Source organism: Cygnus olor, chromosome 19, assembly GCF_009769625.2.
Source record: "Cygnus olor isolate bCygOlo1 chromosome 19, bCygOlo1.pri.v2, whole genome shotgun sequence".
NCBI lineage: Eukaryota > Metazoa > Chordata > Aves > Anseriformes > Anatidae > Cygnus > Cygnus olor.
Window position 1 is genome coordinate 10881444 of NC_049187.1, and position 105596 is coordinate 10987039.

The window sequence follows — 105596 nt, forward strand, 5'->3', positions numbered from 1 at the left end:
CTGAATTCATAGAGCGGCTGGCCTTCGGTGATAAACTATGGCACCGCGCGCACGAGGCTGTGGCAGTTGTCACCAGCCGGAGCACGGAGATGAAAAGGAAGCAGAGCTCTAATCAAAATACAGTGGTCAGTAGAGGTTGAGCTGGAAATTGAAGTGTGCTGGTACTTTTCCCACTCCGGGCTTGCTCTCCAGGCAGCCCTCTGTGCCCAGACGGTGCGCGGCGAGGCCACCCAGCGCCTCCACGCACCCCCAGCCTCTCCTGCAGCTCGCCTTTAAGGTGAGGACAAACCCAGCGCCCCACATGCGCCGTGTCCTCCGCCACCTCCCGAAGCGCCTCGCCACTGCCGACCTTCAGGGCCCCTCGGGGGAATAAATCCAGGCGGCGCGGCAGCAAAGACGGTGGAGCTGTGCCGCAGGTGAGGAGAAGTGCTGTAAATAAGAAACATTAACACGACGGAGGGGGCAGGAGAAGGGAGAGCGCTTGGCAGAGGAGCGGGGCAGCACGGCTCACGCGGGGACCGAGATGAGGACGCAATTTCCTCTGGAAGGAGAGTGGAGGGGCAGGCACGGCGCTGCAGGGGGCAGCAGGGACCCTGCGAGCTTGGGGTCTGGGACACGGCCACCCTGCAGCCCCTGTGGTGGCAGGGATGGAGCAGCCGTGCAGGGCCGGGAGGCTCTTGGACCGGGCTTGGGGCCAGCATCAGCGGGAGCAGTGCCCAGGCTGGTGGGGACCTGGCCGGCTGCCATCACTCCATGCCTCCTCCTCAGCCCAGGCTCCGCTCCGAGCCCTCCCTGCCGGGCACGTCCAGCTTCGTGTGCTGGTCCCTGCAGCACTGGGAGGAGGAGCAAAGCTCTCCCTGTGGGAAAGGAGGATCTGCACAGACACCCAGACGGGCTGCTGGAGCAATTCTCCCCCCTGATGTGACCCTGGGATTCTCCTCCCTCACCCCCGCCTGCACCCACACCACCCTCAGGAGGTGCCGTGTGGGGACTGCAGGACAGCGCGAGGCCGTGGCCTGTGGGCAGAGCAAAAACCCTCCCGCGAGCACACGGCCCCAGTGCAAGCTCAGGACCGGCCCTCAGATGAGGCTGAAGGCGCTCTGCGCTGATCTATGGCCTGACACCTTTACTACTGCTGCTGTAAGGGATTATTGTGAGCACAAAGTTCCAGCTCAGGGGGAATTACTGCTTCATCTGGCTGCAAATTACTGTCAGGGGCCCAGGCTGGAGCAGATCACTGTTCAGCCAGCCCTTTGCTTTGGCCTGGTTTTGAGACAGCTCCCCTGACCCTCTTCTGCTCCCTGGGGCAAAGCCCCTTTTAGGTCTGAACAAAAGGATTTCTGCTGTCCCTGAAGAAGAAATGCTGGAGAATCTCCTAAGTAAAAAGGCCTGTTGGGTCAACGTCCTGTCCTCACAGGCACCTTGCACAGACCCATCTGCTCCGTGCAGGACCCAGAACCACCGTTTTTAGAAGTTTTGCAATTCACAAGCTGCAGAGCAATCCCAGGACAGACTCAGGGCCCAGCCACTCGCTTGGTGCTGCCGCTGCGCTCAGCAGTGCGTGGGCCTCAGCGTGCACCCCCAACACCCACAGAGATGTAAACACGAAAACCACTTCTTAGTCTCTCACCACACACCCACCTCGGTGACATGGAAAATCTCCGAACGGTTTCTGCGGTGCCTCCGGAGCTGCTGGTCAAGGCTCCCCGCCGCAGCCGCTCATGTAGACGATCCCTCCTGCCGCAGCAGCTGCTGCAGCCGCCCCTCCTGCAGCTCCCGGCCTGTCCCGGCCACCCCCCGGTCCCCAGGTGACATCCCCACCATGGCCACGGCAGCAGGCACGGCAGGCTGCAAGGACGCAGCGGCAGAAAGGAGAAGCTCTGTCCTCCTGCCCTCCCACCTCTTGGTCGGGAGGGGATGCGCCGTGCAAACCGCTGCTCTCGCATCGCCCTCCCCGGTGCCTGCCCGCCGATCCCAATGCCCAGCTCTCAGCAGAGGTCGCTTTTTGCACGGGTGGGATCATGCACCTTGGGGAGACCCAGCCACACCAGGATCATCCACTCTGGGGAGACCCAGACACCTCGGCGGCACCCAGCCCCTCCCAGAGCCACCCCGGTTCCAGTGCCAGCCCCCCTGTGCCAGGGAGCGCCGTGAGTGCCACCGCACCGGCACCCAGCCCCATCGCCCAGGGACGGCCGCCTCATGGATGAAAGGAAACAGCAGCCTCACCAGCGGTGCAGAACAATTCACATTTATTAGTTCATACAGCTAACACTCGCTACACATGCGTTCAACACTTATTGGTCACATTTCCACAGGTAGTCAAGTCACAGAGCGGGGCAGCGGAGCTGCGCCAGGCCGGGCTGGCAGGGAGCTGCGCCGGTGCCGCTGCGGCAGGGCCGGCCGTGCCCCGTGCCGCGCCAGGCCGGGAGGAGCATTCCCTGGGGCGCAGCAAGGCGACGGGGACACGGCTCCTGCCAGGCGCTCCCCAGGGCGCAGGACTCGGGCACAGTCTCCTGCCCCGACCTCGGCTCCCCGCTGCTAACGTGCCATGCCAGGCAACATCCTGCTTCCCTGATTTAGGCAAGAGATCGTGGGAAAAACAGTGTTTTACTGGGAGAAACCACTGCTGGGAGCATCTGCGGAAGGGCCCGAGGACCAAACTGGCCTCGGACCCACCCCACGAGCCAGCAATGGCCAACACGAGCACCAGCCAGCGGGCCGGAGCTGCTCCCTCGGGATCCGCAGCCAGGACGCGCAGGCTCATGGAGGCCCCGGGCCACCAGTGCAGGTCTGCGCCGTGCCGCAGAGGGACGGAGCTGCCTGCTCGTGGAGTGGTGGGTGCCAACACGAGCCAAGCTGGCAAGAGCCGCATCCTGTACGGCACTGCGCTCCAACAGGAGGGAACGCGGAGCTTGGTGCCCCCGTGGCACCGTGGTGCTTCATCCCAGGAACAGCAGCAGGACCCCTGCGAGCCGGGGTGCCCGGTGGTTCGGGGACGTGAGGTCAGAAACCACCACGGGTGCGTCTAACGGCACCAACAGGCAGGGAACTCCTGCCATTCACACAGCCCGGTCTTCTCCAGCAACAAACACTGGCAGCATTTTGTTTTTCTCACAATCCCTTTGAGATGATAAACAGGATGTCACACGAGGTAGTTTTGTTATGGAAATCGAGTCAATAATGTTATCAACTATTACAAGACATTTCATAAATCGAAAGAAAACAATGAATCACAAAAGGCTTTGTTAAGGTTGATCGTCATCTGGTTTCAATTTCTGTTTCTTTTTGCCCTTGGGGGCATTTCTTCCACCGAACTGTGTTGCTTCTTTCATAGACTTGTTAGAGGTCAACTGCACAGTATCTTTTTTTCAATTTTTTCTTTCAAGGCAAAGACAGCGCCTATACTGCCCTCACCAGCTTTATGCTCTGCTGGTTTAAACTCAGCGTGCACATCCTGGCTGCTGGGACAGCCGAGGAGGTGGCTTTTAGCCCCGCAAACCTGCTGCCAGGCTCAGTGCTGCTGCTCTGCCGGTGCCGGCCCTGCCCGCGGCTGCAGCGGGCTGGATGGCACCATTTAGGATACTCCCAGCAGCTGCGGGTGAACCGCTTGTACACGTCAGTACACTTCTCAGCCAGACTGAATGAGCCTACAGTCCTGGCAAACACGACAAGGAAGTAGTACCAACCGGACATCCAAATGCTCTAATTCCTAAGCCACACACTGACGGCAGGAATGGGACTGCCTGAGAAGGAGAAGCGCCCGTTTTTTCCTTTTCCATGAGCACCTGAACCCATTGAGCACTGAGGGCAAAAGGATGCAGTGCATTTACACGCTGCTTTGAACACGGAAGCACAGAGGAACCTCTCTCTCCCACTCCCAGACGCTGACGTGCCCGGTGAAGGCGTGCAGCTACGCACAAGGCTGGCCCTGCACGCTTCGCCCTTCCCACCCCAGTGGAGCTGCTGCTGCGGGGCTGGGGGACTGGGGGCTGCGGGGCGAGGCAGCGGGGCGCCGGCCAGAGGCACGGCACAGCTCCGCTGCGGGGGCTGCTGTTTGCTCCCCAGCCCCATGCCAGCCCCACGCCACGCAGCGCCCCCGCCAGCCCCACGCATCCCTGGGGGGTTCCCCACAGCCACCGGAGGGGCCTAAACAAACGTCCCACCAGGAAAACCAGAATTCTCCCCCCGACACCTCCGTATCGGGGCTTTATTCAGGTCTCAAAGAGTCCTCCAAACAAGTCATGAAAGAAGCAACTGTTGCAACATCAAAACTCGGGTTTCTCTGGGTCCCATTTTAAATACTTATCCCTGAGCTGCTGTGCATTGCAAACAACACACTGAGAACCCAGAGAAACGCCACAGCTTGATACTGACATCTCACGCGTTACCCCCGATTTAAACATCGTCTAAAACTTAAAAATTAGCTTCATACTTAAACTAGTTCCCCAAGTTTCCCCCTTTCTCCTGCCTTTTATGTGGCAGGGATGATTGCCGCTTATTATCCTGAGAAATACAGAAATAACATTTTCACAGACACCAAGCTTCATAGCTTCAAATCAAAACCAAGAAAGAAGAAAGAATGAACGGTAAATAGCACATTCACGGGAGAATTTTTTTGTTGTTTTTAAAAATGTAATAAAAAGAATTTCAAGTGGTTTTTTTTTAGTTTTTTTTTTTTAAGGTTGGTTTGAAGGACAAGACTTAAAATCATTAACCTGAGCTGGCTGTGCTTCTGTTCTGTGCACACTTCTGAAGAGCCCTTGTCCATGCCGGCACACAGATGTGCCGCGCGCGTAAGGGAGGGCAGGACGGGCAGCAAGGGGCTCAGAGCGGTCGGCACCCCCGGGACAGGTACCTGCATCCCACCTCCTGTGCAGGTCACTTCTGCTCCCGCGGCACAGCCCGCGCCCACGCGCTCAGCCGGGAGCAGATGGAGCCACGGCCCCGCGGGCGGCAGGAGCCCGGCCGAGACGCCAGCACTCCTCACGCACCGCGTGCCCTCGAGGGCTCGCCCCGAGCCCACGGCAGCGCAGGGGAAAGGCTGGAGCTGGTCTCAGCAGCAGCGCTGGCAGGGGCAAGGTGCTGCAGGGAGGGAGCCGGGGGGGCCGTACCACCGCACCTCGCCGTCATGTAACGGGGCTGGGCTCCCCTGTGCTCCTGCTGCCCGCAGCCGGCAACCCGGCCGAGCGGCCTGCCCTCGCCGTTTGGAAACCGCTGCTCCCCTTCACTGCTTGTGCTGACAGCAGACTACAGAAGCTCAGAATTTAGGACCTACAGAACAAGCCAGAGCTATGCCCTGGTTCCCCAAAGCATGCGATGCCTCTGCCCAGCAGTGTAGGCTAACAGGCGCGAGATGAGCAAGGGAACAGCCGCTAGCAGGATCAACAATTAAAAAGGAGCTTGCACGGATGTGAAATGGCTCAAGGAATAGCTCCTGCTGTATCCATTTTGCCGTCTCCAGAACCCGTTGGTTTAGAGGTTCGTGGCATCTCTGAGCATCCTGGCAGTGCCCCCATCCCATTGCCCTCTCTAGGGGCCGGGGCACGTCGAGGACAAGAACTTGCTCTGACGCACGCAGTGGAGTCACGACTCCGTTCATGTGACAGAAGCTTGACCCAAAGGCAAGCTTTGGAAGAAAATGCAGAGGTTTTCAAAGAGCTTTTGTTCAGGTCCCGGGGTCTTGCCACCCGAGCGAAGACTCATCCCCATCACCTGCAGCAGCAGTGCCTGCTCTGCTCTCTGTGCTGGCTGATGAGCTGCAAGCTGTAAAACAGCACTAAGAGACCTAAGAGGACTAAGAGTCCTCTGAATATGTGAGCCTGGGCATTTCAAATTTATGTCCTGAACCTCTGTTCGGATTAAAAGTAACTCTTCAGCCTTCTATTTGCACAAATACTATGAAGGAGAGGAGGGGGTCAGTCAGCCAATTTATCTTTCAAATCGGGGATAAAAATTGACTTGTCATGGCAGAAAATTCTACCAAAGACTATTATTGTTGATTGATTCCTCTATGACAGAAGGTCAGATAAGCAACAGCAGATAGGTACCAAAGATAATGAACTTCCCCCTACTAGCATTAAGCACAAATAAAATATGAGTCCCTGTAAACTGAATGTTACGTGAAGAATGGAACAAAAATTCCAACCTTTCCAGGGTGTCCTTCAAACCAAATTCACAAATACATCTAGTGACTGACCTAATGTCTCTACATTTCTAGCTACGTTCCTACCTTCTCATAATACCTGAGTTTGCAATGCAACACATTCACTTTACCCTGTTTAAAAAATACAAGTCATTAGAGGACTTGGTGCAGAAGATATTACGACTGACTGTCCAGTGAGTTACATTCTGGTTTGGTATATCAGCTTCTGCCTCACTTGTCAATTTAGTAAGGCTTTTTACTCCCTACAATAAACCTATTATTTGTTAACAGATACTGCTGCCAATCAGCCTTTATACAATTTGGTTTATATAATAGAAAGCAGAACATTCTTGACCGTTTATCATCATATATGAATTTAGGTGTGGTTTTTGTTGTTGTTGTTTTTGGTACAACATTAGTCTTGGGAGTATTCTGGATAAATACAGAATAGCAAATATGTTATTTTTGTTGGGTATTTGGCAATAAGATGACCACTTCTATGTACACTAATTAAAACAAACTCTCATTCATCAACAGATTATAAGAATTCAGTAATCATAGAATAAAATTACTGCTATGCAATTTAACAATTCCTTGAGTGTATAAAACAGCAAGCCAGAAGATAACCCGTAATAAAAAGATCATATCAAGCTATTTGGAAATTAAACTTAAAAGCTGAGAAATAATTTCTAACTTACAAACAGATATACTAAACTCTTACCATTTACACTTGAGGTATATGCTGTATGCAGAAGGCTTTCCTGAGAAATATGTGCTTGTCTCATTTTACAATCAGAAAGTAAATGAGATTTACAGAACCAGCTTTGGATTTGTGAAGCTCTATCAAACCGAACTGCTGCTGGTCCCAGCAGCTGTTACCCGTAACATCATATTTAAATAATGAAAATTGAGCAGCTAGTGGACTTTTAGAAAAGGGAAACTGACAAGCTGGAAGATTCCCAAGCAGAATCACAAAGAACGCAATGCCGCCTTGGGTCTGCCGCTAGTCAACAGCACACCTCCAAGGAGAGGTCTGAAGGGAGCAGGCAGCACCCAGCACCGCTGTTGACTAACCTAGAGATGTGCCAAGCTAGTGGGTCACAAGGTCTCTTGGGTTGCAGCTGAACCCTCTGGGACGCAGGGGAAGGAAAGACGACTTTGGTGAAGGCATTCCTGCTCACCATCACATTCTTTTTCATCTCATAGCAGCTTCACTCCCGAGCAGTACTTACTGTGTGCCATGCACAGCTGCTACCAGGACAAGACATCAAGGGAGCAACTGGTTCCTCCGACCCTGAAGGAACAGAAGCTGCTTCCCAAAGTATTTTACAAAACAGCACTCAACAATTTGTTACCCGAATATCATATATAATGATACAGGGAAGGAAGTCCAGACAGGGTAATGTGGCTGCCTAGGGGAATCTTCCTAAGTTAACTGTTAATGAGAGATCAGAACAGGAGCTTGTTCCCTATGCTACCCACCACCACCACGGGCAAGACGCCATGAGATTTCCTATGAGAACACACAAATTTAGATAAGCACCAGGACTTAGCAGTTACTCATACAGCTAACCAGCTGTCATTAAACCATTTCTCCATGCAGTGGAGTGGTGTGGAGGTTGCTAGATGGAAAATCCAAGCCTTGCAACGCCTGGGACAAACAGCTGACCAAGTACTGTACTCACACCAATTTTTCCTGGTGCGAAAGGATTCCACTGAGCAGTAAAACTGTCCTGGCAGAATACAACTATGGATCATGCCCTCCCCAAGTCCAGCAGAGAAAAGCATGCCAGAGGATACTGGAGTCCCTGGTCACCATTATGCAGGTTACATTTAACCACGAGGTGGGTTAACTGTTCCCAGAAACAGGCTGCTTCTGATTGCTGCAGTGCAGAAGTCTCCTCAGCAGTCAGATACCACCTTGGGGGAATATACTAAAAGGGACAATCCTGCCTCTTCTCTCCTGCTTTTATGAATGTAAAATGGATCTTAAGGAACCGATTAGAAATTATTTGCAGTTCTCTCTCTCAACAAGAGTACCTTGCTGCTGTAATGTCAGAGGCCTGCTACGACCTGCAACAGCACAATTTCAATCGAATGGAAAGGTGCAGCAGCAGTGGCAGACCAGCTGGTGAGGCTGGAGACGGAGGGCAGACTGCACTCCTGCAGCTCCACGAGGGAACGGGGTTGCAAGCCCTTCTCAGCCTGGGAGCACTGCAATCCTGGGGGCAAAATCCAAGGAAACTGCAGGCACTGCCATTTGTGGCTGAGAACTGCCAGAGGAAGAAAAAACAACTGGCTAAGCAAACTTTTTCTTCTTTTCCTCTCCCTGTCGTCTTTTTTTTTTTTTTTTAATTTCCTTAAACAATAACAAAAATAAAGCTTGGCACTTCTCTAACACCCACTTCTCCAAAACTGTCCATTTGGGATGCTAACAGCTCTGTCAGTGAGGTGAGGCAGTTTGTGCTCTTTGACAAACGCTTTTGGATACAAATCACGGAAAGAGCAGTGCGCGAACAGCATCTTCTCCTTGAGGTAGTCTTAGTCATCTCAGTCCCCAGCCCCAAAATACAAAAGAACTAACCCTAACAAACACTGTCACATTAAACATCTTCACATTCTGTAAACTGCTGGAGAATGCATCTGCTGCATTCATACAGAACCATGTGCATCGTGTTGAAGATCATACATTCAACTCTGTCGTGAAATAAATATATAGGAAAAAGAGTAAAAAAACAAAAACAAACACAAAAGGTTCTTGCTACAATGGCAGGGACACCCATTGCCCTGTCTCAGCACTTCCCTCCTGCCCTGGTCATGTTTCCCCCTTCCTCTCCAGGTGAGCCCGCTCCCTGCCTGAGGCACAGAGTAAGGCACGGGTCGGGGGCAAGTTGGGCTCACTCTTTGCTCGCGCTCGTCTTGCAGGAATGTAGAACGGCCTTAAAAAGGAGAGGCAGCTGCTCCAGCGGGACGTTCACCATTTTTCCTGTTAAGAAAAAGACCAGAATTAGCAGCCATTCCTGAATCAGATTTCTGAGAGACACCTAAGCCAGCACCGCTGACGATGGTTTTACCTTGAACCTCTCAGAGAAACAGTTAATCATCCTACTGCTACATTAGACATTTGATACCCATTTGGACACAACAGGATTTATTATTTACTGAAATGAAAGCTAAATAAATGGGCAAAGTCAGATCAAAATGATTTCTCCACAATGGAGCAGTATTTATAGAAACTGGGAAAGCCTAAATGCTGTCTCTCCTCAAACTCCCTTGTAGATCTCAGTGAGTAAATTATGTGAGCTATTATGTGATTATTATCTACTTTGTTACAGCAGGGTAGGATGAAGCATACGGAGCCTTGACACCAGGAGGCGAGTATCTTCCTTTACCATAACACTTGGGAACAAACAATGTCTTAATAACACCAGACAGTGTAGATCTAATTAGTGACACAAGTGAAGTTTACAATTCACCTGCGTATTTCAGATATGCTAACGCCCAGAGGAGCTGACGCCCAGGGTTTACCCCGTAGGACTGCAACTGCTCTGCTCGTCCTGTGCTCCTCAGCAGCACTTCAGGGACCTCTCTACCTCTCATGGAACAACCTCTCGGACCAGGACTACACCTATTTAAGACAAAATGCCTCTGAGCCAGGACTGAAGGGAAGAAAATAAAATACAAACCTGACCTAAGTACTTAAACTGAAGCACTTGAGGGACAAAGCCTGTCTTCTCAGCAGCAGGGGACTATGAGCAAGCAGCACACAGCGCAGCACTGTGCAGCAGAGGGGGACAACTTGCCCTGTGTCAGCCTACCTGCAGAACTGGGGGAGACGGGAGACTCCTTCAAAGACAAGGGAGAAGCTTAAGTAGAAAAAGGTCTCACATAAACACCCTCTGGCAAAGTAGGCAAGATTTTCATTCTCATAGATTAACTTTCTTTTAAAAGAGGATTTCATAATTTGCACATGAGCGTGGTGGGAGAAGAGCTCAAAAAGTTACCTGCTATATATCGTATCTCTGGCAAACACATCATTAAATCCGGAAAACGGTTGGGCTGATGGGGGTATTTGTACTCTGTGAAATCCTGGCAGACATACCAGTACCGCTTGTTCAGCTGCTCCAGCTGGGATGCGTTAGTCAGACCCCTAATGTCTGAAAGAGCATATGATTAGAGTAATGAAAACACGAGGAAAACATCTGAGAACAACAGCAGATTCACACTTACTGCCATCTCTTCAGGAAGGACAGACTGATTTCTAAAACTCTAAGCTGGGTCACTGTTTTGGAGGCTGACTTCACATGTCTAGTTACCCAGAGACTAAGATCTCACTCCTCTCCTGGTATGCCTGCACCCCCAGGGTGTCCAGGTGCAAGACTTCCTTCCACAAAAGACACGGATGAGAACGGCCCAAGTCCTGAGCTGCTCATCTGCAGAGCTTAGTGAACTCTCTCGCAGGTAACAGCTCCAGACCTGCAATCCCTGACTGCCTTTTGTAAGGCAGCTGTGTGTCAAGGTTTACTCCTCACAGTGGATTCGCTGTAATACTTCCTCAGACAGAAACACGGTGATTTTAGCTGTATCATGATTTTAGCTGTACCATCTGGCTGAGGAAAGCGGTCAACTCTGTAACTCCAGGTATCGTCGCATTTCTCCCCATTTGCTTACGAATTACGTTATATCATTTATAACCTGGTCAAGCTCTTGTTTTAGAATTCAGCTTTACCAGTGTCAGGCAATGTACACAAAGGAAAAATGGACATTTCCAAGCCATCAACAGGGCAGGAAGTCCCCCTGCCACCTTTCAGCATGATCAATGACATTTGCATGTTGCTGGGTGTCCTGGGAGGGATCCAGCACGGCCGGAGCACGGGAACTGCACAACCCTCGCTGCGGCTCGCTCCTGTACAACAATGTGACGGAAGAGGCATTGATCTGCTGCCCAAGAGCTGACTTTTAAAAATAATTTTCAGGTATTTCACATAAAAAATTGCAAACTTCAACTAAAAATAAAAGGAGGCAGGAAGTTAATGAAAATACATTTCGGAAAACAATGGAGACAGCTAAAGAAGTGCATTATCCAGTGTCAGGAAACTGCCCAGGGAAGCAAACCGGATCTCAGCCCGGGCACACATTGAAGCGTCAGCACTATCTCCTGGTGAAAACGAGTGGGGGAGGAGGGAGTTTTCAGCACATTTTTACAGACTGCAACTATCTTTCACAGTACAAAAAGACTCTGGGGACATTTATTTCCAAAATTACAGCTCAACACCATCTATTAAGCATTTGCCTCTCCACGGTTTTCTTCATTTATGCACACACAACATAAAGAAACGTCCCAAGAGGCTCCACGGATGTGTAATTACGACAAGCAACTACTGTAAAGGGAATCACAACAAACCTATTGATTCCAAACTATTTCAGCCCACTGCATTTGTTAGGAAATGACCAGGATTTCCTCACTCATTGAAGAATTAATCTGCAGTTCATTTTGCACTGACTTTATTCAAGATTTTGAAATGTCAAGGGTCTTGCAACGTTTTGGACAGCCAGCTTTAATAGAGTGGTTAATCAACAGGAGGATACAGCTCCTTATTAGGCGGAATTCATTGCTTGCACATAAATACTTCATTCGTGAATACTTTCCATTTTAAAGGGGTAGCATTAGGCACAGGAAAATATATTGATGAAGAATCTAAATAGCAGGAAGCCAGCTAGGTGACCTAAGCATAAATCCTGAAAGTAAATATTTTACAGAATCAGAAAAGCTCTAAAAAAAAAAAAAAAAAAAAAAAAACACGGAAAATCAAGTTTTACAAAGCCACCCTTTCCAGCAGAAAAATGAACAAATACATTTTTCAGTTGGGAATCTGTGAAAGCTCGTCATGCAAATAATCAATACTTACTTTGGAAAAAAAATCACGTGAATTAACTGTTTTAAAAGAATCATTTAGTTAATTGCCTAAAGAGCTACCTAAACCACTGATACTTTCAGATGACAGATCCTTGCCTGGTGAAAAGTTCATTAGCAGTTGGTAAGTAATGGGTCACCCAAATGTCCTCTAGGGAAGTTTCGCCAGTCTCTCTGCTATGGTCTTACTCTGATACTGGCCCAGTTGCTACATATGTAAAATGGCACACGTACTATCTTCAGTGTCTACATCTGAAGGCGATACAAATGACTAAGCAAATGAATTCATTCACTTGCAGAACTTCCTCAGGCAGGTATCTATGACACTGTGTGGCGCATTGTCTGTACAATGGCAGAGCTTCCAGAGCCCACATCTGTCCCTGGGTTTCAGATCCCTTCCTCCCCTTTTTCATCAGGGAAGCAAAGACTGTTCAGATTGTTTCAGACAATTTCTCCGGCAGGACAGATTCCTCCTCTTCATTGACTCACCTTGGTTTAGAAAGTTAATGGCTTTCATGCATGCATACTCCTCGTTGCTGACCTTCAACTGGTTAAATTTGCGAAAGAGGTAGATCAACCGCTCCATCACCTCCATCCCCTCTTCACTGAATCTGGAGGACAGAGATCATACATCAACGCATTCAGGACACAGTCCACACAAGAAAGGTAAGAAGATTATTAAAATAACTTCAGAGATTTTAAAATTTTGAAGTGGAATTCAAAAAATCTTTGTCAAAACTGCTTCAAGTCTGCTGGGACTATTAAGTTGAAGTAGAAGCAAGTGTTTCAGTTCATCATCAGCCTGTTCTGACAGAGATTAAGGTTTGACAGAGCCAGAAATGCGCAATAACTTCTTGTGCGCTTGTAGGCACACTGCTTTGCCTCTCTACACTTCTATTTCCCCAGCTTTCCATCAGGATAGCGCCTTCTCACCTCACTGGGCAGGCACCTTTCTTCAATTTGTATTTCCTGCCACCTGCAGCAACTGAATTTATCCCTGCAAGTGGCCAGCAGAAATACTGAAGCATCCTGCAAGGTGTGCTGGTGTCCCATACAGCTGGACAATACCGCACATCCAACCTGGGGGATTTAGGCTCGGTGCTGTTGTACAGCACGTTACAGAGGAACACAAGTTCTCTGCAACAGACATCTAACCTGACACCCAACTTGTCGGCTTTTTTCTTTTTCTTTTTCTTTTTTTTTTAAACAAAACCCTCCGTTTCACAGAGCTGCTACATTAATTTTATCCTTTTCTTACAAAATCAATGCAATTAGCAAGCTTTGGCTCTGCCCAGGGCTTTTCAACATGAACAGAGCAGCACCAAAACACAGCTGCATCAGTGGTGCAGGGCTGCGGGAATATGGACACCAGACCCTGCCGCACAGGAACCACCTCCTGTTGCCAATAGCAGAAGTGCCTACAGTTTCTTTTACCTATATACTGCTATTTGAGTTAGCATTATTTATATACCAAAGAATGACACTGCCCCATGCACAACAGTGGCACCCTTCAATTATCTAATGGACAGGTGAGGAAGACCACCTCCATCACCTCCCTAAAATTCCCACGAGTGACTGATAAGGATTCCGGACTTCCACACAACCCCATTTATTGCCCATGTGTTATGGTTTGCTAATCTTTGTCGACTGAGAGCTTCCTGAAGTGAGACACCACAGTAAGGCTGGGAGCTTTTCCGCAAATACAAACATGCACAGAAGCACAAATAATCCTTGTTAAAGTGAGTGAAACTCCAGGTCACAGATGCAATGCCTAAGGGTCTAAGTAAGACATGCTATTTGCTTCTAAAACCTGCCCCTCAAATAGGATGTGCAGGTTTCATTCCACCTTATCAATGCGTATCAAGATCCAATCAAAAACCCACTGCTGCTAGCGAGGACTGTCACAGGTCCGCTGCTGGGACCTGGAGCCACCCTTTGCACAAGCCCAGGGGAAATTCTCACCGGGTACAAGGCGCACTCATTTCTGAATGTGCGTCGTCTGTATACGGAGAGCTCGGTGCTCGGCCACGCTGCGATACGCAGCGAGGGAGCCGGGCTGTTTGTCAGGCAGAACGGCGTGGGCTCACTCAAAGCAGGCAGGTGAGCAGGAGATTAGAGGCCAGCATGGGAGTCCGATGCTAAACCCACGATAACAGACATCTAAGAAGTTTCAGAAACAGGAGGGGGTTGAGATGCTTCCGAGAAAACCATCAGCCTCAGGCACGGGAGGCTTGTTGAAAACAAGCTGCAGGCTTCTCCCCGAGCTCCCACCCTCGCCGGGAGAAGCCAGGAGCTGACGGGAGGGGTGGGAGAGGGCACCCTGATGCACGGGAAGGCAGCCCCTCAGAATCCCCTGGGAAATCGACTGATGGAGATTGTGTGGGTGCAGAACAAAATCCCCATGCTGGTGTGAGTGCTGGGCTCCCGCAGGAGCCAGGCCCTGCCTGCACGCCAGCACAACAGAGGTGACTTAAGGCAGAGGCAGAACCTGAAGGGCGCAGAGCAGCTCCCGGTGCCTGCAGGCGATGTCCCATGTGTGCAAATGGCCAGTACCAGCCTCTCCTGAGCACCTCTCACTGCGATACCACTGGTTTCAAAGAAACCGTATATTGCATAAATCCTGAGAAGTGGGACAGAAGTGTTTAGGCAAGCTTCAGCTGCGCTCTGGCATTGTACAGCACAAAGAATAAGAGCACAACCAGAAAGCCATCTCTGAATAGAACGAAAATAGAACCCTTTTCACTGAATAACACCTTATTTTGGCATGTATGTTTGTTTACTTCAAAGTTATTTGTAAAATGCATGGTGGAGTTTGGCCTCAGAGAAGTGAAAACAAGCTATCTGAACTTCAGGTCATTTCTTCAGGAAAGTAATATTGTAAGTGATGAAAGCCTTGTCGGCTAATCTAAAGTTGTACAAGTTTCCTTGCTCTCAAGTTAACATTAAAAATCTTGCAGGTGCAAGATTGCAAAGCTCAAGAAGTTAATGAGCACAAAGACCACTCAGTCGTCTGTTGGGTTTAATTGTTTTTAGAGCGTGCACATTTTTACCAGCCACTCATCACTTCATAAATCCAGGAGAGCTCTTCTCTCATTCCTGCAGTTGAACTGTCTTACTTTTCTGTGCATACTTTCCTCCCCCTTTCAAACAAAGCTGTTCTGTTTTTCACAGCCCTATTTCTTCCTGAGGACTGACTCCTCCACACACTTTTCCTCGCAGTTTACACCAGGCGAGTTTCTGGCTATGGGTTATCAGGATCAGCTGGGGAGAGGGGGAAGGGAAGCGGTATCAGGAGAGTGCTGGGGGAGGTCAGGAATCTATTCATTTCATAGTCATCTACGGAAAAACAGCACAATAAAAGAAAACATTTGATCCAGCAGGCCACGAGAACATTCAGCCCATTGTTAGAAGTGATTAAAACACAGGAGCTCATCCCATATGTTCATTTGTCACCCACCTAAGCATTAACATTGCTCCTGGCATTTTGTAAATGAGACTGAAATTTACCCCAAAAAGCCAGACTAGCACTGCTTAAATTAATTTTTTCAATTGGCTGTAAGACCAGCCTTCAGTTTGTAATAATCAACCAACACCAGAATTCAAGGAAACTGAGGTTCTTCAAGAAAAACCTCTCCTTCTGAGTCCCCTTACAAACCTGAAGGAAACAGCTCTTTCATGAGCATGGATCCCACCGCCGCACGCAGTTACGCTGGGGGCAGCCACCACAGCGACAGCTGAGACTGAAAGGGCACAGCTCAGATCCCTCATCTGTGCAGCTTCCCGCTAAATGGCTTTTTGGTGCACATTTTCCCTAATGACAATTAATACTTGAAAAGCTACATCAGGAGAAGAGACTACAGAAACGTCGCACTCCCAAGCACACCTATTTTCATCCATGTGCACAGATCTGCTCTGAAGGACTTTTGAGGCTACCGGCTTTGAATTGCCCGTTTCTGAAGGGCGAGGATTCCTCCTTTGTCTGATTTTCTTACCTCTCGCTCATATTTATCACAACCCCAAAATGAAACGCACACTTCTCTTTAGAGGCTCCGACCAGGACAGCACGAACAAAGGGAAGGCTGAATACAGGAACAAGTGGTATTGTGTCTTTCTGTGACCCTCGCTGCTCCTCGCAGGAGCGGCACCAGATGCGGGATGAATGGCTGGGCCGGGCGCAGGGACCTGCCCCAGGAAATGAGGCACCTGGGGCCAGTCCTCGCCTCCTCGTGGCCATCGCCGAGTCAGCCCCTCGGGTTGTGAGAGAGGTTCACAAAGGAACCGCGTGGAACTGCTAGGTGCTGGGATGACCGAGCGCACAGAAGTGTTTTAAATCTCAGCTCCCCAAACACTCAGATCCCCTGCAGACTCTTGCAGAACTGCCAGGTCTATCGAGGCAGAGCACAAACAGGGCAAATGTCAGAGGGTGGGCAGCAGTTTAGTCTGCTACCGAAAGAAGGACCTGTCTGGCACCAAGACTACAGAAGAGAGAGAAAGGAGAGAAAGGGAAAATAGGGAAAAAAAAGAAAAGGACACAAAAACCCATCACCCTGGCCAAAATGATAAATGAAAGGCAGGTTCCTCAGAACATCAGATAGTACAGACTACGGAAAAAAAAAACAACAGCTAAGTTGCAACATCTTTAAATTTATGCAATCAAAACACTGAAATAGCAATTAATAATGAAGACTTTGATACTAACGATGACCAGCTTTGTGAACAATCGTTCCACTGGCCCAAGTGATTTTTAAAGACGACCTTCTGTTCTGTATCTCAGGGTTACCCAAAGTGTCAGATTAGTTAGTTTTACTCTCTCCATGGTAAAGGCAGCTTGCGGAGCTGTGCTGGAGGAAGACAGCCTTGCTACAGGAGAACCATCCTCGAAACGATCTAACCAGTACCTGTTTTCTCCTCCAACAGCTGGGAAGCCTCTGAGCTATCTGCTCAGGACAGGAGGGAACCCTTCTGTTAGTGCTGCTGTTAGTTTAAAAAACAAAAAAAACGAGAAACGGACTACATCCACAGATTTTTTTTCCCCTTATTTGCAGCTTGATTTTATCAACTTCATCAGCTTTTATCAAAGAAATTAGAAAAAAAATATATTTTTAAAATGTACTGAAAATTCTTAAAGAAGGATATAGAGAAAGCTCAGGAAAAAATAGGAAGAAACGGGCTACTCACTGAGAAACATAGAATGCAAGTGTTTTTGAGCTGCACGAAGCCACAGAGACCAGACAGAAACAAAACTATCAGTCTCAATAGAAAACACAAACTGATATCACGGGATCAGACTGAAATGTATTACAAGTCTTGCCCTTTTTCTGTGCACAATTCCAAATGAATATTTCCAAACATGATTTACCTTCAGCTGTCTCTCCACAGTTTGAGGACCCAGGTAAGTCAGTCAGTTTGAAAATTTAGAGGAATTCTAAGACAAGTCACCATTAAGAGAGGCTGAAATTGAAACCCTAATTCTGTATAAAATTAACGGGGATGCGAGTGAGAAGGACAAACATTTCAAGTTAAATAAAACTATATTTTAAAAAGAGACTACTTAAATGGAAATTACCCTTCGGATCCAAATACATGAGACTCAATCAGGTTTCCTAAAAATGTTTGCACAGCTAAACACCACTTATCTTCTACCTGTTAGAACTGCTAGCATATACGTTTTAAGTCTGAGGTATAATTTTCAGAAACACTGAGTCTATGCGAGCTCTTGGTCCTCATCAGCCCCAGAAAACAAGCCTGTGATTCTCACAAATTAAAACCTGCTGGTTTTATAAATACAATCTCACAGGATCATTTGAATGAAGCCTGCAGAGAAGATGCATAAATGCGCACCCACTTTTTCGATGTAATAGATTGTCACATTTAGTGAATCTGCTGCCTCCCTAAATGCAGATTTTTAAAAGGTTTCCTGGGGCACCTAAGTGGCTCTTCCCAAGGCATTTGGACCTAAGGAGTGCAAGCATGAGCCAGAACAGCGTGTGCCCACCCTGCTCCGGGGACATCCACTCCAAAAGCACGACCAAAAGGAAACTTTAGACAGCATGATACACCGCCCTGAAAATGCAGGCTTTACTCAGCACTGACTAGCCACGGCCCCTGTCACATATGAAGTCTCAGGCATTTGTTTTCAGCATGGAATAACCTTTCCTTGAAAACAGAAAGGCGGCAGCAGCAGGCGAAGCAGCCTGTCCCCACAGGGGTGGTGGGGTAGGGAAGAAGCACCTGGCCACCCTGCTCCCTGCCTGCTCCCCCATCACCACATCACGCTCCCTCACCTGGGGCTCAGCCCAGCGCCTCACCTGTGCAGCTCATCATCAGAGGGAGAGTACTTGGAGGTGACATCCGCGAGGTCACCAAAGATCTGCTTGCTGTAAACAGTCAGGGAGGAAAGCAGGATCAGCTCCTGCCAGGTGGAGCTGAGCAGGCAGGTATAGTCCTTGATCGAGAGTTCACAGAAGAACGGCAGCTTCTTGATCCAAGCAATCTGCCTGAAAAGCAATTCATCCGCCAGACGACACAACAATGCAAACAGCTCTGCCTGAGTCACTTTATACCTGCAGGCACAGTTAATATGAAGGCATAGAAATAATTAAAAACATTGAATGACATAATCTGACAAGGCACTTGAAGAGCAAGGAAAATGTCACCGGAATTGGCGTGCGAGCGCCCGGCATGCCGGTGCCCAGAGTGTCACCTGGCGGCGGGAGCAGCGATTGCCAGAGCCTGCCGGGGGCTGGGGGAGCCACCCCGGCAGCAGGGGCTCTCCCGGGGCAGGGGGCAGCTCGGCCCCAGCAGGCTGACCACCCGGCTTTATTCCAGCCGCGTGTGTTTTTCCAGCTACGGGGCTTATCACCAGCCCTTCTGCACGGCTCGGGGCTGAAACCATCGAACCCTGCTCCCGTGCAGGCTCAGCCTGGCACATTCAGCCCGAGGCACCCCGCCAAGGTCTGTGCGCCCCAGCCCCAGCCCAGGGCACAGCCCAGCCACGGGACACGCTCTGGTTTGCTGCTTGCACTGTGGCTGCAGCTGCTCCCCAGGCGCTGTTCCCCGTGCCATCAGGGCTGCGAGCACACACCCGGCTCCCCGTGCCCCCAGCACCCTGCGCAGCACGAGCTGCAGGCGTGCGCACACACGGGCAGCTTACTGAAGGACAAGCTGAAACGTGGAGCTCGGGGCTGCCCCCTCCGCCACGCTGCGCACACTCACCCGTCTTCAATGAGCATCGGAGTGCCGAGCGGCTCCAAGTCCTCCGCTGACACCAGCTGATTGATCAGGCTGTGCGACTGGGGGTCCAGACTGCGCGCTTGCGGGGGCATCAGAGCCGAGTGAGCAGAATAGCTAAAAAGGTGCGGGAGGTACTGATAGTGCATGGACACCGGCGTCCCAATATACTGATCCCTGAGTGCAGCGAATCCATTCAGCTCCACAGACCTACTGGAAAAGGAAAAGCTTTTTAATATACTAGAAGAATTCCACACAATTCATTAAAATGTTAAAAATCCAGCTCCATCAGAAATGTTGAAAAAAATGAAAAAGGAGAGAAGAGAAGAGAAGGAGAAGAGAAGGAGAAGAGAAGGAGAAGAGAAGGAGAAGAGAAGGAGAAGAGAAGGAGAAGAGAAGGAGAAGAGAAGGAGAAGAGAAGGAGAAGAGAAGGAGAAGAGAAGGAGAAGAGAAGGAGAAGAGAAGGAGAAGAGAAGGAGAAGAGAAGGAGAAGAGAAGGAGAAGAGAAGGAGAAGAGAAGGAGAAGAGAAGGAGAAGAGAAGGAGAAGAGAAGGAGAAGAGAAGGAGAAGAGAAGGAGAAGAGAAGGAGAAGAGAAGGAGAAGAGAAGGAGAAGAGAAGGAGAAGAGAAGGAGAAGAGAAGGAGAAGAGAAGGAGAAGAGAAGGAGAAGAGAAGGAGAAGAGAAGGAGAAGAGAAGGAGAAGAGAAGGAGAAGAGAAGGAGAAGAGAAGGAGAAGAGAAGGAGAAGAGAAGGAGAAGAGAAGGAGAAGAGAAGGAGAAGAGAAGGAGAAGAGAAGGAGAAGAGAAGGAGAAGAGAAGGAGAAGAGAAGGAGAAGAGAAGGAGAAGAGAAGGAGAAGAGAAGGAGAAGAGAAGGAGAAGAGAAGGAGAAGAGAAGGAGAAGAGAAGGAGAAGAGAAGGAGAAGAGAAGGAGAAGAGAAGGAGAAGAGAAGGAGAAGAGAAGGAGAAGAGAAGGAGAAGAGATCCCTTTGTGTTTAAATCCTACACTGGAAATACCAGAGCGTGCAGAGAGGTGCCTCGCACTCGCCTCGCGTTGCGCCTGACTCCAGCTAGATCCATTTAGCGAAGCACTGGGCACTGCTGCCGAGCAGCCATTCTGAGCGCAGCACAGAGAGCTGACTGCAGCAAGCATTTCCACTCCTGCTTTCTTAAAGGGCCAGAATTTAGGACTGTAAATTAAGCAGTTTACACAGCCGGTGAACACAAATACCTCCTAGCTTACAATGCAACTGAAAGCAGATGGACTGCAAGCCCGAGATTCTTGCCGTGTTTACAATCAAATGCTGAATCAGGTGGCCAGCACTAACAGTAACTGACAATATAACACCACCAATTAGTAACCTAAATGGAGTTCATTTATTTTCAAAATCTGAGCACAGTGGAGAATAAGAGCTTATATAGAACAAACAGTGAGAGCTAACCAGGTTTCCATGATCTGCAGGGGGAAAAATCAATACAAATTAAGAACTCTATTTCAAATATCAGAACGTTAACTCAACATTGCCTTCTTTTTTCATTTAATCATTAGCATTTCACCTCTCAATTATTTCCAGTCCAGTGGCTGTCTTTCTAAAAGCGCATTTAGAGATGTAAGAATGTGCAGTAAACGTGCAGTATGTTCAGCTTACACGAGGAGGTACTTCCAGGGTAATTTTTCCTACATTGATCCCAAGTATCACTCGGGGAAATACAGTCAAAATTATTGTAACATGAAACTCTTCCAGAGGTAATTCCCACCTTGAAGATGGAGTAGAAACAGGTGAAGGCTGGTTGCTCTCAGAAACTCCATTTCCAGGGGAACTGTGGTCGCTGTCTCCGTTGTTGCTCCATGACATGTTTGCCTCTCCCTCAAATTCTTGTCCAGACATAATTCTTTCAATCTCTTCCTCCGATATCTTTCAGACATAAGATTATTACAGTTAGTGCCAAGCTGCTACTTCCACTGAGAAGAGAAACACAGCAGAGTTTCCATACGCAAACACCTTGACCGTCCTGCCACATCAAACAGGGCTGGAACCGACCTGCGCTAGCAGAAACGCTTCACTGTCCCGAGAAATACCACACTCTCCCTTTACATTTAACAACATACATGAAAAATTCTATTTACAGCTAATCATGGTGACCTTCAGCTCCAGCAGTACAACTCAAGTGCTGATAACAGAGTAGACAGGAATGGACACATGAAAAGATGATGTCAAATACGCACAGAGCAACGAGCCATAAATCAGCTGGGTCACACAGTGAAAAAATGGGGAGCAGTTGGGGCCAGTCCCCTGAAAGCACCACTCAGTACTGAGCAGAGGTAAAAGGCCATCAGCAGGTGGGGCAGGCTCTGGTTTGACAGAGCCATTGAGAGAGGCACTGTGGTGTATCTGAATTAGTCAGGAAACTGCTCATAGGGAATCGCTGTTCACGGCTTTTTCCCCAGGCTGCACCTAAAGAAGTCATCAAGCACCTAATACTTAAAATAAGTATTAGAGAGTAAAATTTATGAAGCTAAAATGGACTAAAAAAAATAATGGAATTCACTGCTACAGGACACTGGAGAGACCAGAAGTAGGAAGGTTCAAGGAGCTGGCTACGCTCCTGGAGAAGACTTGCATCGGTAGTGATGAATATGCAACAAAGTTTTTGGCTTTTTTTTTTTTTATTGTGTGTGAGTACCTTAGCATGGCTGTCACAGAACATGGAAAGACCTCAAATTAGCACTCTGCAAGACAGTGCAGTGAACTCAGGCTCTTGAAAATGACGTTCAAACATTGCTTAAAGAGTTTATTCCAGTCTTGCAAAATTGTCAGAAAAGCCTACCAGGCTTACCCAGGCAAAAAACGTGAGGAGTGCAATAATTAAATTGTCTTTGCCCAGGAAATTGAGCTGACGGCATCACCTGTGGGCCAGCACTGACCAACCACACAAGCCTCAGGTGAGCAAGGGCCCGTGCTGCCTAGCCAAGGCTGCTCCTTTACTAGAGCTGCATTATTCGGAGGCAGCAAAAATTCAGTCACCAAGCCAGAAATAAATGTTTCTTCTTGACAGACCCACATGGGATTAGGAATTAGTAACCAATGTGGTTGTAAACACAATGTTTGCAAAGAGCAGGAAATGCTGTATCATTTCTAAGGGATTTTTATTTATTTATTTGAGCTGTCTCTCTCCTGATGCTGTCAGCAGGGCCGCACCACCTAATTCTTGTTTTCTTCTTGGTCAGTCATGGAGGACCTGAGCTGCCTGGCCCCTGGCTCTTCACGTCTGCCATTCTGCGCTGGGGTGCACAGCATTTTCACAGGCGCGCTGTCACAAAAATGCTTTCAGTATTCTTTCTGTTTTATTAAAATAAACAGTAAACTTTTTAAAGGCCACTTTTCTAGAAGCAAGCTGGAAACAGCCATCATTTCTCACGCGTGCAGTACAAGCTGCTGTGCTGAATTACCTCGCGTTTTACAAGACATCTCCAGACAAGCTGCGCCATCAATCACTGAGACATTTACTGGGAGCCCCACTTGCAACAACTTAAGAAATTGCAGCACACAGCCTGCAAGATTTACTGGGAGCTTTGGAGGGATTGAGGTCCTCGTGCTGCTCACAAAGGGCAGGCGGCTGCGCTGGCTCAAGCAGCAGCCCAGGGACCCCAGGGTGTTCGTGCAAGCACCTGCAGCAGTCCCCCGGGGCTGTGACGCGTCCTCTCCCGGCAGACAAGCGGAGCCGCGCTTTATTTACAAACCTACTGTTCGTGACATGCATCTCTACCAGATGGGGAGCCAAATCCCCACCAGGCTGGCACGAGGCACGGGCAGGGCTGGGAGGCTCTGCCAGAGCAGCGCCGGCCCCAGCCCAGCCCCTGCTGCTCCCCAGCACCGCGGCACCAGCACCGCCCCAGCCCGCTCCCAAAGGCGCTCAGCTCGGTGTCTCCTCCCCGTCCCAGGGCGCGCTGCTCATGACTCTGGCTCCCAGCAGCTAGAACCAGGAGTAATGGCAAGGAGAGCGCTTGGAAAACACACCTCCCATGGACAGGACTTGCCTTCCCACCAGAAAATGGCCAGCCTTTCCCCTGCCACAGCAGAGGGAAGCCCAGCTGATGCAGAGGTGTGTGCCAAGGTCAGCTGAACAGGAGCAAGCGAACCCTGGAGACATTTCTGCATGTGCTCACCTGGACAGGTCCGATACTTTTGTTTCTGCCTCCTGGCATGCCATCCTCTCTGATCGCTGAAAGAAAACAAACAAATCTTGGTAAGGAACACTACTATTTGGTATCAAAAAATAGATTCCTACTAACAGATTCCTATGAAGGAATACTCAGTCCTTTATCACAACGTTGTATTAATTTGAGAGATGGCACGTGGAGAGCAACCCTACTGCTCCCCCCAAATAATCCAACAAATGCGCAGGTCTGCTAGAAAATGAAAAGCCAACAGCGGCATTTCTAACGCCACAGCACACAGCCCGGTGAGGCCACCACAAGCCAGAATGCACCAGCACAGACACCGCTGATGCTGGAGACAACACAGAGATAAAGCACCTCGCCCCCGCTGCTGTTTCAGAGGGTCAGCTCTCCTAAAGCTATCACAGAAATGGAGGAGACATTTGACCAAGCTGGTTGCACACAAAGTGTCCGTTTAAAATCTGAGTTACTGGCCTGAACTCGGCAGTTTCATTTCAGAAGAGCAGCCTCGTCGCCCCGTACTGCAGCTGCATTTGTAAACCTCTCTCAACAACTTCCAGAAAGCTTCAGCGAAGCCCAATTAAGGAGATGATGCTGGAGCTGCTCCTGTACCTGCCCCTTCCCCACCAGCCCCGACCTCGGAGCAGCCCTGCAGAAGGGGACCTGCTCTCCGGCCCGGGTCCCCATGTTTATCAGGGCCCAATCTCGTTCCCAGCGGGCCGGGGCAGACTTGGCAGCAGGCTCTCCCCAGCTGCGCCATGACCTTGCAGCCGCCGCTGCCCCCCCGCGCTGCACTCAGGGCTGGGGGGGGCTCTCCAGAAACAGAAAACGGGACAAAATTTAAGGAAAAATTCCCGTACCGGGCAAGTCTCGTGGTGTCCAGCAGCACCTTTCTGACGCGGAGCGTTTCCCTCTGGGGTATTTCTGCACCTTTTACAGCGGGGCCAAACCTGGGCTGGCGCCGCACTCGCTGCTCCGGCACACACCAGCGGGAGCCAGGCTGGGCCCCGCTCGTCACCGGGGCTGCCCGCAGACAGCTGCCAGCAGGGCAGGCAGGGCAGCCAAAGTCTCCTCAAAGCAGGTCTTTTTCCAAATGTTAAGCTCTATGCCTTACGTGAATTAAATAACTGTATCCATACCTGCTTATGGAGTAACTTTGCACCTCATTTATGCAATAACTTTTGCACAGTGGCAAGAAAATACTGAAGAAAATGCTCCTTAACCTGGTACCTGTCAGGGCAAAGAAGCCAAGGAACCGAGGAGGAGCAGCGCGCGGCACCAGCCTGCCCGGGGCTCGCCGCCCAGCCCTCCTGGGCAGAGCTCGTCCCGCACCCCGTGCCTTCCGCACCGACTGCGCTCCGTGTCCGGGAGGTCTGTGCGATGCGAACCGAACGCCGCAGGTGTTTACCCGTGGCTGCAAATCCCCACCGCACGCACCAACTGCTCGGAAGAGCCCAGCCCGAGGCACTTGCAAAGAGCCACGAGGCCTCGGGAGCTGCGTCCTGTCCCCGGGAGGCTCGGGCTGCAGCGAGGACCGCCGCTGACCGGGAGCAGGCCGAGCGCCAGCGCGGCGGCCGGGAGATGGCGGCGCTGCCCCGCGCACGTTAGAGGGCTGCTGAGCACCAGCAGGCATCCCCCATCGAACGACATTCCCCAGGAAAATTTGTAATCAAGGCAGTCGGGAGATAAGCTTTCCATCTCACCCCCGAGATGCGTTTTGTAACGAAGACCCTGGTGGATCTGCAGTGAATTTATGGAGGTTTCAGTGCTTTTGACAGGTGGCTTTCATATGAGTTATGATATCCGAGGCATCGATAGCTACGTTTAACAAACACGACCCGATGCTTGTGTCTGTGAGGCTGGGCAGCAGTCCTTCTGTATCAAAGCCCGAGCCCAGGCAGCCCCTGTGCTACAGCAGCCCCTGCTTCTACTCAGCTTATCGTCATTAAACTAGGGAACGTCTGCTTTTAAAGGGTAACAACCTTTTTTCTGCAGATTAAAAAGTCAAAAGATTGGAGTGAAAACTAGAGACACAACTCTGAAATAAATCCCAGCCTATTTTTTGCTATTAATTTCTGAGCTACTTAGGATCTCTCATCCGGAAGATGACACCACAACGTTTCACCAGCTCTGTACATCGGCCGCGCAGGGGACCATGCCACAGCTGTCCCTAACCCAGGACAGCTCCGGCCCGGGCCTTGAGAGAGACCTTGCGCCCGGGGCGAGCGGCTCCTGTGCTCCCAAACCCAGGAGCTGCTCCGCTGGGGGCTGCGTGCCATCGGCTGGGAACAGGCAGCAGCCAGGGCCACTTGCACTTGTCGCAGGCCAGCAAGCCTCAGCTCTCAGACAGACCAACCGAACCCGGGCAGCCCTGAACCCTCAGGAGCAGGGGTGGCAGAGGCAAGCCAACGGATTTAAGACAGGACAAGATTCATTTTAGTTTTGGTTATTTAGGCGGCCTGAGAGGGAAAAAGCGGATTCTGTCCCAGAAAGACCAGCTGGGCCGTGTGGCTCACGCCTGCACATACAGCACCCAAAGTTCAGGTTTCTTTACCTTTTCGGTTCATCCCCATCTGGAGGCATTTGAGCAGCCGGCAGTACTGGCATCTGTTGCGCTGCTTGCGTGACATGACGCAGTTCTTGTCTCGGCTGCATCTGTAAACCCGCTTGTTGCAAATGCTCCTTTTGAAAAACCCCTTGCAGCCCTCGCAGGAGATGATCCCATAGTGCAGACCCGTGGCTCTGTCCCCGCAGATCAGGCAGGTTCGCTGGTCAACCCGGTCATCTGGAAGAGAAGGGAAAGGGCTCCGTGGTCAGCAATCCGGCTTCCCCAAGTGACCCGACCTGTCCCTACGGGACTGGAGTTGCCTTCACTGCCCAAAGAGATCAAAACCTACTCAAAGCAGCGCATTTCACAGTTGATCATACAGAAACCCTCTTTCTTAGTCATACGGTTTACCAGAAATTCAAAGCGGTCTGGAAAAGGAGTTGCTTTTTAGACTGAGAGGAGTGCGTGTGCAAGCCTGCACCCACCACCGCGGCTACCTGCGTGTGTCACAGAAGTTTCTTTGCTCCCCGAGCAGCCTTCGGGCACATCGCTCCCCACCACCTGGGCAGAGCGAGCCCCGAGCAGCCTCCCCGGCACCGGCCTGTGTGTGGTCAGAGAAATGGGTGCTGTATTTTCTCACCAGCAGAGCACAAGAAAGCTGCACTGCCTCCGAAGTTTATTCCCAATCTTTTCTTTGCCTGAACATTCCTCTCAATAGCTGCTGTTAACGGCACCCACTGCGGGCACACACCAGGAAAGAAATCCTGCGTTTCTGTAAGGCCAGGTTTGACGGAGGCGAGCGTGTCACACTCGTCCGGACACAGGGCACAGCACTGCAGAGCAGTAATGCATCCCCAAAGCAGGGGGCTCCATCCACGGCTTTCCCCAGAGCTGGACCAGGACCCTTCCAGCGGGCCTGAGAGCTCAGCTCTGCCCTGCAGCCCCTTCTGAGCTTCACAGGGACCAGCAGAGAGGAAAAAGGGGCTGAGGCGCCCTGCGCCAGCCGACACAGCCGGGTGTGAAGGTGCCTGGCGGGCAGGGGCTGGGCGCTGCGCCACGCGCCGGGACGGGGCCCTGGGTACCGCCAGGACACAGGACAGGCAGGGGGACGTGGGGACACGGCCACCTCGTGGAGAGCCTCGCTGCGCAGTTCATGCGTCCGCAACCTGAGCGAACGTTGCTACAGGAACGACAACAAGGTTAAGCTGCTGTGACTTGATTTTACTTTTCCTGTTCCAAACCTTTGGAAGGCCTTTGGATGACAAAACATGTAAATTGTACGACCCCCAGCAATAGGAGCTGTCATATTAAATTCAGTATCTTACGGCTTTAACAGCCCCTGTGAGACAGAAGAGGGATGATGCACGGCTCAGCGAGAACCTCTGCGAGCACGCGGTAATCTTCATAGACGTGGATGTCAAACAGAAAGGAAAAAGTAAATGATGGCTAAAGCAACTGACTTCGTTAACCTAGATGTAGTCTCATTATCTTGCATCTGCACGGGGAGACCTAAATCCTGCTTCACATTAAAAGTCAGCCCTCCTAAAATAATGCCAGCCCTCCGCACCAGAAGCCTTCTCCAGCAGAAGATGTTTAACCACCAGGCGCGTTAACCCCTCACACCCAGCGACGCTCTGTCGCCCTCTGCCCCCGTGTTTTAACCCAACGAAATGCTGATCGGGGCAAACAGAGCTGTGCTTAGGAGACGGGCACTGCTCGAGGGCGTGCTGGGTACACACGGACCTGTGGCGTGGCACCTGGCCTCTCCCCAGCGTCAGACAGTCGTTGCGGGATGCCTCGGTCACGCTGGCCTGGCGAGGCAGAGGCACCGAGGGGCAGAAAGGACATCGCTGCGGTTTTGACAGCAGGACTCGAGGAACCACGCTTCTGTCTCTCGCCGCAGTGCGTTTCCTGGGGGTGCTGGCTCAGACGGATCATTTCTGGTATTTCTTGGCCTGAGCGCAATCTGCCGGGCAGGAACAGTGCAGCTCCCCCAGGCCCCAGGAGGTGGCAATGGCTCTCTGGAGCTCCCTGGGGCCAGATGCTGCAGGCCTGAGGCACCCGGAGTCCAGCTTCACCACCCAGCCTCAGGCCCTGCCCCGGCGTTTGCACACACACCTGGACACACACACGCACAGTCAGCAGCGTGTGCGGCCTTCAGGAGCTGGCCGGGGGGCGCGGCTGTACTGCCCGCACAAGTTTCTCTGCCGCTGCCAACAGTTCAAAGCACAGATCAGAAACCTCCCCGCTCCAGGAGCTCCCACCACAGCCAGTTCGAGTGAACAGGGCAGCGGGGAGCGCGTGGCAGTGCTTGGGGAAGGTGCCGCGCGGCAAAAAACCTGCGCGGTGGGAAGGGAAAGAGCATGAGCTCTCCTTCGAGCTTCCTGCAGCACGACGCCGGGCCTTCCTCAGTCACGCCTGACCGGGAGCTTTCCCAGCCAAGGATATTTTTGTCTGCTGGGTTTTGGAGTGGCAGGAGACAGAAGTCACACTGTGGTCCTCCCCGATCTTGGTATAGCCTCAGCACTGTGACAAACCAGCGTAGCTCCTTCCTACTGAACATACGAGCTCGACAGAAAGAAGCGAGCCAAGCACATCGGGCAGAAAGGAAACCAGCCTTCGGTTACACAAGCCAGCCCCAAATGTAAACCAGCTGCTCTTACTCACGAGCAGTTTTCTCCACAGCTTAAACCCAGCAGTGACCACAACCGATTGGTATTAATTTTTTAAGAGATTTACTGATGTGCGGCATGCAAATTTGCATTTTTCTGCAAATTTCACCGCAATTGTTACGGAATCCTGAAACAAAGGCCTGAAGAAAGGCAACACAAACTTCAGCTAAGGCAGCCCTCACGGTGTCACCGCCACGGGGACGCGCTCCCGGCTGCACCGGCCGGCCCACCTCAGGTGTGCGCCCCGAGGAACGCTGCTGAAGGCTTCCCAGGCCGGGCTGGGGCTGGCCGAGCACCTCGCCCAGGGAGGCCTGGGCACGACTCCTCGTCGGGAGCTGCGCCATCAACGCCTGTCACGCTCCCGCAAACCCGCGGAGGCGGTGGGGATGAGCGTGGGGCCGCAGACCCCTCTCTGCAGGGCCGAGCTCAGCAGCCCCCCGCTCCCATCGCCGCCACAATAAATCAGGTCCGGGGCCGTGCTCGCATCCCCCAGCCCCGTGCCCGCGGGCAGGCCGTGGGTCAGCCAGCCGCCGCCTCTCGCCTATGGCCAGACGCGGGCTGGCGCGCTCCGGCAGCGTCCCCCCGCCGCACAGGCTGCGGGCTGATGAGGGGCATTGAAACGAGGGCTCATTTCCAGGCGCAGCTTTTTGTTGTTGGAAGAATGGGGCCGTCGCCTAGAGAACGTAGGAAGCATGGAGGATTAAAGCGGCCGAGCACAGGACCCTTCCCCTGCGATGCCCATCTCCCCGCGAGCAGGGCAGCGGCGAGGTAGTGTGAATGACCCCACTGCCACAATAACCTCGGGCTGCACATGCCTCGCTGCAGAAACTGCTAATTGGGTGCGTTTCCAGATTAAAACGCGCCACAGAGCAGCGCTTCATGCCACAAACAAAGAAACAAACCTGCGGGGAACAGAGAAAGAGATGCCCGTGTAGCCCATAAACTACTCCTCAAACAAAACTGGCAGACAAAAAATAGCTGCCTACAGAAAGTCTTGGGGTTTGGGTGCTTTAAAGAATCCTGTAGAAATTGTGATCAGGCCCAGGATGATCCTCCTACAGCCCGCGGGTTTGCCAGCTCCTGACCTTTGCTATTTTTCACCCCGCTTAACGCAAGCTCCTTGTGCAAGTGCACACTGGGATCGCTGAGGCCGAATCGTCACTGGGCTTCACAGAAATCGTAAAGCACGGGTGAATTTAAGGAAGCCTTGCACTGGGAGTGCTCCAAACTCCCTTAACCTTGAAATTTCACTGAATACCAAGGCTCAGTGTAGGTGCAGCCATTTCAAAGCAAAGCAGCCTTCCCCCCTCCCTGGTCTGCTGGTGCTCATCTCCCCGACTCCTGACAATGGTGGTTAAGAAATAAAGCCGCTGGTACCAAGTTGTTCCAAAGAGCTTGTTTGCGGTTTGTCAGGGAGAAAGGGCTGAGCAAACACCTTTCGTTTCAGTTTTCTTGATAGGTCTTACACGTAACGGACTCATACAGGGGATATTCGGGCTTTGTTCTCACAACCTATTGTAACAGGGGCCACTAAATCAAACAGTTGCTGCTACGACAAAAGCTCTCAGAAAAATCTCAACCTCATCTTGAACCCTGAAGATTTTTATGGCTACTCCCTCACTAACCCCTCCCCAAAGCCACATTAAAGGATGTATTGTTTTCAAAGGTCACGGTAGGTTTCATACCACATTTTAATACAATGCAAATTCTACAGGAATATTATGATGTTACACACGAGTCACAGCAGACAGTGTGAGAAAGCAGAGGGACCTCCACTTGTCTGTGTGTTGTACGGCAAACGGTAAAAGCCGTGCACTTATTTCATAAAAGACTTACTTTTCCCATCAATGAGATGAGTACTCGGAATCATTTTTGAAACAAAATTCCCATGAATTTCTAAGAAGAAATACCTCAGATTCCTGTTGAAGCACTCGGCATTCAACTGTCTGGGCACGTCTGTACACAGGCACAGAAAATACAAGTACAGAAAACATTAAAACCCATGAATGAGCATATAAAATACAGAACAAATAAATTAAAGTATCAGGACACGTGTTCGGTCTTCAGCGAGCCCCCGTCATCGCTCCCAGCGGTGCCACTCGTGCAAACAAGCTCTGCCACCGGGGCACTGCCTCTGCCGCTGCCTCCCGAGCGGGCCGGCAGCACGCCGCCTTCGGGAGAGGAGCAGATGCTGGCGGAATCGCAGCCGATTCCCAGAGCCGCGAAAAGGCGCCGTACCCGCTGCTGTGCGTGCAGCTCAAACCCACAGCACGCGGCTGCCTGCGAGAGGTCTGCCTGGGGAGGCAGAGCTGGCGTCCGCACGGGCAGCGTGCTGTTTGGAGCACCGGTGCTATACCGTGGAGCAGAAACAAAGTCTACATTTTCTAGACTGAGGCAAGAAGTTAAGACAAAACCTGCACCAAAGATCCAAAGAAGAGAACGTGCTGGGATTTAGTTTGGCTGGGAAGGGAGAGGGAAGACAAAGAAAGCTGCAGTTTTCAGGAGTTCCAGTTCTCGCAGCTGAACTCACTTTACAGCTCAGAAAACCTTCCACAGCGAAGAAGATTACAGGTGGCACCCAACACCGCAATTTATTAATAGGTTTAACATCTCTTCAACTACGTGTCCTTTCTTTGCTTCTTGATTAACTCGTCCGAGGACGCGACACCCGCAGCCCTGCTCAGGCGTGTTTAAACCTCAAGCTGCTCCGCAGCAGCTGCCTGGGGAGGGGCGCGGGGAGGGGAGCTCTCACACATGTGTTACTGAAAGCCTAACACAACCTCGCTCGCCTCTCACCTCTGATGATGCCTCAAACACCAAGAGACGTGTTGAGACTCCTTTGCCCCTTATCTTTCCCCACGACTTCTTTCATGGTCGGCTTTTTGTTTCGGGAAAAACGTCCGGTTAAATTCAATACCGAGGAGCAACGGCCCCGTTACCGTGCACTGCTGCCTCAAGCGCCCCGCCGGCACCGAGTGCTTCTGCTGGGGGTCTGCGAGCGACCAGCAGGGAAGGACGGCAGGCAGGGACCACGTCCTCGGGCTGGCCCCCGACCACCGCAGGGCGCACAAAGCCGGCGGAGCTGCTGCCCCTCCGGCCTGCGCCACGAGCCCGACCGGCACCAACCCTCTGTGAACTGGAACAAAAACGTTTGTGTGCCCGGCTGCGATAGAGGTTAATTTAAACGGACAAGCCTCCTAAAGCCTCGGGAAGAAAAAAAAAGGGGGGGGCGGAAAAAGAGGTGGCCTGCAACCTTCTCCTTTCTGCTGTAAAAAGGTGTTGTGCTACAGAGACACAAAGATCGGGCTCATTTCAAAAAGCACGACTGGAGTGTGGGAGACAAAAGTAGAGATGCTGCGACGGAGAAACGGCCAGCGCACCTCGGTTTGTTATCTGTCCCAGTAATTACATCCAACAGATGCAGGCTTATTCCATATTGATTTTGTTTCTGCAGGGGAAGGGTTCAATCAAAAGCAAACCCTCGTAAAAAAGTCAGGGAAAGCATCGCTCTCTGTTTTCGCACAGGTATAAATCACGGCGCGCAGCTGATGCCCCCGGCCGGCGACGGCTCACCACCGGCGCACCAAGGCTCGTCGCGGGGCGCCACGCGCGGCCCACACCGCACCGGGGTCCCCGTCCCACGCCTTTGTGCTGCGCATGAAAGGCAGCCCTGCAGAGGCTGCCGGTTTATGTGAGCCAGTTGTTTCACAAAGCCCGGGGAACAAAAGCTCGCTTCGCCCAAATGTGCCCCGCTAGCTAAGCAGAAGGGCACGCTGCAGCTGCTGCGGGGCGCGCAGCCCGTGTCCGCGCGGTTCCGGAGCCGCTCGGGGCTCAGCGGCCGGCTCCCACAGCGCTCGGCCTCCCCTGGATTTAAAAACCAGACCCGGGCACCACCTCCTCGCCCCGTCCCAGCACCGCCACACGCTCCCCGTTAAGCTCCGGGTTAGACAGGTTTTTTTAATCGATAAATTACAAAGCGGCACGGTTGAAAACCGGCTTCCCCGCCCCGGAACGTCCCCGCCGGAGCCGTTCGAGGCACGGAGCGGCGCGGCACCACGCAGAGCCCAGCTCGGGAGGCGGACGAGGAGCGAGGCGCTGCCTGCCCCGGCTGGGCCTCGGCACGGCCCCGAACAATGCCTGCCCCACCGAGCCCTGCCGGCGCGCGTCCTCCTGCAGCGCTCCCACCCCGGCCCAGGATCGCCCAGCGGCGGCTCTGCCCCGGCTTTAATCGCAGGGGAAAGCAGACAAGCGGGCTGTGACCTATCTGCCAACGGGCGCTGCTCGCAGGAGGGCCGGCGCTGCCGTATCGAGAGCCCGCACGACCCCGATGCCATCAGTAATCAACGATACCGAAAAACCCCCTCCGGACGGCCGCACGGATGAGGAAGTCCGGGCGCTCGCGGCCGGGCCCACAAACAGCCCCCTCGCTCTGCGCCTCCTCCCGGCCCGCAGCCGAGCCCCGCGGGCGGCCCCGCGCCGGGCACAACAAAGCCCCGCGGGCACCGGGCGGCCCCGCGCGGCCCCGGCCCCGCTCCCCCGGCCCCGGCCCGGGCCCCGCGCTCGGGGCCCGCCCGCCCCGGATCCACCCCCCCACCCCCCCCCCCCCCGTCCCCGGGACGCCCCCACCCCACCCCCGGCCGGGCCCAGGCCGGCGGCCCCGACCAAAGGCGCGGGGCGAGGCGTCCCCCCGGCCGGCCCGTGCCGCCCTCACCTTCCATGCAGGTCGAGTCCCGCTTCATCCCCCCGGCGCCGCGCTCCTCAGCGGGGCCGCCTCATGGCCGCGGCGCGGCCGGGCTGCTCGGCCCTCGCCCGCCGCCGCGGGCCGACCCTATGCTAACGAGCCGTGATGTCACCGCGGGGCTCGGCGGGCGGCCCCCGCGGACGGGCTGCGGGCAGGGGGCCGAGGGGAGCGGGGCCGGGGGCAGCGGGGCCGGGGGGCCGCGGGGAACGGGCCTGAGGGGAGCGGGGCCGGGGGCAGCGGGGCCGGGGGGCCGCGGGGAACGGGCCTGAGGGGAGCGGGGCCGGGGGGAGCGGGGCTGAGGGGAGCGGGGCCGGGGGCAGCGGGGCCGAGGGGAGCGGGGCGCGGCGCCGCCGCCTCCCCCCTCACGGAGCTCGGGGGAGCCGGTGGGGCCCTCGGGTCGCCCCTGCGCCGCGTCCCTCCCTTCGGGGCCCTGCCAGGTGCCCGCCGGCTGCTCCCACAGGCACCGCAGCGCCCGCTCCACCCGCGCCCTGCCCTCCGCCGCCCGCAGCCTCGCCGAGCGGCACCGCGTGCTGCTGCTGGTGGAGGACGCACGTCCCGACCCACGCCACGCGCCAGCACTCCGCTTCGGGCTTCGTGGCAGTTGCCAGAGCAGCAGCAGCGTGTCTGTGTCTGCTCCGGCGTCTCCCGTGGCCGTGCCCAGCACCGGGCGCTTTGGAAGAAAGCTGAAGGAGCTGCTGCGGGCGGTGCTGGCCGTCAGCGCCCCAGAGGAGCCCTTTGGCGAACCTCTGTTCGATGCGGATGCCCTAGGCCCATCCTGAGGTTTCTGCAGGGCTCCAGTAGTCGGCATCAGGCGTTCCAGTACTCTGCATCTCGCTGAGCTCCCAGCTGGCAAAGCAGCCTACACGCACTGCGTCCGTGTTACACCGAGGCAGGTGTCTGAGGTTCACATCTTCCACGTTTCGGTTTCACCCAGGGTCCAGTTTTTAGGTTGCAAGACCTAAATTTCCAGACCGTGTTGGTCACGTTAGACCCAGTCACTGTTGTTTCCCCCTGCCGTACAACGCCGCCACCTCTGCGCTCTGCCCAAGCCATCGCTGGTGCGCGGGAGCCCCCGGAGCTCAGCGCTGTAGGTCCAACCGCAGGGGAACACGTCCCACTCCCTCCTCACTACTGCAGCACACGCGTTCGAAGTAACTTCTGGATGTAGCCATGCTGAGCACGCAGCCATACATACCATGCATCAGAATTCAGCTAAAAGCTTTAATGGATTTACTTAACAATTAAAGCGATATTCTAAAAAGGGATGCATTAGAAAAGAGGGAACGGCCAATGAGTCTCTCCAGATCCTTCCTGGATGTGCTGTTTCCTTCTCCTCAATCACAGCAGTGGGCTTTGCAGCCCAGCTCTGCTCGCCTGGCCCCGCAGTGGTCTGACACACGCCGTGTGTGTAGAGCAGAAGAGGTGTGTGTTGGTGACAAGGGTCAGTCAAACGATCAGAAATTAAAAATGTTATCTACAGTGCTTGTCAGTAAGCCTGCATTCACTTCTCTAATGAAAAGCAAATAATTTCAGCAGCGTTATTGCTTGAATGCAGTTAAAATTACACTAGCGCCACAGCTCCAAAAAGAAAACCTGCACTAGAATGGAAAACATTACGTGATACATTGAGCGTTTCATCTTTACCCAATTTTTCTCTCACGTAAGAAGAAAATCCATGCTGCTTGTTCTCCTGAAGGCAGATTGTCTGCCTCCAAACTTGGTGGCAGCACAGGCCTGCGTAACAATAAATCTGTGACTGCTTTAGCTGTCAATCCCAGAACAGGCACCGGTGAGATCTCATCAGATATCGCCTCACATTTATCTGCACCCTCACCCTCCTCCTGGGATGAACTCAGCCAAAATTGGCAGTTTCTGCCAATGCCAAATCCAGCTTGTCCTCGAGAAGCCTACACTGCTTCAGCTCAGAAGTCACAGTCTGCTTCTGTTCCTCATCCTGAGGGCTGCAGGGCTCAACTGCGCTCTGAAAAATGGCTGGCTTAGAATAAACAAGTCACAGAGGCAACAAAAGAGGTCATATTTCACTTGATCCCCAGCCTGAAATTTTATTGCTTTCTGGTGACATCCAGCGATGCAAATAACCCCGTGCGTGCAGCAGCAGGGCTCGGCAGCAGGCGCCGGCAGGCCGGGCAACCTGCTCTGGCTCAGCCCGTGGGGCCGGGTCCCCCCCAGCCACCAGCAGGGTTCTGCCCGCTCCCAGCCCAGGTTCTGTCCTGCTCCAAATTCGGGCAGAAGCAGGTGCACGGCGCAGCAGCAGGTTGCTGCAAAGCAGTCGTGCAGTGGGCCCGGTCCTCTGCTGTGCTCATGCTGTAAATCCGTGGAGCCGCTGTGTCAGTCCTTGACATGCTCTCCGGATTGACCTCTCTTTTTTCACTGCGGAGGTTACCAAAGCAGGGCTCGTGAGAGGAGCCTGTTATCCTGCACCCTCAGAGCACGGCCAAGGTAAGCCCATCCCCTGGCTGTGCTATTTACACAGCTGTTTGCAATTGTGCCTGCTCCAAAATCTCCACATTCTTTATCCTACGTGAGCGCTTTGCTCTGCCCCCGGCACCCCTCGGAGAAGTGTGACCAGAATGCGGAGCACTTATTTTGTAACACTGCGGTGTGATGTGGGCAGAGGGAGCTGAAATAAAGCGCCTTAATCTCGGGATAACAGGCCAACATGAAATGTTGCTCTCACAACTGCTGTTAGGATTGAAAACAGAGATCCAAAAAATAAAAAATAAAATAAAATCCAGAAACAACTGCAAGTATAGACAAAACGTGGTGCTGGGAAAAGGATAATTGGCCAGACAATCCAAATATTCCAAATTGCTCTAAACTCACTTATATTAAATACTCATGTCACGGTTTGTCCATAATAAATCCTTAAGGGCAGAAAATAATTGCAGAGATCTGGAACTGTTCTGTAAAATGAGAGCCCAAACTGTGAATGGGGCACAGGGCAGGAAAAGAAGACAAGAAAGATTAATTCTATTGTCTGAACCAAACAGCCTTAAAGCTACTTTGGTAAAAGGAAAAGTATTGTGGCTGGTTCTTACGTTATGCCTGTTATGTTGCCTGAATCAGCCAAGTCCCAACCCAACCAAAAACAACCAAACAAAAAGGCGCTATTGTAACTGACAGCTACCATTTCAGAAGCCTACCGGTTCACAACAGTAAAAGCCAAAAACACTGCCAACAACTCGACAAGTGACAACGCCGCCTGCACCAGATTTATTGTCCTGACACTACGGCCATAAGGGCCAGGCAGAGGAAGCAATAGGAGGACGCACCGAGATACCCGGGGTACCCTGTAAGGGACTTGGACGGAAGCAGAGCGAGCCGCCCCCGCCTCCACCAGGCATCCTGCTCCTTTCCCCCGTTCTCCAGTCCAGATACTCTGCACAAAGCGTATCGGAAAGGTTTGTACTTGAACGTAGCACTACGTGAGTGTGAAAGTCACAGGGAGCAATTCCTGATGCCATAAAAAAGGTAAACTGAACAAATGTACGAGTCAAAGCCTGTCAGCATGCATCTGCGTGGTGATCCTACCTGCTCGTGCTCGGCCTGTTACCAACATGGTCACTTGTCTGCAAGTGAAGACAGGAAAAAGCTGTGTTTAAAAAATTAAAGCGGCTTTGTTTTGTTTTTACACGGCTAGTTTTTGTGCAAAACTATTGTTTGTGTGATTTGTTTTTGTTTTTACACAAACGGTGTATAGCCTCTCTCTCTTTTCAACAGAAACTTGTTCAGAAGCTATGCAAGGGGCTGCAAGAAATGATCACAAACATCGGTCTGACTTGCGAGAGGTCTCGGGATAACAGTTTAATAACAGATGCAGTAATAACCGCTCCTAGCATTTAACGCACCAGGAACATGGCATTAATTATTCCGCCGAAGACGTTCACTTGGTGTACACAGACTTCAGAATTTTCCTCCTCTTTAATCGCTCATAGGTCGTTGTGCAAAGTGGATTTTTCTATCAGATTTCCAGTTTCATTTGTTTACATTTTCGTTTGCTCGGGCACTGAATTTGCCGTGCAGGTCCATCGAACGGGTTGCAAGAAGCGTTTCATTGCATCTTGCTCGATGGGTGACAAATAGCGGAGGCTGTGAGACAGAGGAAGAAGCTGGGGGGAGGTTAAGGGCTCCTCAGAGAGGTCACCTTCAGAGGAAAAAGGGAAAACAAATGGGACTGTAGGAATGAGAAGTATATGGCTTTACTGCCTTAGTGGGCAAGTACAAGAAAAGAGAATTGCAAAGGAAAAAGCTTTACATTTCTATGAGCAGGCAATCGAGCTCCTTTCTAAACCCTTAGCAGAAAGAGCTCCTCTCCGCACAGGATGACTTCATCCCCTGCCCAGACGCCGGCATTCTGCGACAGTCAGCGAGCCCGGCCGGTCCCACGGCCTCAGAGCATTCCAGAAAGCCTTCGGGAGCCGTGGAGCGGGGTCCTTGTCACCGGCCGCAGGCCCCGCACCGCCCCGGCACCGCGTCGGAGCCGCTCCTGGCACCAGCGGCTTTCCTTCCCGGCACCGAGCCCCCGGGGCACGGGGGGGTGTAGCCACACGGCTCTGCCACGGCACAGGGCACCCCGAGGACTGGCACACACCTTGGCCGCGAGTGCACGCACAAGTTAGCAGAAATCTCTTCATCCAAAACCAAAATGGGTCCGTGCCTGGACAGCAACTGCAGATGTTGGCCAGGAGACGGGAAGAGAGGGGAGGCGTTGGGGTCAGAGGGCGAAGGGAGCTTCCGAGGAGGAGGCAGGAGATCTGCCAGGCACTTCGGTGGAAACCTGACAAGCCAAAAGATTTCTGCAGGCCTGGTTACAGGATCACTGGTATTTTTAATAACAATAACAGCAGCAGGCTGACGGTTTGCCATTAGAACCACCAGTATCACAGTCCTGATCAGTGCTTCCAAGCAGCCAGCTCAGTGGATGAGAGGTGCCTGGTATCCGGGCACTGCCATGGCAAACGACAGTGAGAGGGCATTTCCCCAAACGGCAGCAAAATGAAGGGGGAAAATGCTCCACAGCTAAAGCTGCAGATCCTGACCCTGCACCAAACACATTTTTATGACCACAGTCGCTAATTAGCTGTTTGAGATCACCGGGAGTGTGGCACAAATGCTCCCTGTGCACTGCTCCGTGCCTCCTGCACATCGCTGGCAGGCGCTCGGGGCCCCGAGCAGCGCGGCAGCCAGAGCAGAGAGGCTGATCTGCAGGAATGTGTGACACGAGGGCGATGCTGAGCAGCAAGGCACGAGCTGCATGTGCCGTAAGCAGGGCTGCTGCCAAGCAGAGATAACTGCTTGCACTCTGCTGAAAGGAAGAACGGCCGCAGTTTGTAATCCTTGGCATTTACAACGAGTTTTAAAAATGCATTATTCCCACGCCTTACTACCCACTGCGGTGAGGCAGGGCCCTGTCCTCGCCCTCCCCTGGGAGCATCCCGCAGGGACGCATCCACACGCCGCACGCCGCCGCCTTGCCCCAGCTCTGCGGGAGGAGGCCCGCGTTCGCTGCATGCCTGGAACCCGCTGCTGCGCTGCGCTGCTGGGCCCTCGCCTTGCGCGGGTGGTGCTGCCAGGCCGGTGGCTGGACAGGAGGGGGCAGCACCCTGCAGCATCCCGCAGCACCCCGCAGCATCCTGCAGCACCCCACAGCATCCCGCAGCACCCCGCAGCACCCCGCAGCACCCCGCAGCATCCTGCAGCACCCCGCAGCACCCCGCAGCAGCCTGCAGCACCCCACAGCATCCCGCAGCAGCCTGCAGCACCCCGCAGCACCCCGCAGCACCCCGCAGCATCCTGCAGCACCCCACAGCACCCCGCAGCAGCCTGCAGCACCCCACAGCATCCCGCAGCAGCCTGCAGCACCCCGCAGCATCCCGCAGCAGGACCGCAGCACCCTTCTCTATGTTTTTGAAGAGAAAGAAAAGATGAACAGCTTTTCCTTCTAGAATTTACAACAATGGGAATAAAACTATGGAATAAAAGTTTGCTATACCTGACAGTACCCACAGACCTTCCTTTTGTTCCCAGGTAACTAGCCAAGAACGCATCAAATCAGAGAACAGCATTTTCCACTGCAAAAAAGAACATCGTCAGAACTCCCAGGTTCTGTTCTTAACTGCCAACACCTCCTCAGGCTGAAGACTGGATGATTTACCACTGCTGATGTACCTCACTTGAGCCACCTATAAACCACCATTATTTCATGAGATCATATGAAGCTTAGACGAAACCGCAAAACGTCAAAATCCATGGAAACTGCGATTATTAGAAATAAAAGAAAACTTCAGCAAAGAGAAGACGACACTGGACAGCAGGGCAGGAACGTTCCCATACTGACAAAACGGACCAGTGCGAGTTCCACTTCACTCCTAGAGGGACTCAAGCAGGGAAGGAAGGCCAACCGGGACAGCAGACGTGGCACTGGGATGTACCCGGCGCTGTTACACCAGGGTGAGGGGTCAATGGCAAGCCCAGCTGGCTGGGAACACGATTTTCCATGGGCTCTGAATCCTTGAGGGCTTTCATTGTCTAGCCCTACGCATCCAGTCCAAAGCTTTATCTGCAGCTCCTTGAGAAATGCTTTCATCATTTCAAGTTTCTGCTTATGGCAGCTGCTGGAAAAACACTCCCATAAACTGTAAAGGTTGTTCCTCCTGAAAAGTCGAACCCTTGCTTGTACAGCAGGTAGTGGCATTTCAACATGACACTGCAGAGGAGGACAGTACTCGGGAAGGTAAATCTTCTGTTCTGCTCTGTCCTCTGGAGCAGCCTGGAAATGTAGGGTATTTCTGCATCGCTGCCCCCCGCCTCCGAGTAACATTGCTCTCTCTTTTGCATAGTGCAAGAGCCAGGTCCTGAAAAAATAACTGCTACCTGCCCATCTTCCGTCTGCTAAATGTGATCCCAGCCCTTCCCTTCCAATAACACAGACTCTCAGTCTTCATGTAATCCATACCAGCAGCTCCTAGGCCCTGGATACCACCCACCCCAGACAGCACGAGGTCGCCGATTAAGATGTACGTGACTGCAAATAAAAGCCAATCTTACTAGATTAACACTAGTAAAAAAATCTTCTCTCCATTCGTGAAGCTGCACAGGGCAAACTGTTCCCATGCCTATTACTGCTGAGCAGGACTGCCGCGGAGCGGGGACTGCTCCTCCGGGTGTGAAGGCTGAATCAAACACGCAGTCTTTAAGACAATTCGATTTTCAAAGAAACTACACTAAACACTTCTTTCATGTGTTATCAAATTATGCTAAAGCAAACCTCATAATTTAGATCATTCCATTGGTCAGCTCCTATTTGTTTTCCCTGCACCCTCATTTTTGCTCCAGATCTGTCACATTACATTAACACCTTTCCTACTCACTGCCTACAGAAATAACAGCCTTCGACATGCCTGCACAATCCATTTGTCCTGCTCTAATTACTTTTTGACATAGCCTCTTTTGCTGTTATCTTGCCTTTTCTGACCTCTGTCTGTATTAAAGCCATTTAAAACAATCTTTAAAGTCCGTATCTATTGCGATGTGTCTTACACGATGCTACTGGAGCATCAGGCAGTAACATTTGGTAAATCCAATATTAAAATCTACTGTAATAGGACGATGTACTCGAGGAGGAAAGCTACTACATATGGGTAGCAGCTACAGCTGGCAGTAAATAAAACAAATCCCCAGGACTGCAACGCATTTTGGGGATGAAATTCCTGTAGTCATGAAACTGTTCTACGTGGCGAGATAGTTCAAAGATAAATGGGGTCTTCTGCAGACTGAGGGAATTCCCATAACTGCACAAATGAGAAGGAAAGCAGGAGGAACTGGGAAAAGCGATCACCTTGCACCCAGGAAAAACAACAACGACAACCCACAGCCACCAAAGAAATTGAGTAGACAGGAAGAGGACTAGGGCAGGATACACCAACAAGGGCAAGTTCGGAAGGAACTGACAAATTGCACTCTCCTCCAAACCCAGAAAAAAAAATAAAAAAATAAAGGGAATCTTTAAAACCAATATTCCTCTGTTTTCAGCAAGCCCATTCAGAAGTGTGCCCTCCTTTGCTTTCGCAGCCGACTGACACTGAGGACGAGCCTCTCATTGCCAGCTACCTGACGGGCTCAAGCAGCAGCAGATCTGCTCTGTGCCAGGTACCTGCTCGGAGGCGAGAACTTGCTCCACATGGTGGGACTTTGGGGATCAGGTTGACCCCTGGACACATACGCCTCCCGATACTGCCCTTAACTACATCTTCACACGCTATTTTCCATGTGATCCAGCCTTGTGCCACCTTAATTGGTAGCTGGTCAATACCTGCCTCCCATTAGAAGACCCTTCAGAAGCCTACATCTGCGCTGGTTCAGTTACGGGGTAATTTTTCGGTTCACACGAAGTCTGCTCGTCTAGGTATAGCCAGTACGGACCCAGCGCAGCTCTGCTGGGAAAGCACAGCTCTACATTTTGTCTTCCAGATGACAGCGCTGTAAAGCTGACACAGGAGAACACCCAAGTCATTTAAAATACATGAAATGTAACGTAACAGTGCTCTGGTTTGTCACAGCCGTCCAAGAGATTTTATTTCTTTGAATTCCTCCAACTTTGTCCTCAGGACATTAAGAGCCCCTGAATATTGTGGCATGTTCCTCCCAAGATACTTCACTGCAAAAATTTTAATTTTCCCCTCTTTCTTTGCTGTCAGCAGCCCTGCCCACAAAAGCCCGTCTCACCGCGACATCTGTACCTAAACGGGACGCGCGTACCCGGGACCGGACCAGCCTGATACCGCTCTGCTGACGGCATTCCTTTTTGTACAGCTCTCCAATCTCTGCACGCAGCGGGATCGCTCGACAGGCGCTGGAAGAGGCAGGAAGGTGCTGAGCTGAGCAGGATTAGCAGCTCTGCTGGGACGTGCTGCGTGGTGGCAGGGGGCGGTTTCCTTTGGGAGACCAGCACCGCCACGCGTTATTTTCGCACGATGCAGAAACGCCCTTCGTGCTGGTAGCAGTTTGGGGTTTGTACAGCAGCGATGTTCTTCCTCTCTCATTTTCCCCCATGTACTTCATAACAACTTTTTTATATATTATATATATATTTATAAAAAGCTGCTTGAGCAGACCTGGGACATCAGTCATCCCAACGATTATAACCATAAATGACCGTGCCCTCGCTGACATTTGTGTTCACCGTGTCTCTGCCACCCACGTGCGGCCCAGCAGCGCCGCCATAAAGCCGCTGATCTCAGCCCAGCCAGCCCCATGCGACCCCGACCAGGTCGCAGGCGGTGGCCAAAGCAGATGCAGAGGAAACAACAAATTACAACTATTGATTTTTTTGTTCTTTCCTGAAGTAGAACTTAGATTTATTTTAGAGAAAGACATTTAAGCATAAAATAATTCTCCACATCCGAGTCCTTTTGGCAGGCCAGCAGAGGTTTCATTTGTCCTCTGAAATTCAGTGCTGGCAGCAAAGTAAGCCAAGTGGCTTGTTCCTTACCCACTTTGTCATCGTTACGAGGGTTTCTTGGCCTCTGCATTTCTTCTCAGAGCAACCGCAGATGTTTTGGGGGCATTTGTGAATTCAGGACGCATAGAAGTGGCTTCAATTTTTCATTCGTCCTTTTCGACTGGCAATCCTACCCAACGCCCTGGGTTCCCCAGCAGTTTCCACCACCTGCAGCATTCTCCCACTGCCGTCACCTCCTGACTCTGCTTTCCGTGCCCGTGTCCCCCCGGGAGCAGGCGTTCCCCTCCCAGCCCACGGGCCCCAAGCGCCCAGGCCCCGTCCGAGCGGCAGAAACGAGCGGTGTTTGCCGCCCGGGGCAGCCGGCAGCGTGCTGGAACCAAGGCACCTACTTCAACCCGTAACGCAGGTCACCCAGCAGGTGCTGCCTGGCCTGCCCTCGGCTGACGGGCTGACTCCTCGCACTCTCACAGCCATAACAGCTTCACGCAGTGCCGGGTGCCGGGCTGAGAGCTGGTCGGTGACACGGTCCGTACAGGCTCGGCCCACTCCTCAAAGGCAACCGGGAAGTCCTACATCGCCTTCCATCAAGGCCCAGAATAACGTGGAAACCATCTTCTTCACCCGGGAGAACAGGAGCCCGAGTCGATGCTGCGCTGGAGCACAGCTGATGGAGCAGCTTTTTGGTAATGCTGAGCTTGTACGACATCTAATAGCTGGTGCGGGTTAATGCCTCTGTTAATTACTGAAGCAATATTCGTATCTAAGATGAAAAGCAACAGACCGCCAGAGCTGGAACCAGGACCAGAGGGATTTCCACCTGCTCTGCTTTGCAGGTTAAGAGGCTCGCTCCTCTACAAGCCAAGGAACAAAACCATCTCTTCCAGGTTCAGAAGCAGCTGCCTGACAGGAATTAGCAACCTTAATTAAGGTGTGCTGAACTGCTCTCTGAGGATACCTACCACAGCAAAGTGATAATTTCCTAACGGATGCTTCTAACTACCCACCGAAGGAGCCCGCCTTCCCCCGCGACCGCCGGGGAGCTGGTCTGCCCCCGTCCAAAACCTCACGAAGCCCACTACTGCTATTCAGGTGTTACTAGCTTTGTTGTGCTGGGAATACAAAAATGGCAGATTACATAAAGGGAACGGGGCTGAGAGGAGCCGGTGGTGTCGCAGCACGGCCGTGCCGAGCCTGGTGCGGGGCTGCAGCAGGCGCCAGCATGGCCCCGACCCCGGCCAGCACCACGCAGCGCCGCGGCGCGGAGCCAGAACGTGAGAGTCAGGTTGGGAATTGGAGTGGTCTGCCCCAGCAACTATTCCTGGATTTCCAAGTTAGATTTCTGAAATTCCAATTGTGTTTATAGACAGATTTCTTTCCAGGTTGCTCGCCTATTTGTTTTTTAAAAGTTGTAACAGAAAAAAACTGCCTTAGTGTTTGTGGTATGTACCTTGAAATCAAGGCAAATAAAGAACCTCCTAGTGCTTACCACAAGGCACCTTATCAGCGGAAATACAGGGCGATTTGTGCTGCGTTTTGGTGACTTTGCAGCACACCCACTACAGAAAATCAGCCTGTGCTACTCGCAGGAGACATTCTCTGAACGTTCATGTTCACAGATCTGAACACAGCAAGGGTGCCACACCACGTGCAGGAGCAGCCTAAACCACAGCTAGCAAGTTCCTACCCCGAACGTAGCAAATTTAGCAAACTGTGCCACACCACATCCATAAGAGCAACTCCAAGATCTTAGAAAGAGGCAGCACTAGAATTAAAACCCAGTCAGTATTTGGTTAAATACATGATATAAGAGTTAGGCCTGTTAGCTCTACAGATCCAAACACCGCTTAACAAAACAGAACGTAAATACCTACAGGGCAGTGGCTCTATTATTTAAAGCAAAGGAGATCGCCATCTTTTTCTGTGTGAATGGATTGCCTTCTCAGACACAGGTCCTGCTGAAATCCAATTACATTACTGCACATTATTTGTAAGAAAACATAAATGTTTTTCTCGTGCCCTTGGACAGAAATCACAGCAGAAACCCCGCACCTACAGTTTAATGTATGTTATTATGCGGAATATGAAGTACTCTCATCTGGTACCCCCCACCGACTAAATCTGAAAACTTTTTCTTGCCCATACTATCTGCAAGTCTGGTGAGAAGCCGCTTTCTGCAGTGGCAGGACTACCAAGCTCCCGGTGACAGCGTAACACGGTGTCCTGCTGAGATCCCAGAATAGCAATGCCTTAAAAGGCAGCGATGCTGAGATCACAAGGAAAAGAGAATTAGGGCACAGCTGTGGAGTTCTGTAGGCTAAAACATAGACTCAATATGTCAGAGAAAATTAAATCACAGAGCTACATGTAATTTCTGGTCTCGTTTATAACTTGGCTGTAGCTGTGCGGAATTTGTACTTGGGTCATACGTGTGCACTGCTGTGCTTCTGCACGCAGAAATAGAAAGCGGAATTAATTTTAAAAGGAAAAAAAAATCACATGCAAACAATGATGCAAGGCCCTTTGTTTGAGATGATGTGTACAAGCTAGTGCCATGCAGTGTTACAGCCAGACGTCTAAGCGGCTCTGGAGGACAAACAGAGAAGCCCCGGCCCCACCGGTGCAGCAAGGCGAAGCTCACAGCCTTACACGCAGCACCCAACCCAGAAGAGCTCCAACAGCGCGACCCAGACTGAAAGGCCTACGTTTTCCTGGGGTTGTCGGACGTGTGAGAGACCCCTCCTCAAAAACGAAGGCACCGATACTCAAACCAAACTTTTATAGAGGGTTTTTTTCCCCTGAGGAGAGGCGGTTTGCTTACACCCATCAGAACAGCGTCTCCGCACAGATTTGCCGGTGTTCAGTCATGCTGGGAGCCAGCAGCAGCCCCCGCCTGGCGCTCGGTACCTGCAGGTTTCAGCCCGCCACCCTCTGCCCACACCCACTGCCCCCGTCTGCCTTCGACCAACGTTGCGGGATGCCAGGCCCGTGACCACAGCGTGCGGGCTGCGTGCTGTGCCGGGAGGTCGCGCGCTGCGCAGCGTCCGTCCGTCCGCCCATCCGTCTGTCTGTCCTTCCCCACCTGCAGCCGGGCTGGCTGGAGCCCCGCACTGCTGTGCGGAGGGCCGGGGGCTCTGGTGCAGCCCCAGGAGGCGGCTGCGTGACCGGGCGCCACCGGACAAGCAGCCTCAGGCTGGCCCCGAAGGGCTCTAGGGGCCAAGGGCAGATAGGAGAAGACAAGACGGAGCGGGACCTGATGCTGGCAAGAGGGGCACGAGAGCGAGCTTTCCTAAATAGCATGTACTTGAGCATTAACGTGATAAAGAACAGCAAGAAAGCAGAGGTAGGGAGCTGCACGTAATTATGGCTTTGTTCAGCTAAGTGTATTTCCTGTGGAGCTTACAAAGCACAACCGGACGCAAGTCTGCGGATCCGTTGGTATCAGCTATCCTTGTCCCTAAAGAGGTGAATTACAAATCTGATCTGTGCAGGGAGTTGCAGGACTGTAAGGTTGTGCTTGGCTGCGGGCAGAGCTGCGGCCCAGCAGCGCGGCGGAGGCGATTCCCACGAGGGCAGCCCGTGAAGAGCTCTCACCAGGGAGGGCAGCTCGGCCGGGAGAGGCCAGCCCAGGGCGCGGGCTCGTGGGGCAGCACCAGCCGCGGGTGGCTCTCGCTCCAGCCACCCACCCGCGTCGCGCCCGGCCGGCCGTGCACGGACGTGGCGCTGCCTGGGGAAGGGCAGGGGCCCTCGTGGCCGTCCCGGGACAGTCAGAGAGCCGGGGAGGCAGGGGACGGGCACTCAATCTGCAGCGATAGCGGTGGGAAGGCCATTTTGGGCACTGCTCCTGGGCTAACAGAGCGGTGCCCGAGCACACACGGTGCTCACAAGGGTACGTGCACACACCACACGGCGATTAATAGAGAAAACGTACAGCTAAGATTTGAAGAACGCCTGAGAGTAATTGTTTTCCTCAGCAGAACTAAACGTTGCCTGCCTTAAAACACAGCCTGGTTCGTACGCGTGCCGCGCCTTTCACAGGTACCTCACAGATGCAGAAAGCACTCCCTCAAATGGGGGTGCAGAGCGAGGGGACGAACGCTCTCCGGACAGTCCCGAGGGCCGGTGGCAGCCCCGTGCCCGCCCCGCGCTCCCTGCTCGCGCTCCCAGAGCCACCAGCCTTGCAGCGAGGCTGGCGCCGGCTGCGCTGCTCGGAGCTCTGCGCTGTGACCCACTTTCCTGCAGTATTTCTGCATAGCGACAGAGGTCCTAGCAGGACAAGTATAACTTTGCGGCTCACAGGATTCTCCATTTCCTATTGCTCCCACTGCAAGAATGCGTTTAACATTCCCACACACGCACGCAGGACGGTGTTACATACACGCGCGTGTAAAACGCACAAACCCCAGGAAGGGGAGGAATTAGAACAACAAGGTTCCCTTCTCATCCGCAGGAAATTCTCCTGAAGTAGTTCCAGGGCCGTGGGAGCTCCTCCAGGAACATCCGAGGGACCCTCGGTAGCTGCCGGAGGACGCCCGGCTGCTGCCTCCCGTCAAAGGGCTTCGCCCCTTCCCTGCAGCTGGTTCGAGCACCGGTACAACCCCGAATCAGCCCTGCATGCCCGTCGCAGCCAGAGGCCAGACTGCATACACTGAACTGCCCATAGACCGGTGGGCCTGCAGGACACCTAGCCAAAGCTTTGACAACGTGAGGAAATTCCTTCTCCCTTCCTAAGCCTTGCCCGGCGCACCTCCTGCCTGCCCTATTTCCCACCCGTCCAGTCCCTGCAGAACGGCAGTGCAGCCACTGCAGATGCACGTGGAGCTCTGATGGCACCTCTTTTTTTATATAAATATATATAGGTGAAGCATCTCTATGTCCCCTGTTCTGAAATTTTGTGCCGAAACTCTAACAAGCCAAAAATCTCTTCAATGGGAAATGTCACAAACAGAGGATTATGACTTCAGCTACAGAATAAGCAGCGGGAGCAGATGGAACTCTTCAGAAACAATGATTCCATTTTCATGCAAATTTCCTTAGTAGTTAAAAAAAGACGAAGAAGAAAAAAACCACCAAGATATCAGAATGGTTTCTAAATGGAAGGTTTTTGAATGATGCAAAAAGCAAAGGGCTGGTAGTTCGCCATGATCCCAAGCATTTTTGCAGCAGCTAGGGAAGAAAAAAAACCAACAACAACAAAAAACCACAACAAATGTGACAAACTAAAAACAGATTCTGAACCTCCTCAGAGCCGTGATAAGAGAAATGGAAAATAGAGAGAAAGTATATTTGAGTTTTTATGATTTCCAACGTCATTATACGCTTTGTGATAATGCACACTTCAGAGCTAATTCTTATGCTCTTTAAGAGCACAGACTTCATTCATGAAGCAGCATGACAAAAATTCTTTATCCACTTGATGACTACAGAAGGTGACAGCCACCGAGAAAAAGACAGCCACAGGGACACAGTCAGAGTGCTAACCTGCAGCGCTCCTCTCTTTGAGTACAAGTGCTCCCCTGATTACAGGAATACAGACATGCATTTTTCATAGCTGAACTGTGGAAACTGAGCCAACTCTTTTGTTATTAATACTGGCAGCATACCCTAAAAAACAAATCCATGCACAGTTAGCAGAACCCGTTCCTGGCTCCTTCCACTGACTTGTTATTTAGTTTTGGTCTTACTCCTTTGTATTTTCCTCTTGTTTACTTCTCAAGTGAGCAGATTCGAGCTACTCCCTGACTCTCCAACGTTGTGAGGAAAACTGACTTTGCACAGCACCCAGCGTAGCGGTGCGGTACCACGGTCTGTGTACAGAACACATTCTAATGGCAGTGCTTCGGACGGCTGATGTAATTCCCCTCGTAAAGGCTGCTTTTCTTTTAACTGAGGTTTCACAGGAGAGAGGAAACTGCATGCACAGAGAGGCAAGAAGGAAACCCAGGGCTCTTTGTCGGGGATTCACCGGGACAAGCCCCGAGGCCGCGCGCGGTCCCGCACGGCGGCCAGATTCCAGCAGTGGCAGGGCAGCCCCACGAGCCTGCCGGCTGCCGGCGATTCCTCCAGTTTTCAGCCCCAAATCCGAGGGGCCTTCCCGATGTGGGCTTCCCCTAGGCTGCTCCTCAGGCTTTGTAGTGAGTCTTCGTCAATCTCTATCAGTTTTAGCAAACAATTGCTATCTCCCTCAGTTTCAGGCTGATGTTTTTGATTTTTTCCCTCCTTTTTCATGCAAAAGAGGTATCAAGTTAGCCCTAAATATGACTGTTAGAAGTAGTAGAGGCCTCTGACCGCGTGGTCAATACCAAGAGTACTTCTGCTTAATCCCATCCTACCTACGCTTCTGCCTTTCATCATGCCACTGGCCAAATCTTTCCACTTTGAATTTGCTCTCAAATCAATCTATTCCCTTCCTCATTGATGCAGACGGATTTAAGTATTGACAGGCACCAAAAGGACCGAGCACATACAAAATATCTCATAAAACAGGCTCAGCAAGGTTTCTTTTCAAGCTTTTACCCGCTTACTTCTTAGCAGATGGATGAACGAGTAGAAACATTTTCCTCAGTTAATCCCTCTTTGACCCAAATTAACTTTTGTCCAAACTATTTTCTTAAATAGTTTGATTTACAGTCTTGCCTGACTGAACGAGACCATAGACATGTTTCGATTACCCCAGAAGAGGAACAGAGGTGGAGAGGGGTAAGAAGACAGCCCCGCTGGCCTGACTCGCGGGTCACGCAGCGGGCGGGTGGAAGAGGTAAGGCCATACAACGCGGGTCTCGACTCCAGGACCTGCTCACCAGGTCAGAACGGTTTTTGGCTTTGCACAACTTAACTTACTCTCATCAGCAGTGAGGCCAAGGAAGAGCAACGACCATGAACTTGAGCCATGCTGCCAAGAGGGAGGCACCTCCGCTCCCTGCTGAGCAGCCCCAAGTCCAGCAGCTCACAGCCCCCAGCTTCAGGAGCTACACTAATTCATACTGGGGGCTGCTGGACCATTTTAATAAAATCAGTCAATGGATGGACAGTAACACGTCATAGCACAAGGACTTTGTCTAACGGCACCTCTACCCGTTAAGCCCCCTGTCTTTCCCGTCGCCCCGCTGACAAACTGCCTGTCTGCCGGGAGCCTGCCTTCTGCTGTGAGCTCCCCTGCTGCGGCGCCCCTCACGACACCTCGCCCATCAGCACAGTCACCGCCAGCACGGATGAGGACCGCACCAAGTCCCCCTTCCCTTCTCCTGATGCCCCTGCAGTGACTGGGCACCCAGTTTATCAGAAGCGGGGCCGGTAAGGCAACTGTTTACAAACCAGCAGCGCTCCCCAAACAGCCCCACAAGCCTGTGCCCAGGTTAACGCTCTTCGTGTATTCCATTTCTCTGCAGCTACAATAAAGACGACACAGGGGAAGAGAAAGAAAAGTATCTTTCATTTAAGCCCTCACTTCTGAGCTTGCTGGGATTCAAGGTATGAAGAGAAAGGAGACCTATTTGACCCAGATGCTGACCTGTCTGGGTCAAGCCTATTTGATCTGATCGAACTTATGGAAAAATTCCTCCTTCCCCTGTTTTGTCACAGCCTTTCTCCAGGACCGGACGTGCCAAAAAGACTCGCAAATAACAGGGGGAAGCACAAGGTGCCCCTGTGCTGCTTTTCTTTTGGCGGCTCAACAGATCTCCATTGTGCTTTCTTTTAGTCTCGGGTAAATTTTCTGCAGCAGAATATACCCCAAAGTTGACTACAATATTTTAGCATGGTCTAAGGGTTGAAAACTGGGTCAAACCCCCAGCTCCTCCTCCCAGCGCCATCACCAGTGACAGGGTCCTTCAGGCCCAGCTCCTGCCCCCAGGAGCAGCGTGTCAGGACGCCCTCGGATGCGGTGCCCTTGCCTGGAGATCTTTTTCTCCACGACCACTCCAGCAGCGGCTTCCCACTGGGGAGTGATGTTTTCCATAGATGCAGTGAAACACGGTTCTAATTTCGTAATCACAATGTACATCCAGTGAACAGGACCTAGTGTTTTGATAATGAGAGCAATATAATTAGGACAAGCCTCAAAATATTCAAGCAACTTAACCAGTTGGAGATCACCTCTGATGTGGGAGACACAAAGGGATATCTGGAGACTGGGATGCGATTCCATTTACACACTATGGCGAAGCACTTTCTTTTTCTACACCCTAACATTTCGTGTTTGGGGTCTTTTATATCATTGCTACAATATTCCATGAAAAGATTTCATTACTGGACACCACACGAGGCCTGGGAAGTACAGTATCCATGCACAGGCGGCTGCAAAAGCTCCGAGAGTGCAGCAGCCATTTGGGTGGCTTGCAAAACCCGTACTACCCTCAAAGACACTCCCGCAGTCTAATTTTTTACTTTTCATAAACAGGTTCAAAGACACTGTACTCTTTTCAGCCAGCCTGACACACAGCTGACCACTCGGGCGCCCACGCAGAGCCCAGAAAGCACCAGAACGAGCTTTTAACAGCGGGACGGAGGAATGGTCAAGTGCCTCAGCAAGTGAGAGAGAATCGCTGAAGTGGGAGACAGAGGGGAAGCTGGCTGGGAACCGGAGAAGTTACTAGAATGATTTTTGTGGGCAGAACGGACAGCAGATACGAGCTATCTCCTTCACACTCACGAACAAGAGGTGGGAACCTCTTCCCCCACATCAATGGCAGCTGCACAGCGCCGATAGGAGCCGGGGTCACCGCTAAAGCACCGTATTGGCCTTTTTTTTTCAAATTGCCTCTCCTTTGACGACTGCCACGTAACCGTCATTTGTTTTTTCATCTCATTTTCCATTTGTGCATCTATCCAGCCCTTGAGGGGGATTCAGCGGGAACTGACGGGAGGAATGCAGACAGGGGCCTCTCGCCACCCACGCTCCTGTCGCGGGAGGGACTCCTGATGTTGGCATCCCGACACGCCCCAAAACGCTCCCCAAACCCGCGTGCCGGGAGATCCCAAAGGGCACGGGCTGCGTTACTGCGGCGGCTTCCTTGTGGTCAGCGTTTTAACAAAATTACGTGGTACGAGAGGAGATGCCCGCAGCCACCTGTCGCGTCAGCGGTTCACACTCGGTGCCGCGGGGTCTGGGGGCCGTGGAAGCACCGCGTGGAGGCCCCCAGCCCCTGCGAGGAGCCGTGCCCAGCCCCGCTCGCTGCGAGGGGCGCTGAGAGCAGCCCAGCACCAACGCGGGGAGCAGGCCACGCGGTGCCAGGGGAACAGGCCGGGGGACGAATTTCTCGCTTCTTGCAGCAGCTTCCCCCTCGGTGCCGGCAAACGCCCTGCGGACGGACGCCCTCGCCACCCCCGTGCGGCCCGCACCTGCGGGGAGCCCACCGGGACGAGGGGCGCGAGGCCTGGCGGGGCCGAACCCCCCCCGCAGGACGCTTCGTTTACGGGGCCACCGGCAGCCCAGGCCGGAGGGGCCCGGCGCGCCCGGCCCCGCAGCGCCCACAGCTCGGGTCCCCGGGGCAGGGCGTCCCCGGCGAGGGGGAAGGGCACGGCTGCGGCCGGGCGGGGGGCGAAGCCCCAAAGCCCCGCGGGTCCCCCCGGCGCCGGGGGCTGCACCGCTGCCCGGGGCGGCCCTGCCCGCGACGCGACCCCCGGCGGCAGCGGGGGGGGGGGGGCCCGGGGCCGCGCGCGGGGGCGGTGACGGCGCTGACGGAGCCCCCGGGGCACCGCCGGCCGCCCCCCCCCCCGCCGCCCAGACACCCAAACAGCGCCGGGCGGGGCGGGGCGGGGCGGGGCGGGGCGGGCGGGCGGGGGGCGGCCCCTCCCCGTCTCCGGCCCCGGCCAATGGGCGCGGGCGCAGGGCGCGCGTGACGGCGGCGGCGCTGTCCGTCAGCGGGCGCTATAAGGGCCCGGCGGGGCGGCGCGCGCGGGGCTGCGGGGCGCCGGGAGCCGAGCGGGGACGCGCCCGGCCCCGGCTGCGTGCGCGCGCGCGCGCTCCCGCGGCGCTGACAAACCCCGGGCGCGGCACCGGCGGCGCGCGCGCGCGCGCGCGGCCGGGCCCCGCTCCGCTCCGCTCCCGGCTGGGGAACGGCGGGGGGGGGGGAGCGGGACGGCGCCTCCCGGCCGCGGCGCCGGGACAAAGCCCGCGGGGCCCCGCGGCGCCCCCAGCAGCGCCCCAGCAGCGCGGGACGGCGCCGCCAGGTAAGGGCCGGCACCGGCACCGGCGCGGGGCCGCTCGGCGGGGCGCGGCCCGGGACGGGGAGCCCGTCCCGGCGGGGGGCTGCCCGCCGGTGCCGTTCCCGCACGTGCTCCTTTGTTCTCCGCGCAGGAGCTGCCCGCGGACGGCCCCGACGCGGCGCAGCCGGGCGGGCGCGAAGGTCCCCGCCGCCGCCGGGCAGCGCGGCCGGGCCGGGGGGAGCCGAGGGGAGGGGGGAAGGGGGGAAGGGGGGAGGGACCCGGCCCCGGCCCCACCGGGCGGCGGCGGCGGGGGGCGGCGGCGGGCGGGGACAAAGGCGGCGGCCCCGCGGGGAGCGCAGGGCAGGGCAGGGCGCCCGCCGCCACCGGCTTTGTGCGCGCCGCCGGCACGGGCAGCAACAGTTGGGGCGGGGGGCACGGCCCGGCCCGGCCCGGCTCGGCTCGGGGGGCCCGGTGCGGCTCCGGGGGCAGCCCCGTTCCTCGGGTGCCCGCAGCACCGGAGCCGCCGCGCGAGTCCTTCCCCGGCCCGGAGCTGCGCGCCGCCGCCTCCCGCCCCAGAGCCCGGCCGGCTCGGGCTCTGCGGGGGGCTCGGGGCCACCGAACTTTTCCCAGCGGTTTCTGAGCCGTGAAGAAGCGGGGCCGCGCCGTGAGCTGAATTCTGCGGCGAGCTGAGAAAGTTCCTAAGCGGGCGATTCACCCCGCTGCTCGCGTCCGGAAGCGTGGGGCGGCGCGGTTTAAAAGTTACCGGTATTGCCAGCCGAGAGCGGCGTTAAAATGCCTTCAAAATCCCTCTGCTCTCTGCAGCCCCCCAGCTAGGGAAGCACTGGAGGCTCCGTGCAGAGCAGAGGCTGTTCGCACGGCTGTTCGAGAAAGTCCATTCATATATCTGACTACCTGGATTTGAATAGAAACCAGACAGCAATTCTTTGCTCCCAGCCACTATTCGCCCCGCTGGACAATAGAGATTTGTTAGCACACAGGCACAAGCCGGGGGGACACAAAGCTGAAGGCAGCAGAGATAGGGGGCTTCAGGGCACAGGAAATTACGGCTTTTGATGCACTATTGGCAGGTCTGCCGTTACGGAGAGGCAACACGACCGTGCCATGTTTAAGAGCTCCTTACTGCCATTTTTAACCACCTAGAATGTCATAAAAGCTTTATTGTCACGGTACATCAAATCATGAGTCCGTATGGTTACTTTTCAGCTCCGGTGCCTGCCCCGTGGGCTGGCAGGCAGGAGCGTGGCCGAGCTGGAGGTTTGAATTCACGGGGGGGAAGGAATTTTGATGACAGAAAGCCTCGGTGTTTATAAACAGCGCAGATCCGTTACCCAGACAGCTGATGTCTAGCCCGAGATGTGCTGCCTCATGTTAATGGCAGCTGGAAGGGGCTGGAGCTGGAGCGCTGGCTCCGTCCTAAAGGTACAGCAAGTTCACCGCGTGCCTCGCCCCGTCAGGCGTGTAGGAGGATGCTGTTCAGTCGGGTCAGCCTGGCAAATACCACAATAAATAAGGAAAACAAAATACTTAGTGTCTCGTACTTCCTATTTCCCCTATTCCCCCCCACCCCCCAGTCTTTCAGACTTAAAAAAAGAACTCCTCAGAGACTGGGCTTTAATCCTCTGACTGGAGCCAATGAGCAGAAATTATAAAGATCAGAAAGCCAACCAGCAGGTTGTATTAGATGAGAAGCCTGCCCCTAACTGTACGCCGAGGGGGGAGGTAGGTTCAGCCTTTACCAGTAGGCAGAAGGCTGGGGCTGCTCCTCGTGATCTTCCATAAATCTTCGTACCCGTGAACATCACCAAACACCCGTTCCAACTGGATGTTACGGCTTTCCACGTTCTCGGGCATACCGATGCAGTTCTCAGTTCCAGCATTTAAGAGGGGCCAGCAGATCTCTGCCTGTACGGCCACAAGCACAGCAGAAATACCTTAGCTCCCTCCTTCACCCAGGGAAAAGACAAAATAGAGAACTGTAATAAATTACAGCTGGGAAACGTACGCTTCTGCTCCGAGCTGCAGCATCACTGCATAGAGAAAATGGGTTTTGCTGTTTGCTGCTCTTAAGCGTGCTTTATCAATGCAATCCTTGTGACCGCAGCAAAAAAGGGAAGGGTGTTGAAGTGAGGCAAGCAGGGCCCTCTTCCACGGCACCTGGGGGAGACGGGCGGGGACCCCTGGCCTGCTGATATGCCCCGCGCCAGCCCAGCAGGCAGACAAGGATGAGCCTCCAGTGCTCCTTCTGGCAATGTAGGGGAACAAAAAGTCTGGATGACTGAAATACTACACAACTTTTGAAAAACGTGACGTCCTCTCTACTGTAATGCTAGTAAAATTGAGGTAAAATATCCCTGTATGTGCAGGGCCAGCTCGTAGCACTTTGAGCTGCTGTTTCAGGGCATTAGAAATACAAACAGGAATGTAAATACTTTTCACAGGAATCAGTTCTGTCTGCATTATTATACAATTTCCTTGAATTCTCTTCCTGATGCAGTACAATGGCTTTGGGTGTTTTACTTCTCAGTTAAACTTTGGTGATAAGAATCAGGGCAGATTACAATCAAGCTATTTTAATTTTTTTCTTCATGGTACGTACAAACCCAGAAGGACCTATCAAAAAGAAGCCTCTGAATGAAAACTGTACAGATGATTTCCATTATAAATTAAGGATACTGATGCATCTACCAACAAAGCACTTTTAGATTAAATACCACTGTATTCTTAAATTATAGTAACCTTTTCCATTGCCTCTACGACTACTAATACTGGTTATTCATCAGTAGGCTGATTTTAAAACATTTAAAAAAAAAAAAAGTTAAAGTCTCTTGAAATTGCTTCCTAAAAAGAAAATCTGCTTAAAGTTCTGTTCTGCCCTGGCAATTAGGTGTCTCAGTTTGAATACCTGTTGGGCATTTCACTTTGAGTGGAAAACATCCTGTTAGAGGTTGGCAAAAAGAGTTTCTGCCTAATCAAAATAGGCGTAAAAAGAATGTCCAGGCATGCCCTCCTGGCTGTAAACATCTGCAAACTCATCTGGGACATCAGAATAATCCCCGTCACGCACATAAGAAAAGGTTGCTGATAGCTGTTGAAGATCTTGTTTGGTCAGGTTTTCTTGAACTACACACAGAAGTACGGGGTAACTCAAAAGTCAGTTTTCCCAACTCCACTTACAGCTATTCCAGTATAAAGTTTATGAAGACTCAAAAAAAAGAAGAAACCTTTTAACTACTAACAGGCTTTGAAGTTGTAGCAGTTGCAAAATACCAAAGTGTATATAATCTGAGGATTTATTAATATATAATACTGCATTACAGGGTTAGCTGCCAATAAAAATGTACCAGGTATGCCCAAATTTAGCAATATACTTGGCAATTTAACAAATGTGGAATCTTAAGAATTTCATTTTATCTCAGTAATAGCCAGCAGATGCTACGATCGTTTCAAAACCATACTATCGATTAATATCATGCAAGATTCAAACAAAAAACTCAGAAGACAGCAATCAGGTATTTTCATATTACAGATAAGATAAAGGCATCCTTTCATCATAAGCAGCAGCACTGACATGTAGATTAGTAAAAACACTTCTTAAACAGACTTCAGTCACCCTTAGCGTCTCTGTACTGCCTGGAAAGTTTGGACCATCAGCAGCTGCCCCGACCCCATAACACAAGGAAGGACTTGAATACAATCACCACAAGTTTTCAGTCTCAGCTCTCTTACAATCACATCAGTTTGGTTTTGCAACAGCAAATTACTCAGATCTGCGGTCAACCCGTGTTCTACACAAAAACTCCCGGCTGTCTGAGATGAGATGCCAAAATGCAGTCGAGGACAGGAGAAGTTTGGGGGTGGGATGCCAAAATGAAAGGGCCCGGAGCTGCCCGCAGTGCACCCACACGTCTCCCTGGAGGGTACTGCCGAGGGTACTGCCGCCACCTCGGGGCAGGCCTCGCAGCACAACGCACCGCTGCTCTTAACGCCCGCAGGCATCGTCTGTGCTTCCTGCAACAGCTCCGGCACGACGAACGTCGGGAGCAATGCCATCATCTGCCAAATGCAGGCACATGACAGCAGAGCTAGTGAGGTCCAGCAAACTATAGGTCATCAATCCAAAACCTTCTGTGGTACATTTACTGATTCTTAATCGGTTACCTAAAGGAACTTAATATTTTCTTGGAAAATATCTTATCCTGTGACCATTTAAGGCTTTATTACTTAGTTTCTTCTGGGCTTACTGGCAGACCATACATTTATCTTAGCACCCACCCCTCTGTTCTCACAAGTAGGAAGCCTGTAAATGTGGCGTTATTTGCAGCAGGCCCTAAAGTCAGATGTCACGAACAAAAAGGATGAGTGGGGTCCGCAAACTGAGGCGGTCGGGGTTTGACCACACATACCGTAATTTCCAATTCCATCTGAGGCGTATGTTCACAGCCGCACTGCGTTCCCAGGCCCCGTGTCAGCAGTTCCATTTCCATAACTGCAGGGCCTTCACTCCGGGTACCACCGGCCTTGTGCTCGGCAGAATCGTGCTCCGAGCTGAGCTGACCGGTCCGAGGGCCGAGAGCGCTCTCACGTAGCCAGAGCGCGCTGTACCCCCACGGGAGGCTGGGGGAGCCCGACGGGCAACCACAGTCCAAGATACGGTCACACAGCGGTCCCAAACGCCAGCTGTGCGAGGTGTTGGGAACGGCTGTACTCAGACTGCTTCAGGTGGAGTCCCAAATTCAGATTTTTTAAGATACCAACATAGTTGCAGATAAGGTTCGCAGTACAAGGATAGATTCCAGGTATAAAAGAATGCGTTCAGATTTGCCATATATTTTTTTCTGCCGAAGATTTAAATATCATGTGGCTTTAGCTTTCTTTCTGTTCACTGAATATCAAGGTCAATTAGGAATGATGTCTGGCTAGTACTCTCAGAGCAGATTAGACAGTTGCATCAAAAACTAGGACCATGCATAGGTCATCTGTTACTGTGACCTAGATTTCTGAGAATCTGTTCAATTTGTTTTATTGAAAATGTAGTACTGTGTCAGTTCTGTTTCTCATAGTAAACCTTTCTATAATAGCAGAAAATAGCTTTATTAGATACTTACAGACATTGCTTACTACTTCTGCTAATACACAAAGAAAATCAAATCCATGCAGCAGACCTGTGTCTGTCATCCATTTAATTTTAAAATAACTTAAGGTTCTGAACGGCTTATGCCTTATAATCTAAAGCATTTGGTCCACATGCCAAATACTAAGCAAGCTGAAATACATAATAGCTTAGCTTCAGCTTTGTTTGCCCTACTTAATAATATTTTCCTTCAGTACCCAGTGGATAGATGCAGTATTTCAGCATTATACTCTGAAAATGAAGAACATGCTGAAGTATTTGAGTAGAGCGAGGCTGTTCCATCTGTATCCTCTCTGTGAGCTTTGTGGTGCCCTTACAAGAGCGGTGGTTTGCATCGCTCAGCCTGAGAACAGAAGCAGCCTTCCCTCCAAAAACCTGCATTTACGTGTTTGAGCACAAGGGTCTCGCTGTCTGAATTTTGATACTATTGCAGTACGTCCACCTATGCTTTGTGCTGTCACTTGGAAACCACAAAGTGTTCCAAATGGAAATCTGCTTTTATGACAGGTTTCCTCTCTTCTCACAGCTCTTAATTGTCCCAGTTAGAAGGCAATTACTGAAACATAGATATGCAAACACACCGGGTTCTCAGTGAAAGTACATGGAAGAGGGAAGGAAAGAAGGTGTACTTTAAAGTATTAGAAAATATTTTCTAAATATCAATGAATTGAGTGTAAAAGGAAAACTAAAAATAACAATGCGATTGTTGAATCCCCAACTCAAAGAGCAGTACACTAAACACATTTCAGAATCATCATCTACAGTCTGTGGCTCGTTACTGTGCTTTGATAACTGTGGCATGAAACAGTTCTGTTCTTATCACACCCCAAGAGAAAGGTAGGTAATAGAATTAAACTGTAGAAAAGAGCACGAAAAAATAAAACAAAGCCAGCAGATTAAGATTCAGAGATTAAAACCACCAGCATGTTACTCCTTCGTAAACTGTGCTCCATAAATCCACTCCAGTCTTTTCAAAATTCTGAAGTTGGTTCTACCGAGTCATCTGAATTTCACGCTACTTCCATATTCAAACTTTTATGTGCATCTCAGCACACTGGGACCAATTTATTTTATAGGGAAGATAAAAACCAGTAGTACTTGGGTGACGTTATCCAAAGATCATCCTTCTAAATGAAGATGAGTACATTTTCTCCTTTGCGTTTCACAGAATGGCTACGTTTAAATAGGTTAAGTCTACAAGTCTGAAAAGAATGGCCGAGTCCTGCTCACCTGGATGGCATACCCATCATCATCTGATACTTAAAAGTACACAAAAGCAAAGAAATTAAATACGTGAGGGGGGCAAGTCTTCCTTCCAGCAGGATACGTGCCAGGTCACCAGATGTAAGGGAGTGTATTCCCCCCCCCCCAGATTATACTCAGTTGTTCTACAAGAGCCTTTGAAGAGGCTTCTATTTTAAATGTTAACACCTGAAGAACAGTTACAAAGGCACCGCTGCTCTCTAGCTGAGCAGGACACCCAAGCAGTGGAAGAAGAGCATCACAGACAGCGGGCGACTCTGGCTGACCGTACTGCTGCTTTAGGCACCGTCTCCAATTCCAGCGTCAGCTGAAGGAGATGCTAGAACAGGAGCAGTAAACAAGTAGTGCCAAGTGGCAAGCACCAGGCAGGTGGGGGTCATTTCCAAATTGTAAAGAGGCTGGGTTATGAAGTTGGTAAGCCTTCAACAACTGCGAAGCCACGGGTCCTGGAACGTGGCACCCAGGGCTGGGCACGCCAGAAGCAACGAATGCCCAGGGCTGCTGCGGCTGTCCGCTGTACCCCGGCTCAGGACAAGAGTAACAAAGGCACTGGCTTTTCCAGTTGTCAACGTGTGTTTTAGATGTGTCCTTTTCTTTTTTCTCTCGTGGGAATGGAGAAGTGAGAAACAGACACGAAAGCACAGCAAGAAAGGAATCCTTGGTCTCACAACTGCGCCCTGCAGCAGTTCTCCATCTTTTCTTTCTTTCTAAGAAGTGAACTGAAAGGGCCCACAATCCCTGCAGGCAGAGTTTCTTAGGGAAGAGAAGTATTGTTGGCCAATAACTGACTAGCAGTCAGGCACGCTACCAGAATTTGCATCTTTCAAAACAGCAAGTTTGAGTGGAACTGCATTCTGAATTCCAGACAGCCTAGTCTGAATCGAGAGAGAAATCCATTTGCTTCCTTCGCCCATCAGCTTTTCTAGCAGTAACAGTATACCCAATTTAAAAGTACTTCAGAATCTTCTCTAAAAACAGAAAATCAAGGTAGAGATACCAACGATACGTACAATGCTGTAGTATTATAATACCTCGCTAGATAACAGAAGGCTGTCCTTGCATTCTGAGGCATCCGGTGGCTGAAGTTCTCTAAAGTCAATGCTGTGGCTGCACGCTGTAGTTTAGATCATTCAGAAACAAGCTTGAAAGAATTTGGTATGGAAACCTGAACAAAGAGCAGTGAAACTGAGGAAGTTCATTCATCGTGTGAGTTAGAGCAGGCACAGGATCTGATAACGGTGTTTTTCTTTTCCTGATGGCGTAAGGAGCACTGCATTGAAGCCTCACGGTACCTGCTGAGGCTAAACTGGAATAACCTAAAGCACAACTGGGAAGCCAGCGTCCTGAAGTTCAATGAGATCACCGCACCCGTTCAACTCCTGAGGAAGACATTTCTCATTAAGAGAACGCCACATTTCCAGCTAAACCAGACACTGCCAAGCTGTAAGAATAGGCTGCGAGAAGAATGGGGAGGATCTTTAAGTATGTTCTTGCAGCTCATCATACTGTCATTTACCTTGCCTTAGTTATTTAGGGCTTTTAGAAGTAAAATCTTTATCGTACTAAATGTATCTGGAAACGGAGTCCTGAAAGATGGCAAAATAAAATTGACTCAGAGGTGCCATGCTGTCTAAACTGAACCAAAACCCATGAAATTTAGAGGTGTTTTTGTTGAGAACTGCAAACCTAGAATTGTATCAGCTGAGAACTGCTGGTTTATATAGCTGAAAAACAGAAACTAATTATCTTCAAAGGACAAACTATCAATGAATCAGGAAGAGACATGATTATGAAAAGCAAATCCTTCATTTGATCCCTCTCCATCCATACTGCCTCCAGAGCAGATAATCTAAGGTTTATCCAGCTAGAATTGTTAATATTCCAATACAGTACGTGAAACATGAAAGTCCTAATTAGCATATGAAAAAATGTGCATTTTTATATTTTAAGTATGATCAGTGTGTGAACACAGGTACATTGCAACAGCCAAAATGTGGCTTGTGTTGCAGGAAGACACCTCTGAGGTGTCCCTACCTAGGAACAGACCTTCTGTTGCAGGGATCACATTTTAATATAGTCTTCCAAGACTAAACCATATAAACAAAACAAATTCTTTAAATTTCTCTGCTGATTACTTTGCAAGACGTTTTTCTCTATCTGTCAAGCGTACATGCAGTTCCTGGGCATTGCTTCACTACCTTAAATTGAAACACAGGATGTTTCCGTGTAAGACACACATCTCACTGCAGACACCATGTTCAGGAAGAGCTCGCACAAAGCAGACTTTGCAGCGTGCGCTGGCTCATCAAAAACTAAAGATATATCAAAGAGAGTCCTGGTCTTTGGAATTAACGTAATCTCCAGCTACCCTTATTTTTTTCTGAAGTGTATAATGTATCTCAATTTGACTGTTGAGATGTGTCTAAGGACAGAAAGCATTTTCTGCCCTCCCTACTACCACCACCAAGCCTGGCCAAGTCCAACCATTTCCCATCTGAAAGCAAGAAGTCAGTTCTCTACAACAGAAGTAGCTTTTGCTAACAACTGTCGTACTGACAACTGGGCCAGTAGATTCTAAAAATACTGAAAGGAAGAAACCAATCTCAGGCTTGATGCTTGCACTGGTAGCAGACTCAAGTGGTTGTAATTACAATCATCGCTCTCCTTCCTGAACCGAGTCACTGGAACTGCGCCTAAATTCGCGAGTGGGAAATCTTTTTGATCTTCAGCACAGATCAGTCAGTAAGAGCATTCAGCATAGCAGTGTCTTCTGAGGAAGTACTTATCTTAAATTCACCACCACCATTATAATAACAATGTCCTAGGTTTAGTGCAGTGCAGGACAAATATTTCAGTGATGAAGAATCACTAGCATGTTGATATACCAACGGAGACAAGGTTGTTTACATCTACAGAAGCTGCTTACCCAGCATTAGATGTGTCGGAGCATAGCACAATGGCAGGAGTTCATTTTTAATAGAGAAGAATCTCAGGAATCCTAACAATGAATCTAATATTGACAGTAATCTTCATGGCAACAAATGTTCTCTTAAAAGATGTGGGATAAGATAAGAGTTCACAGGGATGCTGGACAGTTCACAAAAACTCATTCACTGCTATTGAATGCACAGAAACCAGGAAACAGAGAGGGGGAGCTGAAAAACATCTGGAAGACAAGAGATGATTTGTAGGACATGGGCAAGTTTCTCCTGCATGTATCCTTAACCCAGCCTCAAGGGTCTGCATTTCCCCTGCAAAACCAGATACACCACTACGCTTGAGCCAGCGTTGCTGTGCTCTAATTGGCTCATTTGTGCAGGTAAAGATATTAACAGAGAGGAGAAAATTCCCTACCCTTCACCATTTTGCTTCAGAGAGCTTTATTCTACTTTTAATCTTCATGGGCATCCACTCAAGACCTCAGCGTCTGCATTTTTTCCCCTTTCAGATTTGGTAGGTTATTATCAAAAGACAGCTACACTTCAAGATAATCAAATACCTTTACTGGCTGAACGAGTAGCTTTGCTCCATGAATAACCAAAGCACCTATTTTGTATTTGAGGATTTTTTTGCTGTTTTTTCTGAACATTTCCCCTTGAGGTGCTGCTTAGATCCCCAGCTCCCAAACGGGACCAGACAAACAGTGCAAACCTCCGCACCATTTGAACAGCAGGGCATAGGACTTGCCTGGAACAACCCATATGAACAGGAGTAGCTCTTCTCAATAGAGCGCAAGAGTTTTTAAATACTCCTAGTGATAATCCATCTGGACCACTGACAACAACTGGAACAGTTTCATTCTTAGAGCCGAATGTTGCAGATTTGAAGCACGCTGTTCTGTACTTGCAGAGATGCCTTGCTTACGTTTCTGACGCTGAAGGACCCTTTGTAGGTGAGGTTTTGCTCACCGTATGCACATACTGGGTTGATCAAGTTGATCCTGACCCTAAGCTGAACAGAGGCTGCCAAGTCTCTTGATTTTTTAATGTGCTCTCCACTTACCTTTTCAGAAACCTCTCCAGTTTAGTGATCTCTCTAGTGTTGCCTTTAGCAGAACAGGACTGCATCACTTGGTCAAGTTCCCACTTAGAATTACACCGAGACCTCCCTGTTTGTCATTTTTTAATCCTTTTAACATTCGCCACAGCAAATTTATATCATACCTGTCTAAGATGCCATACAGTATTAAGTCAAACACCTTCCGAAAGTCTAGGGTTATGCTGCATCCACCAGCAAGTTTGTCGATGCACAGTTAGATCAAAATAACCTAAGTCCCCCCTAAATCACTGGAAACAGGTATTAGTTGCGCTTCTCTCAGGTCCCAGAAGAGCTGTGTTTGTTTTCTCTGGGATTGGCATCGTAACATTATATTCTATATTCTAAAAGGGCAAACGGAACAGATTGGTAACTTTGTCCCGATTTCACATTATCACAAGACTTGTCAAGTAGTAATCCAGCGAGCTTTTGGACAGTTAAGAGAAATAAAACCGTGCAGTGCTAATTGCAGAAGGCTGCCGATGCTGAAGCGTTTGGCAGTGGCATTGCTACTTAAACGCGTACCCAAATTCCAGTGAAATAGCAATAACTAAAAACACCGCCGGTGATTGCATCCTTATCTTCCCCCGTGTCATTAAGGTGTATTTGCATGCTTACACTGAAGTAATTTACCTCTACAAACACATGTTTATAGTACAATTAAAGTTGGTTACGGGACAAAGCAAACATGCTTATGCAGGGCTTTTCCATAAATGCTTCAGACGGGCACTGGCACCGCGTCACGCACAGGGCACAGCCTCAGAGCACAGCCTCAGAGCACAGCCTCGGCGCTGATCCCACACGCCCCTGGGGCACCTCTCATAAGCAACCCCAGCAGAGGAGAGAGATTTTGGAGAAGTGGAGCTGCTTTGCTACCAGATGCATACTGTAAACCTATTTAGTGGCACTTAGGGCAGTGCTGCTAGGATTCCTGCTAGGCTCTAAATAAAAGTCTCGCTGTGAGGAACTGACAGAAGGATTCGGTTAGGGCGTAAGAATTGTTCAGGCACCGTAAATACACAGAATATCAGAATCGTCCACAAAACCAACTAAATCTTGTCACCAGACTTTACGCAATTAACCTGTTTCAGGATGCGTATGCACATTTTGAGGAAAATTTTCTTCATACAAAAACCCGTTCTCTCCAGTGCAGGTTCAAAGAGAACCCACGTGCTCTGAGTCTGCAGCGTTTTCAGTTCTGCTCTGGCAGTGCTCTGCCCCCGATCTGTATCGTTACATCAGTGAGCCCTGCCACAGTTCCGCAGGTCATGGCTACCAGCTGACTGCCATTATCACCTAGGGAAGGCGTCAGGCCCACCTAGTGCTTTTTCCACTTCTGAGGCACTTCCAGAGGTGTGGATTCTCCTGTGCAACGGTGCACGCACACTGCTGCTTCTCAGCAGGTTCCCGAACAGATTCCCCACCAAGATACTGACTTCCACCAGGTTCTGTAGGAACCCACTCTCAGGGAGGACCATTATCCACCTGGCAGGTTTCAGCTGAAGTTAGTAAAGGTTTCAAGAAGGTCTTGTTGAAGAGCCATGTTCACTTTCTGTAAAAGCATGACTTAGGGGCAGGGGAGTGTTAATTTATTTTTATTTTTTTACACTCCCTGATTTACAAGACAGATCTGTAACACTATATAAAAAAATAATAGAAATAGAGATGGCAACTGTCAAATATGGGCTGGTTTCAGCGCTTGCTAGGAAGAAAGTCTGAAAGGAAAGTGAGTACGAGATTCAGTGCAGATAATGAAGCTTCCAAACTTCTGAGGTTTGCCAGACCAGCACAAAGTACAACCACAACAGCATCTCAACAATTTTGCTATGCTAATGCAAAAGAAATGTGCAAAAAATGTTGTGCAGTAGGCTCATGCAAAAACCCCTCAGCAGCAGCTTTCTGAGGCTGCCCTCTGCTCGCCCAGCTCAGCTCTTGCTTCGCTCCCCACTGACGAAGCTTCCGTTAAGCACGCAGGTGAGACACCTCAGTAGGGAAACAAAACGGGGAAGAAATGGCATGAAAAGTGACTCAGCCTGTTGTGTGATAGGATACAAGCAATCATTTGGGCAACGGTAAGAGAAACGCTAGGACTACATAGGAGAGCATCCGCTCTCCAGGCTGGTCGTGCACATTGCTGTCATTGCCAGATGGCCCTTGCGGTAACAGGGTGACCCTCCGAGTGTGCTTACACAATGTGCATACCCTCCATATAAAAATGTAACACACACACACACCAGGAGAGAGAAAACACTTGGTCAGTGAAAAGAGAAAATGGATTCTGTAGGCAGTTTGGGGGAGAAATCCCCTACAAAAGGACGCTTGTAACAATTTCATTTGTCCATCCCAAGCCTGCACACATTGCCCAGTTCCATTGTTTCTGGGGAATATTTTTTTCATCTCAGATTCTGACCAAAATCTAGCTGATTGAGAGCTTTGAACTTTGCAAGAGGGAGGGAGCATGCAGCCAGAATATAGAAATAATATGCACACTGTTTGTAGCGTTCAGAAAAAAAACGCTTTCCATTTCCGAAATGAGATGACGACAGTTACCGGGTAGAGGGTCAGTGGAGGTACAAAAGGAGGAAGACGTGAACTGAGAAAAAGCTTCTCTGTGTAATACATGCATACCGTTTCATGCTTGGTTTGCACTTGGTTCCCCTGCTTTATGCTGTACCTACCACCTGTAGTCACCCTTCACATTCAGGCACTCACGGGGCTCAACACTTGAGGTCGATCACTGCTTGTTATTAATGCAAATGTTCTTTGTTCATTCCACCAGCTCCCACTCCAAAAAGATTGCAGGAACAAGGTGAGACTAATTTTCAGAGAATTTCTTTAATTTTCAGGATCAGTTGATGTTTAATGGTACCACTGAAGTCAGTCCATTTAAGTGCAGTCTACAAGCTATATTCTATGAACAAGCTCATCTCTCAAAGATACAACTTACTCAGTATAAGAGAATTATTTTTTCAGTTACATGTATCAGCTCAGATATTCAGAGAGAGACTTAGTCCCTACGACAAGAGAAAACACTGAATTAAAAGCTAGTCTACAGAATTTTAAAGTGAAATCATTCCTACAAGCTTTGCAGGCTCCATTTCACTTACAGCAGCTATTTCAGATAAAGCAATAGATTCCATTGTTAACAAACAAGCTGCAAGTAATTTCTCTTTCAAACCATGGAAGCCAGGTGGAAAAAGTGAAGGTAACTGAACGCAATATAGAAATCTAAGGAGAATAAATCCATTTTTCCACTTTACAGGAAGAAGATAATACAATTCAGGTATTCTGACCGGTACGTTCTTAGGCAGACATTTACATGCTCAGTTTAAAACTCACAGTTTAAGGGAAAAGCTGTTCCAGTAACGCTCTAGATAGTATTAAAAATGATCCGAGAATCAGAAAGACTTTTGAGGCAGTTGTCCACTTTGGGCAGGATTTCCCAAGCCACTTAACACCAGGCTGATGGACTCCCACCAAACGGGAGGAATCAGGCTCTGAACAAAGCCCAACACCAAGTGCCTCTGTAAGCTTGCCCAGAGCGTACAGACTCACCTGGGGGTCAGTGAGGCCCTTCCACGTTTTCAGCTGCCACAGACAACTGCGGATGTACCTGCGGGTTCGCTGCAACATGTAGGAAGTAGCTCAGAATATCAGACAAGCAAGCAGAAGCAGCAAGAGGTAGAAATGATTTTGTGCTGCCTGCCCATCAGCAAGGTTGGGAACGTCACCTCCACTGCAGCCAAGATGAAAAACACGTTAGCGTGAAGTCAATCCACCTGGAGTCAGCAGCGTGCCCAGTGCCCACCTCGCTCAAGCAGCTCTGCCCAGCGATGCTCTGGCCTCTGAGGGGTCACCTCGGTTCAGCAGGCAGTCGCTGAGAACCTGAATGCCTTCGAGCAACGGCACAGAGAAAGGCTTTTAGAAACCACAGTCGAGAAGAAAGGGGACATGAGCTGTAGGATCACAGACAGACATCACGTACTAAGAAATAGATCCCTCCTCCTCACACTTGGGAGGATTTACAGTTACAGGTGTCTTTTTTTTTTTTTTAAGTGAGCTTTATAAAGGAATCAGAAACATCTTTAAAAACCTTAGTGATGCTATTTACAGCGTGCACATCCACAGGAGGAGGGCTTTTTCACAACTGTGATTCAGATATACTCGAAGCTGGTTTAAGAACCACTAAGTCAAGCTAGCATCGATAACAGTAGTGTTACACTTCTGCTATTCATTAGTCCGCATGGTTCCATTTCGTAATTAAAATACTTGCAGTTTAAGACTTTACAATAAAGAATGTGCAGCCCTCAGCAGTGTTTCCACTGCTAGTCTATGGAAAACATATGCATGGAAAGTATGTACAGTGCATGTACACAGCCGTCTTTGGATAGCTTCAGTGAACATTCAACGCTGTCGGTGAGTTTGAGAACTAAAAAAAACCATCGACCGTTGACTGTACCTTGAGGTTTATCACAAACCCTCTCTTAAATGGAAAGCTTGAACCTTCAGAGTTTTTCACATATGGTTGCTATTAACAGGTCATGATTTAGATTATATTAAGAGCTAGAGGTTGAGTTTTTCCAGCTCTACTTCCCTACCTTCTCCAAAAATGAACTGGTTAAAAAAAAAATGGTTGTTTTCTATTTAACAGCAACAATAAACAAAAAGACTATGAGCTAGACCAGAATTTCTGCAAAAAAAAAAACTGAGTAATGGAAGGTTTTCTATGGGCAGCACAAAAGCAGTAATGTATCCACGGCATATGGCATGCTTGGAAACAAGTCTGGGTATGGTATATGTTCAAAATAGCGGAATATAGGCCAGATCAGGAGGAAAACCTCCTTTCCATTTGGACTGGCAACTTGAGCTCGTCTGGAAAAAGCTGTGGAATGTCAGTTCATTTGCTCATAGGAACCTGTGCTCAATTTCAGCAGCTGCTCACTGGGAACACTGGCCATGGACTGGATTCCTCCCAGCAAGTTCCAGCTGCTCCTGCAACTCATGTTTGCCTGCTTGTAAAGCGACAGCAAGAAAACAGCCTTCCTTTCCAAGGAAAGGAAAGGTGAATGCCCAGGCATCTCAGCAGTATCTACCCCGTACCCTGCCTGTCCCAGCTGAACCACATCAGATGTAGGACTCAAGCCCTTGTGGTACAGAGTCAAGAGTGGTCTTGATTACAAAATCAATATGCCTGACAGCAGGAATCTGTAGCCTAAGTGGAGTAACCAAGCAAAATCACCTTTATGAAAAAACGAAATCGTGTATTTTTAATGCTGTTTCTAAAGTGAAGAACGTTTCCCTGCTCTTCTCCCTGTGTAAGTGTACTTCCCAGAAGTCTCCGAGATACAAGAAGCCCTGAAATAGTTGTGTGCCCTGAGACTGGGATGGCTGCGATACCGACCGTCCCACGTGGAAGCACAGGAAGAGCAGAGCTGCCCGCAGGAGCGGCGCTCGCGTCCCAGCACCTAATGGCTGCACTCAACATTCATTGCTGTCGGTGGGTTTTCATTTCTATCAACTCACTGATCAATGAATGCAAACTGCGGACCAGCTAGCTGAGAGACTGCACACTCGTACTGCTTGGGGCTTGCTGGCAAGAGGAACGTACGCTTCTTGCTGAAGCAGCACTGAATTCAGGTTCTCCTACCGCTGGCCATAGGGCGGGTTTATGGCTCCTGCCATCACCTCGCCAAGAGCTGTGGGACAAGTGGGTCACACTCCTTCATGAGCACAGGCCCACACGGATGCTTTGCCACCTGACAGCCGCTGCGAAGATTAAATGTTTTACAAAGCAGTAAATTCTGGATAAAATAAGCATTCCCTGTAGAAAAGCAGATGTTATAACAGGGCACGAACACAGCTTTTTTCAAGGCTGTGTTTTTGTTCTAAATACGGGAAAACAATCATGATCCAGATTCAGTGCAGACTGACTTATTCCTCCCTGTCACTTACCAGCTTCAATGGAAGCTGCGTCCATGCTGGACACCTTGTAAAGATACAGAAAGCGTTCTGTTTAAATGTGGAAGCCTGATCAACCGCAGTCACTGCCTTTTTGTACAAGTCTGTACTGTCTACTGAAGCACATTAAAACAGTATCTTGTAATATTTATATTCTGCTGTGTTTTTTTGTTTGTTGTTGGTTTGTTTTTGTTTTTTTTAAGAATTATACTTGAGAAGTAAACACTGAAAAGCAGGAATAGATTATTGGTGTTTATCAGTGACTTCAAGTATCTTTCACATGATACAAATTTGAACATTAAATGTAGCTACATATGTTAAAAAGTACTTTTTTTTTTTTTAAAAAAAGACCCAAATGTACATAAGACAGCTAACAGACTGTAAGGAATGATCGGAAGAGCTACAATAGGACTTAAAGGGGCATGAGGGAGAGAAAATTTACTTGATCAACCATTCTAATAAAAACAACACTTAACTCTTTGTTGCATTTGTAAATCTCTATGCTCTCTGTGCTTTCACTATCAGAAGCACAAGCCTATGCAGCGAGCTTCACCTGATTATGGGAAATGAACCTTCCTTCTGACGGAGACAACTGATGGAACATCAAGTCCTAACCCTAAAAAGCGATCAGTGAGAGATGACAAGGAATTGAGATTGCACGGATTACAAGTGACAAGGGTAAGAACGGGAGGGGGACAGCAGCAAGTCACTGGTGATGTAAGATGCTGCAGAGGGCTCTCTTCATCGCTGTGGTGGCAGGGCCAGCTTCAGCTACAGAGATGAGAGCTCAGGTCGGGGACGCCCTGTGCGAGAGGCAGTCCGGGGCAGCGCTGGCACAGACTGCCCGGGCAGGCGGGGACGCGCCAGCTCCGCGGCCATCCCGGGAGGATCAGACGCTTCCGTACGCGTGGCAGACATAGCTGCCGCTGCCTTGAGGCAGAAAAAAAGACCTCTTCAGCAGTCTTCCAAAGTCTCCATGATTTACATGACACAGACACGTGCCCAGGAGCCCCACGGTCTCTGCAAAGCACTGGGCAGCAGCTGCAGAGACCAGCACACGGTAAGCCCCCCACGTGCACCCCGCAGCCCCCAAAACGCAGCACCAGGCACGACCAGATGGGCGACGGTGAATGCTGCTTCGCCCAGCAGAAGTATCACAGTCAATTCACAGTATTAATGCGCCCAATCATTTTTCTTGAGCCTTGTTTATTCCCGCAGTTGCTTATTTTTAGGGGATCGTTTTGAAAGCAGCCTGGTCAGACGCGCTGTGCGGGGTACCCCACAGTAACAGTGATGTGCTGCACAGATCCAGTCAGAACTTACTAATGGTATGTAAACTCCAGTTAGGGGAAAATTAGCAATAAATCCCCTTTACTCATTCTGCCAGAAGACCAACTTGTTTAATTTTAGACGGGAACGGCTTTGCCAAGTTCAATTGATGCACAAACTGAAGACAACTCTGCAAAACACGGCTTTAGAAAAAATCTTCCAGGTGTGACATTGAAGGGCTTTGTTCAGTGCCAGCCACCTACACAGAGCTTTTCTAGTGAAACCCTTGGAAAAAATCAGTTTGGATCTAGAAAGTTCACTGCAGTAGTACAGAAGTGATCAGCCTGAAAGCATGCCTGCAGAATTGTTTAGCCATGAGAGCTAGACAAATGAATTGTTTTGATGCAGTTTGACATTTTGCCTTTGAAATTCCAAATTTTTCAGCATGTTTGGAAGACTTCCTGAAAAAGTATGAGCACACAATTTGTATTTTTTCCAGTGGCTTCTTAAACAATATACAAGAAAGCATTTGTGTTATTTTAAACACCAAAATCTCACTTGACCTACTGGTTTTCCCCACATACATCTGTATGAAAATACAAAATAAAGTCTTGCCAGATGTTCGTCCTTACTGCAAAAAAATGTGAAAATAATTCACTGCAATTACTCCAAGACAGACATTTCAGACAGAAAACTACAGAACAAGTTTGCTAATGCATGAAAATCGCAAGGTTTAAGCAGACACTCCACAGCACAATACTCCTAATGCACAAAGAAGCATAAGAACTCAGTTTTCTACTCCATCGTGAAAATCCGTAAGTCTTTTGCTTTAATCATGTTTTGTAATGAGAAAGCAAAGAAAAAAAACTACTAGGGGAAAACAGGTTACCCGACATACTCAGCATTTCTGAAAAATCATGCTTGGGAAGTTTGGGATGCTTCTGGCGCCAGCTGCTCGCTCCCTAGCAGAGGCCAGCAGCCGCAGCACAGGCAGCAGAACCAGCTGCACGAGCGCAGGACGAAGCCGAGCACCAGCGCACACCCAGTGCCGCCAGCACTGCGGACCGGACAGCTGGGGCTGCAGAGGTCTAGGAGCTGCCCCAGCAGGAATTGCCAGGGCTCATCTATCAAGGCCCAGCGGCTCGGGTGCGAGGGCCCAGCTGCCCACCCGACACTCCTACCGGCTGGCAGCGCCGGCAGCGTGCCCGTGTCCCAGCTGCTGAGGGTCAGCCTGCCCACCAGCACTGCAGGTGTGATCGAAAGACAGGAAGACGTGAAAAGAACTCAAGGCGCTCAGTTTATTTAGTTTATGAAAAGTTTATATAAATAACTTCATACGGAACAGAAGTTTGACAAGCATTTTTTCGGTTTAGCAAAGGTAACACAGACAAAGCTGCAGCTAGACAAATTCAGACCAGCAATAATATACAAATATTTAGGGGAAAAAGAGGTCATTCAACTCATCTTAGACAGCCTTTGCTTTCAGTATTTGGCAGATACATCCTGATATGAGAATACAGGGGAAAATTAAGTCTCAATACCTCTTACTGCATTCCGGCCCCTCGTGCATTAACTGTAAGCTATGTCAGCCTACAAAGATTCAACAGAACATTAAGCGATATTTTCATAAGCTATACACATATAGTTTATGAAAATAACTATTATACGTGCATGTGAAATTTCTATATAAAAGTGAACAACTACAAGAAAGCCTAGCTAGATGAATATAACAGTATTCCTTAACACGCACATAACTGCATGCACGTTTGCAACTCTGAGCCTATTTTACGTTCATTCCACAGGACTGTTCTCATTACAGAGGGAGGAAACCCTTCCCCTTGCAGAGGAACCACAGTTCTCCAATAAAAGTAAGTGCCATCGGCATGATAACAGAAGTGGAATGACCAGTGTCCTGACTCTGGAAGAACTTTAGCAGTTCTGAGCATCCGAACATTATTTTAAAATGTCAGTTAATAGTATGCCACACTTAAAAAATCCAGAGTGTTTCTAAAAATGACAAAAAAGTTGCTTTAAATTACAAATTTGCACATAACTCATCCCTCTATTATGAATAGAATTGTATTGATTTAGGTCTGTAACATCTGCAAGTCCAACAAGGACTTGTTGCCATCTAGTGGATTATAACCAACAAAATGCATTCGATCCTTGGACACAGCAAATACCACTAGATGGAGTATTAAAAAAGAATTCTGTATTCACGTTATTTTAAGTGTCCAGCAGCCCAGATTTTTAGTCACAGAACGTTACAGGCCCAGAATTGCACTGAAATGGAAGATTTTACCAACTGCTTTCAGTTTCATTAGAAATCCCCAGCCCTAGCATTTCTAAGTTTAATAGGGATACACTTCAGATGGATACTTTTAGGTCAATGTAATCTACCAGCACCTCAGGTTCCTTTTTAATCATTGTATCACTAACATTCAGGCGTCCACTTTACAGCTTTCACTGATGTATCTCTCATGGTAAAATCGTACCCGACCTACCCTGTGCTGGTGTAAACAGCGATGTACAGACCTGGACTGTGCTACTTCTGTGAGAAAGCTAATGAAATATCAGATCCTCGGTTCTGTGAGTAAGCATTAGCTGTAAAACTTCTCAAAGTCTCTACAGTGAAGTATGAATTCATCTCTTTACATGATCTCAGAGTGAGAAATTCTACCTCATTATATTTGGCAAGAAAAAGAGGTACTTACTGCCCATGGAGTTCATAGGAAGGACAGGAGAAGAGGAACTCATCTGCTCCACATCTGTAGCTAATGAGAAAGTGAAAATGAGAAAATTGTGATGTGCGTTTTACCAAGTGCCTTAAGAAGTTTTTAATTTTGAAAACGTACATTTAATTTAAATAGGCATATCTTTCTTATCTATGGAAGTAGCTTTGAGAAGCAGTTTTTAACAACGCTGCCCTTTTCCCTTTTACAATATTATCTCACATACCCATTACCTGCAGATTTGCTTTTCAGAATTGCCATTCCGGCAAAACCACTGCAAGTTAGATAAGAACATGATTTCAGAACACTTCAGCATGAAGAAATCCTAAATTCTGTCTGCTTTAAACTGTACACAATAGCATCTGTTAAGCGGAGCATTACTGCAGAAGAAAAGAGATGACAACTGTGTCCAGCGCGCCTTCAAAAGATTCCTGATAGGAGGACAGATTCCTTTCCAAAAGCATACAAAATGCTGGCATTTGATCTGAAGCAGTACCTGAAGCAAGTATCTTTAAAGACAAAAGACATTCCGAAAAGCTTTATTTTCTAACATCTGAGAAAGAAACAGAACTACCTTCCTGTGCTTGCAAATGAAAAAAAAAAAAAAAAGCGTGATCTGAACCAAGAGCCAGGTATTCTCTGCACTTCGGGAAAGACCCAACTTCCCAAGATCCAAACCAAGGAAGTCATCTTCTAGTAATGGGGTCAGTTTTAATCTGAGATTAGGTAGCATGAAGAATTATTCTCTTTGGGGCTGGATCTCTCTCAAAAAAAAAAAAAGACAACATTTACTCTTATCCCATCACCACAAATGCCCAAGTTCAACAAATCAGTCTCCCTCTCCATCATTTTTAGGATGGTAGATACCACAATTTTTATATAATTGTCATATTTAAGAGCCAGCAAACGCATACTACAAGTTTACATTCCTCAGCCCCAGAACACAGCCCCAGAAGCCCAGCTCAGCCCGCAGCCAGGGTTTGCTGCCAGGCCAAACCACGCGTTTCACATTCTTACAGTTCTGATTCGTTCGGCAGCAGCAATTCACTGAGGACTTCTGTTTACACTGAGAAGTGCAAAGTTCTGCTCTAATTAGGCAAACCACAAATGAATGTAAACCCTTCAGCAGACCATTGTCATGGAACACGAAGAGCAGACATAGCACCGTGCTTATGGAAATTAATCCTGCTATATTTTCAGCCACACCTACTGAGCTCTTTGCTGAGGAGCCTCGGTCTTACTACACAAGACCAACAGCTTTAGTTCAACGTCTTAACTGCCACTCACAATAAAAGCAAGTGACAGGTTTATTCAAGAACGGCCGGGGTTATGCCTATCTTATTTTCTGTTGAACTAGAGATATTTACTGCCCAGAACTTCTGAACAAACATGCATTTGCATGGCTTGGCTCTTCCTTGTGTTTCTCACACCATTGTCCAGAAAGCTGTGTATGGCACAGCCATCCTGTAGCACTTCCGACAGCCACACGCCATGCAGCACATTTTACAGCTCTTCTGATCTGCTTACAGGAAAAAAAAGTTTTACATCTTCCTGTTTTCCACCTTATTTCTATGATCTCCTTAATGCAGGAATTGCTAACCCTCTGAAAGAGCTATAGGCAACTCAAACTATACACATTTTTGAGAGTAAAAAAGATTCTTTACATGCAGTATAACAATTTTAGATACCTGGAAAGAGCCGCTTTTTTTTCCCCCCCTACTTAAAGCTAAATATGCTTTCATATATAGCCAAGATAACTTCAATAGTAAGTGCAGCATTAGTTTTATCCTTCTGAGAATGGCAAGATTTAGTCCATGGAGACACCAGTTCTGTGCACAACTGAGCTTTCAGAAAGGTTGAAGTAACAGATCAGCAGATGGTCATTTAAAGGTTACCTGCTGCTCTCTGGCAAGGAGAGGTCAGCTGCCCCCCAGTCAGCCAGATGGCAGAGCGCAGCCCGCAGCACTCGAGAAGCGGCGGTGTGAATAACCAGCACTTAGGGCAGTAAGCTACACCTGCAAACATCTGGAATAATTTATCAAGTATCATTCAAAAAGCAACCAAATAACACACGTGCCTTCGGAAGAGTAATTCTGACTGGTAAGCATTTCACCAGCAAGCTGGGGTAGGCTCTTGAAGTTTTACACTGTTTGCTACAATGCCACATGAAAAGTTGTAGACAACAGAAGTGCAACACCTCCTAGCTACACTTGAAAGGATAATTTCAGTTCATGCTTGAAATTACATCGATTTTTTAATTACCAAGATTCACCACGGCTAGCACACTGGTCACAGCTCTCCTAGTGCCCAGCTCTGAAGTTACTCGGATCACCTCCGTGTTCGGCCAAGCCCTGCTGTGAGCCACACAACGCCATCCCAGCAGAAACACGGTGAGTCAAGACACCAAAAAAGCAGCAACAACTTACCTTACAACTTGCCTTGAATAGGTGAATTACAAAATGCCTCTTATTCACATAAATCAGCATGTTCAATATTTCATACAGCTCTTTATGAAGCATGGCAATGCTGGTTCTTGCACACATCCCTCCCCTCCAGCCCTTTTATTTTCATCATTACATGCAACATTAGGCTCCTAAAAACAATTCAGCTAAGAGAGGAGATATGGATCAACAACCGGCTACAGCTTTGGAAACAGGTTTGCGCTAACAGATGAAAAGGACAAAAGTCTGCTCAGCTATGAAGAGCAGCTGGTGCCAATACAACTATTTACCCTCTGACCTTTCCTCTGCCCAAGAAGTGAACAGTGCCAATTGTTTTCTTGGATTATATACTGTTTACAAGCCCTGAGTGGCATGAAAGGAATTAATAATTTAGCTCATGGAGCTGATGACCTTTATTGGGGTACCCGCTATTTGCTGGGCAGAAATCAGAGCACAAGGCTGCCTTGAAGCCACAGGGTTGCTTTAAGACTTTCCTACTTTACAGCCTAATTGGCCACCATAACATAAATCAATTATTTCTCCTGTTTTAAGCAACAATGCTACCTATTCTCAACCACTCGATTTCTAACTTCCCTTGTATCAAGCCAGGCCTTGTTCTTCGACTTTTACAGCTGTATAGTAAACACGATGGCGAGGAGAGCGAGGAGAGCTTTGCAGGATGAGGAACGTTGGGAAATGCCAGCTTTTTAGAGGTTATGCTATTCTGAACTTCTCTTGACCTTTGCCTGCCCTTGTCCCCGTTTATGCTAATTGAAGGGGTGCACGGAGGCTACTCCTAGAAATGAACTTAGCCTGAACCTGTGACATAGCATTGGACTTTGAAGGTATCGGTGCACGAGTTTTGGCAGCCCAGCACCAAAGGTAACCATCACATCCCATACAGAAGGAGTACAGCACGCAAGGCACGGTGCCCTGAACAACTGCAGGAGCCCTACGATCAGAAGCAGCAGAATCGTACTTGTATAACCATCAGGAGATTCACGTTGGAAGGTCTCTGTCGCTCACCTAGCGCCCTTCCACTGGAAGCAGACCTGTTTTCAAGGCTGGATCAGTTTGACCAGGGGTCTGTTCACCAAAGCTTTGAAAGCCTCTAAGGATACTGACTCCATGGCCTCTCTAGACACCAGTACTGCATCACTGCCGATAACGTTTTTATCCCCCTCAAAACATCCAGCAGGAAATTTCCATAGCTGCAACCTGTGATCGCTGTCTTGACCTTTTGCCATACACCTCCAAAGAGTCTGGTTCCATTTGTTCCTAGAACCACTTTTAAAAGGACTGGAAGGCCGACAGTTAATCTCCACTTAGCCTCCTCTTCTCCAAGCTAAACAAACGCAATCCCCTCGGCCTGTCCTCATTTGTCAGGCGTTGGAGCCCCCAGCCTTCCCAGCAGCCCTCCTCCGGCCTTACTTCAGCTCACCGGCCTGTCCTGTGCCGGGGGGGCCCAGCACTGCTCCAAGGAGCCGTCACGCTCCCCACCGCCTGCTGGCTACGCACGAGGCGGCCCCTGGCGAGCTGTCACCCCAGCACACCCTGCCGACACCCCGAGGCTCGGCAGGGCCCCGCGCCGTTTCGGCAGAGCCGCACCGCAGCTGCAGGGGGTTACCGCGTCCCAGATGCGGGGCTTGACGTTGGTCTCTGTTGAACCTGGAGGTTTCAGTCAATCCTTTCCTTCTGGTCACTGAGGTCCTCCTGTGCCCTCCAGAACAGCAGCCCAGCCTCGCCGGCCGGTCAGACACGCGCCCCGTCGTGCCCTGGCTGGTGCCGGCACCAAGCAGCACTGCCCCTGCACCGACCCTGCACAGGTCCCCTCGGTACCCGGCCACCCGTCAGCCTCTTAACTACCGACTGCTACCCTCTGAGCCAGACAGCAGAGGTAGTTTTTCGCTCACATTTCCCCATTTGGCCACAACGATGGCACGTCAGACCGTGTCGAAAGCCTTGCTTACGGTTAAGGTAAATGGCAGTCAGCTCTCCCCCCGTTCGGGGGCCCAGCCATCCCGGCACAGAAGGAAGGAGCCTGCTCAGGCATGGTTTGCTCTTGGTAAGCCCCCGTCAGCGTTCCCAGTTACCTTCCTGTCCTACCTGTGCCTGGAAACATCCTTCGGGAAGATGAGCTCCATACTTTCCCCAGGGACTGAGGCAAGGCTGACCAGCCCGCAGCTCTCCAGATCAGCTACTGCTAAGCAGAGCCGAGTTAAAGGTGATTCATTATCCCTTATCAGCGAATTTTACCATACAGAGACATTCCTCCCCTTTCCCCTACATCAGGCGGAGCTTCTTGTCTCACCTCTCCGCTGAAAACATGCTGCTTGGAGAGAGGAGCGGGAAGTAAGGTCACTTCGTGATAAATATTGAGTTATTTTTGTTAACATGGAAAACAATCACGGTTCCTATTTACCAACAGAGCTGCAAGCATTCACAGCACTTCAACGTCCCACATGCTTAAGGAGCTGTACCTGCACCGTTCCCTTCACTAAACGCTACGCAGACATTGTTATTCTAAATGTCTGTTTACATTCCAGGAAAATTCTGTCAGCGTGGTGTCTGATTTATTGATGCCATCAAAAGTCACAGGATTCCTGAAATGCCTCCTGAGACACAAAAATTGGGGCAGAGAGGAGATGCGTGTTGCTGTGGTGTCAGCTTTACCGCGTGAGTTCCAGACTACATTTCCAGAAGCCTTCTGCATTTCTTTACCGCGCCGCGGCAGGCGGCCCGCACAGCGCGCACCTTCCCACCCAGCTCCCACGGACGGGTGAGGATTTCAGAGCACAGCACTGCCCGTATTCACAAGGCCCATCTCTTTTTAAAGGCATTCTGTCCTGATTCGAGAGCAGAAACGACTACAAAATGTAGAAGTAACCAATAGTAAAAAATCATTGGTTTCAATTTGTATTTTCAATCTGAATTCAGAGCTTCAGTTCGCAGTCTGTTAACACCGGGTCCTGTTTGTACTGGAAGCTCTGCCCAAGATATTCTTTTCGCAGCTGCAATCCAACCACATAATTACTCTCAGTCTTTTTGATAAACTGAATAAGACAAGACTATCAGGCTCCCTTGATCTTTTGGGGCAATTCCCAGTATTTTAGGCGATCAGCACCAGGGCTCTCAGCAGCACTACAGTGTTAGCATTCCAACGCAGCGCTGTCGGTGCTCGATGGGCAGTGAACACGGAGGGCCCACCTCCAGCTTCCAAAGGATCGCATCAGTGTTTTTTGCTGAAGCACTGCAATGACAGGCACTTACTCATAAACACATTTCGCAGCCAGCGCTTCTCAGCATTAACTGCCCGCTCCAAAGGCACGCTGCCTCTGCTCCCAGACGTGCCACTTACCTGGAATACATTCTGGTTGAACTGGATATTGCCTAGCAGACAGCCCAGACTACTCCAATATTGAAAGATCAATTGCACAATCATTCTGTAAGTCTTTGTGCTGTCTGTACATTAGTGAAAATCCTATATTTACTTTTTGGTCACTGATAAAACGTGGGCCAACACAAGTCCTTGCCATACTACCTTAGAAAAATCCATCTATTCAGTCTACTAGATTTACCTACATTAAAAAGTAAAGTTAACCAATGTTATACAAGGGTAGAGATGCCACTGATCTTTGAAGCGTTATCAACCCAGACTAACACTCAACCACCAAAAACTAACAGCACATTATGTCACGTAGAACATGCCAGAAATCAGGCTGTAAGTTAGCCAGCGTTCCCAGAGGTGCGTGGTTCTGGATGCCAACCACCAATGCTTCAGGATGGAAGCACGACCGGACCTCTTTGCCATGCCCTTGTAATTCAGCAGCTGGTGCACGACCAGCACCGACAAACTGATCCTGGGCAAGCACAGACATGTGGTGAGCTCTGAAAACAGTTTTTCCCCTAACCTCAAGGTTAATGAATTTAACAGTGTTCAAGTTTTATTTTGTGTAGATAGCGTCACAGCTTCTGTCCGTACCGGGCTTCAGCTGCACCCAGCCGAAGCTTGCTAGGACTCCGCTCTCTGTGCTAACCTGGAAAGGAGAGAAGAGTAACTAGGACTTACTGGCCATGGGGTCGTGCCCTGTGGAAGGATCCTGGCAGCATCCTAGAACGTGAGAAGTAGGTGTAGGAACTACGCATGCAAACATTCCTTCACTGCTGCCACGCATGCTCAGAAAGACTGAACCATTAAAATTAACTCCTGAATGCACAGTGAACATCAAAACACCACATTAGAAAGAGGGTGAAAGCTTTATAAGGGCCTACCTGCAACACGTTTCTGTAGTGCTCAATCCTAAAATAAGATAGCTGAGCTGCAGCAGATACGCTCCCTGTACCATACAGAAAAGCTACTGTTGGCATCCTGTGTTTAAGTCTATAACTCATTTTCAGCACAGGGGAGTGGCAGGTGTTAGAAATATGATATTCTCTGTTGTATAAATCAATCACCAGAGCTGTAGCTCTCGCTGCATGTCACGAGAGGACCAAATCAATGAATGAGCTTAACACGTAGTTTGTCAGTGTGGGTGTAGCCGTGGTTGGTGCTCTTTCATTTTCATGAGGTCTTTGTTTCTTCCTACAGGCCACCTGAAAGTGTTTTGTGGCTCACGGTGATGACTGCAATAAATGAACTGTCCTTTGGCAGCAAAAGGATCGACCCGGAGCTCCCCGTGCCCGAGGGATGCTCAGTGCCCGGGTGTGTGCCTCCAGCTCCAGGCGACACTGCAGCCGGAGCCGCCAGCGCCCCGCGAGCAGGCACTGGGCTCCGTCCCGGACACGAGACCAGCGCCAGCTCTGAACCTCTCCCTGAGACCAGACGGGAAGGGGCAGCTGTCCTGCAGCTGCAGTTACCTGGACCCCGAGAGCACACGCAGCTCCTCTTAACCACGTCTGCTGTGGGATCTGAGTTTTACGCCCTGTTAAAGATGTTTTCCTTCCTCGACTACTGACTCAAGCAACTTTCATGAAATTCAGTGATCTGTGGCCTTCCAGTCTCATTGACTACTTGCCTCGCAGCCCTAAAATGCTGACGTTTTGGGTTTTGTTGGAGTGAAAAGCTTACATTATTGGCCTCCTAGGAATGGGGACTGCATACAGACAAGAATCAAGGGAAATTTGATTCTTTCTCAGCACCTACCTCTCTGCCTACTGTCTCTGCTGTTTGCAAACCGTATTAGCTCCCGCTGCTTGCAATTCCAGAAACACTCCTTTCTCTTTGGGCCTCATTCCATCTGCATCTGTCTGCTGCTATAATCTCATTTTGCAGGATGCCATGTCTCTTATTAGCTTTTAAGTGTGGTAGCACACATCTAAGCATCACGGAAAACATGGCAGAAAGTGTTTGAGAACTAGAAAACATACTCCAAGATAGAAGCATCATTCCTAGCATTCGGATATTTGTTGATATTTATCTCCACGTGTACTAGATTACCTTAAGGCCAAGGAAAATACCTACATTTTTAAAAAGGAAGCTACCATTCTCCCCAGTGGAAAACTCATTTTGAGTGACTTTAGTATACGCTGCTGCTCCAAAGACAAATCTGAAGCTTTAATTCTAGTTTAATCTAACCTCATAGCAATAATACAGGAGTTCACGTTTTGCTGGTTTCCATGAAAAGGCAGTACAAAATTTTGTCTTTTTTGTATCAGGTTAAGACACATGACTGTAAAATTTGTAATTCTAAAGCACTAGTCACATACACTGAGAGAAATCTGTTTCTATTCTTCCGTTTGAAGCTGAGCATATTTGCTCACCAAGTAGATTAAAAACATTTGAAGATCAGCATGTGGTTTTTTTCCACCAAAACCAGGCTAAACAGTAGCAGCAATTTATCACTCAATTTTTTATGCAGCAGCAAAAACACAGCTTAAAGGAATTAGCTCCTCGGCGTACAGCTCCAGCTGTCAGGACAGGGTATCAGCACCTCCCCTTCTGCTCATGACTTGTTCGCCATCTCCTTTAGGAAAGTGTCTTTGAAAACCTGCATCCCGGACAGCTGACGTGCGAATGGAAAATATCCGACTCAGACAAAATAATTTGCTTTCCTCACCATCACCTTGACGAAAACCTCACGCACCTCATTTCCACTGATTTCTGGTGGAGGAGGCACGCAGAACGCAGCTCACCAGCGGGCAGCCGCCGAGCGTGCTCGTGGCAAGCGACCGCGGCCAGCCGGGCCCCCGCACCCCGGCTGCGGTAAGGGGCTCACACGCTCTCCCAAAAGCCTCTTCAAGGCCGTGGCACCAGCGGGCAAGTGGCCCCTGGGCCAGCATCCCACGCCTCGGGCCAGCCAAGGCAAGGCACAGGCACGGCACTTACCGAGCGGCTCCGCCAGCTGCCGGCAGAGGTTTCCCTCCCCTCGCTCACCGCGCTCTGTAGCGCTTGCCAGGCTCGTGCTGCGCAGGGCACGGCTCCTCCCGGTGAGCTCCGCGCAGCGGCATCGGGGCAGGCGTGCCACCGCAGCCGCGTTTGTCCCGACAGCGTCCCTGCTCAGCAGCACCCGACACCCTCACACTCCCAAACCGGAGACATTCGAGTTCTCTCCTCGTGTTACAGAGAAACCGAGCGCCCCACGACCCCGAAATAAGAACCCCACCTCGGCACTCCCGCGTTCCGCAGATGGCCGCGTTCTGCTTGGCCAGCGGCGCGCTTCGCGGCTCGCCACTTGAGCACCGGCCCAGCTCCCCCCACCCGCAGCCACAAACCGTGTCCGAGCCTGGAAGCGGCTCACCCTACCAAAGGAGAAAGCCAATCCCAGCGTGCCCTGATCTGCAGCGGACCGAACGAGGTGAAGGCAGCTCGAGTGCTGCCCCGTGTTCCAGAGAGGGGCAGGATGGCCAGGAGATGATTCCTCGAGCATTTACAACATAAGGCACGAGAGCTGCAAGCATATCACAGCTTCCCCTTAGAAGTTTATCACCTTAATGAGCTACAGGGCATTATCTTCCTTGCTGACAAATAGGATAACATTTTTGTAAGAAAAAGACTCAGAATTTCTAATAGTCAAAGCTCAACCAGAAAAACAATGGCTCAAAGAACAAAAGAAAAAGGGTTTCAACATCATTTTGGACCAGAATACTGCTGAAGCAAGAAAAACCTTGCAGATCCTACCGGCTATGTTGGAAAGCCGCAGAAGTGGAGCAGTGTTTCAGAGCAAAGCCACAGGAACAGCACCCTCCTGACGGCAGGGCTGGAGCTGTTTAAATTCGCACACTTAGAAAATAGTGAGCGGCTCAGTACCCTCACTGACTACGGAAAGAGAAACTAGTTTTTAACAACGGACATTGAACGTCAGCTGGATTTCTTATTAGGTAGGACAAGATACTGCAGTTAAGTCTCTAAAAGAAAAATAAAGTCAAGTTTCTAAGCAATTCGGTGTGAGCATGCAATTTTATTCTCTTCGGCTATTTCCACGTATAACCCGTTTTATTTTTCAGTTTGTCTTAAAACTGAGACGTGCTTGCAACCATGCTGTGCCCAACCACACTCTGGTTAATTCTGCTCTTCAGTGCTCACCCAAGGCTGCCACCACGCGCTGTACCGTGCAGCGCAGCACGCCGTTGTACCTACCTGCTTTGGCAACGGAGAAAAGCCGTGAATTTACTTCAGGACAGCTTTAGATTCAAGGTCATTTCAAAGCTTTTAACTACTAACTGGGATTTTGTCCCCAGCATTTAAGAGCAGCTGGCAGCCTGTCCCTCAGCCGCTGCACGGGGACCGACCCCTTGGGTACCCGACGATGCACCCAGCTGCCCGCGTGCCTCCGGCACCCGCCGGTTACGGGCACGGGCTCCAGGAGCTGCCGCGGCCAATAAACCACCCCAGCGCGTAACGTGAAGGCGTGTACTAAACACCGGGGTTTCTCAGACTTTAAAAAACAAAAAGTACAGAGTACTTCCAACGAAGCATTTGTTCCGTTTCAGGGGTTAGCAGCACGCCGTCCCAGCAGGCGGAGGATGCACTGAGCAGCGCTGCTCCTCGCTGGGTGTTTCACGGGCATGCCAGGAAAGCGCGTTCAGCGCCTGAGGAGCTGCCAGAGCGCGACTCCTCGTCCCACAGGGAAGGCCGTGGGTGCCCCAGCCCTCGGTGCCCCCCCGGCAGCCCCTGGGCACCGGCTCGGCCTCGTGCGAGGCCCGCGGGAGGCTCAGCGGGGACGGGCAGCGCGGGGCCTTGCCGGAGGCCGGCCCGGAGGAGGGGAGCCCCAGGCGCGGGACAAAGGCCTCCGGCCTCTGGCCACCCGGAGGGAAAGCCCGGCACCTTCCCGAGCACACGTGCAAAGGGCTGAAAGGCCGGGTCTTCTACACTCACAGCACCGGGTTCAAGCTTCTGGAACTCTTAAAACAGAAGAAGGAAAACGGCCCAGGGAGCCACGCTGTGCCACCCCCAGCAGAGGGCACGAAGCAGCTCCAGGGCACCAGGGCAGCGGCACCGAGCGCCCGTGAGCCCGACACCGCCCAAGGACCGCGCTCCCTGCACGGCGAGCCCGCTGCCCCCGCCAGACCCCGAGCCACGAGCTCAGCGCTGCTCGTTCCATAGCAGGCACGCAAGAACTGTTTTTCTGGTGAAGGAATTCTGGCAATGGAAGCGACAGCTATTTCACCATAAATATTACGGTATTCCTTACACAACGGCTACTGCAGGAGTCCTCACAGAAAGCGCAGTTGTAAACAACTTGCTTGTTTCAGTTTACAGCAATTTACTAGATAAGAGTTCAAGTAACCCCCATCCGCCTGCTACAATAAAATACCCTACAGAGGCTGGCAGTGACTGCTTATTGTTGTGCGATCTCTAGGTCTACGTATATATTTTTATTTTTAGCAGGGGTTAAACACGCAAGAAAAGGACCAGCGTCCAGAGGTCCGTTCCTTCCCCAGTATCAGCCTGCAGCACAAGCTACTTCAAACTTAGTTCGTTTCACGAAGAAGCTGTAAGCTTTTGTAACTCTGCTCCTGCAGGGGCAGGCAGCGAGCTGCTGTACCTGCGGGTAGAGGACAGGGAGGCTTGGGAACAGGAGACGAGAACAGCCTGCTGTCAGCTACAGAAACACCAAATAAATCCAGAAGCAAAACACAGCTCAGCTCAAGTGCCGGAAACGTCTTTAGTCTGAGCTGAGATTGCATATAGGTGATTAATCAGTTTTCTTCACAACTTTGCTGTTTGTTTGTTTTCAAACACAGAAGGCAGCCTGCCGCGCCTCGTGTGCAAGTCACCACCGGGGAAGGACACGGACACGGCGCCTCTCCCTGCCGACGCGGGAGCATTCCTGGCAGGGCAGCGGTCCCATTTCCCACACGGGGTGATCGATCACGCCCTGCCCCTTAGAAGGGCCGATCGGTTTCCTGGTGCCAGGAAAATGATTGATGAATATTTCAAGCCGTGGGCCTCTCCTCCTGCTGGGTGCCCTTTTTACACGTCTCCACCGGGCCTGGGGAGCTTTTCCAAGACTAGGAAGTGTCATTTTTATGGATATCATCCTGTGGCAGGGACGGTGCGCTGGGGAGAGCTGCTGTGTAAATCAAGATGAAACACCAAAGGCTGGCTCCAGCGTTAAGGTAACGAGGCAATGCAGCAGGCATCGGGGAAGCAGGGAAAGAGAAGCAGGCAAAGAAAAGCCTCCTGAAGCCGCGGGCAAGGCGGGAGGCACGGAACAGCCGCACCGTCAGCCCGCTCCCGCACCTCGGGACCGGCAGGCTGCCTGGCACGCCCGCACCGCCGGCTGCTCCCTCACTGCTCTGCAGCCCTGTAGGGCAGGGAAACGCGTCCAGCCACAGGTCTGCGTCTCTTCTCTTTCTAGAGACGCTTTCAGAAAACGAACTTGAAAGCTCAAAAGAACATTCTGCCTGGGAAGCACCGAACAAGAATTTCTAATGAGGCCTCAATTACAAGGCTGAGCTTCGGCTCCCGGTTCGCACGGGCCGGTGGCACCACCGTAAACCCAGCACCGAGCTTCATGAACCTTTCAAATCCACCTCCCAGCAGCCTACGCTTCGTACAGACTTCCCCATTTAGAGCAGTAGAGCCACGTCCCTAACGAAATACCAGGGGGGCTTTATGACCGGCCTTCACAGCCACCCCACGCGGGCTCCATGCGACGCAGGGGCGCGATGGCCGAGCTGGGCCCTGCCCCGAGTGGCCAAGCTGACACAGACTGCTTGGGAAAGCCGGGTGCTAGAGGCTGCATTCGCAATTAACCCTCCCTGAAAAACACCAAGCACGCACCCAGCGTTACTGCTGGGTGATTCAGAAACCCGGCCTGAGGTGCTACGGAGGAGCAACGCTCCCGGGAGAGGAGCGCCAGGCAGCGCAGGGCCAGCGGGTCGTGGCTCTGCCACCACCGCCCGTCACCGCCAGGGTACGGAACAAACGCTTCTTGGAAGACATCAACAGAAATAAAAGAGCCAGACTGAAGCCTGCTGATTTTGGCTTAATCTACGTCAGCCAACCCTGTCGGCCACTAGGAACTCTATCTCAGCGAACCTGGCACGCCGCAGTGAGCGGGGCATGGCCACACAGCGCACCAGGACCAAGCTCTCTTCGGGCCCAAAGGGCTCTGGGAACGAACACAGCAACTTCGGCTCCTGCTGAACTGACACCCAGAGCTCCAACTCTGGGAAAAAAACTACTTTAAAAAGCTTACGTTCCACTGCAAAAAAAGAGAAGACCCCGGCTAGGCCGGTACCCACCCTAAGCCAAGGCTCGGTAGCCAAGAACACGGCGCTGCAGGGAGGGAAGCTGCCCGCAGGTGAGGCCAGTTGCTGCCTGTGCCCAGCAGAAAGGCAGCTCTCTGAGGCTGTTTATAGAGCTGGCTCAGGACACAAAATCTCATAGCAAGAGCGTACGTAACACGTTTACAGTAGCGATATATTCAGAGCAGTTCTTACTGTGCCTTGCGAAAGAACGAAGTCAGGTCATGGCTGGGAGACCAAAGGAGAAGACTTGCAGAGGACGCGGGCAGCGCTTGGCAGAAATTCCACGCAGCACAACTTTCTCCATTTTCTTACGACAACCCTGGGAGCCACCAGGCACCCAGGTAAGCCACGTGCTCCTCAGAGGCGTGCCGGAGCCAGCGCAGCCCCGCAGAGCGCGCCCACCGCAGCTCTCTGCCAGAGCACGGACTGCCTCCGCACTCCTACCTCCTGAGAGTTTTCAGACTGACGTCCAAGGACGTAAAATTCGAGGTTGTATTTCCTTGAAATATTTAAAGTTCCCATCAAGTTTCAGCCGGGAGACGTGCTTCCAGACAGGGACAGCACAGCACTTTGCAGTCAGCCTGACGTTAGAGCTCTGGTGAATTTTCAGCATTTTCACACAAAGGGAAAAACAGCTAAAAGCATTAATCCTTCACAGCGACCAGCAACTTCTCCAAGTTAAATTTCCAGCGCCCCCACAAAGGCGGTAGCTGGGGCGAGGAGGCGACGCGAGGCAGACGCGCCACTCACGCCTCGCGAAGGACGCGGGCTTCACCTCCTGTGAGCGAAGCTCCTTATCAAAGAGCTGCCGCAGAATTAGGGTACTCCAGGCATAGTCTGCCTTCGAGATAAGTTACTGGCAATCATTTACCAATACAGAATTTCACTGAGGCTAGCCGACCAGCAGTGTATTTCCTCTTTCCAGAAAAAACTGTACAGAACCATTTTTATCAACATAAAATCTGAAGTCTTCTAATTAGGTAATTAGAACTGTAATAATTAAGACTAAAGCTGAACCTCGCAGGTCCTCTTGTCCCCCAACTTCCCTTTCTCAATTAACTCTGCGAAGTGATAACCACTGTGGCTTAAAGGCTCAAAAAAAAAAAAAAAGGGAAGGATCAAAAGGCTGGTTTAATACAGCTGGAGGGAAAGAATGCATTTCAGCTCACCAGCAACCATCTGACGAAATCCTGGGCCAATTCTTTATGTAAATGACTTCATTAGAATTACCAGATTACACTGCTGAAGGCTTTATTTAAATAGGCAGTTTATCGACAGGATAAACTGTGCTCTCATTCTCAGAGAATGCTAGTGTAAAAGCATTTGTTCAAAGCTGCCACCACGAAGAGTTGAACAGTAATTCACTAAACCACTTGCAAATTTGCCTCCCCCCCCAAAAAAAAAAAAAAGTGACCTGCTACACACGACTAAAAGCTCAACGTTGCTTCCCAACAAGCAGTAAAAACAGCCTCCTGACCAGAAGATTCCGTTTTATTTTCTATTGTAGAGAAACTTTACAACAATTCATAGCAGAAAAAAATTGTTGCAGCTCCACATCACACACTGCCTGCTAAATACATTGCTAGTCTTGTTTTTAATACAAAAAGGCACGCATAAAGCCTTTTCCCCCGATTAATGATCTACAGAAGCCATCAATACTGAATTCCAGCTTTACACCAAGAGGTATTTTTCCATCTAACCATCAAACCAAAACAAACAGAGGAATCAGTTCTTCCTAAATTATAGATCTTATTTCTCACCACATCCACAAGCTCAAAGTTCTGGTGTTTATTATTGTCTATTATTATTTACAAAAGCAAGAGCCACACACATTACACAAGTCAAAACCGAGCTGAAATAACACCGCAACTTCTTGTTTATTCAGAGACATTTGACTTTAGCAGCGTTGCCATTCGACAACTCAATTTGTTTTTCTTCCTAAACCTTCAAAGAAATGTTTATAGCAAGTAAACTAAGACCTAGCTGTATCAATGAAATAGTCTTTGTTAAGCAAAGGCTTATCTCATCAGATGCAAAGCAACCAAGCATAAAGAGCCACTAAAAATGTCAGTGCGTACCAGTAAACTTTCTAAGAGAGCCGTAGGAGAGGGAAGGGATGCAAGCAATGGCATTTTTCTTTGAAAACTCTGCATTCTCTGTGCTCTCACAACTTTGTCCTTCTTTCTGCCACAAAGTTCACCCGGATCAGAAATTTACCCATCGGGAACGTTAAGGGAACTAAATAATTCAGTTAGTTTCCCGATACTTAAATCTTCCAAGACTACTCACACAAAGCGCCCGGAGTTGTCTTAGTTCTAGATAACAAGCTTTACTCTTGTTTTATTTGAAATATGAGGGCTTTTATACCGCTTCAATTATTTTATGTTTCGTTCACGAAAAAAAAACCAACATACCAAATGAAACTCCAGGGAAATTGGTCTTAAGGGGATCCCGCCAAGCCCTAATTGCTAGCGGTGCAGGAAAAGTGAAAGCCCTAACAAAATTATTTAAAAAAAGAATTGACTGGACTCGTTTGCCTTCGATTCACCCAATTACAAAATGTGTTTCTTACACAGAAGGGGACGCGCTCACAGCGGTAAGGAAAAGCCATCGCCTTAGACTCTGAGGACATGCGAAATGCCCCTTGAGATAATGAGGCTGTAATTGCCAGTAACCGCTGCCCTCAGATCCCGCGGCCGCATTTCAAAGTTCCTCCGAGGCTCTTTCCCTGCAGAGCCCGGTAAACCTGTGGCAGTTTGCTCGGGGTTAGCACAGAAGCCACGTGCAGGGCTTAAGTTCATTAATGGATTTTAGCATCGCCGCCAATAACGCAACCTACTTTTGGGCACGATTCCGTAAAGTATTTTTTCCTTAAAAGAGCGAGAGAAGGAATCCTACCTCAGGGCATCAGAAGAGCTCTGAATCTGTGTTGGGATAAGGAAACATCGAGACTCCTCGCTCTCCATTACCATCTGCAGGTACTTTATAAGCTAACACAGTGACAAGCCGATCTTTCCCGCTCCTCCCCCGCCTGCAGCGAGCTTTAGAGGGACTGAAGGTCACGCAGTGGCCCAACACCGCGCCAGCGTTTCACGTTTTGGAAGGCGAAGGAGTAAAAGGCTGTTACACCGCCCGTTCAGGACGGCTGACCGCAGCCACGGGCACGGCACCCACCGGGACACGGCGCCGCTCCGAACGGCCGGCACCGGGCACGGGGGGGGGGGTGCCCCCGCCCCGTATTTCCGCGGGAGGCGGGCAGCGGGGCTGGTACCGCCGCGTGAGGGCACCGCAGGCGCTTCCCCGCGAGCAGAGCGCCGCGGCGGGGGCTCCGGCGGCGCCCACCCCGCCGGGCAGCCCGTGAGGGGAGGAAAAACGCGGCGGGGGCGGCTCCGCGCGGGGGGCACGGCTCAGAGCCGCGCTCGGTGCGGCCACGGAGGCACCGCGCGCGTGGGGGTGCCGCTGCCCGCGGGGAGCCCTTTGGTGCGGGGAGAGGCGCCCCGGGCGGCGAACGGGGCCGGGGGCCGCGGGACGGGCGCGGCCCCGGCGCTGCGGGTGCAGAAGCGCCCACACGGCGCCGGGAACGGCCGGGCCGAGGCCCGGGGGCCGGGGCCGCGCGGGGCCGTGCCCGCCGCGCGGCCTTTGTTGCGCCCCCGCCGCCCCGAGCGGCCGGGCCGGGCCGGGCCGTGTGGAGCCGCTGCCCCGCCCCGAGCGGCCCCGCTCCGCTCCGCTCCGCGCCGCTCCGCTCCGCCGCGCCCGGCCCCGCCGCCCCCCGCGCCCCGCTCGCTCACTCACCGCTGCGCGGCGGCCCCTTGGCGGCGGCGGCGCGCGGCTCCGGGAGCTCGGCGGGCGGCTCCAGCTCCATGGCGGCGGCGCCGGGGCCGGGGCGCGGCGCTCTCAGGGGCCCCGGCGGCCGCGCGCCCCCATGGCCGCTCCGGGCGCTGCTGACAGCCGCGGCCACCGCCGCTGGGCCGCCCCGCCCCTCTCCCCCCGCGCGGGGCACGACGGGAAACGTAGTCCGACCGCCCCCTGGAGGCCCCGCCCACCGCCCCGCCCCTGGCCCCGCCCCCCCCCCCCCGCGGCCCCGCCCCGCGCCGCGCCGCGCCCCGGCCGCCCCCCGCCGGTGCACCGGGAGCGGCGGGGCGCCAGGGGGCAGCCGCCGGCCGGCTGCGGCGGGCGCGGCTCGGCACGGCCCGGCACGGGCACCGGGCACCGGGCACCCGGCACCGGGCGGGCGCCGGGCAGGCGCCGGGCACCGGGGGCAGCTCCGGCCCCCGAGGCTGCGGGGAAGGCGCTGCCGGCCCCGGGGCGGGCACCGGGCACCCGGCGGGGCGGCACCGCGGCGCCGCTCGTGGGGCCGGGGCCGGGGCCGGGGCCGGGCCGGGGCGGGGCGGGCGGGCCCGCGGCTCCTCCCCGCCGCCGGTCCGGGCGGAGCGGGCGCTCGGTGCGGGCGCTCGGCGCCGCTCTCGCCATGCGGGCGCTGCTGCTCCCGGCGCTGCTGCTCCCGGCGCTGGCCGCGGCGCGCGGCGGCACCACGGTAAGCCCCCGCCGGGACCGGGACCGGGACCGGGACCGAGCTCGGGCCGGGACCCCCGGGGCGGACACCGGAGGGCGAGCGGGGCGCTGGGGTCAGGTGCGCGGAGCGAGCCCCGGGGGCAGCCCCGGCCAGGCGCGGCCGGGAACGCGGTGGCGGCCGCGGGGAGCGGCGGGCGGGCGGAGAGGGGCGCCGCAACCGGAGCCCCGCGGCGGGAGCGGCCCCGGGACGGAGCGGGGCCGGCAGCGCCCGGTGCCCGGAGCGGCCCCGGGGCAGGAGGGGCGGTGCAGAGCCGGGACGTGCCCGGGCACCGGTGCGCAACGCCCGGCTCCGGGATCCGCGGGCGGAGCTCCCCGCGGTGCCCCCCCGGGCCTGAGCGCAGGGCTCGGCTCTCGGCCGCCCGCGGGGCCCCGCCGGTGGGCACTCGCTCACGGCCCCGGCGTCGTCTCCGTGGGCACGTGCGGACGGCGTGTGGCGAGGAGGAGGAGGAGGAGGGTGAGGGTGCCCTGGGTGCCGCGGGTGCCCTGCCCTGGCACGGACGCCTTCCAGCCGCTGCACGCGAGGAGCGCGGCACGGCAGCGAGCTTCCCGATGAGCGTTCTCCCTGCGGGACAGGACAGGTCCTCTGGCAGAAAGCAAAGGCCGGCTCAGAAGCTGGCCGGGCTCATTGTCAAAAGCCCTTCTTCCTCCAAACGCTGGCACAAATTCAGTGCTCGCACGAACGCTTTTGCAAGAGGTCCCAGAAGCTAAGCAGCGCTGGGAACATCACCCAACTCGTAGAGCTGGGAGCGAGGAAACCCTCGGCACGGCGCAGGGATGCTCTCGCCTGCCGGCCGCCAGCACACAGCCCGGCCCCGGGGCTGCGGCCACCTCCAGAACGCCTCTGGGGAAGCCTCTGGGTGGGGGTCCCCCGGTCTGCGGCAGGAGCCACCTCGTGCCCCCCACGGTGCGGGGCTGGGCGCTGAGCGCGGAGCCAGGCAGGGCTGTGCAGGTTCAGCGCCGCGGGCGATGCTCGGAGGCAGTGACCTTCGCAGAGTGGGCTGTGCGGGGACCTTTTTTTAAGACTTCCTTGTTTATTGCCTTTTGTGTATAAATAGAACATATGGTTCCTGTTTAAGGAAGCCATTTAAAAGGCAGAGCGGGGTTTAATGTTACCGCCCGGGCGCAGGCAGGCGCGGTGCCCTGGCTGCTGCGCAGAGGTGCGTGCACCGCCGGGCTCGCCGCAGCCCCAGCACCCGCTCTCACCCACAGCCCAGGGCGAGCGGCTCTCGCTGCTGCTGACCCCCTGTGAGACAAAGGGGCTGCGGGCAGGCTGCCCTGAGCAGGGGCTGCTGCTGAGACGCGGGCGGGAGATCACTCGGTCTCCTGGTTTAGAGGTCGCTGCCTCTTGGTGCCGCGGGGGAGCCTTGGTTTGCTCAGCCCCCCATGCACTGTGCAGTGTAAACAACCCGCGGCAGCGCTACGGGTGTACTTGCTGCGCACGGCCCCAGCCCGCACGCCCCACCTAAGCGCGACGCTGGGCCTCCGCGCGAGGCCGTTCCTCCCTGGAGCAGCGCTGCCAAGTGCGATGGGAGGGAACGCGCCGCCCGCCGCCGCCTGCTCCCACGGGAACGAGCCTCCGGCACGAGGAGCTGGAGCTGTGCCGCGCGGAAGGTGCTGGCGCGGGCAGGACCGCAGCGTGCTTCCCAGGGCTCGGCCGCCGGGCTGCGCTGGGGGTTGGTCTTGGGGTGCTGGAGGGCAGGGGGGAGCCCCGCACGGGCTGTGCCAGCAGCGCTGCTCTCCCAGCCCCTTGGCGCAGCCCTCGCGGGGCTGGCACGGGGACGCACGTGCACGCAGGGACCTCGCGCAGGCCCCTGGGTGTGGAGGGATGGGGCTGGCAGCTGGGCTCCGAACCTTCCTGCCCGCTTGCACGAGCGCCTGCATTGCCACGGGGAGGTCGGAGGGAGCCAGGGGCGAGCGCGGGAGCTTGGGGACGCGGTGTTTGCCCAGGAGGATCCTGCTCCCCGCGCTGCCCTGCCCATCCCCGTCCACATCCCGCCAGCCCTCTGCCACCGCTGCCCGCGGCACCCTGCCGGGAGGTTTATGAGATCCTGTTAAATTTACAGCGCTCCCCAGCAGCCTGATGTTTTCCTCCCGGCTAGTGAGACCTTCGTTTCCCTGTGAAAAGGGAGAGGGGTTTTTTTTTTGAAATGCAAAACGCAGGGAGGCTTCGCCGCCGCTTTGGGAAGGGAAGCCCCCAGCTCCCGGGGCCGGGGGAGCCGCTGGCACTGGGGCCGGGCCGGGAGCGCAGTGGCCGAGGGAACGCGGCTCCCCGGTTGCCGGTCCTGGGCCACCGCCAGCCCCGTGGGCAGGGACGGTGCCGGCGGAGCCGCGGGTGCTGCCTGCGGGCTGTGCCTCTGCCCTTTCCCACGCCGCGTCGTGCTCCCGGGGGGTGGAGGAAGGGACAGCAAGAGTTAAACTCGGCTCCCAGCCCTGCCCCGTTCGGTTTCCCAGGGTGAGTCAGGCTGGCCCCTGGCTGCGGAGCCCTCCTGCCCCCAGGCCCCCGGCGCTGCCTCTCCCAGCCTCGTGGTGCGTGGAGCAGGATCCCCAGATGAGGTCCCCACATGAGGACGGTCCCCGCATGAGGACGCTCCCCGCGCAGCACGGCCGCTGCCCCCGCCAGGACCCGTCCCCAGCTCCCCAGGGCTCCCGCAGACCCAGCCGAGGTGGGGGCCCCTGCACTGCCCCCGAGGCTGCGGGGACGGGCTGAGCTCACCGGCGGGCTTCTCCTGGCTGCCGGGGGCTGACGCCAGCACTGCCGGGTGCCCACACATTGACGCTTGACCCAGCCCCAGGAGCCGAGCCCCAGCTGCCGCCCGTCACCCGGGGGTTCTCTTCTTGGAGCCTCCAAGCAGCGCTCGAGCTCTGCATTTCCTCATTAATCAAGGCGCTCGTTAGGGCACTGGCACAAAAACGCCGGGGTTTGTGTGTGCAAGGTGTGGCCGGTGGCAGGGAAGCCCGGTGGGCAGGGGGAGGTTCCCTGTGGCTGCAGCAGGCTGCCCTCGGAGGGGCCGCCAGGAGCCGCGGGGCGTCCCCTGTCCGTGGGCTGCGACCCCGCTGGCTGCTGGGGAGCTGAGCCCCCACGTCCCCACCGCTCCCCTGGGATGTGACCAAGGGCACGTCCACAAACGGGCAGGTGCCAGCCAGCAGCGACCGTTGTGGCCGTGACCACGGGTGCTCTCCTTCCCCGTTACCCCCAGGCGCTGGGGGCGTTTTCCCAGGACAAGCCCCCACGGGAAGTCCCTGGCTTGCTCCTGCCTCCCGCTGCCCCAGATCTCCGGGGGAAGATGAACCCGGCCGGCCGGGAAGGCAGCCTGGAGCACAGACAAGCTGCTTTTTCCAACTCAGCAGCTTGGCCAAAACCAGGCTCTGACATGGGTTTTCACACAGATGGGTGTGAGAGGGAACAAGCAGCTCTCACTGCTCTGCTGGCGTCACTGCTGCCGGCCGCTGCCCCGGGCTGGAGAAGCCTCCGCAGCAGCTGCTCGGCTGCGGCTCCCAGCCCTGCTCTCACCCTGCTCCTGACCAGAGCGTGGGCAGCACCAGCAGCGGGGCGAGGAGCACGGGACGGGCTGCCAGCTGCCTGCCACCAGACAGCGGTGCCCCTGCCACCGGGCTGCACAGCGCAGCGGCTCCAAGGAGCGGGAGCGGCCTCGTGCCGGGGTGCAGCCACCTCTGGGCATGACAGTGGGTGCTGGGTGACACACGGCCGTGCCCACCCGTCCCTCCAAGCCTGCTGCACTGGGGGCCTTGTTCCCAAGCACAGCCGGGGAGAGAGCAGTTCCTTATCTGGAAAAAACAGCCGAAAAGCACCCCGGGCTCTTGCGTGAGTCAGGGCCATGTGTGGAAACAAGGGAGTCCTTGACTGGGCCTGAGGCCATCGCGGGAGCCGTCCCCGTCTGGAGGGGCTGAGCTCACCCCGAGGTGGCTGCATCTCATCACGAACAATCGTCCCTGTGTGGGGTCGGGGTGTGCAAGCGGCCCCCCCGGCCGTGCTGCAGGCACGCAAGGATGGAGGCGCTGCTGGCTCCCCTCGCCATCAGCGCTGCTCACCCAGGTCCTGCCAGCAGCTGGGAAATGGCAGCAGGAACCGGCCCCACGTCCCCAGGGCACGAGAGGTTCAGGCGGCCACGGGGTGAGAGGCTGCTCGGGTTTTGTCTCCGTCACCATCAGCTGGATGCAGAGAGGAGAGACAGGGTGGCCCGGGCTGGGCCATGCCCCGTGCTCCCAGGGCACGGCCAGGAGCCCCTGGGGAGGGGGAGACCCCGCAGAGCTCGGGACTGCCGCGGGAGGGAGGCTCGGTGGCGGCGGGTGGCCCCGCGGGACCCCCAGCACCGCGTCCCCCGCAGGCGCTGGGTGAGGCGGACCAGGTGCGGATGACCTCCGAGGGCTCCGACTGCCGCTGCAAGTGCATCCTGCGGCCGCTCAGCAAGGACGCCTGCAGCCGCGTCAGGGACGGCAGCATGCGGGTGGAGGACTTCTACACGGTGGAGACGGTGAGCTCGGGGGCCGACTGCAAGTGCTCCTGCACCGCGCCCCCCTCCTCGCTCAACCCCTGCGAGAACGAGTGGAAGATGGAGAAGCTGAAGAAGCAGGCGCCCGAGCTCTTCAAGGTACCTGCAGGCCTGGTGGGACCGCGGCTGGGGGTCAGGGCCCCCCGCCCCGTGCAGCGGCAGGCCCCTGGGGGGTCAGCGACGCGGTTCCTGCGCTGCAGCCGCAAGCGGGGAAGGGGATGCATGGGGCGCCCCATAGGGTGCTGCCCCGTGGCCCCTGCCCCAGCCCAGCTCTCCCTCTGCAGCTGCAGTCCATGGTGGACCTGCTGGAGGGGACGCTCTACAGCATGGACCTGATGAAGGTGCACTCCTACATCAGCAAGGTGGTCGCCCAGATGAACACCCTGGAGGAGGTGAGTGAGCGCCGGGGCACCCTCCCCACTGCATGCTGACAGTCAGCCCGGCAGCGCCCTCGACGGGTGGCCTGGCCCCATCTGGTCGCTTAGGACTTTTGGCAGGTGCCATGGGCTCCCCCCAGCAGGGCCGCCCCCCTTCCATCCACTCCGCTCTCCTCCCCACCTTCCCCTTCCCTCATCCTCCCCTCCCTCCAGACCATCAAGACCAACCTGAGCAGGGAGAACGACTTCATGAAGGAGAGCGTGCTGCACCTCACCGACCAGATGAGACGCTACGAGAACTACTCCGACATCATGATCAGCATCAAGAAGGAGATCTCCAACCTGGGCTACCAGCTGCTGCAGAAGGACGCTGCTGCGGTCCCTGACAGCAAGGCACAGGTACCCGACCCCCCCGCCGGGCCGCCCCCGCGGTGCTGCAGAGCCGAGCTGCCCCGGGGGTGCCTGCAGCTCCTGGGACTGCGTTGGGGCCGCAGGGGTCTGACCGGGGCTCCCCCAGGACACAGCGGGCGGCCGCGGGAAGGGAGCCGCGCGGTTCCCCAGTCCCCGCAAGGCGCTGGCGGACAGGGCGGCTGCACGAGCGCCCAAGGAGAAGCCGCTCAAGCCCGAGAAGCCCAAGAAGGAAAACGTGAAGCGAGGCGGGTCGCAGCCCACGGCCAAGCCCAAGCCGCCCGCGCACCAGCAGACCGTGGTCCGGGGCATCACCTACTACAAGGCTGGGCAGGCGGAGGAGGCGCAGGGGGCGGCCGGCAGCCGCGGTGAGTGCAGGGCTGTTCTGTGGGGCGAGGGCCAGGGGCTGTCGCTGCCGGCACACCGAACCCCTCCCGTGTCCCCACAGAGAGCACCGCCAGGGGGGCGGCTGTGCCCGAGCGGCAGGAGGAGAGGGGCCCCACGCCTCCTCCGGCCGAGAGCACCCCGTCCCGTCCCGGCACACGGGCAGAGACCACCGTGCCCAGCACCACGGCTGTGCCCAGCACCGCTTTGGCCCCTCGCACCGCCGCCCGCAGCCCCCCCAGGGACGGGACCGACAGCACCAGCGGCCCCGAAGCGCCCAACAGAGGTGAGTGAGCACGGCTGGGCTGCAGGGAGGGGGCACCCACAGCACCCATCCTGGCTCCTGTGGGCTGGTGGCCCAGCTCCTGGCCCTGCAAGGACTGAGCCTTCCTCCTCCTCTTTTTCCTCCTCCTCCTTCTCCCTCCCGCAGTGAAGGAGGTGGAGTGTGAAGGCACCATCAAGTCGGTGGAGCCCCCCACGGAGCACCACAGCTACGGGCGCAACGAGGGGGCCTGGATGAAGGACCCGGCGGCCAAGGATGACCGCATCTATGTCACCAACTACTACTACGGCAACAGCCTGGTGGAGTTCAGGAGCCTGGACAACTTCAAGCAGGGTGAGGCTGGGGATGGAGGAGGGCCTCGCTTCCTGCTGGGCGCTGTGCCAGGCCCTGGGCGCTGCCTCCCTGCGTGGGGAGCGGACGGGGACCTGCCCCTGGTTCCCTGTGCCTGGCGTCCTGCCCGGCCCCAGGGAGCACAGGGTGTGAGGGGACGGGGCCACCCAGAGCTCTCAACACCTCCCGCCTGCCCGCAGGCCGCTGGAGCAACCTCTACAAGCTGCCCTACAACTGGATCGGCACCGGGCACGTGGTGTACCGGGGCGCCTTCTACTACAACCGTGCCTTCACCAAGAACATCATCAAGTACGACCTGAAGGAGCGTTACGTGGCAGGCTGGGCGCTGCTCCACGACGTGGTGTACGAGGACACGACGCCCTGGAAGTGGAGGGGGCACTCGGACATCGACTTTGCAGTGGATGAGAGCGGGCTCTGGGTCATCTACCCCTCAGTGGACTACGACTACTCGCAGCAGGAGGTGATCGTCCTGAGCCGCCTCGACCCCGGGGACCTGTCAGTGCGCAGGGAGACCACCTGGAAGACGGGGCTGAAGCGCAACGCCTACGGGAACTGCTTCATCATCTGCGGCATCCTGTACGCCGTGGACACCTACAACCAGAAGGAAGGGCAGATCTCCTATGCCTTCGACACGCACACGGACACAGAGGCGGACCTCCGGCTGCCTTTCCTCAACGAGTATGCCTTCACCACGCAGGTCGACTACAACCCCAAAGAGAAGGTGCTCTATGCCTGGGACAACGGCCATCAGATGACCTACAGGCTCCACTTCGTGGTCTGAGCGCCCGGCCGGGTCCAGGCACCCGGCAGCAGCCTGGCGCCGGCACCCGAGCTGGGCCGGGGCCACGGGAAGAGCCCGACTCCCACCCCAGGGCTCTCCCAGCCAGCAGCCACCAGCAGGGCCGGGCTGTCAGGGCCCTGTGGTGCGGGGAGCGCCCCGGGGACACCCCCACGACACGGTGGCTGCTGAGGCTGCAGGGCCGGGTGCCACCACTGGCCGCTCGTCCGGCACTGCCTGCTGGAGGCCCTGGGGCTGCGGCAGGGCACGGGGCAGCCCGGCACCTCTCCCACCCCAAGCCGCTGTACGCGGCCTGGCCCCGTGCCCACTGCAGTCGTTGGTGCCCTTAGCACCCCCGGGACCTTGTCCTGTAGGGTGGCTGCAGCTCGGGCGCTGCCTCGCTGGCAGGAACAGCCGCTGATTGCTATTTTAGAAGATGCAAATAAGATGCCTATGCTTTTGCAATTCATTAGCTTGTTATTTAAATGCATTCACAGGAGGCGTGCGCTGGCACGGAGCAGCCTGTCTGCAGCGCTGGTGTGTGTCCTGCGCCCTGCCTGCGCCCAGCACCGGGCGGGGAGGGGGCGCGAGGCCCTCCTGCGCTCCTCCCACGGCAGGGTGAGGGCCCAGGATTGCTTTGCTTGGTTTCTGTCATTTTAGAAGTGAACAGTATTAAAAAGTAACAGACGTAAAACCAGATTGTGTACCTCTGTCGTTTCTCCTGAAGCCGGGATGGGGCGGTGTGGGTGCTCGCAGTCCCGCTCAGGGTGAGCCCATCCCACAGCCAGGCGTGGAGGGGCTGCTTGCATGCATGGGGGCTTCTCCCTGCACACGCTGGCTGTGCCCGGGGAGGGCACCGTGCTGCGATGCTGCTCGTTCCCACCCTCTGGCAGGGGGGCTCAGCCCTCCCCAGCCTGGCCCTGTGGGGCCCTGGGGTTGGCACCGGGGGGTCAGCACCCGCCTGCAGCACCCGGCGTGGCCACGGCTGCGTCCCGCGGGCCCCTGCCTGGCGGTGCAGGAGGCAGGCCAGGACCAAGAGCAGGGCCGGGAGCGCGGCCTGGCTCAGTCCTGGGGAAAAAAGAGGAATTTGCTGTTTCCAGGTCTGAGCTGCAGCCTGAGGAGGAACATCTGGGAGCCGGGACCGGCTGCCAGGAAATCTGGTCTCACTGTAACCTGGACACAGAGAGACGAGAGCAGCTGAGCGTGGGCATGGGCGGCAGCAGCTGCCCCAGCCCTGCTGCGAAATTCTGCAACCGTGGAGCTGCCAGGGGGCCCCCGAGGGGCCAAGGGGCGAGAGCAGCCCCCCCAGCGGAGCACACATCCTGGGCATGGCCGAAATGACGCTTCCTGCTGGAAACGCCCAAGGCGGGCACCACGCACAGGCAGCCCTGCGCTGCCCTGGGACTGCGGGACGCCCTTCGCCGCCTCTGCTCCAGCCCCAGCCCGGACTCTGCCCCGGTGCCCCGCTGGCGGTGCGGTGCGGTGCGGTGCAGCACATCCCTTGCTCATCCGCCAGTCCCCCGCCAGGGGAAAGGAGCTGGCCGACTTTTTTCCCCTGGCTGGGTCTCTGCCAGGCTTTTATCTAACGATCCCCAGCAAATCCCTGTCTAAACAATACGGATTTCTGACATTTTTTTGCGGTAAAGTAAACTCCCAGCACATCTCTAATTCCAGGGCTTTGTTGTTCTTCTGCGGGGGCTGCCGCTTTGCCTTGCGCTGTCTTGCTGCGCTGGACCAGTGTTGGGCTTGGGGTTAGGGGCGTCCCTCGATTCCCTCTGGGAACAAAAACATCAGGAACAAAGCACGGCCCCGGCTGAGCCCTGGGGGTAGCCGCCCGCACCCAGCGTCACGGGGACCCGCAGGCACCTGCACCGAAGCGCTCTGGGGCCTGTCCCTGCACCCCCGGTGCCCCCGGCAGCGCTGCCTGTGCCCGTGCCCGGGGCAGCAGGCGAAGACACAGCCACGGCTGCCCAGGAAGCAGAGGGTGCGATGAGAGGAGGCAGTTTGGGGCCCGAAGGGGAAGGGAGTGGGGGGTCCCAGGGCAAGGTTAATTAAAACCACGTGGCTGGAGAGCAGCATTGCCTAATTGCAGCTGTGGGGCCTCCTGCAAAGGCGCCCCTCTGTGAGCACACCCTGGCTGCCATTAACACCACGATAACGAGAAACTTTAATTACACCCAAATGACAGACATTTCACAAGATAAGTCCTTCCCCCGACGGCTGCTGGCATTTCCCCAAACCCTGCGCCCCCAGCCCGCGGCCCCCATGGCCAGGACAGCTCGGCACAGCCCTGGGGGACACGCCGGTGGTTGGGTGACACTGGCCACAGCGCACGGCGTCCCCAGGGCTTGCCCAGTGCCCGGCACCGCTGGGCCCTGCACCGGCCACGGGGGCTGTGGAAGCATCCCCGACCCCCAGCTCAGCACCACAGCAGCCCTGCCCCACTCCAGCCTGACGAAACACCAGCAGCGAGCAAAAACAAAGGGGCTTTTGTCTCCCGGAGGGGTCATTATGCTGGGTTCTTCGGGCTTCCCCGGCCCCCCACCACCCCATGATTTTTTCTCAACCTAAAGTCACCCCGATGCCTTTCTCCGCTATTGTGTGCCGGGGACTCCCCCCCGGCCGTGGCCATGGAGCTGCCCCTCGGCGCCTGCCCGGGGGCTGCCCATGCAGCCGGGACACACGGCTCGGGGACACGTGAAACCTCCTGGGCCACTGCCACCACCACGGGGCCGGGCTGCTTGTGCATGTGGGGACCGCAGCCCTGCCAGCCCGTGGGCCGCACGGTGCCAGCTTGTGCTCGTCCTGCTCCTGCTGCTGGTCCCCAGCCAGGCGGAGCAGGACGGAGGTCCCTGCGCAGGACGCGGTGGGGACATGTGGCTGGGGACAGGCCGGATTCCTGCCGCGCCAGACGCCACTGACTTCCAGACATTCCTCCTGTGCGTGCCCAGCACCACCTCTGCTCATAACGTGATTAAGAGATTAAAAATCCCTCCATGCAGCAGCAAGCAGCAAACGAAGCTTGAGATGGGGACGCAGCGGGGTGGCAGCGCCCGAGGCCTGGTGTTGGTGACGGTAACGCGGCACCTGGGGAAGGGCGGCCGAGGCCAGCGGGGGCGGGTGGCTGCGGGCTCCGCGTGCCCTGTTCCACAAACACCCGCTGTGGTCAGCGGGACGCAGGCGGGTCCTGGGGGGCTGCCCCCTGCGGGCCCCTCTTCCAGGGCAGGCGGTGAAGCAGGAAAGGCCCAACTCCCCCCTGACCCCGTCTGCTTCCTTCTCAGTTACCGGCCCGGCTCTGTGTGTTTGCGGGAGCTTTGCCTCCCTGCTGGCCCAGCTGATCAGGCTGGGGCCCCTGCTCAGCACAGAGCTGCCCGGGGCTGCAGGCACCCCCAAGGGCGCCAGCCCCATGGCGGGGAGCAGCCCAGCCCAGCGGGCAGCGTGCAGAGCAGGACGGGGCGAGGGCGCGGTGCAGGGGTGCTGAGCAAGGCACGGGCTCTGCTCCAGGCGTGGCTCAGCCGGAGCCAGCCCTGGCTGCAGCGTGGCTGCCGGAGGGCCGGAGCCTGCCCGGACTTGCTGTGCCGGGAGCTGCTGCCGTGCCAAGCGCACCTCCCGCCCGCCAGCTCCTGTGCTGGGCACCGCCGGGACCCGCTGTCGGGGATCAGCCGTGCACCACGGACCTCAGTCCTTGTCCCACCTCCAGCCCCCGGGGGTTTGGCTGTGCTGGGAGCCCCCAGCCCCGGCTGCTGGAGCCTCAGAAACAGCCGGCGGGGCTGCCCAAACATCCTCCCCTGAGCGCGGCTGTGCCAGCACACGGCACCAGCCCAGCCCCAGCCTCCAAGTCTCGCCACACCTGAGAAGAGCCATCAGCTACGGGGGAGGCTGGCAGGGAGACGGGCACCAGGATGGGGCCACATCTGCCTGTGGATGGCACCGAGGGGACTGGAGCACGCGGGGCTGCGCGCCCTGCATGGCCCTGTGCTGGGCATCACCCACCTGCCCTGGCCATGGACAGCTGAGGGTCGCGTGCCCATGGTGCTGCACAGATGGGACTGGCGGTGCTCAGGGAATCTGAGCCGGGGAATTGGGCCCTTCCCTCACTTCTTATCTCTGGCCAGAGCTGCTGACCCGGGGAATGAAGCAGTGTGTGTCCGGCAGCAGATGGAAGCGTGTCCTGGTGCTGTGCCCACATTGCAAACATGCTTCAAAGCCAGAGCCAGCCGTACCGAGTGTCACATCGGTCTATTTTTATCGCCCTCCCTGACCCTTCCCTCCACACTGTCCCTGCTACGTGAGGGCCTGGGCGCAGCCCCTGCCAGCGGCACAGGAGGCATTCCCCGCTGCGCCTCGCCTGCAAGGGGCACGTCCCCGCTGCGAGCTGCCTGGCAGCCCCCGGCTCGCTGCACCCGCGGCTGGCGGGGAGGGGGGGGCTCCCCCCAAAGCACCCCGCTGCCCAGCACCAGGCCTGCTCCAGTGCCCCCCCTTGGCGGGGCTGTGCTCGCAGCAGGGAGCTGTTTCTCTTGTAACCGATGAAGCCGCATCTGGCAGTGCAGCAGGAGGCTCAGGATGCGAATATCGACCAACCCAAACAAGGCTGGTCAGGCGAGCAGCAGGCGCTGCCGGCCCCCACACACCTTCCCAGCCCCCAGGGCTGCACGGGGCTGCCAGGAACGGCACGGAGGGGAAGCCGAGGCATGAACTGACCCCAGGACCAGGGAGCCTCTGTCATCCCCCGAAGTGCCCCTTTCTGGGCTTGGGCAGGCACCGAGGGCACATCCCAGCACAGACACTGCAGGACAGGAGGGGGCAGAAGGGGCAGAGCACAGGGCATGGGGCATCCCCTCACCCCTCCCACTTTGCCCTGGGCCCCACCGCCCCCCTTCCCTGTGCCGTATCAGACACCGTCGTTCCCTGTACCTAAAATAGAGCTGATGGTCCCCAGGGCCAGCAGAAGACAGGGCTGTGACTAAGTCACTGCAGGAAGCAGCGCAGCTCGGCAGGGAGCACGGCATCATGCCCAGCAGAGCCACTGTCCCCAGGCCCAGGGGGCCGGGAGCTGCGTCGTGGGGCTGGGGGACGGGGGGCTGCCGGTCCCTGCCGGCACACCGGGGCTCCAGGGCTGGGGCTCAGCAGAGCCTAGCGGCCCCCAGGACCCCCGGGGGTGGGAGGCTCAGCCCCTGCCCATGCCCCTCTGTGTGCCCTGACCCCATCGGCCGCCTGCGCTGGGACTCGCTTGGTGGGAAGATGTCGGTGCCTCCACAGGCCCCAGTGCAGGACCCGCAGAGCCGTGGGTGATGCGGGGCCGAGCCCTGCTGACCCCGCACGCTGCAGGGCAGGGGTGGGCAGCGGCAGGCGGCAGCGGCCGGAGGGAAGGGAGGGAGCCGCTGGCCTTGGCGGTGCCGGGGCTGACTCACTCGCAAGTGGAAACACAAATCCGTTCCCAGGCTCACCGCTGCTGCTCCAAACCGTCCTGGCGAGGCAGCCGGGCACGGCAGCCCCCTTGGGGTGCCCTAAGGGCTGGACGGGGCCAGAGGTGATGCTGGGACAAAGCACCCGCTCCCAGAACAGTCCCGCTGACTGCTTGGGCAGCAGCAGCCCCCCGCCAGGCATCCCCAGGACCAGGGGGGATGCGCAGAGGGGCCACGGCGCCCACTCGGACCCTCAGCCCCCACTGCGAGCCCCGGGGCAGCCTCCACCCCTCCGTTGGTGTCGTGCTCCCGGGGAGCTCCTCTGCTTGGCCAGCCTGCGCTCTGCAGTCCCCGCCAAGGAGAATCTCAGCAAAAATGGGCCAGAACTAAAGAAATAACGCAGGACGCAAAACTTTTCCAGATGTCGGGGTTTGCTACTGTTCTCCCACGTGCGCTGCTGCCTTGGCCCAGCGCGCACACTGCCTGCTCGCAGCCCGGCCAGGTCTGCGCCCTCCTGCTGCGCACCCTGGCACTGGCCGGCTGGCAGCGGGGCCACGCTGGGGCCGGACGGTGCCCGTGCAGCGCGGTGGCCGTGTCGCTGCCTCTCCTCCCTGCCCGCTGCAGGAGGGGCTCCTGCTGCTCGGGGTGCCCCCGCACCCTACAAACGCTCCCTCCCAGACAGCGCCCTGTGGCACGGCACGGGGGGAGGAGGGCCGCCCGTGCTGCTCCCCCGGCTGGGCTCTGCTCGGCCTCGCACAGAGGCTCCCTTCATCGGGTGCGCGGCCCGGGCTGGCAGGGAGTCAGAGGGCCCCGGCACGCGGCACCCCCGGGTCTGGGAGCCCCGGTGCCACCTTTGTACGGGAGCCACCAGGACAGCGGGAGGGGGCCCCTCGGCGCAGCGCCTGCGTGCAGACACTGCCTGCATTCACGGGAGCAGCAGGGCCGGGGGCGGCGTGGGGACAAGGCCTCCCCCTGCCCGGCCAACAAAACCAGCATTCAGGGCGGCCAGCGGGCGGTTGCCCCGGGTGGACCTGGGCTGCCCACGGGGCTGGCGGGACGGGGACGGCGAGACATGGCTCTGCCCCCCGGGCCGGGGGTGACGATGGCATCGCCGCTCACACGGCTCCATGGTGGCACGCGGGGGCAGCGGGCGCGGCCGAGGACACGAGGGCTGTGGTCACAGCCCCGCATGGCCCCGCACGTCCCGCCGCGTCCCCACGTCCCCCGCTGTGTGCAGGAGCCAGGGCAGCGCCCAGGGGAGCTGCGGGGCCGACGTCCCGCAGGAGGGAGGCAGCGGGAGCAGCACCGGGAGCAGGGCCAGGAGCGCCGGGCTTCGCGTGCAGCGGAGCCCCCCCGTGCCCGGGGCTCCCCGCAGCCGCCCCGCCGGGCCCCGGCCGCTGCCCCCCCCGCTCCCCGCGGGCTCTGCCCGTGCCGCTGGTGCCGCCCCGCGGCCGGCGGGGACGCGGAGCCCGGCCGGGGCCAGCCCGCGCCCGCCCAGCCCCGCGGGACGGGGCAGCGGCAGCTGCCGGCAGGGCGGGGTCCGGAGGGGTGTCTGTCTGTCTGTCTGTCTGTCCGTCCGTCCGTCTGTCCGTCCGTCCGTCCGTCCGTCCCCAGAACCGAGTCAGCTCAGCGCCCCCCTCCCCGGCCGGGTGCAGGCAGCAGGTGCTCGCTGCGGCTGCCGGCGGGAGCCAACCCCCGCTACCGCCCCCTGCCTTCGGGCCGCTGCGGGAGCGCGGAGACGGCGTCGGCCCCCCCCAGCCCGCGGCTGCCGGCAGGGGGCCGGGACGACCCGGCGGCTGCTGGGACGCTCGGCGAAGCGGGAAGCAGCACAGAGCGCTGACGGCCCTGCAAAGCGTGGCACGAAGGGCGGGGAGCAGCACCTTTTGTTCCGACAGCTGTAACGTGCAGCTCCCCACCTGCAGCCCGTCACTC

At 53.6% G+C, this 105596-nt stretch overlaps 2 protein-coding genes across 5 annotated transcripts; one reads left to right on the forward strand and one right to left on the reverse strand.

Moving 5' to 3' along the window:
* Positions 1–2236: 2236 nt before the first annotated feature.
* Positions 2237–90572, reverse strand: NR6A1 (nuclear receptor subfamily 6 group A member 1). Of its 4 annotated transcripts, none has more exons than XM_040531338.1 (10): positions 90388–90572; positions 73442–73501; positions 26020–26250; positions 23454–23509; positions 21044–21201; positions 19275–19502; positions 18368–18622; positions 12549–12670; positions 10150–10302; positions 2237–9131 (listed from the first exon to the last, which is right to left on the reverse strand). In XM_040531338.1, exons 1-10 carry the CDS (start codon positions 90455–90457, stop codon positions 9043–9045), a joined length of 1422 nt encoding a protein of 473 aa, XP_040387272.1. In that variant the 5' UTR covers positions 90458–90572; the 3' UTR covers positions 2237–9042. The 4 variants fall into 4 exon arrangements, with proteins under 4 accessions (XP_040387272.1, XP_040387273.1, XP_040387275.1 ...); XM_040531339.1 differs by having other exon boundaries at positions 19275–19499; positions 90388–90436; XM_040531341.1 differs by lacking the exons at positions 73442–73501; positions 90388–90572 and adding an exon at positions 33397–33509.
* A 427-nt stretch (positions 90573–90999) lies between these two features.
* On the forward strand, positions 91000–98956 carry OLFML2A (olfactomedin like 2A). Its single transcript, XM_040531342.1, has 8 exons — positions 91000–91129; positions 95514–95777; positions 95963–96070; positions 96269–96454; positions 96573–96831; positions 96912–97133; positions 97278–97463; positions 97661–98956. Exons 1-8 carry the CDS (start codon positions 91064–91066, stop codon positions 98260–98262), a joined length of 1893 nt encoding a protein of 630 aa, XP_040387276.1. The 5' UTR covers positions 91000–91063; the 3' UTR covers positions 98263–98956.
* The last annotated feature ends 6640 nt before the right edge of the window (positions 98957–105596 follow it).

Excerpts from the sequence above, each read along its gene's own strand:
- NR6A1 (XM_040531338.1), bottom strand. The coding sequence starts at position 90,457 with ATGGAGCTGGAGCCGCCCGCCGAGCTCCCGGAGCCGCGCGCCGCCGCC. Across the intron at positions 21,202-23,453 it reads AAAGTATCGGACCTGTCCAG|ATATCGGAGGAAGAGATTGA; the intron begins GTGAGCACATGC and ends TATGTCTGAAAG. Across the intron at positions 19,503-21,043 it reads GTTTCTACTCCATCTTCAAG|TAGGTCTGTGGAGCTGAATG; the intron begins GTGGGAATTACC and ends TTCCTTTTCCAG.
- OLFML2A (XM_040531342.1), top strand. The coding sequence starts at position 91,064 with ATGCGGGCGCTGCTGCTCCCGGCGCTGCTGCTCCCGGCGCTGGCCGCG. Across the intron at positions 96,071-96,268 it reads AGATGAACACCCTGGAGGAG|ACCATCAAGACCAACCTGAG; the intron begins GTGAGTGAGCGC and ends CCCTCCCTCCAG. Across the intron at positions 97,464-97,660 it reads CCTGGACAACTTCAAGCAGG|GCCGCTGGAGCAACCTCTAC; the intron begins GTGAGGCTGGGG and ends GCCTGCCCGCAG.